Source organism: Theropithecus gelada, chromosome 6 (assembly GCF_003255815.1).
Source record: "Theropithecus gelada isolate Dixy chromosome 6, Tgel_1.0, whole genome shotgun sequence".
In the NCBI taxonomy this organism is placed as follows: Eukaryota; Metazoa; Chordata; class Mammalia; order Primates; family Cercopithecidae; genus Theropithecus; species Theropithecus gelada.
Genome location: NC_037673.1, coordinates 123,212,590 through 123,348,842, shown reverse-complemented (window position 1 = coordinate 123,348,842; position 136,253 = coordinate 123,212,590). Strand labels below are relative to the sequence as shown.

The 136,253-nt window shown below is 43.4% G+C and overlaps 1 protein-coding gene, 1 long non-coding RNA gene, 1 other non-coding gene and 2 pseudogenes across 5 annotated transcripts; 3 read left to right on the top strand and 2 right to left on the bottom strand.

Moving 5' to 3' along the window:
* Positions 1-19,578: 19,578 nt before the first annotated feature.
* On the bottom strand, positions 19,579-77,834 carry LMNB1 (lamin B1). Of its 2 annotated transcripts, XM_025389081.1 has the most exons (12): positions 77,210-77,295; positions 76,591-77,097; positions 51,962-52,118; positions 51,210-51,335; positions 46,003-46,173; positions 44,510-44,635; positions 37,899-38,119; positions 35,960-36,185; positions 34,229-34,333; positions 31,038-31,157; positions 24,172-24,279; positions 19,579-20,378 (listed from the first exon to the last, which is right to left on the bottom strand). In XM_025389081.1, exons 2-12 carry the CDS (start codon positions 76,947-76,949, stop codon positions 20,337-20,339), a joined length of 1,761 nt encoding a protein of 586 aa, XP_025244866.1. In that variant the 5' UTR covers positions 76,950-77,097; positions 77,210-77,295; the 3' UTR covers positions 19,579-20,336. The 2 variants fall into 2 exon arrangements, with proteins under 2 accessions (XP_025244866.1, XP_025244867.1); XM_025389082.1 differs by lacking the exon at positions 76,591-77,097 and having other exon boundaries at positions 77,218-77,834.
* Positions 77,835-77,982: 148 nt separating this feature from the next.
* On the top strand, positions 77,983-98,718 carry LOC112626935. Its single transcript, XR_003119989.1, has 4 exons — positions 77,983-78,181; positions 89,136-89,222; positions 95,638-95,813; positions 98,258-98,718. It is a non-coding gene; the product is annotated as an uncharacterized LOC112626935 (long non-coding RNA).
* On the top strand, positions 95,934-96,035 carry LOC112627210. Its single transcript, XR_003120067.1, has one exon. It is a non-coding gene; the product is annotated as a U6 spliceosomal RNA (small nuclear RNA).
* A 6,407-nt stretch (positions 98,719-105,125) lies between the features above and the next one.
* Positions 105,126-105,663, bottom strand: LOC112626433 (annotated as a pseudogene). The gene has a single exon (XR_003119888.1). The product of XR_003119888.1 is annotated as a protein UXT pseudogene (transcript).
* Positions 105,664-111,687: 6,024 nt separating this feature from the next.
* On the top strand, positions 111,688-114,577 carry LOC112627069 (annotated as a pseudogene).
* The last annotated feature ends 21,676 nt before the right edge of the window (positions 114,578-136,253 follow it).

Here is a 136,253-nt window from a genome sequence, read left to right as displayed (position 1 = left end):
CTGGCCACAGCTGGGCAGTGCCTCTGCCAGGTGTCTTACACAGTCCGATGGCACAGTGCTGCTCCACGTGGCCTGCCTCTCCACGTGGCATCTGTTCCTAGGATCCCTTGAAACTGCTGTGGCGGCCCAGGGCTCCTGCTTAAACACGGGACTAGGCAGTCCCAGGGCAGCACTTACTCTGTATCCTATTGGTCAAAGCGGTCACAGGCCCGCCTCTTGTGGGAGGAGCTACATGCAGACAGGGCGGGACAGAATTTTTTGGAGACCGTCTTTGTCTGTCAGTTACCAGCCCATTTTAGGGACGGGGACACTTAACTAAAGAGGTTGTTAATTGCCCAAGGTAACAGAGCTAGTAAGAGGCACAGCTGGGATTCAGACCCATGCAATCAGAGCACGGACTCAGCCACTAGTTTTAAAAATTTTCTCTTTCACTTCTAATCTCCACTCCTATCTCCTTCCTTCCTCCATTAGGCACCCACTCTCTAATATGTTTGATATTATAAATTGAATATGTATGCATCTTTGCAAAACATATTGTTTTGTGAGTATATGTCTTAATTTACATCAACGGTATTACAACTATCTTTTTTCACTGAACAGTGTTTCTAAGATGCCTCCATGTTGCTGCGTGTACTACCTCATTGCTAATGGCTGCTTGGGATTCCATTTTACTTTTCCATTCCCTTAATGTTACCTGCAGCTCCCTGACCCAGCCAACAGTGCTGTGATGAACATCCTCGTACTCATCCGCATATGAGCCTGTCAGAGAGTTTCAGTGCATCAGTATCCATCAGTGGGAGTGCTGGGTTATTGGACGCAGACATACTTAACTTCACTATTTTGTTATTGTTCTCCAGGAGTATTTCACTTTAGACACCCCTCCCTGCAGTAGTAGCTGAGTTTTCCCATGTCTCCATATCCTTTACAACACAAGCTATTAGTTATTCGTTCATTGTCCCCAATCTGATAGTATAAATCTGTGTTTTATTGTTATATTGCTTATTTGTTCAAACTTACATTTCTGATTTTTTTCCTGTTGGGTTCCCTATCTTTTCCTTTTTAGTCTCCCTAGTCAGTTTGATGTCAGACAAAGTCATCTCTCATTTCTTCAACCCTCTCTTAATTTTGTCTATGGTATTCTTCGTTGAACAGAAATCCTTAATTTTGACATAGTCAATTGTGAGTTTTGCTATGTAGTTTGTACTATGGGTAGTCTTATTTAAATTTAAGAAGTCTTTTCTCATTCCTGAAGCACGAAGTTATTCTCTCATAGTTTCTTCCTTTAGCTTTAGTCTTATCTTTCACCCTTAGGCCTCTAATCTGTCTGGAGTTCACCTTTGTATATGGTATAAGATAGGGATCCATTGTTATCTCCCTAAAGCAGGCAGTTTTTTCATTATCATCCACTAAACAATCTACCCTTTGCTCATTCATTTGTAGTGTCACCTGTATCATATATCCAGTTCCATATAAACATGGGTCTCTTTTTGAGCACTCAGTTATGGCTTCAGTCTTTTTTGTCTGTTCCTGCATTATCTCACCATTTATCTTACTCTGTGTGTGTGTGTGTTGTTTTTTTTTTCCTAAGACGGAGTCTCCCTCTGTCTTGCCCAGGCTGGAGTACAGTGGTGTGATCTTGGCTCACTGCAGCCTCTGCCTCCCAGATTCAAGCGATTCTCCTGCCTCAGCCTCCGGAGTAGCTGGGACTACAGGCATCCACCACCACACCCAGCTAATTTTTGTATTTTTAGTAGAGACGGGGTTTCCCTATGTTGGCCAGACTGGTCTCGAACTCCCAACCTCAGTTGGGATCCACCCGCCTCGGCCTCCCAAAGTGCTGGGATTACAGGCGTGAGCCACTGCGCCCGGCCTTTACTGTGGCTTTACAGCATGTCTCAGTACCTGGAGTGGAGTGGAGTGGAGTGACCAACTCCTCCCCAACCCTGTTACAACTTCACTCTTCTTTTTTTCAGAATTGACTTAGTTATTTATGATCAAACTTTTTATTCTTGTGTATAAATTTTAGAATTGTTAAGTAGTTGAAAAGGTCTTAATGGAATTTTTATTGGTGTTGTAGTGAATTTATAATTCATTTCATTAAAATTGACATCTTTACAATTTTTAGTAATCCCATATAATGATCATAGCATATCATCACATATTCAGCTGCTTTCTGTGTCCTGTAATAGCGTTTTAATCTTTTCCAATAAAATTATTGTGTGTTCTTTGTTAACTTGATTCCCAAATTTTATAGTTGGTGCTGCTATTATAAATGATATTGGCCGGGCGCGGTGGCTCACACCTGTAATCCCAGCACTTTGTGAGGCCGAGGCGGGCAGACCACGAGGTCAGGAGTTCCAGACCAGCATGGCCAATATGATGAAACTTCACCTCTACTAAAAGTACAAAAATTAGTCGGGTGTTTTGGCATGCGCCTGTAGTCCCAGCTACTTGGGAGGCTGAGACAGAAGAATTGCTTGAACCGGGAGGTGGAGGTTGCAGTGAGCTGAGATCACACCACTGCACTCCAGCCTGGCAACAAAGCGAGTCTCCATCTCTAAATAAATTAATAAATAATATCTATCTTCCATTATATTTTCTAGTTAGTTAGTGCCGTTGTAGATGTACACTAGTTATGCTGTATCTTTGTTGAACTCTGCAGGAGTTTCATAGTTTGTTGATCCTGACAGTTTGTTTACACCCGGCTAGGTCTGCTCTCTCCTGTGTTAACGTAGTGACCAGGCTCTCCACAACTCTCCCATTGCTGTCTAGTTAGCAGTTGTATTTGCTGGTTTTCCAGTCTTAAAGGGTGTGTCTCTGCCAGTGTGATTTTTTTTACATTTTTCCTATATTCTATTTCCTTTGTATTCTAATACTCTGTGTTTTAAAAATTCTTTTCAAGAACATTCAATAATAATTATTATGTATAATCAATAGCTGTTTATAAAACTGTATAATTATAATCAATTACATATAATTCACAAAACATTGAGAAAGTTGTGTGACTCTCTACTTTTCATTTGCCAGTGTAGTATGATACATTAACATTGCACCATCCTTTCATTCCTAGATAAATCTTACTTAATAAAATTTTCTACATCTATCTATATTCATATATGGAAAACCAAGAGTTCACAGTGACACCATCAATTCCAATTCAATACCATAAAAGTGAATTTTTTTGCCATTTCCGTATTTCTATCCCCTTTTCCTAACAGTGAGAAAACTTGACTTTCATTGTCTTTGTTTCACTTGCCTATTTAATCAATTCCTCTGTGTGTAAACCATTGCCTGGCTTCATAGCCATCCCCTCGCCAGCACAGAAGGCCTCCTCACTGCTCTCGAGCTCTGACACCCTGACCAGGCTACCCCCAACCCACTGTGAGGACACCCTCCTCATCCCAGTCCAACTCTGGAGCACCCAGTGGGTGCTCCTCACCTTCATTCAGCCTGCAGTTATCCTCTTCTTCATCAGATGTTTTATTTCCATCCTCTCTTTTACTTTTTGTCTAGGAGGGGAGGATTAATGGTGTAGCCACTAATCTTTTTGAAGAGTAAATTTAGAACTTTCTTAATCTTCTCTTTCTCTCACCCTCTTTTGTCCTCTATCTCATTGATTTTAGCTTTATCTTTATGTTTTCCTCCTTTCTTCTTTTAATTCACTCTTGTTTCAGTCTTTCTTTTTTCTAACCTTTGGATGAGTGATTTAAAGCTATAAATTTTCTTTTAAGTACTACTTTATCTCACACAATTTTTTAAAGTTTTCATTGTTTAAATTTTAGTTCAAAGTATGTTTTTTAAGTTTGTCTTTCTTCCTTCTTTAACCCAAGAATGCTTTAGTAGCGAGTTTTTTAGCTTCCAGCAAATGAACAGAAGGGAGGATGTTATTCTTTCGTGCTTTAATTATTTTAATTATTACACTATAATCAAAGAACTATGATCTCTATGATGTAGATTCTTTGAAAGTATGGCATTTTTGTGGCTTAATACAGGATTGATTGTTGCAAATATATATGCATATATATGCTATATATGCTACATATATGTGTCTATAAATAAATAAACTACAGTTTATTGGGTAGTTTACATCTTCACTTTTTTCATGCTTTATCTATCAAACTCTGAAAGGCGCATCTAACATTTTCTGATTACAATTGCTGATTTATTTATTTCTCCCTTTAGTCCTGTTAGTAGCTACTTTATGTATTTGAAGCTATATTGATATGTTTATCTTTATTATTATATCTTCTTGACATATTGTTCCTCTTACCAAAATATAATATCCTAATATTCTGCTTGTCCACTTTGATGTTTTAAAATTCTGTTTTGTCTGATACTAATATTAAATATTTCTATAACCTTTCTAACTCAGGAATAGTAAACCAAACGTCGTATGTTCTCACTGATATGTGAGAGCTAAGCTATGAAGATTCAAAGGTGTAAGAATGATACAATGGACTTTGGGGATTTGCAGGGAAGGGTGAGGGGACGAGGAATAAAAGACTACAAATACACTGCTCGGGCGATGGGTGCACCAAAATCGCACAAATCACCACTAAAGAACTTAATCATGTAACCAAATACCGCCTGTACCCTGAGAACCTATGGAAAAATAAAAAATAAAAAAAAGGAATACTAGGAAAAAAATTAATAAACATTTCTATAACCTCTTAAATCTCCTATAGACAACATACTGTTAAATATTATTTTAAAAATTTAATTGGAAATATTTGTCTTGGGATTGATGAGTTTAATCCACTTACATTTATTTTACTATCATGTTGGTATTAATTCTACCACCTTTTTTCTTTCTTTCTTTCTTTCTTTTTTTCTTTTTTCTGAGATAGAGCCTCACTCTGTTTCCCAGGCTGGAGTGCAATGGTACAATCGGCTCACTGCAACCTCTGCCTCCCGGATTCCAGCGATTCTTCTGCCTCAGCCTCCCAAGTAGCTGGGATTACAGGCAGCCGCCACCACACCCTGCTGATTTTTGTATTTTTAGTAGAGGCGGGGTTTCACCACGTTAGCCAGGCTGGTCTCGAACCCCTGACTTCAAGTGATCCTCCCATCTTGGTCTCCCAAATTGCTGGGATTACAAGAGTGAGCCACCGCGCCCCGCCCACTACCACCTTTTTCCATGTCTCGTATTTTCCCTGTGATCTCATATTCTCCTGGGGATTTTGACTACCTTGGCTAGTGATGAGTATTCACGGTGAGAACAGCTGAATCCCTGGTGGATCAGCAGGGAGGGCGGAGCACACACCGAGGGTGGGAGATCCTCTGGTGTTGCCATTTGGACTCAGCCACTCCCCATTTGCCACAGGTTAGCATGTGACCCTGCCCTCAGGGAACCTCCACATACCTCCATCCTGGCGGAAGTTCCATCTCCCTGAATCGCAGTCAGCTCGCCTTTGAAGAGGAGAAGGCTGGGGAAGAGGAAATTCCGTGCGGCTGGCAGATCTGCCTGCACGTATTTTGTATGCACCTACCCGAGTGTGCCCGGAATGCAGCCCTAATCTTACCCCGCTGCCCGGGAGCCACCGGGCTGCTGTTGCTATCCGTTGTTTTCTGGGGTGTGATGCCTCCACGGAGAAGCATTTCACAGGAGGGAGACAAGGACGCTGCTCTCTGCCCATACCGTGCCCTGGCTGTGGTGTCCTGTTCTCCACCCGCACCTTCTGTAGCCCCCGGGTTCCCTCTTTGGTTTGGTTTGGTTTTTTTTTTTCTCAGACTCACCCACCATTATCTCACTTATTCAGCGCTTGCACGAGTGACTGGGGAAGGGGGCCAAAAGTCAGGATAAGTTTGCCATACTATCTGCCATCAGCACTTCTCCAAAAGTCCTTCTTGGAATCCTGCAGTTGCTATGGGGACAGGCCATGGGAAAGAGACCAATAACCTTGGCTCTGGTGCCTCAGCCCCATTCAGCCAGTTTCTCTCTGCTTTATAGAGTGGGGATCTGGGCTAGAGTTCATTGGGAGGAAAAGGATTGCGCTCTTAAAAATGATAATGTTGAAATTTGTTAAGTCCTTTTTTATTCTAAAATTCTAGGTAGCCTCATCTGGCTCCCTGGTCCATGGGAACTCTGTGTTTACCAAAAGGCAGTGAAGTGCTTGGTAGGAAAAAGCCTGCGCCGCATGGGTCTGTCTTACATAAAAATGACACCCACACAGCTCTCCTGGCTCGCATCCCTTCCCCAGTGCCAGAAAGGAGGCAGCCTTGACTTTCACCCAGCTGCAAATAAGTAACGCTCAGTAGACATCTGAACTGTGTTTTACTCTCAGATAGGGCTTAAAGACTGCTGATGTTAGGAATTTTTTTAAGTCAGTCTTGAGATTTGTGAGAGAGAATGTCTGGAAGCCACCGTGAGGGCAGCTCTGCAGAACACCGGTCCCAGCGCAGCCGGTGCCAGGGAGGCCAGGCAGGCGGCAAGAAGGCCTGCGGTGGGGCTGTCCCCAGCAAAGGGTCAGCTGCATTACTTTTACAATGTAAGAACTGGGACTGTGTTTTCCTGGCCGTTAAACAGTACACTCAGACAGGCTTTTGGACACTTCACAATTAACTTTGCTAACGTATAAAATGTCACTGGGTTTTCTCCATCATTGACCTTCTTTGTCACTCCCTCTGGTAACTGCAGGGATGAAACTTTGTTAGATGCCTCTGGTTTGGCAGCTGAGGGTGCCCACGGCTCAGCCATGTTCATAAGATGTCACATGGTAGGTGCCCTGCTCACTCAAGGCTTGCCTCTATAAGGACCTCTCAGCCACTAGGGCCCCAGAGAGACCAGGCTGAGCTGGCCCAGAGATGGAGACGAGATAAAGAGAGTCTAGGGAAGCCATCTAAGTCTCTATCATCTGGGTATTGGTGGCTCTATTCCAGAGTCCATGTGAGGGCCCAGGACTCAGTCCTCGTGGGCAACATCTTACAGCAAAATTAGCAGTCCTGAGTTAGGAGGTCTGCTGTGTGAGGAGAGATTTCCCCAAAGGCATGCACCATTCTGGACAGTACGCCAGGGTCACGGGGCAGCTCTGGCCGGGTCAGCCTTTGCAGCTCCACAGACTCTTGGCATTAGGCGGAAAAGGAAAAAAAATCTAACATTTGTTAGTAAATCTGCTTCATCCCAGATGAGAAGGACTAAGAATCAGTCTCAGCCATGGTCTGCAAAAGACAAGGGACTTCAGTTTTCTTGTTTTCGGTTTGTTTGTTTTTTTTTTTTTTTTAAAGACAGGGTCTTGCTCTGTTGCCCAGGCTGGAGTGCAGTGGTGAGATCACAGCTCACTGCAGCCTCAGCCTCCTGGGCTCAGGTGATCCTCCTACCTCAGCCTCCCAAGTAGCTGGGACTACGTGTGTGTAACACCAAGCTTGACTAATTTTGTGTGTATATGTGTGTAGAGAGTGGGTTTTGCCATGTTGCTCAGGTTGGTCTCAAAGTGGAGATCTCACCACTGCACACCAGCAGTAGATCAAGACTCTGTCTCAAGCATAAAATAAAATAAAATAAAATATGTACTGTGTACTTGAAAGTTGCTTTAAAAAGTAGATGTTAAATGTTTTCACCACAAGAAAGCTAGCTTGATGTAATCATTTCACAATGTATACACAGGTCAAAACATCACGTTTCACATCATAAATACATCTAATCTTTGTCCGTTATACCTCAATAAAGTGAATAGGAGAAAAAAGAATATTATGTGACATACACCGCATATGTAAATATTATCTTTAGTATATTCTGAAGAGTAAAATTGTATTACAAACTAAAAAAAAAAAGTCATGCTATAATGCTATGTCTGGGATTCACTTTAAAATAATCCAGTGGATGACAGAGTAGAGGGTGGAAGTATGGATGAAATAAGATTGGCCATATGTAGGTAATTGTTGAATTCCGGTGATAAGTATATGGTGTTCATTATACTACTCTCCAGTTTCACATAGGCTTAGGTTTTCCATTTGTGAAGTCACTTGTATTCAAAAAAAAGACAGAGAGAGTTGGGCACCACTGCCTGATACACGTTCTCTGTAAAAGAACTCACTGCTCTGCAGGGACAGGGAGCTGAGCAGAGCGGAGCCTGTAGCTCACGGGCTGTAGGCTCAAGGCTGGTCATTTTACATAGAGATGTTAAGTATATGAAGTCAAACATGATCAGAGTAGTACAGTAAGGCAGTGGGCTGACGGTGCAGTAATTGTAGGTAGGGGAAGGGAAGCAGAGGTCAGAGAAGGGGCCTCAGGCTCAGTGCCAAGAATGATGCTTTTGGTCATGGACAGAAGGGCTTCAGAGAATCCCATTAAAAAAGAAAACTCACATCCTGCTGAGATTGGAGGGTCCTGATGAGGCTGTCACCCATCTGACAGTGCTACAGTGATGGAGGCTTCCCACCACACTCTAGAAACAAAAAGAAGACAAATGTCAACAAGATCCTCTGAAGCCTCGATTCTGCTGTTATCAAGTGTGTGTGCGCACATGGCTTAGTTTGAGGCAGGGGATGCAGGTTCCGTGATGAGAGGGATGATTCTCATTAGCTTGTTCTCGAGGCTCTCTTTGTGCACCACAAGGTTAATACAGGAAATAGGAAAGGAGTTCAGACTGCCAGGAGCAGCTGCTTGTGGGCAGGTCAGCCCTGAGCAAAGCTTCCCCAGGTCCACACCATGACTGTCCTGCCAATTGTTCATAGCACCCAAGCATCTACTTCACTCTGGTGGCTGATGGGGGCCACTAGGAGGGCACATGCTCTGCAATCCATCCCAACATGGAACGTGGAGGGTGGACCCTGTGTCACAGGGCGGAGCAGAGTCCTTTGCCACCCAAACAACGAAAAAGGAGAAAAGCTTGTGAAACAAAGCCCTCCGTGGCCCAGGTGAAGAAAAACATCTAGACAGATGAGCAAAATGTGGTTCCTCTCCTAGCGAAAAACTTATCATTTTAAAGGTTATTCTGACCCAGAAAATAACCCTCTTGCCCTCCCCCGCCCCCACCCCACACACATACATCATGCATGCATCCACACTGAAAAACTCCTGTGGCACAGACACACAGTCACACGCAGCATTAGAAGAATCCTGGGCCAGGTCAACTCTGTTGTCAGTCTCAGCAAGTCTCTAAGTGAGCCCTCTGAAACCCCTGTGATCCCCTCTCTTCCCTCTCCCACACCCCTGATGACAGCTCCTTGTGGCTAAGTTCAGCACCACGTAAAGAAGTGCCTGCAACAAGCTTGCTTGAGGAGGAAAAACAATAAGGCAGCAGGTGTCAGAAGCAAGTCACCCCCGGGAGAAGTCGGGGAGAAGTGGCCACATGCCCCTCTGGGGTCAGGAGTAGAGCTGAGAAAAAGACTCATTTGTCTCTACAACCCACCAGTAGCTCTTCTGAACATAAGGGGGTCACAAGCCCAGACAGGGTCAATTTGTTATGAAACAAATCAATGGAGGGCAGGCAGCACATATGCTCACATTTCCTGCCTCTCCCATCTCTTCTTGGAACTGAATGAGCCCCTTCAAACAGCAGCCTTCTGGAATCCTGTCAGTTTCCTCGTTTTCCCCAGAGACAGTATCCACGCACTAAGTTATTTCCCAACTGTAACCATCCAAAATCAGGCCGGGCGCCGTGGCTCACGCCTGTCATCCCAGCACTTTGCGAGGCCGAGGCAGGCGGATCACTTCAGGTCAGAGTTCAAGGCCAGCCTGGCCAACATGGTGAAACCCCCTCTCTACTGAAAATACAAACTAGCCAGACGTGGTGGCATGCACCTGTAATCCCGGGATTACAGGAGGCTGAGGCAGGAGAATCTCTTGAACCCAGGAGGTGAAGGTTGCAGTGAGCTGAGATCATGCCACTGCACTCCAGCCTGGGCAAGAGTGAGACTCTGTCTCAAATAAAACAAAACCAAAAAGTCATTTGCATCAGGTCATCCATTTCCTACAGAGTCTGTTGAAGAGCGCACACAGAAAAACAAATTGCCTAAGAGCAAGGTGCCCTGGAGTCCACCGTTAAGGGGCTGATCTCATTACCGTAGTTTAGGATTCGGGTGCCAAGGATGACAAAAGGAACCGCCTTCCTTTATTTCATAATTCAGTGTTTCCCAGCCTTCCACTGTGCATTTTGGGAAAGAGTTGCCAAAAACCCATAGTTATTTCTCCCAGCAACCTGGGTGGGGAAGGGAGGAAAGTCAGCCCAGGCTGGGTCACATGTTGCTCTGGCGTGCCAGAGGCTTTGTCTGCTGGGGATACTTCAGTCCCCTTTCCCAGCTGAGGTCTTAAACTATTTGTTTAAATGAAAATCTGAAATAAAACTACAGCTATCATCAAGAACAGGCAGGAGATCCTGTCATCTTGGTTCCATGGATCACGCAGAGGGTCAGTGTTCAGTGTTTGTGCAGAGCACAGGCGTGATTTTCCAGCAGCAGAGGACAGCCCCGTGCAGCCCTGTGAGCTGGGGAAGGTGGACAGAGGTTGGCCAACTGGCAGGAGCCAGAAGATTTTCTTCATGTTTGGGTCTCAATGGAAAACTCAGAAGTGACAGCCAAACACGTTCCGGGAATCTTCTCCACTTCCCACTTGAGCACTGAGCACACGGGGCACCTCCACAGTCACAGTTTAACAACAGGGGCAAAGGTTCCAATGTGACCGACCTGTCTCAAGTACTGACAGTATTCACAAATGCTTCCTTCCTGCCAGAAATGCAGAGGGACCCAACAGGCACCCGGCACCTCCACACGGTGGAGACAAGCCACGTGACTGAGTGTTTAAAGCAAAAAGAAGGGAAATCACAGCATTGAAAAATGATTTGGAACAAACAAGCATGATGGAGGCTACTTCGGGGGAAAGCTGACATTTGTCTAAAATGGAAAAATCCAAATGCACTTTCCAAAGCATCAAGCTGGGAATGGTCATTGTCCCTCATATAATATTCAATTTTCAAAAGGAAAAAAAAAGCAGATCTTGCCATTTATTTAACTTAAGTGTTGCTTTTACTTGTCCAAACCAGGTATATGGTGGAAGAGGACGTGAATTATGATTCCCTCGGGTGGGGAGCTCTCTTTGAAAGCACTAGGCCCTCAAACTCCAAATTAACCAGGCACTCCCACGTTCTATCCCAAACCCCATCAGAGCAGGGAGAGCCAAGTCTCAGGGAACCTCAGGGGAACTCTGAATTCCACGCAGTTGGCTGAGCGATGTTCTCGGCACACATCAGCATGCCGTTTCCACGAAAGCACCCTGGACTGACCTGGACTCTCGAGTTTGGGTGCCTGTAAGTAACCAGGACCACTCAGGGAGACCAGGGAAACAGACTGAGGCTGCAGGACTGTGGCCCCTCTTCCCCCACGGTTCTATCTGAAATCAAGTTCTGGCTGGAGTCTGGACGGATTCTTCCAAGGTCAGAGCAAAATGGCCTATCAGGACCACCAGCTGTATCCCTTAGCTAATGCTCTGATTGATGATGGCCAGTTTTTAATAAGCTCAAATCGTCTTAATGGGAAGTCAAATAATTAATTTGGACCTCCCCCTTAACATCCACAACCCTGGAGCTGTTGTCATGACTGCAAAGGTGAGAACTTCACCTTTGAAACTCAGCCTCCTACCAGACAATTCTTTCCTAAGGACCATTTCCCATAAGAGACCAGCGCTCCTGAAGCCTGCTGTGTGGTGCCTTCCTTTTACAACAGCACTTGACCACAGTTGTTGCTCTGCACATCTGTGTGAATATTTGATTGATGCCCCTGCCACCCCAACCAGGGTCAGGCGGAGATTTCTTTTCACTCACCATTGTGTTGCCAGTGCACAGCATGGCACTTAAGAAGTCATTTCTAAATGTTTGTTGTGCGTCAGGCAAAATGGCTCACGCCTGGAATCCCAGCACTTCGGGAGGCCAAGGTAGGCAGATCACCTGAGGTCAGGAGTTAGAGACCAGCCTGGCCAATATGGTGAAACTCCATCTCTACTAAAAATACAAAAATTAGCTGGGCATGGGGGCGCACACCTGTAATCCCAGCTACTTGGGAGGCTGAGGCAGGAGAATCACTTGAAATTAGAAGGCAGAGGTTGCACTGCACTCTAGCCTGGGCGACGGTGAGACTCCGTCTCAGAAAAAAAAAAACAAAAAAAGTTTAATTAATATTACTATTTATTGGCCGGGCGCGGTGGCTCAAGCCTGTAATCCCAGCACTTTGGGAGGCCGAGGCGGGCGGATCACGAGGTCAGGAGATCGAGACCATCCTGGCTGACATAGTGAAACCCCGTCTCTACTAAAAATATATTTTAAAAAAAAATTAGCCAGGCATGGTGGCAGGCGCCTGTAGTCCCAGTTACTTGGGAGGCTGAGGCAGGAGAATGGCGTGAACCCGGGAGGCGGAGCTTGCAGTGAGCCGAGATCACGCCACTGCACTCCAGCCTGGGCGACAGAGCGAGACTCCGTCTCAAAAAAAAAAAAAAAAAAATTACTATTTATTAATAAAATGAGTAAAATGTGGTGTTTCCAGTATTCTCAATGGCCTTCCTTGTTTAACCACTCAGTTGACTAAACCCAGGAAAAATGTGAATTCTGACTGGCACTATTTTTGCTGGTAGACTTACAGAAACCAGCAATAATTAACAGCCCTGCCATTCTACAACAGGAGAGCCTCACCTGACTTCCCATCTTAATTCCCCTGATCAAAAAATTTTAAGTTAATCAGTTTTAAATTCCTATTTCTTTACAACCTACTATGCCGGTATGACCGTCTTACATGGTCTCATTTATTCCACCATCTACTCTTTGTAATAGGATCTTTAGTTCCAATGTACAGATAAGGAAACTGAGATGCAGGAATGTTAGCTTTTTTAGGCTCACGTCACTAAGTGACAGCAACTTAGTGTCATTAACTACTTCTCTTATCAGGCATTTTCCATTCACAGAACTAGTTCAAAGGCAAAAACAAGGCGCGGTTTATTCTTTCTACGTGAAGTCTCCCTATGCAGAAGGTCCATCTATGTGGGAAAGTACAAATTTGGGACATAACCCATGACTATAATTGAATTCTCTATCATTAAAAAATCATTTATCTCCTTTCCAATCAAAGCTAAATCACCAGTTCCAATAATTCCTGTTATTCACAGCCTCCCCACCCTCCCCCCACCAGGATAACTTGGATGTACTTGCCCTCTGGGTCGTTTTCAACACTTCCTAGACACAGTAACATATTGCATCACTGGGGTCCAAACTGCTTTCACCTACTTGCTGAGGGGTGTGTCAGCTTACCTAATGGTGACTAGCCCCCCAGAGGAGACTTTCCAATCAGTACACTTAACTACCTCCCTAGGCCGGGCGCGGTGGCTCAAGCCTGTAATCCCAGCACTTTGGGAGGCCGAGACGGGCGGATCACGAGGTCAGGAGATCGAGACCATCCTGGCTAACACGGTGAAACCCCATCTCTACTAAAAATTACAAAAAACTAGCTGGGCAAGGTGACGGGTGCCTGTAGTCCCAGCTACTCGGGAGGCTGAGGCAGGAGAATGGCATGAACCCGGGAGGCGGAGCTTGCAGTGAGCTGAGATCCGGCCACTGCACTCCAGCCTGGGTGACAGAGCAAGACTCCGTCTCAAAAAAAAAAAAAAAAAAAAAAACTACCTCCCTGATGTCAGGGAAAGTGCATCCTCAAACAGCCAGTTTAGGAAAGGTCTACCAGGGCTGTGGCTTTCCGCCTTATCTGAGAGCTTACGATGCAATAGTGGGAGGAAGGCAGATTGAGCAAGAGCTGGAGCTGTGGAAAATGGAATCTTTTTCCTGCTCCTAAGTCCATCTTCATACGCTGAGAGGTGCAAATCAGCTAATATACAAGAAAGCATTTTCTAAACCTCACCATGAAAACAATATTTATTACATTTGCCATTAATTTGAAGAACATTAGAAACAACAGAGATTTTAAATAGGGATTTGGGGATTATCCGACAGTTGGAATTGTTCCCATTCATTTCGACAATGAATAGCACCGTTTTCATTAGTAAACTGGCTATGTAAATTATTTTCTGACAGCTGCCTGGGATAGCAGAATAGGCATAGTCATCAAGGATAATAGAACTGTGATCAGACTGAGTTCCTCAAGAAAAGAACTGGCTGTCGTCTCATCTTGGTATTCTTGATGCCTTGCTCGGCAGTGCCTGGCAAAACTCAATCTCCCAGTGAATGGTTGGTGAAGGAATGAACAAGTGAGTAAATGACAACCTGTAGGCCTGTTATCCCATCTACAAAACAAGGGCAATACTAGTAACGCAGTACTGTGAGCTGTAAGGTAACGTGTGATGTGACAACTCAGGCAGAGTGAACAATCAATAAACGTTTGCCCCCTTTCCTTCCACCCCGCTTCCTCTCGATGGGTCTTATGCTGCTTTTCTGCCCTCCTATGTGAAAGTGTCCCATGTGTCAGAGACCAGCACGGGCCGGTGTGTACTCCTCACATGTCAGAGGAGCACTGCATTTCCAGACCCTGCCCCTGTTGGTTTCTCCCAGTGGGGTCCCCAGTGTTCCCCAGCTGTAAGGTCCGGTAAGGGCCCAGCTTCAGGTCCCCTCTGGGATTTCTGGTATAAGGTCAGCCTGAGTGACCCAATGCATTCACCTCTAGCACCCACGCCCTTCTTTCTCCAGGGAAGGACCCCACCTAGTAGGATTGTGATAATACGCATTACTTTTCCTGGTAATGAAATGCAACATGTCTCGGGGTGGAACCCGGGCCCACTATTTCTTTTATGACACAGTATGAATGTTTTCAGCTCTTGAATTTTTTTTTTTTTTTTTTTTGCAGAGTTCAAATTTCATAACAATTTTCCTCTTAGCAAGACAAAAATTTTTTAAAGAGAAATGATCTGATTCAGTAGCCGGGAAAACAGTTCATAGGAAAATTCTGTGAAAATTCTATGATCCCAGAAAGAGCTTGGGTTGAGTCCCTTCCTGGCGTCTGCTGGTTGGAAGAGGCAGCGTAACAAGGGAGTGAAAGCTGGCAGTGAAGAGGAAGGCTGGGTCATGACCCCAGTCCTGGGAAGAGAATGAACTAGCTGCCAGGGTCAGAGTCACACTGCTTGCTAAAGGGCAGGGTGAGAGGGAGGCTCCTTGGCCTAAATGTGGACAATGGAGAGAAAATCAGAAGAGAAAAACAAGTGATCTGGGACTGTTTGTGAAACTAGATAAAAAAAAAAACAGGTCATCTGAAGATCACTCTCAACCACTGCGTTAGGAAGCCAGAGAAACACATTCAGACATTTGTGTCCCTCTGGTCACAGTGGACACTTTAACTAGCACTTGTGGCTAAACTTAAGTCATGGGACACGGGACTAGAGAAGGGGCTGTGGAAACATCCACATGTATTCAACAGACCAAACCAGACAATTTGAGAGTCATTATCCAGACTGAGTCACAAAACGCTGAAGAAAACCTCGCACTAGCAAAGGGACCTCCACCCTATCACAGTGACACAGTGAGGTCTGCCCCCAAAGACAGATCCATGCAGAAAAGCAGCAGATGCTGCAGTGGGAAGATTAGGGCCACCAGCTGGAAGCCAAGTGGGTCACAAGATAAGTCTTAAAAGGCAAGTGGGAATTTATTTTTCATCAAAAAAAAAAAATCAACACTAGTATTTAAGAAAATGACACATAAATGCAGAGAAATCTTCCGGTTTCACAGACTGCAGCTCATTTGGAGTAATACACAGCCAAAGTAAGTATTTAAAAACCCAAAATGGAACAGAAGCGGCATTTCTCTAAAAGCAAACTTGGCTGGCATTTCAACTGAGGATTCCAATTCAGATTGGTGGAGGAAGCACTCACATCATGAATCTGGGTGAATGTGTTTTATTGTTATTAAGTAATTAAGCTACTGAGCAGGCTGTCTCCCTAAATTGAGAGGTGTATTTTGTCTCTGGAGAAACGTCAGGAGAGAGGACAGGATTTACGTGCTGTTAAAAGTGAAAGAAAATGCATTATTGTGGAAGTGAGGGGTAGGAGGTAGGCAGTGAGGGGATTCTACATCGGACCCAGAGTATAGATCCGATGCGTGGCTCCAGGGCAAACTGGCTACCGATCTGCCTCTAAGATTGTTCTCTGTCCTCACTCTGACACTCCAGGACAGCAAAGCAGCATCCACTTCCAGCACCGCTCCCCGTTAATTCCTCTTCCCATTCAATACTGCTAATGTGAAGCTCTCTCCCTGAGAACTTGAAATATGACTTCTGTGAGTTTTGCATGTATTCTGCCACGTATATTCCTCATTTTCATCAATCTGGCTCTGAATGTCCCCTCCAGTGAGGCAGCCAAATAGAAGAAACACACAATTCTAAAAACTACCTCCTTCAGTACCTTTTTTTCCATGGAATTTTTTTCCCCCTAATTTGGTAGACAGGGAAGGACAGTCAGTCCCAACTTCAGAATTCTGGGTTTTCCTGTATACACACCACAGATCCAAGAACCTTGCTTCAGGGACTCACAAGTTTGAACCCTAAGAAACATTCCCCTCTGGCGGCACCTCCTAAGATTCCATGTTGTTACTTCATGCAATGGAATTAAAAAGAAACAATCTGCATTTTGTTTAGAAGCCAATGATCCAGAAGGTATGGATTATTTAAAGAGTCTGTTCAATTTCTCTCATTTTATCATGTGTTTTGGCAAGAAGGGGCATCCAAATAAATGTCTTTGTAATTTAGGATATGATGAAAAGGATGCTGGGTAAGATTGAAACTCAGGAGGAACATGATTTAGAATAATCCTATCTCTTAATATACACAGACACAGACACACTCATGTATGATAGCAGATTAAAATGACATGGACAACCCTTCCTCCCATGACAAGATTGAGAAAATGGAACGAAATTTTTGTTTTAATAGAGCCAAGCTTTGAAGAAAGAACAAGAAATGTCCAGGTGCCACAAAGAACTCAAAATCTGGAATATAAGCCTTAAGGGCTGGTAGTTGCGAATAGGAAACGGCTTTGGGTTCTTGCAAGGGAGTGAACCTAGAAACCCAGAAGTAAGATTGTTGAACAAAGCACAGAACCTTACATTGCTCCCTGCAGCCTCACACTACCAGAATACTGCCTGTCAGCCCAGAGCAAAGACAAACTACCGGCGGGGTACGGGCGCGGCGCTTTTCGGCAGGATGAGGAACCTGTGAGAAAAATAGAAGAACCATGCATGTAAGTGTCACAGTAGATTTGTATTACCATGAGGTGCGAAAGTGACCCAAAAATGGTCCTGGGACTCTGGCACAGGAAACCCCCAAATTCCTCTGCAGCAATACCATCAAAACCCTGGGACACCGATCACTCACAAAATAGCCCTTGCTAGAGATGTGTTCACAACCCTGAAAACTCCATGAGGAAGCCAACTATCATTAGGAGAGTCAACGGACACAGCTAACAGAAAAATTAGCATTCCCCAAAACTCAAAAAAATAGAATTGAGACTATAAAATAAATTATGGTTAAAATGATTCATAAAAGAATATAAAAACTATAATAAAAAAGTATGAAAAAGATAAATTTGAGAAAGAATCAAAGACAACTTTGGAAACAAAAATAAAGTCTAAAAAGCTCAATGACTGAAATAAACAGATGAGACAGGGCTGAGAACAGAATCAGTGAGATAAATACAAAGGAGTTAACTGAGAATATAGCATGGAGAAACCTAAAATATATGAAACAGGACAGGTTCAACATAGGTATAAAAGAAACCCCAGAAGAAAAGAATAGACAGTGGGGATGAAATAATACTCAACAAAATAAGAACATCCAAAATTTTCTTAATGAAGAACACAGAGATGAGACCTGAACAAAGGGAATAAAAATAAATTCGTATCTAGGCATGGCAGCGGGCGCCTGTAATCCCAGCTACTCAGGAGGCTGAGGCAGGAGAATCGCTTGAACCTGGGAGACGGAGGTTGTGGTGAGCCAAGATTGCGCCATTGCACTCCAGACTGGGCAACAAGAGCGAGACTCTCTCAAAAAAAGAAAAAACCAAATAAATAAAATAAAATAAATCCATACCTCAACAGAGGTGAAAACAAACACTGAAGACAAAACAAGGGGAAAATGTGAATCATGCCTGTTATCAAAGTTAAATAATCCAAAAATGTGTATATATGCTGTGTGCCTAACATCAATTTCATGCAGAGATGCTGATTTTAATATATGGAATGGCAGCGTGCCCTCTGGCTCGCTCATGTTCTGCGGGAATGGGCTTAGGTGCAGCTCAATTTCAGAAAACCTCAATGTAGTCCAAAGTTTGTCAGTCTAAACAGACTCAGGAATCTACTACTGCCACACATCCAGGGGCACTAAACTATGTTGAGCCCTGCATTTGTACTCTCAATTTCTGAAGCATACACACTATTCTACTATGTTACAACTGCCAATTTTTCTTAATGCCCAAATTAATTAAAGTCTTGGCTTTTATAACCTAATTTATCCAGCAATAAAAGCACCTAGAATGTATTTTGATGACAAGAACCCCATCTTGTGGCAAAATGTTTCACAGCTGAGTTTGGCTGTGTACTGTATTCTCATTCTCACTCTGAAGATAAATCTGCGTTGAGAAGTTATCATTTTATCTGCTTTACCAGACAGAATTTCTAACCCAGCATTTATCTTGTGTCTGCGACGGCACCAAAGTATGCAGTAAATCTGTGCAACACAGTAATTCTGGGGCTTTGTGAGTTATTTTCAAGTGAAAGCTGGTCGTCTTTGTGCAGCTTACTGCAGGAATATTTTAAGAGAAAAACAAACACTGACTAGGGTTAGCTCCTGAAATATAATCTGCCCATTCTAGGAAGGGTTCAGGTATCTGCACTTCCTATAAGATGAATTCACTTAACTAAAGCAATCAAAACAAAACCTCCTCAAATCCACACAAAATGACACCATAATGAGCACCATACATAATAAAGCTACTGCACACACAGCACACTTGTATTTCATAGCATTCATGTTACTCCTCTAAAAGGTGGCTTTTAATCAATTTCTCTGCCCTTCCTATTTTAAAAGACAGAATTATATTCTGAAATATTCTCCCCATTTTTTCTTTTACTAGGAATGTCCAGCACTGGAAACCATGACAAAATGCTCTCTAAGAATACAAAAACATTAGCTGGATGTGGTGGTGTGTGCCTGTAGTCCCAGCTACTTGGGAGGCAGAGCCCAGGAGAGGCCAAGGCTGCAGTGAGCTAAGACCATGCCACTGCACTACAGCCTGGCCAACAGAGTTGAGACTCTGTCTTTAAAAAAAAAAAAAAAAAAAGGAATGTCTTCCTCAATGTTTTCTACTGTCCCTATTTGGTTTTCCTGAACAAATTTTAAAAGGCCTTATTGTTAATAAGTTAAAAAATGTAATAAAGCATTGAGCATGATATCTGACTCAAAAACATTAGTTATGATTATTGCTTTCGTTATTGTTGTTATTGACAATCAAATACAGAAAGACACCCAAAATAGTTTATCTTCCTCAACTGGCAAAGACTTAAAGAAAAATCCAGTTCAAAAAGTCAAATTATATTTTTATCAAAAGCAAAACTGAAACAATACTTTTCTCCCCTCAAAATCTGTTTTTAAAGGGTTAAAAAGGACAGTACATCAATATTAAAAGAGCTTTTTTTATTTGTTAATGTCACATAAGAAATTTAAGCAAGTTACACTATCTTAAAAAACACAATGGATGCATTTTAATAGAGAAACCCTTCCCTCCCTCCACCTCCCTCCCCCACCCTCCTCATGAATTAAGAATCTAAGAGAAGAAGTAACCATAAAACCAAGTTTTGCGGAATCCATCATCCAGAGTGCTTACATGGTGATTAGGTTAATATTGCCTTCTTACAAAATTTCTATTTAAAAAAAATTGTAACCTTGATTGCTTATTACAAAAAAATTCGGTACAAAACTTCAGTATATTGAAAAATGCATTCCCCCTCCCTCACAGCACCGTTATATATAGCAGAGAATAATGAAGAGCAGATTGCTGGTCTAGATGGAGCAATCTTCAAATTATACCGAGACTCACAGTGGTTTATTCACCCTCCCCTCCTCATCAGAACTTTAAAAAAAAGAAAAAACACGTACAAAAAAAGTCAAAAAATGTGAGGAACCCCTTCCAAACAGTACACAGTTATTAAGTTCAGTGTCAATAATTCACATCTTGCAACAAAGTGTATGGACATGATTTCTTTTACAAAACTTTCAGTGTCAAAAAGGAAATTAAGGCCATCAGATTTGCAGCTTAAAAATTCACATAAAGGAAATATAAAAATATTCTGTGCTTCTGAGAAGGCTCTGCACTGTATACAGGTAAGGATTACCATACTTCTTTATTTTGAGGAAGACAGTTGATGAGAATTTTACATAATTGCACAGCTTCTATTGGATGTTCTTGGGGTTCCCTGATGAGGAAAACAGAAGGAAAAATTAATACTAAAGAAACAGATGACAGTATTCTAAAATAAGACAAAAACTTTTAACTGCAGGGATGCTACAAAACCATATTATCTAACCTCAAAAGGGCCCTTTATCATCTCTCATCTTTTCTAACCTTTTTTTTTTCTTTTTGTTTGTTTGTTTGTTTGTTTGTTTGAGACACAGTCTCACTCTGTTGCCCAGGCTGGAGTGCAGTGGTGCAATCTTGGCTCACTGCAACCTCCACCTCCTGGGTTCAAGCGATTCTCCTGCCTCAGCCTCCCAAGCAGCTGGGACTACAGGTGTGCATCACCACCACACCCAGCTAATTTTTATAATTTTAGTAGAGGCGAGGTTTCACTATGTTAGCCAAATTGGTCTGGAACTCCTGGCCTCAAGTGATCCACCTGCCCTTGGCCTCCCAAAGTGCTGGGATTACAGGCAGGAGCCACTGTGTCTGGCCTCTAACCTTCTTTTTGGACTTTTTTCTAGAATACTCACCCCTCCTCCAACAAATTCCAGAACAGTAATTGTCAACTCTGGCTACACATTCAGATCCTGAGGAGTTTAACAAAAAATTCTGATCTAGGTCCCTTGATCAATCAAATGAGAATTTCTCATTTTACTGGGAAAGGGTAGCTATCTATATATAATTTTAAAGTAATTCTAATATGCAGCTCAATTTGAAAACCATTGTTCAATAACTTCCTTTGATAACTTAAGAAACAGGAGATCAGTGGATCAGCTTTAACAAGCACATTCGCAGACTACAGCTTGCTTGATCCTGAACTTACACACCCCAAGCCATCTGCAGTGGATTTGTCCTCCAAGGTGAAGTCAACGTGGCTCCTCTATCCATTTCTTTATCACTCATTAATTTCATACAACCTCACAATATGACTTGTGACTCACCACTGATTGAACTAAAACTAGTTTTTTGAAGGTCACCAAAATACTTCTAATCAATTCAAAACGCGACTGGATTCATTCTCAAATACGAAGTTCAAACACCTGTTCTGCCCTTCCATCTTCCCTCTTATGAACCTCGGTATCATTATTTTCTATGATCACACAAGCTAAAAACCTCATACATCTTTATTTCTATTTTTTTTTTTTTTGAGACGGAGTCTTGCTCTGTTGCCCGGGCTGGAGTGCAGTGGCCAGATCTCAGCTCACTGCAAGCTCCGCCTCCCAGGTTTACACCATTCTCCTGCCTCAGCCTCCTGTGTAGCTGGGACTACAGGCACCTGCCACCTCGCCCGGCTAGTTTTTTGTATTTTTTAGTAGAGACAGGGTTTCACCGTGTCAGCCAGGATGGTCTCGATCTCCTGACCTCGTGATCCGCCCATCTCGGCCTCCCAAAGTGCTGGGATTACAGGCTTGAGCCACCGCGCCCGGCCGGACATCTTTATTTTTTTTCTTCTCTCACACTCAAGTTTAGTCACTAAGCCTTAATAAATCTCCATTATATATTCCCTCAGTGCCTCTGGAATCTCCCCTCTGAGTTAGTCCCTCTGATTCAGCTTGGCCAGTGACATTTTTAAATGCAGTCTTAATTTCTCCTTTGTTCCAAATTGTACAGAAGCCACATCCCTAAGCATTCCAGACTATGCCAGTTTAATCCCAATCTTTCAACTTCATTTCTCTCTCACATAAACCCTACAAAATAACTGAATGAACAGATATACTTGGTGCATTAAGTCTTTTTTTTTTTGAGACGGAGTCTCACTCTGTCGCCCAGGCTGGAGTGCAGTGGCGCGATCTCGGCTCACTGCAAGCTCCGCCTCCCAGGTTCATGCCATTCTCCTGCCTCAGCCTCCCGAGTAGCTGGGACTACAGGCACCCGCCACCGTGCCCAGTTAACTTTTTGTATTTTTAGTAGAGACGGGGTTTCACCATGGTCTCGATCTCCTGACCTCGTGATCCGCCCGCCTCGGCCTCCCAAAGTGCTGGGATTACAGGCATTGAGCCACCACCCGGCCGCGTTAAGTCTTTACACATCCTCTGTAGTGAGTTAAAGATCACCATGAATTCTTTGCCATTCCTCCCACCAACAGGGGGAGACTATTTACCCCCACTTTGAATCTGGACTGGCCTCATAACTTTGACTAAGAAAATGTCATAGAAGGGACAAAGGGCCCAACCTTTAAGAAACCCAGTACTCTCTGAGATCGAGACTGTCGTGGCCAACATGGTGAAACCCCATCACTACTAAAATATAAAAAATTAGCCATGCGTGGTGGCACATGCTTGTAATCCCAGCAACTTGGGATACTAAGGCAGGGGTATCTCTAGAACCTGGGAGGCGGAGGTTGCAGTGAGCTGAGATTGTGCCACTGCACTCCAGCCTGGCAACAGAGCAAGACTCTGTCTCAAAAAAAAAAAAAAAAAGAAAGCTGGTACTCTCCACTTACTCTGTTAGACAACTGCCATGCTGTAAAGCTTTGGCTGAACTCTTAAATGGTAGAAATCCACACAGAAAGAGACCTAAAAGATATTCCAGCCCAGGTCAACCTCTGAGCTGAACGCAGCCTGCTTGATTGAGTTCAGTGTGCAGCATGTGGAACAGAAACACTGCCCAGCTGAGCCCAGTCAAACCACAGAATTATGGGAAGTAAGAAATCAACTATTTCAAGCCACTAAGCTTTAGGGTGGTCTGTTAATGAAGCAACAGATAATTCCAACATCCTCACAACACCATCATCTGCCTTCTCTCCAATACTCAAATAATTACCCATCCTTCAATTAGTGGACAAGCATCACCTCCCAGAGTTCTTCTCAACTACTCTGCTGGCCTGGAGTACCTCCTCTAGCATCTGACATGCTATAACTCATGCTGAGCCACTTGTCTGACGCTGTGAGTTATCTCTTACATAATTATTTTACTTCTAGTAATTACGAAGTTCCAGAAAATGGAACTTGTGCTTGTTTCTTGTAAGCTAAGTGTAATGTATATGTTTTAAAATATTCCTCCTAAATGTACGAGAAGGCATCCAGGTAAAAAATTCATGCTACTTCATGCAACCCACCTCAAGTGGTTCTCAACCCTGGGGATTAAATACATGAGACAGTGTTTATTTAGATCAGGACTAAGGCTAATGAAGCAAAGCAGACTTAAGACTAAAAATCTGGAGCCATGGAGACAAAGTCTTCTCAGGATAAGGGTAGACACTTTGATTAATGATCAGACTCAAACAGCTTGAGAATATAAACTGAAGGCTCATTAGTTATTAATAATTCCAATTTAATTACAATTAAAACCAAGTTTGGAGTTTCTTTTTTCAAGGGCTCTCAAAAGCCCAACCATCAGCTAAAATCTATCTTGCAATTAGACAATGATTAGGAACTTAATAGAGCAAGAATTGTGTTTCACACTGAAGTTGAATATTCCTTTGTTTTTTTAAAGTTTATATGCAGATACTTGCTCTAAATTAGTGATCTGAACTTTTTAATCATAGAACCCCACAGAGTAAACAAGTTTGGGGGCAAAACATCCAATCCATAGACATGTTTTACTATAACACATAATGCACATGAGAAAACAAAAGACAAAACTGAAATTTGGTAGTATGAGAAAAAATAAAAATAAAAGTGTCAACATATTCTTCCAGTACCCTAAAGTATCACCTTGAATATCCCTTTGGGGAATACAAACCCCACTTGGTAGATAACTGCTCTGGTTCATCAACTGATAGGGGAAAAACCCAACCACACTCTTGGTCTTCATGCAATTCTGTTAATAAAATTTAAAATAAATATATTAAATAAATAAAGTAATACCTGCTGGTGGAAAAGTTCTTCCTCAACAACCACTCCAGCTGCTTCTTCCTCCTCCTCCTCTTCTTCAGGTATGGTTGTTTTAAAGACTGTACTTCTTTGAGCAACCTCCTAAAAACAATAGTAGTTTACTTTTAAGTTAAAAAACACACTTAGAATCACCAAGTGCGGGGGAGAGGGACCTTTTCTTTGCTTAAGAGACAGCATTTCTTGCCAGGCACAGTGGCTCACACCTGTAATCCCAGCACTTTGGGAGGCCGAGGCGGGCAGATCACCCGAGGTCAGGAGTTTGAGACCAGCCTGGCCAACATGGTGAAACCCTGTCTCTAGTAAAAATACAAAAATTAACCGGGCATGATGGCACGTGCCTGTAATCCCAGCTACTCAGGAGGCTGCGGCAGAAGAATGGCTTGAATCCAGAAGGCAGAGATTGCAATGAGCTGAGATCGCGCCACTGCACTCCAGCCTGGGCGTTGCAGCAAGACTGTCTCAAAAAAGAAAACGAAAAGAGACAGCATTTCTGTTTATTATTATTACTATTATTCATCCCTTTTTTTGGAGACAGAGTCACTCTGTCACCCAGGCTGGAGTGCAATGGCATGACCTCGGCTCATTGAAACCTTCACTTCCCAGGTTGAAGCGATTCTCATGCCTCAGCCACCCCAGTGGCTGAGATTACAGGCATGCACCACCACGTGCAGCTCATTTTTATGTATTTTTAGTAGAGATGGGGTTTTGCCACGTTGGCCAGGCTGGTCTTGAACTCCTGGCCTCAAGTGATCCACCCACCTCAGCCTACCACAGTGCTGGGATTACAGGCATGAGCCTCCACACTCAGCCCCTGTTTATTATTTTTAAAGGGGTGGGGTCGGGGGAGCAGTATATCAGTAACTTTCTGGTTAATGAACTGAAATTTCTGCATAACTAGTAGCAGTTCTTATACCTTCCATATTTCCTACAGGGGAGGAAGTGTCATCCAATTTGAAATACCTGCTGAGAAGTTTCCACTGCTTTTTATACTATTCTGTTACTAAGAATTCTACAAATTATTTGACATACTAAATTCTTTATACAACTCAACATTAATTCAGCTTAAAGATTTTACATCCTGGCAAAGAGAAGGTGCTAAATAAATGCTGACCAAAGAAGATGGACCATTCTGAGTCTCTCAATTAGCCAATAACTTCAATTCTGTGACACTGGTCTATCTTTACAAACAGAAATAGCCATTTCACAAATATTAGTGTTTTAACCAAATTAGTAATAAAAAGAAATGTGATTCCTTAGATCAACCACCATTCAAGATATCAACTAGGAGAAGCTGGAAGCCAACTGTGATCTCAGGGACCATCAGCAACAGGACCACCTGATGAGTGAGAAGAAAGGACAAGCTCCTTTCATTCCTTTCAGCAACTGATACCTCTTGAATGAAACAAAATCAAGACAGATGAACACTGTACACTATTTACCAATAACGGACTAGTGAGGTTCCAATGTATTCTGTACAGAAATAGGTCTCCTATCATTCACTAAAGGTATGACAGAAAGCAATTATTTCCATTTTCTACTAAAAAGGTCAAATACAGATTACGTTCCTGTGGAAAATGCTGACTTGGCACAAATGCAGCAGTGTTTTTGCTTAAGTACAAGGCTAACCTGACGATCTGGCAGCAAGTAAATGAGTGTGTCCTCAAGAGTGCTGCAGAGCATATAATTTTATTCTGTCCCATGTCCTGAGGTCACTCAAGAAAGAGAATGCTACAGGGGAAGACACAATATTACTTCAGTAAAAGCTTATCTAACACAGACCAGCTAGTTTACAATGGCAGAGAAAGAAAACCAAAACCCAGTGTCACAGAAATGAGACTTCGATTTGAAATATGCCCAAGAATGTGTTTTGTAAATAAAGTGAGGTGGCAGAGTAGTATTTTGTGGATTTTTTATTACTCTTGCAGGACCAAGGAAGATGGACCATTCTGAGTCTCTCAATTAGCAAGTAAGTTCAATTCTGTGAAACTGGTCTATCTTTACAAACAGAAATAGCCATTTCAAAAATATCAGTGTTTTAACCAAATTAGTAATAAAAAACAAATGTGATTCCCTAGATCAACCACCATTCAAGATATCAACTAGGAGACAGCAGCATATAAAGCAGAAAATAAATTCTTAAAAAACTTTGAGAGTACCCAGCTTTTCTCAACTCATCTTAAAATGAGGAACGAGTCAAATAAAATCTTCTATAACAAAATTACCACATTCCAGCTTCTAGAAGCTCGTGGTATACATCCCATATGCAAACACTGGCTCTTAAGGCTCATGATGTAACTTAAGACTATTAGCCTCAATGAGAAGCTCAAAAAACAGCAACTTGCCCATCTTCATTATTATGAATTACCTTAACATAACTACTTTAAGTGTAACTCTGCTATTAAGCACTTTTCATTTGAAAACATGCAAAAACCAACTAATCTAATACAGAAAGTCTGTATAAAAAATGCGTGAGCTAATGTCTAAAAATCTAGGTAGAAAAATAATAATAATTTAGAACCAAAAAGCTGTTGGGAGGTTTAGACCAAGGAAATTGTTATTAGTCAAGATGTTACTAAATAAATGTGTTTACCCCACGTGTCCTGAAAAGTCCACATAAATGGTCTTACATGATAGGCTTTATTCTCTCTATAAAACGTAGCATTGGTCTGCCCCTGCTCAGAGCCTTGGGCACCTGAAGGTGCACTGATCTGTGCAGTGGTGCCCGGAGCCAGCTGCACCTGCTGATGCTGCTCATCCCTGCACAGCTCTGTGCTCAGTCATATAATGCTGGAAGCCTGGCATCAGCCATGGTAGGAGTATTTACACCACAGAAATCAGGAAATGCTACAAATCAGGGCGATCTTATGTGGATGAAAGATGATTTTTATATTTTATATATTACATCCCTGCATATATAAGTAATCATTTGCATATACAAAAGTTTCCATTATATCTATATTCTGGAAAGTTTGGAAGGACTGCTTAACTTTTTATTTCTCTCATAAAAAACATCTTTTCTTTTTTTGCCATGGTGACATCTGCTGTTTTTAACCACCCAGTGCCCCTTCCCTCCTGGGTAAGTGCCCCTTCCCTCTTGGGTAAGAGCCCCTCGGTTTACTTGGGTGCACCCCCCCCCATGGAGCACACGTGTGTTACAAGCAGCCCAGTGCGATGTGGCTGTAAAGGGGAGGAAGAAGGCTTCAGATCTAATTCCACCCTCCCAACTCCAGAAACTGGTTTACAGGCAGGCACGTGACCCACCCTAGTCCAGTGTGAGTGAAGCCCAGGATGGGTGCCTCACAGGGGATGAAGTTTAGCTTCCCTCCATAATCCAAACACTCAATATTAGATTATTTGGTGAGCTGGATTGCCCATTCTTTTAACAAACTTCTACTGCCTTCTGCTTGCTAGGCTGTTCTGAGAGTTCTGTCAGGAACGAGGAGAGAAAGTGGTATGAATACAGGTCTTATTTCATTAGACAGTCACTTTTGGTATGGATTCATTTAATTGGGTAAGACCATGTTTATCTGTCAGTAATACCGGACCACATTAGCAACAATCTGTAAACTCCACCATAAAGACCATTTTTTTGAAACAGCACCTTCCCACAAAAAGCAAATAGAAAAGACGTACCTCTGGGAGCAGCTGGCAGCTATCCTGTGTCCCCAAGGGAGGCAACCAGAAGAGAGACAACAGACAGATCCCCGGGGACACGCTGTGAGCCACTGGATCAGGTCCACTATTTAAATTTTTTATTATGTGAGCCCCCAAAATTCCCATTATTTCTAAGCCAGTTTAATTGGGTTTTCTGATATTTCCAATGCCCCAGCAAGAGGAAAAAATACATAAAAAACAAAACTGACTAAGCCAGTTACCAACAATCTTACTGCAAACTAGTCTTTATGGCGGGGATTGTTTATAGATTGTTGCTAATGTGGTCTGGTCCCTACTGACAAATATGGTTTTACTGAATTAAATGAATAATGTCTAATGAAATAAGACCTATATTCATAATACTTTCTCTCCTCAATTCTGACAGAACTCACTTAAAACAGAGCCTCGCAAGCCAAAGGTAGTAGAAGTTTGTTAAAAGAATGGACCAACCTTGGCCGGGCGCAGTGCCTCACGCCTGTAATCCCAGCACTTTGGGAGGCCAAGGCAGGTGGATCACAAAGTCAAGAGATTGAGACCGTCCTGACCAAGATGGTGAAACCCCATCTCTACTAAAAATACAAACATTAGCCAGGCGTGGTGGTGCGTGCCTGTAGTCCCACCTACTCAGGAGGCTGAGGTAGGAGAATCACTTGAACCTGGGAGGCGGAGGTTGCAGTGAGTCGAGATCACACCACTGCACTCCAGCCTGGGCAACAGAGTGAGACTCCTTCTCAAAAAAAAAAAAAGAATGGACCAAGCAACCAATCAAATAATCTAATATTCAATGTTTGAGTTATGAAGTGGAGCTAAGCTTCAGTTAGCTTTACTAATATGTCATCAGTAATACTAGTAATACTGTCTGAAGATGCATCTCATGTCATAATATCTGGTACTTGGTTCATGTCACTGTATCTATTTTTGGGGGCATTTAATCCTATTGCTCTATTCCAAATACCCTCCTATAACATTGTCTCTAACTTGGAACACACTTTTACACAGGAAAAAAAAAAAAAAGAAAGAAATAATGACTAGATTCCATGGGTCACGAAAGTTCATTTAATCTGCCATGTACCCCTTATAACAGTGCTTTTCAGTCTTATCTGAGCAAATTACTACTCTTAACAATGTTTCGCAAGAGACATGTTTACAGTAAGGCATAGACGGGAAGATGGCCATGAACAGAACTTTTTATGCAGGCATCTCAGACTCCTATAATGAATGCTGCTATTGCTTTATTTCTTGGAACGTAAGTCATGGTCCATGTCTGATTTTTTTTTTTAAATGCATCCAGTAAATGCTTCCTGAATTCCTGTTATGTGCCAGGCATGATGCCAGGATGTACCAGAACAGGCCCTTGCCCTCAGTGCGCTTCCTCCAGTGAGCGAGAACAATGTGATGAGCACCACGCAGGTTAGAGGCCCGCCTGTGCACTATGGGAGCAGACAAAAAACCCCTAAGGGGACGCTGTGATTTGACCCACTGACCACTCCATCTTTCGCAGACACTTTCCTCCCTTGGTTTTCCTGACATCACATACCATTTTCCTCTGACTTCACTGGCTTCATCTACTACCTCCTTTGCTCTTATTCCTAATGTCACTATTTTCTAGGGCTCAATTCTGGACCCTCTTCTGAGGAACTTTATTCAGCAAGTCCTGTAATTTACTTTATTTATTTGAGACAGTCTTGCTCTGTCGCCCAGGCTGGAGTGCAGTGGCGCAATCTCAGCTCGTCACAACCTGAGCCTCCTGGGTTTAAGCAATTCTCCTGCCTCAGCCTCCTGAGTAGCCTGGACTGTAGGCACGCTCCACCGTGCCTGGCTAATTCTTGTGTTTTTAGTAGAGACGGGGTTTCACCAAGTTGGCCAGGTTGGTGTCTAACTCCTGACCTCAGGTGATCCACCCACCTTCGGCCTCCCAAAGTGCTGGGAATACAGGCATGAGCCACCGTACCGGGCCTGATACCACAGTTTATCTTTGTTACATTTATCAGAAAGTCACTTTATCTTATTCCCTGGCTCCCTTACTCTCTTTAGAATGTGGGCTCCATGATGCCAGAAACCACGTGTGGCTTTTTTCCTGCTTATTTCTAACACAAAGTGGCTGGCACATAGCACACACTCAGGATTTTCCAAATAAATGAATAACCCTGCACTTGTAAATATGCTTAGCTTCCGTACCAGGTTTGCCAGTCTAACATTCCCACTACATATCTCCTTTCAGTACCACTCAGACTGAAATGCATACCCAGTCAGGTTGTAAGGTACAAAACAGCAGAGCCTACCAGCCTGGAAACTGGGTGAAAAGGTCAGAACCAGTAAGCATGTCAGAACAAGGTTATGACCAATGGCTCCCTTGCAAGGCAACTTACAGCTCTCATGGTAGGCAAGATGAAAAAGCAGTATTACAACTAAAAGGAAAATGAGAAGTACAAACCATCCTGAACTCACAACACAAGCTCCATTAACTTGTTTATGGCAATCGCAACAAATTCTAAACAGAGGCTCAGTGATGCTTTGTACAGCACCTGGATAAGGTGATTCACTAGGGAAAGACAAGGAGGAAGCCATGTTTTACTAGCTTCAAAGCACACTTTAGCTGCTTTAGACTACTATTGGTAGGGGTATATGCAGTGTCTTTACATGGCAGTGGGGAAGGTAAGGTACTTTGACAAGGATTCTAAGACTGACACACTGAAAACACACACTCCAAGCAGATGTACATTCCACAGTCTTCAAACTCACAGTTTCATGAACATTCTGAGAGCTAGTAACAATAATGTAAGCATTTACTAGATAAATGTACTATGCCAGACACTATTCCGCATTCCCAAGTACTGTCTCATTCTTATTATTAGCTCATTGATATTGTGTCATTAATATCCACTTTTAAATGAGAAATCTAAGAGAGGTGAAGTAACTTGCCCAAAGTCAGAAAGCTAATGTGCAGTGAAAACAGAAACTGGACACAGACAATCTGTTCTGGAGCTTGTGCTAATAATCCGTACTCTATAATACACTCCTATTTATTCCTAAAATTTAAAGACAGCTTCAGTTCAATTTACTTAGCAGCTTTGGTCTGTTTATGCAATCAGTTACTGCACGTTTCAATCTGATCTTGATTATACTTGCACAGTGAACTTTCAAGTGAAATTAACATTGTGGTGGTCCTGATAAACTGGTCATACCTCTCCCTGAGAATTTTTCAGTATAACCTTCACATCTTCGCCAGTGCCCCATGAGTTCTGGTTCTTCCAGATGAGGTCAGTCGGGGGGCTGGCTGTGACACCAGCGTTTGCAGCCCAAATCTGTAAAAATCAAAGGATATTAGCACACCCAGAACCCAGCTCTCCCACATGCCAATGACAGCAATGCAATGAGACTCAAACACTTGACTCTAAAAGTCTGAGAACTATGCCCCCGCTACAGAGTGCTATACATAGCTATGTGGCCAGAACTCACAGAGTTTCTCAAGGCCTCAGCTTCCCCATCTGATAAGTGAAGACGATGATACATAAGGCCCTGAAGTAAAACTGCCTACACTCACATCCTAGTTCCTTTACACACCAGCTGACCCTGAGCAAGTTACCTTCCTTTAGTCATCCATAAAACAGGGCAGAAATGGCACCTGTAACAGGTGGAATTATTGAAAAGACCAAGTGATAACCCACACTCAGTGGCTGGCTAACTCAGTGAATGGTAGCCTCAGTATTCTATTACTCTGTGGGTTTTATGGGCCATCCTTCCACGTCAGACAGCCTTCTGTGACTCCCTCTAATAATGTTCTCTGGCTGCCTACAGCAAGAAATAAAGAGACCTTCTGCAGCAGACAGCCTATCTAGAATAATCTTATGGAAACTGGTACATCTCCAAACAGAGACAGTGTCACAATACCCTAGAGTATCTGAGACTGCACTCCAAAAAGAATGCTGGAAATGGATAAATCACTCGCTGTTCAAGGGAAAATATAATTGCTGTTGAAATAGGCCAAACAAAGAAATTATATTCTCCTTCTCGTGAGCATGAAAATTCTTTTTATATATCTACTGGCAAAAAAGAATGGATACAGTAAAGAACACCTGGCAGTCAGAAAGCCTAGGTTTGAATTATGGACAAATCACTACACCTCTAGGAAGCTCAATGCCTCTAGCTACAGGGATACTACTAGCCCTGATCTTTTAGAAAGATCATTTAAAAACAAACAAACAGAAAAGTTTGTAATTCATACATTGTTATATAACATAAAAGACTTTATGACTGCAAAAGGAAAGCTGAAGATGGCAAAGACAAGTATATTTCAATGGGGGCCAGGTGTAGTGGCTCCAGCCTGTAATCCCAGCACTTTGGGAGGCCGAGGCAGGCAGATGACTAGAACAAAGGAGTTTAAAACCAGCCTGGGCAACATGGTGAAACCCTGTCTCTATCAAAAAAAAGAAAGGATGGGGAGTGGGGGTGGTAACAGGAGAAAAATCTACGAATTACTGATTAGGAGACAGCCCTTACTTCTTAAGATGTTCACCTGAAGAATCCAGATCTTTCACCAGCATTACAAATGGACAGGGGCACAAGATATTAACTGGGATGAAACTGAAAAAAAGAACTGAATCTGGTCCAACATTTAGATGATGTGGAATGTTAGTGTTTTCCTACTTGTAAGCATTATTTCTCACTAGCCTATATGTAATCAAATAGTTGGTTTATGTTAATAATCATCATAAAATGTCAATATCCTTGCTGGCTAATTTAACCTAAAACTAGTATGTCCTATAGCCATGTCATTTAATACGGCAGCAAAATGTGGCTTGTTAGCACTTAAAATGTGGCTAGCCTGGAATGAATGTGTTGTAAGGTTAAAACACACTGAAGATTTTGAAGACTTAGCTAAATTTAAAAAAAAAAAGAACGTAAAAATATCTGACTTTTTAGACTGATTACATGTTAAAGCAATATTTTGGATATATTGGGTTTAATAAAATATAGTTCTAAAATTCATGTCTTTATTATAATGTGGCTATAAGAAAATTTAAAATTACACATGTGGTTCTCATATTTCTATTCTAGAATTTTAAACTGATCTTTGCTTTTGCCTCTGCAATTTTACAGAAAGACCACTTAGCACTACCATGTTCCAAAGAGCTGCTTATCACATTTAATGCCAGTTGCTGAAGAAAAAAAGTATCACATTATTTTATATGATAATTGAGTTCTCCACTAGACCTCTAGAATCCATGTATTTAGTCCCTGAGGTAGTATACCCAGTAGAAAAAGTAGATGATTGGCATAAGGCTTCCATATTATTACTTTTGAGATAGAGAGCACACTCAATTCTGAATCCTCTGAACTAAAATGTCAGATTCTTTTTACCACAGTATACAACTTCTGTAAGACATATAATAGGACTGAGCAATTTTCTCTCACTATAGTGATTACTAAAGAGATGAAAGGATATTGTAGTTAGGATAGTTGATCCTATTTTTACCCATTATTAACAAATTAGCATCTGATATTTTCACAAAGTGGCATCATGCTCTCCGAACATACCTTTTGAAAGAGAAGTCTGAGCCTTTGATCGTCAATAGTAAGGTATGTATCAACATAAAATTTTAAACACATTTAAAACACATGTTTAATATTTTTTAAAGAAGAATATATAAAAAGAAAGAGACAGTCACCTCTACATTCTTTTAGGACGAAAAGAGTGACTTCTTTGAAATCTATATCAAAGTTAACATATTTTATCATTACCTAAATCTATCTACTAAGTAAAAGCAAAAGAATCTTTTGTTTACTCAATGAAACATACTTCTCTAAAAAGTAAGCTAATTAACATTTCAGTAACTATTAAAGATGCAGTATTTCAGAACACACCAATTAGAAATCAAGACTCAGAATGCCACTTAGTGATAATTTACAAGGGTGCCTATAATCTAAGGACTTTTATTCAAAACCTACGTTCCTACCCCAACCCCAAAGATAGCTAAGGGTGAAGTAAGGCCTGAACACCAAAATACTACCCAGATGATTTTGAAGCTCACCCAAGGCTGGAGATTGCTGTTATAGACATACGTTAATGCTAGATTCTTAACAGTTCTTTATGCCAAGCAGTGTCTCCTGAATGACACTGGGCTACAACTATCAGTCAAGAGATAGCTTTTATATCTCCTGGAACAGACAAGATAAAAATAATTCAAAGGTCAATTCTTCACTACTCTCAGTAAGACAGAATTTTAAAAATCTTTTATAGCACTTGTAATGACCTAATAATATAAAAAGTGCTTTAATGGCCATTTCTAAAATGTTTCTCTTTTAGCCAAAAAACTTTTTGAGTTACTTTGTTAACACAATGAAGTTAAATTAAATGATAACTAGATTCACTTACTGTAACAGTCTGGCCTGCCTTCAGCACATATCTTGAGGTATATTTGTAACTGACTGATGTGTCTCCAATTTTTCTGATCATCTCCCAGCCTCCCATTGGTTGATCCTACACACAGAAAGGAGGGAGGGAGGGTGTTACTTCAGAGATACAGAAAGTTGTGGAATAATCAAATAAATTAATCCATACAGGCAGTTAAACTAAGACCGCTTTACGGTCATCTTCCCACGTTTCAGGTTTTCCTACTATAAAAAGAAAACATGATTTTGTCATTTTGTCAAACAGTAACTTCAACAACGAGTTAATTAGTAAGGTACTTAACTTTAAAGAGGACAGAACTGGAAAAAAAAGGGTATGAACCAAATTGTCAAATTCACTGCTAGATAAGGTGGGTCTTTCAAATTTACAATACTATCTAGCTGTCATAATCACAATTTTAAACATCGAGCATTGGATTACTTCAAGCTTTCAAAATAGACACATAAGCTTAGAAACAGAAGAAAATCTGTCATTTTCCTTCTGCATCTGTCCCACTTCTGCCCGCATTCAGCTCTCATACATGAAAGCATAAGGGGCTCAAAAAAAGGGTCAATGGGCCTGGGCATGGTGGTTCATGCCTGTAATCCCAGCACTTCAGAAGGCTGAAGCGGGTGGATCACCTGAGGTCAGGAGTTGGAGGCCAGCCTGGCCAACATGGTGAAACCCTGTGTAAAAATACAAAAATTAGCAGGCGTGCTTGCATGCACCCGTAATCCCAGCTACTGAGGAGGCTGAGGCAGGAGAATCACTTGAACCCGAGAGATGGAGAAGCCAAGATCATGCCACTGCACTCCGATCTGGGCAACAGAGCGAGACTCAAAAAAACAAACAAACAAAAGGCTACAAAGAGACCTTAGAGCTTATTCTCTTTAGCATCAAAACTGTTAGTGCTTGTTAGTGCTACTTCACTCATCCAAATTATGTATTCATCCACATGAAAGATAGTTTTAGTAACTGTGATGAGAAAAGATTAATTTTTTCAGGAACGTATGTTTCAAGAAGTGACATCTATCCCACTGCCGCCTACAAGCTCCCAGACCATGCCTTCCTCTAACATCATCTCATAATCCATCGTGGCCTCCAGTTCCTTGATGCGGAGCTAGGGAAGGCCTACACTACTGAGCTCCCGAAAGCCCCAGCCCTAAATTTCAGAAATCTCTGCTATGAATACTTCATGTTTACTTTTAAACATTTCGGAATAAGGCTTCACGCTATTTTTCATATTAAGTATTAGCATTTGTTCATTTATTTATTTGCAGGGAAAAATACTCCCTTAATATCTGAGTCCAGGCTCTTATCTCCTTCTTTCAGTAAGCTTTTTATTAAGTTAATAACTGAAAGAATATCCACCATTTTCATCCAGTTGCTCCAACTTCTTCACAAATCTGGCTAGGGCAGAGAATAATAATAATTCATCCTCAGAACCACTGTGATAAAAGGAACATGCTTTTCAAAAAAGCCCTGACCCTCTAAAGAAGGGTTAATGAAGCAAATCTTTAAACTACTAGGGTACCCACCTCTTCCTCCTATTTCAATTTTTATTTTATTTTATGAATTTAAGTAAAAAAGACATAAACGCTTATTCCATGAAGACTTAAATGAATCCAAACAAAAACTAAGGGGCTATCACAATTGCAAGAGAACCTAGCAATCCGCAAAGCCTTGCTAGAAAAAAAAAAGGGTCTATTTTATTACCTGTTCAGAAGTGTTCTTCAAGCGGATAAATTTTCCATCAACATCAATTTCTTCAATGCAAACATTCCCAGTGGCTGAGGCGGAATGAGAGATGCTAACACTACTACTTGCCTCTGATTCTTCCACATCAACCCTCTTCCGCTTTCCTCTAGTTGTACGTACACTGCGACTTGAGGATGCTCGGGATACTGTCACACGGGAAGAAGGGCTTGGAGACAGCTTCAACCTATATGGGAAAAATAAAACAATTCATTTTTAAAACACATATGCCCTTCTTGCCTTAAAAAAAAAAAAAAAAACAAGGGCTGGGCACAGAAGTTCATGCCTGTAATCCCACAACACTTTGAGAGGCCAACGCAGGTGGATTGCTTGAGGTCAGGAGTTCAAAATCAGCCTGACCAACATGGTGAAACCCCATCTCTACTAAAAATACAAAAATTAGCCAGGCTTGATGGCGGGCACCTGTAATACTAGCTACTCGGGAGGCTGAGGCAGGAGAATGGCTTGAACCCCAGAGGCGGAGGTTGCAATGAGCTGAGATCACACCACTGCACTCCAGCCTGGGTGACAGAGTGAAAACTTGTCTCAAAATAATAATAATAATAATAATATCCCATCCATGCATTTCTAAAGCAAAATATTACTTACAATCTGTTAGCCAAAGCCAAAGTTTACCTTAACTAATGTAAGCTTCTTCATAAGGTGCCCATCATCAATTTTCCTTTTAAAAAAATAACAATCTGAATGTTTTCTCTAGGGACAGAAGTAATATAACCATAATGCAAGAAGTCTGGTAAATGGGTAGAAAGTCATCTGATCTACTGCCACCCACCACAGCCAGTTATAGTTGGTGTACGTTTTTCTCTTTTCATACCTGTATTTTCTTATTATCACAATGGATATATATTAAAATTATCTGGCTTTTTATCCTAAATCAGCCACTTTCCTTTTGGAACTTTTTTTTTTCTTTTTTTGAGACAGAGTTTCACTCTTGTCACCCAAGCTGGAGTGCAATGGCACAATCTTGGCTCACTGCAACCTCCACCTCCCGGGTTCAAGCAATTCTGTCTCAGCCTCCCAAGTAGCTGGAATTACAGGAGCCCACCACCATGCCCAGCTAATTTTTGTATTTTTAGAATAGACGGAGTTTCACCATGTTGACCAGGCTGGTCTTGAACTCCTGACCTCAGGTGATCCACCTGCCTTGGCCTTCCAAAGTGCTGGCATGAGCCACCACACCTGGCCCTTTTGGAACTCTTTTCTGAGAACAGGCGTCAAAAAGATTTATACATTGACCAGATTTAAAATATATATAAAGCCAGCCGGGCGAGGTGGCTCATGCCTGTAATCCTAGCACTCTGGGAGTCTGAGGCAGGTGGATCACGAAGTCAGGGGTTTGAGACCAGCCTGGCCAACATGGTGAAACCTCGTCTCTACTAAAAACAAAATTAGTCAGGTGTGGTGACACACGTCTGTAATCCCAGTTACTTAGGAGGCTGAGGTAGGAAAATCACTTGAATCCAGGAGGTGGAGGTTGCAGTGAGGCGAGATCACACCACTGCACTCTAGCCTGGGCGACAGGGTAAGACCCTGTCTCAAAAATAAATAAATACATAAATAAATAAATAAAATGTAAAGTCTCTTTCAGCCAATTTGGTATTTTATAATACAATAAATCACCAAAACACTTAAAATCTCAAAGGAAATCCATCCTGACGCAGTTCAGCATTTAAAGTAATAACAATAAACTAAGAGTACTTGAGCAACATTTTCTGTGTTGCAGTAGAAATATGATCTATTACCACCTCTATACCTAGGTGTTAAAAGAAAGGACCAAGAAAATAAAGTTCTTTTAAAAATGCTATTTATTTTTATTTAAATAAAAAGGGTGAGGGGCAAAAAGTGGACTATAAGGTAGGGTGACCCTTAAGTTCCTTACCTCTCTTCTTCGCCTTCTAAGAGTTTCCTGTAAGCACTGATTTCCATGTCCAGGGCTAACTTTACATCAAGAAGCTGTTCATAGTCATTCAGCTGTTGCTGCATTTGATCCCTTATTTCCGCCATCTCTCTCTCTTTGTCTGTCAGCATGCGACGAGAGTTGTCTTTTTCTTTAGCAAGCATGTCCTCTAATTCTTGAATCCTTTCCAAACATGCTCTAGACTTAAGATACAAGGAAACATACTTTCTAGGAACATTCCAACATTAGCACCAGGCAGCTATTTTAAACCATTTCCTAGACTGGAAAACAAGTACGACCCTACGGAATCTGTAACTCACTAGAATTCAAGAGATTTTAAGAAATTAAAACCCAAAATTCCTCAAATACAAAACACAGACCTCAGGAGAGTTTTGGCTGATAAAAGAATAAAAGACTATTACATAAATGTAAGTTCTGTAAATACACATATAATTTTTCTGTACTTAGCCAAAAAAATTGGCTGTGGTTTTGGTAAAAGTCAAGTCTGGCTCCCTTATAAAGCCTTTACTTCCTAAAGTAAAAATTAAATAAAGAACTTAAAAAGATATAAACACTGACTGACAAAATAAACCTAAGAGTTGGTAAAAGTATGTTTTAGCAGACTGCTGAGGAATATTCAGAAACCAGGGCAAAGGGACTCCGGTTGCTATGTGGAAGGCACTACCTACTGTCCCGTTAGGATTGCTGGGCTATCTCATGTTCAGTTAGCACACAAAGGACTTACAATATAGGGTAATTTGTAAAGTATTACTGTGAATATAGAAGTTGTATATTTGGCATAAAAAAATTAAAAATCACACATCCTACACCAGAAAATTCATCTTAGAAATCTTGTGGCTCGCTGGTAATTACTCTTCTGTGTTTCTCCATGACAGAATTCATCTCAGTAGCCTCAGAAAGTGACAACTCAAAAGGACTGATGGATAGCGTAGGCCCTCAGAATCACAAGTTCCTGCAACAGAGCAGGAGAGAAAGGGCATCTAATGCGCAAAAACTAAATCTAGAAGGTTAGAGATAAAAAGGAACTACCCAATACATAAAAACTACACTCTTGCTGGTAAATTTACTTTTCACAGTAGTACGGGTTCAAAATTTTGAAACTGCTTTAACATATACTGGGGTTAAACAATTAAGTAAACGGATGATAAAAACCAGGTTTCTCACTCTCAGAGAGTAAAGATATAGGTACGTCAGAAAGGAAGCCAAAACTGAATCCTGTGGTACTAGATGCAAGTCAGAGACATCTGTATGAATTCATGTTTATCTTAATACAAATGATTAGACAGAAAAAGTTATAAATATGTGCATACACATGGGTTAGCATACATAAAATGTTACCCACTTTTATCAGTGAGAGGGCCAAGAAGCAGTAAGCACACTCAGTGCCCAGATCTTAATTTCTATATACCATTCTCCAACAACAAGAAACAGGGCTCCTTGGAGAATGGATAATTCTAGGACTGGAGCAGGGAAAATGCAAGACAAGCCTAGAGCATGTTATAGTACCAGAAAGCAACAAAGTGCTCCCTCCAGAATGTGGCGCTTAAGTCCTGCCCTTCACCCTTGAGGGTAGGCTGGACTTAGTGACCTATTTCCCATGAACAGTGTATGGAAATGGAAAAATAGTAGCGCTGTTGACAGTGGAGAAACCTGACAAACACTATCTTAAACCAAACACCACCAGTGATGTCATGTCGTTATCACATATGTGCAATCCCTGATACAATGTGACAAAACGGGCACTTAAAACCCAAAACCCCAGTCCAATCACGTGAAAAGCACCAGACAAATCCAAATTGGGGGAACAGTCTACAGGATACCTGGACAATCCTATTCAAGACTCAAGCTCATAAAAAACAAGGAAAGCCCAAGAAACTGTCACAGACCCGAGGAGGCATGTGGAACCTGGAACAGAAAGAGGATAACAGAAAAACTGGTGAAATCCAAATAGTCTGGAGTCGAGTTCACAGTAATATACCAATGTCAGTTTCTTAGTTTTGACAAATATGCTACGGTAACATAAGATGCTAACAACAGGGGAAAATGGGTGCGAGAAAAACAATAACTGCCTATAGTACTTTGCCAACTTTTCTGTAAATCTAAAATTATGCCAAAATAACAAGGTTATTTTAAAAATAATCAAGAGTCACTCTAAACCTATTTGGGGGCAGAGGGGTGCCCTGGTTCACGTGCACACACAAAAATATATTTTTAAAGGAAAAAAATGGACCAATCAATTAATTAAATTCCAGAGTAGTAGTATATAACTTGACATTCTATTTAGACAGGCACTCCTCTTAAGATGGATATTACAAAGGTAGTCCCTGAACCTCAGAGAACTTGCATTTAACTGCATTTGCAAAAATCATGCTATAAATGGAGAAATCCATTTCCCCGCTACCATGTTCCTTGTATTTTCTTTTTCTCCAAAAGAAAATTTAAAAAGTCATGTAAGTTCAAAATGCCTCCCTTCAATCTCTTTGCTTTATTTCATATATCAGAAGTAGAAGACAGAATGGGCAAAAAGGTAGAATCTAAAGGAGAGTTGATGAGAGATATAAACTACCCAAGATTCACAGATAACCTGAGCTGAGATTTACAAACCCAAGGATGTCTCTGTTTGACTGCCTTTGATGTTGTAGAGCTCTTTAAGACGGAAAAATCAAAATCTAGGTATACAAGTTTTAAAGTTATTCTGAATCATTCTGTATTTTAAATAGAAATATTTAAATTCTATTTTCAGTAGCTGCACTTACGCTTGTAGAGTAAGATATAAGGAACACAGTATGAGAAGTTAGACCTAGATTCTCCTTTCGAATTCTGCCAATAACTACCTATGAGCAAGCTGTAACTAACCTCACTAAACCAGTTTCCACATAAGGAAAATGAAGAGATCTAACTAACTAGATTATCTCTCAGATCTTGCCACTAACCCTGAATTTCATGACTTCTGATGATCTTGGGGTTAACTTTTTTTGTAGTATGTAATATCATTGTACTGGTTTACTAAGGTCTAGCTGCAACCAAAGTCTCCAGAATCTGGGTGTTAGAAAAACAAAAGTTAGAGGTGTTTTTAAGTACCATGCTGTACTTTTCTCTAAGGCAAGCAGACTCTAAACAACCAATTCATTTGCCCCAAGTCAAAAATATAGAAATGCAATAAACAATGTAAAATTTTTAATTCCAAAACTTAACACTGGTATCATCTATATATTATTTAAATATATCTTATAAAACCAGTATTTTAAAAGCCATGTCAATTTTAAGTAAAATTTAAGAAGTACTTTATTAACCTGAGTTATTTAACCAAAAGGAAATTCTTTTGGCCTAATAGGCAGCATGATGAAACTGATATGACCCAGCAACAAACATGATTAAACAATAGGAAAATATTCAAAAAGATGACATTTTTCTTTTTGATTATTTTTCTAAGGCTAAAATTTACCAACTAATAAAAATATTCCTCAAAATATACTGTTTACCATAAAGTCTGTTACCAAAAATGAACAGAGGAAAAGATTCACTCCCAGAAAGAGAAATTAAAAACTATTTTGGCTGAACTATCTGCTAAGGAGTTAGCTCCTGGAAACCCCCAGTGCACTGCCTAACATTACTTAAAAACCACTAAGCTAAGGTTTAAAAAAAAACTTGCAGCCAGCACAGTGGCTTACGCCTGTAATCCCAGCATTTAAGGCAGTAGCTCACACCTGTAATCCCTTCCATTTTGGGAGGCCAAGGTGGGCAGATTACCTGAGGTCAGGAGTTGGAAACCAGCCTGGCTAACGTGGTGCACCCCGTTTCTACTAAAAATACAAAGAATTAGCTAGGCGTGGTGGCGCACGCCTGTAATCCCAGCTACTCCGGAGGCTGAGGCAGGAGAATCACGAATCACTTGAACCTGGGAAGCGGAAGTTGCAGAGAGCTGAGATCGCGCCATAGAACTCCAGCTTGGGCAACAAGAGCAAAATTCTGTCTCAAAAAAAAAAACACTTGCAAAATGGGAATTCAATTAACAGGCAAACAGGGAAACAGCCTTGAACCTGGGTCAGAACACACAGCTACCAAGTTTCAGAGCCCACTACTACTTATTAATACACTAGACTACTCTCAGTCTCCTCATCCAAAGTACAGTGAAGATCAACCTCAAGACAAGATCTGTACTAAGTAAATCAAATGGATTAAGCAGCAGCCAAAAAGAATATATAGTAGGAAAAAATAAAATCGAGGGAGAGACAGTAACCAGTAGACAACTTACTATTAGTAAATGGAAAAGAGTAGTAAATGCCAACTCAGTATAAGAACAGAGAGGCCCATTTTTGGAAAAGTACCTGTGAAGACAGTGATATAGGCCGGGTGCAGTGGCTCACACCTGTAATCCCAACACTTTGGGAGGCCGAGGCGGGAGGATCACCTGAGGTCAGGAGTTCGAGACTGGCCTGACCAACATGGAGAAATCCCATCTCTGCTAAAAATACAAAATTAGCAGGGTGTGCTGGCGCATGCCGGTAATCCTAGCTACTAGGGAGGCTAAGGCAGGGGAATTGCTTGAACCCAGGAGGCGAAGGTAGCAATGAGCTGAGATTGTGCCATTACACTCCAGCCTGGGCAACAAAAGTGAAATTCCGTCTCAAAAAAAAAAAAAAAAATACAGTGATACAGTCTGTGTGTTTGTGTTCCCATATATTTCATGTTTAAATCCTAACCCTCGAGGTGATGACATTAAGAGGTGGGGCCTTTGAGTGGTGATTAGATCATGAGAGGAAAGCCCTAGTGACTGGGATTGGGTGCTTCTTCAACCATGTGAGGACAGAGCAAGAAGGCACCATCTATAAATCGGGGAACAGCCCTCACCAGGCAGATACCCAATCTGCCAGTGCCTTGATCTTGGACTTCCAGCCTCCAAAACTGTGAAAAATAATTTCTGACATTTCTGTTGTTTATAAGCTACCAACAGTAGTTTGTTATAGCAGCCCAAAAGGACTAAGACAGATGGTGCAATGGAAAAAAAGATTATCTGTTAAATTTCTAAAAGTAAATCTTCTTCGAAGAGAATGAGGTATAAAAGGAAAAACTGGGAACCAGCAGAGAAACCCATCTATCAGTCTGCAGCCTCTGGGCAAGTCATTAAACTCACCTAGATCTGTGGTTATATGGAATGAACTCAGAGGTGCTCCCAGCTCTGCTATTATATGAAAATTTTCAAAACACTATCAGCACAAAATAGGTTTAAAATAATTTAAAAATGTGTGCTGTAAGTAACAAAGCACATGATAGGCAATGTAAAAGCCCCTATGTTAACTAAATTATTTTATATCACCCCATTTTATATGACTCATTTTCGGATTTCTTTTTTTTTTGAGACGGAGTCTTGCTGTGTCGCCCAGGCTGCAGTGCAGTGGTGCAATCTCATCTCACTGCAAGCTCCGCCTCCCAGGTTCATGCTATTCTCCTGCCTCAGCCTCCCGAGTAGCTAGGACTACAGGCGCCCGCCACCACGCCCAGCTAATTGTTTGTATTTTTAGTAGAGTCAGGGTTTCACCGTGTTAGCCAGGATGGTCTTGATCTCCTGACCTCATGATCTGCCTGCCTCAGCCTCCCAAAGTGCTGGGATCACAGGCGTGAGCCACTGCGCTCAGCCATTTTCTGCTTTATTTCTAAGCTCCTGCAATAGATGTCATCAGTTTTATAATTAGAAAAATATTTTACTAAAAATGGTAAAAAGAAAAAGGAAGGAAGAAAAGCCTAATCAAGAGTAAAATAAAGTTGATTCTCATGTGGAAAATTCAAAACAAGATTTTCTCCCTTGATGAAAACAGAAGCTGAAGTTATTTCCAAAACAATTAAGGTGACGAGTTAATTGCTGAATCATTCGGAATGCAGTATATGGAGTATATGTACTTTGTGTCCACACTGACATCACCCTAGGCTAAAATTGATCTGAAGTAGTGTCCATGCCTGCTTAAGCAGCACCTGAAGCACACCATCACACCCTGGTAGGCAGCCAGTCAACACAGTCAGCAATAATCCCATTTGTCACTTAGGCATACCAATGAATGAATGAGTTACTAAATTCTTATTGGAATATGCAAATTAAAGCTACTTTCCTGGATCCTAATTATTATATACTTTAAGCACTACAGAATTTGTCTAGAAACACAAAGCATTCACCGCCCACAAAGAATTTTTACATGTTTTTCTTCATTTTGGTTTTCAAATGATATAAAAAAGGAATGTGTTGAGAATAACTCTGTAGAGATGAAGCTATTAGACAGGTCAGAAGATCCGGGTCCTAGGGTAAGTCCAGTGAATAAACTAACAGGCTCCTTCCTCAAGGGCAAGTCCCTTAACTCTGTGTAATCTACTAATTAGGAGCAACAGTATCTACTCAAAGGATGTTTATGCAATGCAAAATGAACACATCTAGAAAAGTACTGTGAAGACCAAAGTGCAGGATGACACTATCCTCTGTGATAAACAGAGGGAGGAGTGACATCAGCCCGAACAAACCAGGTAGGTGCCCATGGTGAAGGTAGCCTTCAAGTCTAACTTCTTACATCAAGATGCTTATTTACCTCTTTCTGTAGATTAGAAAGCTGGGATGAAAGACTCTCAATTCTCATGCGGCTTTCCATCAGCTCTTCCCTGGCACTGTTGACAGTAGAAGTATTCATCTCCGATGACAGTCTGGCATTCTCAAGCTAAAAGAAGCAGCAAAGCATAGTCAGTCTTATCTAGAACTGAAACAAATAAGGAAGCATGATTCACTTCAAGGCATTTCAAACCTAACTCCTGCTGGTAACTGGTTGATGAAACACAGGAAAAGCATCATGCAATTTGCTAACATGGTGTGAATGATGGTAATTCTGTGTGACTTCTAGAGTCACTTCCTAAATAACGAGCTTTAAGAATGCTAATATACCTAGGCCTTTACCCAAAGCTTATTACTTCAATATTTCATCTATTAAACCTTTAATGTCTAAGATAACACTGATAATAAGGAGACTGGGTAGTAGCAACTCGACTGTGGTGATGTTTGTAAAGAAAAGAAACATCACATATCCCTAACCCACCAAATCCAATACAGTATATAAACCAACAAGCAGAAAATACTAGTTTATAGATTCATTCAAACCAGATAGAAATGCTTCCTTTCAGAAGCAAAAAAAATAGCTCCTTGCGTAAAATACAAATCCCATAACACTATTGTGTATGTGCGTCTCCTCCCTGGCTCCCTGTGAGGCCACAGTCTGTGACTGATCCTTACTTTAGCTCCTTCACTGTTTAGCTCAATGTGTGATACTGGATAAATGTTATACAACTGAAGTTACTGCTTATAATAAGATCTTTCACTTTCACTAATTACTACTTCATACAACAGATAAAAAGCAACATGAACAGTTTAAGGCCATGCAATGAAAATTTTCAATAACTCTGTGACTCTACTATTCTAAGTCAGCCACGAAAAAGTCTTTTTAATCAAATCATATAAAATTTAAAACATGAGGCAAAATCATTTACCAGGGAAAGCCTGTACTTGTTGGTGATTTTTATGAATTCTTTCATGGTTAGCTAATGTAAGTGGGAAGTTTCTACAATATTTTTTTAAGTGAATAATAGTGACAGAGGAAGAAATAGCAGAGACTTTTCCATTTGGCCCTTATGTAAAAAGGCCCAAAGTGTGGTAGTCTCAATCTACGCACAACGATGACATGAAAATAAGATCTAATGCAGTCTGACATTCATTCACTACTACATGGATGTGTATGTAGGACAGCATGATCAGTACTTGTTATTAGAGGGAAGTATTTCACATGGCTTGGGACAAAAAGACAAAACCTTACCTCTAATAAAATTGGAACAACTCTACATTTTTCTAGTAATTTTTAGTAACATTTGGTTTATAGAAACTGTACTTTTTAGAAGAAGCCAATTTTCTATATATTTCATGAAGACTAGGGGAATCATTTTTAAAAATAGAAAAAAATAAACATCAAGCGATGTTCGTCATGGGAATTGTGAAGTAATGATTTTAAGTGTTCAAAAGAATCTTCTGAAGAGTGCTCACTTTGGCATGGTAAGTCTGCTCCAGCTCTTCCTTATACAGCCTCACTTGGGCATCATGTTGCTCTCTCATCTCATGAAGGGCCTGAGCCAGCTTGTACTCATACTCAATTTGACGCCCAGAATCCACCTCTACCAAGCGCGTTTCATGCTTCCTTCTGGTCTCGTTAATCTCCTGAGAAAAAAAGAAACAAAAAACATAAAGCCAAGTTACTTACCATGGCTGCATTGGTACACATCTGAGTGACATCACAGCCATCTGAAGTTTTACACACGAACCTCCTCCTGTTTGTCCTCAGGCAGTCATCTGAATAAACACTTTTTTGCCTCTTAGTTTTCAGTTGAGAAGATTTTTGAAATGGAACTAATGACAGAAGTGGTAGCATCTCAAGCCTTAGGAACTTTCTATTCCTTTTGAGGAGCAGAGCTATTTATTTTTCTGAAGCCAAGGAAAGGCCTGGGTGGCCTACTGAAACTACCATGCAATCAAGGATTTATAGACAGTAAACAATACTAAACACTAAGCAAAAATTATTTTTCTAAATTGTTTCACCGATAATCTTAAGAACATCTCTGAAAAAACGGCACATGGAAAGTTAACAGTCATGATAAATTCAAATAAAGATTTATGTGTAATGAAACTATTTTCTTTTTTCTTTTCTTTTTTGAGATGGAGTATCATTCTGTCACCCAGCGGTGTGATCTCAGCTCACTACAACCTCTGCCTCCCGGGTTCAAGCAATTCTCCTGCCTCAGCCTCCCTAGTAACTGGGATTACAGGTGTGTACCATCATGCCCGGCTAATTTTTGTATTTTTAGTAGAGATGAGATTTCCCCATGTTGGCCAGACTGGTCTCAAACTCCTGACCTCAGGTGATCCATCTGCTTCAGCCCCTCAAAGTGCTGGGATTACACGTGTGAGCCACCGTGCCCAGTCATAAAACTATTTTGTTAGACATAATAATAGGCAGGACAAGCTAATTTACGTGATTTCTTTAAAAGCTGGTATTAAGCTATCATTATCAAGTGACACAGGATCTTATTAACAATATTAGTTGACTAACTATATATGAAAAATTTACCGTTAAAGAATAGAAGTAGTTGTCATGATCCTTTACTCTGTTTTAAGGAAGTGTCTAAATAAAATCAGAATGGAAGGTTGAGTGTGGTGGCTCACCCCTGTAATCCTAGCACTTTGGGAGGCCGAGGCAGTCAGATCACCTGAGGTCAGGAGTTCAAGACCAGCCTGGCCAATATGGTAAAACCCCGTCTCTACAATAATACAAAAACTAGCCAGGCATGATGGAGAGTGCCTGTAATCCCAGCTACTAGGGAGGCTGAGATGGGAGAATCACTTGAATCCAGGAGACAGTGGTTGCAGTAAGCCAAGATCGCATCATTGCACTCCAGCCTAGGGAGCTGAGCTAGACTCTGTCTCCCAAAAAAAAAAAAAAGAATGGCATTATCTGAAGAAGCCACAAGAGGGAAGTATAACCCACAAAAGTTGCTGTTTGTGTATATGTTAGTGCAGGTATTTTCCTGTGCATGTCTTCGTCTTTCTCTTAACTACTACACAGAAGCATGCACTTGACAAAATCAGAAAAATCAGGAAGGTTCTACTGTCACCCTCCCAGAGATCACATCTATTTCATGAAGCAAATAATACCTAAATCATGAAAACACTGAAGAGAGCAACTGCTAATAGTTGCTCTTTGTCTACCTCCTCCTTCCTCTTTTGTCTTTCTCCTTCCTTTTTCCCCCAACTGTTCATAATAAGGAAGTTAGATATTATTACTGAATATATATCATGAAGGAAAAAAAAAAAGTTAAGGCCAGCGTAGTGGCTCACACCTGTAATCCCAGCACTTGGGGAGGCTGAGGCAAGTGGATCACCTGAGGCCAGGAGTTTGAGACCAGCCTGGCCAACATGGTGCAACTTACTAAAAAACAAGGGGAAAAAAAAGTTAGCCAGTTGTGAGGGTGTGCACCTGTAATCCCAGCTACTCATGAGGCTGAGGCACAAGAATCACTTGAATCCGGGAGGCACAGGTTGCAGGGAGCCAAGATCGTACCACTGCACTCCAGCCTGGGCAACAGAGTGAGACTCTGTCTCAAAAAAATTATTTTACATTTTTTGTTTAAAGTAAAAAAGGCCGGGCGTGGTGGCTCCCACCTATATTCCCAGCACTTTGGGAGGCCGAGGCAGGCAGATCACTTGAGTTCAGCTGTTCGAGACCAACCTGGTCAACGTGGTCAACGTGGTGAAACCCTGTCTCTACTAAAAATACAAAACTTAGCCGGTCATGGTGGTGCGTGCCTGTAGACCCAGCTACTCCAGAGACTGAGGCAGGAGAATCGCTAGAACCCAGGAGGTGGAGGTTGCTGTGAGCCAAGATCACACCACTGCACTCCAGCCTGGGCAAGAGAGCAGGACTCTGTCTCCAAAAGCAGTTAAAAAAAAAAAAAAAAAATTTAAGAGGACTGTCTTAGCATCCATTCTCAAAAAGGCAAAAGCCAAACATTCAAAGATGCTATGCAAACACTCTAAAAATATTAAATTACTTTTTACTGATGCTATTTTTTATATAGAACCAGTGACCTTACAAAGAAAAAAAATACCCTACTTCTGGTTGTCTACACACAACACAAAAATGGTAAATCACAATTTTTACAAAACAAAACAAAAATGCAAGTCAATCTGAACTCAATATAAAAATATCTGCTTTCACAAAGCAACACTAGTAACAATTACATGACAGCACTTGCTACAGTATCCAAAGAATTTTCACACACAGTATTCCACTTTGATCCTCACCACTCCTTGAAGAAAAAAATAGCAGTATGAGTATTTCATTTTAAATAAGAAACTGATGCTAAGAGTTGTCCAAGGTCTGACTGCTTGTCTGGTGCACCTTGCACTAATACCTATTTTGTTTAAAGCTTGTCATTTTAAAAAATAATCAGATTTCTATTATTTTTGCTCCAAATAAAAAAATGGTTTGCTAACTGCTACAATGAATTCCTATTTTATTATTAGTGACTATTTTCAAAATTATACTACTTCTAAAAACATTAAGCCTAGCAGATTAACAGCATGTTTTCCCCCATGAGTTGATTCCAACCCTCTCCAATTTTCATGAAATATACATTCCCCTTTCTTCAATTTTATTACTTCCTTTGTTTGACAACAGTTCTGCCCCTGTCCCTTGACCACAGCAGTTAAGGCTTGTAAGTGATATTTTAAGATTTCCACATGAGTGGGCCGGACACAGTGGCTCAAGTGTGTAATCCCAGAACTGTGGGAGGCCGAGATGGGCCGATCACAAGGTCAGGAGATGACACCATCCTGGCTAACACGTTGAAACCTAGTCTCTATTAAAAATACAAAAAATTAGCAGGGAGTGGTGGCATGCGCCTGTAGTCCCAGTTACTGGGGGTCTAAGGCAGGAGAATGGCTTGAACCTGGGAGGCAGAGGCTGCAGTGAGCCGAGATCACGCCACTGCACTCCAGCCTGGGCAACAGAGCGGGACTCCGTCTCAAAAAAAAAAAAAAAAAAATTTTTACACACCTATAAATGCTGTGAGTAGCCGCATTTCCAGATGTGAGCCATAGGAGAAGGCAAAAGTGATGGTATATAACCTCTGTGATTAGCTTATAGAAGATAATGTGGCTTCTGCCTTGGTAGCTGGTAGCATATATTGATGTTCTCGTGTTTCTCTCTCTCTCTCGCTCGCTCCATCTCTCCCTCCCTCCCTCCCTCCCTCTCTCTCTCTTTCTTATCACTGACCCTTAGGGGGGCCATATCATGAGCAACCCTATGGAGAAGACCATGAGGTGAGGAACTAACACTTCCTGCCCACAGCCCTGTGAATGAGCTCAGATGCCATTCCTCCAGGCCAGGTTAAAAGCTGTACTGCAACTTCATGGGACCCAGAAACAGAACCACCTAGTTTAGCAGCTCTGATTTCTGACCTTCAGGAACTGAGAAATTAATACAAGTCTCTGGTTTTAGGTTGATGAACTTTGGAAGTAATTTGTTAGGCAGGAATAGATAACTAATGCTTAAACATGTTGACAGTAATTAGCTGCTGTGACCAAGCCTTTATAAGTTAAGATGAAGTGAGGCTGGACGCGGTGGCTCACGCCTGTAATCCCAGCACTTTGGAAGGTCGAGACCATCCTGATCAACATGGTGAAACCCTCGTCTCTACTAAAAATACAAAAAGTAGCTGGGCGTGGTGGCGCATGCCTGTAGTCCCAGCTACTCGGGAGGCTGAGGCAGGAGAACCGCTTGAACCCGGGAGGCAGAAGTTGAAATGTGCCGAGATCCTACGACTGTACTCCAGCCTGGCGGCAGAGCGAGACTCCGTCTCAAAAAAAAAACAACAAAACAAAAACAAAAAAACAAAAATAAGATGAAGTGAAATCACACCTGTTTACAGTAACAGCTTGAGTTCTTTTTTTTTTTTTTGAGACGGAGTCTGGCTCTGTTGCCCGGGCTCAGCCTCCCGAGTAGCTGGGACTACAGGCGCCCGCCACCTTGCCCGGCTAGTTTTTTGTATTTTTTAGTAGAGACGGGGTTTCACCGTGTTAGCCAGGATGGTCTCGATCTTCTGACCTCGTGATCCGCCCGTCTCGGCCTCCCAAAGTGCTAGGATTACAGGCTTGAGCCACCACGCCCGGCCAACAGCTTGAGTTCTTAAATGTGGTCTTTTAGCAGCAGTAGCTTGAATAATCTACCTGCAAAATTTCTCTCCATCCCCAAACCTTATTATCTCTTTTCTTTCTTTTTTTTTTTTGAGACGGAGTCTGGTTCTGTTGCCCAGGCTGCAGTGCAGTGGCACAATCTCAGCTCACTGCAAGCTCTGCCTCGCAGGTTCACACCATTCTCCTGCCTCAGCCTCCTGAGTAGCTGGGACTACAGGCGCATGCCAACATACCCGGGCTAATTTCTTTTTATTTTTAGTAGGGACGGGGTTTCACTGTGTTAGCCAGGATGGTCTCGATCTCCCGACCTTGTGATCCGCCCGCCTCAGCCTCCCAAAGTGCTGGGATTACAGGCATGAGCCACTGCACCTGGCCTTATTTCTTTATTTGATATATTTTTGTGGCAAAGAAATCATAAAGAAAATATAATTACATGTTTAGCTATGACAATGTCATTCTAAAACCCCTCCATTCCTTTACAAAGTAAAATTATATATAGTTACCTCTTCATACATGTTTTTGCGAAACTCCAAGTCCTCAGTAAGGCTCTGACAACGATTCTCCAAATCCACTTTAAGTAAAGTTTCATCTGCTAACTGTTTTTTGGCAGCAGCTAAGGAGGCTTCCAACTATTACGAGGAAAAAGAATTGTGATAAAAATTACATGGTAATCATTTAATAATGAACTTAAGATATCTATGGATCAAATCAAGTGTTAAAATTCCTATAAATTTATCAATGTATAATTACTTCATTTGAACATTTATCACAGAACTGGGTGTTCATTTGCTGGCCCCACCCACAGAGTATCATACCAAATCACCTGTCAAATTGTTAATTGGCAACAGGGAACAGAACAGAGACATATGACTCACTCACATTTCAAAAATCAAACTAGTTATTTTAGCTAACCACTTCCACTTTTTCCTGTGTGGAGAGCAGCATTATGGCATCTCTTTTCTTACTTATTTCCTAACAAAATAGGCTTTGACAGCAGAGACAGAACGAGTGTGCATACAATAGGGAAGAAGGGAACCACAAGATCTGGACAATCCAGATGTAACGCTTGAGAGGTGACAATGTTTTGCATGTTAGCTACCTCAAGACTTTTCTTCAAGTAAACCATCAGAAAAGAAATAAATAAAAATTCAAAAAGAAAATACATTTGAAAATCAATCAATCAAATAAACTATGGCTTAAGGCAGACGAGGCAATTAACCTGCCACATAAGGCTCAAGAGTAGGCTTGACCTCACCTGGGCAATCTGATCCTTCAGATCCTCCAAATCTCCCTCTAAACTTTTTTTGTCACCAAGTGCAGTAGCAAGAGCTGCATCTTTAGAATTCAGTGCTGCTTCATATTCTCGAAGTTTGATCTGGGCGCCATTAAGATCAGATTCTTTCTTAGCATAGCTGGAATAGATTTAAAAAGCATAAGATATCAAACCATACTGATGACTTGAGGTCTTCTCCCTCTCTGCTGAAGGGACAAACAAAATAAGTAGTTTAAATAAAGGCTCCCATCACCTATCAAAATTAGAGAAGCAACTCACAGGCATTGGATGTAGAGTTTTTGTTGGCTAACATTCTCTTTCAATGTCACATGACTACTAATGACTATGGGTCAAAGACATCCATATAAAGACCAACGTACCAGAATCCTGCTTGTCCCTGAGTGAGACTACACATCCCTCTTGTTCTATAAAGAGGCACACTAACACAGAATATTTCTGAAGAAATGAAAATTCATTATTTTTTAATACAAAGCATATTATAAGCCAAAACGTACAGGAAATGTAAGTCAGGATATCATGCTAGGCACAGTGGCTTACATCTGTAATCACAACACTTTGAGAGGCCGATGTGGGAGGATCGCTTGAGAGCAAGAATTCAAGACCAGACTAGGCAACACAGCAAGACTCTGACTCTACAAAAAAAAAAAAAAAAAAAAAAAAACAGCCCGGCACAGTGGCACACACCTGTAGTCCCAGCTACTCGGGAGGCTTAGGTGGGAACATCGCTTGAGCCCAGGAGGTTGAGGCTGCAGTGAGTCATGATTGCACAACTGTACTGCAGCCTGGGCAGTAGACCAAGACCCAGTCTCAAAAAAAAAAAAAAAGAAAGAAAATTAAATTACACTAAATGAGAAAAAAATGTTATTCTAAAAAGTAATTTTATAATTCAATGCATGATACTGAAACTTCCCTGATATTAATAAGAACTAATTGACCCCAAGCTTTGCAAGTACCTCCCATTTTGTTAGATAGAGGTAACAATAAATAATGGCCTCCCTAATATTTTGCATAAAAATTATTTCAGTTTATACAACTAACTACCAAAAAACTGAGGTTCAGGGCTGAGAGCGGTGGCTCATGCCTGTAATCCCAGCACTTTGGAAGGCCAAGGCTGGCGGATCACTCGAGGTCAGGAGTTCAAGACCAGCCTCACTAACGTAGTAAAACCTCGACTCTAGAAAAAATACAAAAATTTAAGCTGGGCATGGTGGCGCCTGTAGTCCCACCTACTCGGGAGATTCAGGCAGGAGAATCACTTGAACTTAGCAGGTGGTGGTTGCAGTGAGCCGAGATCATGCCACTGCACTGTAGCCTGTCTCAAAAAAACCAACAAACAGGTCGGGCACGGTGGCTCACGCCTATAATCCCAGCACTTTGGGAGGCTGAGGCGGGTGATCACCTGAGGTTGGGAGTTCAAGACCAGCCTGACCAAAATGGAGAAACTCCGTCTCTACTAAAAATACAAAAAAGGCATGCAGGCGTGGTGGCGCATGCCTGTAATCCCAGCTACTAGGGGGGCTGAGGAAGGAAAATCACTTGAACCCAAGAGGAGGTGGTTGCGGTGAGCCGAGATTGTGCCCATTGCACTCCAGTCTGGGCAACAAGAGCAAAACTCAGTCTCAAAAACAAAAAACAAGCTGAGGTTCAAATTGAAGTTTCTTTTTCTCTAAATATCACTTTTTTTTTGAGACGGCGTCTCACTGTCACCTAGGCTGGAGTGCAGTGGGGCTGATCTCCGCTCATTGCAACCTCCGCCTCCTGGGTTCAAGTGATTCTCATGCCTCAGCCTCCCAAGTAGCTGGGATTACAGGCGTGTGGTACTAGGCTGAGCTAATTTTTTGTATTTGTAGTAGAGATGGGGTTTGTCTATTTTGGCCAGGCTGGTCTCCAACCCCTGACCTCAAGTGATCCACGGGCCTCAGCTTCCCAAGATGCTGGGATTACAGGCATGAGCCACTGTACCTAGCCTCTAAATATCACTTTTTTTAAAATGGAGTTCTACATTATAAAATTATAGTTCATTTGGATATAGTTTGCCCAATAATTATATTTTAAAGTATTTCTCTCATTCAAATAATTGTTAACAGTAGTTACACAGAGAAGCCTTAATAATATCAAAATTATTGCCAGGCATGGTGGCCCATGCCTGTAATCCCAGTACTTTGGAAGGCCGAGGCGAGTGGATCACCTGAGGTCAGGAGTTCAAGACAAGCCTGGCCAAAATGGTGAAGCCCCGTCTCTACAAAAAACACAAAAATTAGCAGGGCATAGTGGGGCGTGCCTGTAATCCCTGCTACTTGGAAGGCTGAGGCAGGAGAATTGCTTGAACCCGGTAGGTAGAGGTTGCAGTGAGCCGAGATCGTACCACCGCACTCCAGTCTGGGTGACAGAGACTCTGTCTCAAAAAAATAATAATAATATCAAAATTATTAATACCTGTTCTTAAAACTGCTATTGTATTTTTCTTGGAGAAATAGGATTTAACTAAAAAAACTGCTATTGTAGAAGAATACTTTTACTTACTGATGTTTGAGGACTGGCTAAAGGAGGAATCTTTAATAAAAATCTCAAAATAATATTGTAATATTAAAATAAAGTGAAGAAATAAACTGGCCAAATGACGATCACATATGAAAAGATGTAATAGCATTCACTTTTTACTCATCATAAAAGCTCAGCAGTCATGTCACATGCTTAAATCTCATGCTTTAAAACACCACAAGATGGCAGGCTTTAACTGAAGACTAGTCTAGAAGAGGGAAAAATTAACTGTTAAAAAAAATCCCATACTGTAATAATTTACAATCAAAATGCCTAGTTCACACTACTGCTGGGTCTCCACAGGAATGAAATGACACTTGTGAAGGAGCCTCTATTTTGTCCCACTATAAAACTACCAGAAGGGCTAGGATATATGTCATAATACATATGCTTGAAAACAAAACCATATTTTAAATGCAGTATTACACAATACTTACAAAAGCTACTGACTCAAAATTAATTACTTAACAATTACAAACAGTAATTTTTAAAGCTCAGGTCATAAATGTGGTACTTCTCAATGTGATGCTGCCTCATGGCAGGAGAATGACCTGTGCCTTCCAGGGACCGAAATGGTCCAGCAAGAATGATACTGCATAAAACAGCATGTCAACTTTACAAGTTATTGTATGCAGCAACCTGTAAAATTGGCATATTTTATGCAGTATCGTTCTTGTTTATTTGACTTCACAGATTTAATAGGTAATATAAGCAAATAGCTCAAAACTTAGGATGTCATACTACCAAGTGAAAGATACTGTGGGCAACATCTTGTGAAGTGTAGAAAACACAAGAAGTCAAAAATTAATCCAAGGCAGTACACCCAGATGACTAGAATATGGTGATTTCTTCCATAAAAATAAAAACCAAAGAAGATAAGGAGGACAGGGGATGAAGAGAGTATTTACTTGTGGTACCCCGAGGGCCACCCAATGATGCCAGTGGAAATTTCATAGGAGCTTTAATTTCAGTCAAGACTAATGCTTCCACTGTTCATTTTATGTCAAGTTCTTAATCAAGTAAAACATTGTTCTATGAAAATATAAATTGTTCTGTTATAAATTATTTCCTGGCAAAGTGCCGTGGCTCACGTCTATAATCCCAGCACTTTGGAAGGGAGACTAGCCTGGGCAACATGGTGAGACCCCATCTATACTAAAAATAAAAAAAAATAGCCAGACATGGTAGCACATGTCTGTAGTCCCAGCTACTAGAGGGGCTGAGGCGGGAGAATCACTTGATCCCAGGAGGTCGAGGCTGCAGTGAGCCCTGATTGTGCCACTGCACTCCAGCCTTGGTGAGAGAGTGAGGCCCTATCTCCAAAAAAAAAAAAATATATATATATACACACATATATATATAGGCTAGCTGCAGTGGCTCACACCTGTAATCCCAACACTTTGGGAGGTTGAGGCGGGCAGATCACCTGAGGTCAGGAGTTTGAGACCAGCCTGACCAACATGGAGAAATCCTGTCTCTACTAAAAATAAAAAATTAGCCAGGCATGATGGCACATGCCTGTAATCCCGGCTACTCCGGAGGCTGAGGCAGGAGAATTGCTTGAACCTGGGAGACGGAGGTTGTGGTGAACCGAGATTGTGCCATTGCACTCCAGCTTGGGCAACAAGAGTGAAACTCCATCTCAAAAAAAAAAAAAAAAAGAAGATACAGTGTAGGGTCCAGTATCCCATCAATCCCCATCCCAACAGTCCTAGTTTTCTGCAAAACAGTTTGAAAACTCCTGACCATCAAGCAATATTCAAGCTCCTTGGCATGGCATGTCCCCCTACAAAGCCCTTCAGGTCTAAGTGCTAAAGACCTTCTGAGCCTGGGACTTCACTCTCCCCTGCTCCATGCCATCTATTCCCACTCCTAACTCCATCTAATTCCTAAGCAACTGCCATTCAAAACTAAGACCAAGGATGGAACAAATGTCATCCTTCCTCTGTAATGCTTCCCTGCTTTACCTCTCCTAGCAGAAAAAAGTCATTTACCTTTCTGGGCTCCACAGCACTTTGTGCGTCATTCTCACATGGTGCATGGTACATACATCTTTTTAAGATTTAAGATTCCAAGTCTGTCTCCTACACTGGAATGTGGGTAAAATGAGATTACCTTCAGATCCTCAGTGCTTGACAATGTCTGGTATAGGGTGGGGATACTCAATAAAATTTCTGTGTTAAAAAATGAAAGAAGCAAACCACAGAAAAGCAGTACTTACAATTTTACTTTACTGTAACAACTCATGAAAAGATAAGTACTCAGCCTCTGTTATAGAGGACCAAGGTTATTCTGAGACCCAAACAGTCAATCTAGATCTGCCCTGCAATGCCTGTACAAGCCACCACAGCCTTCACAAGCAGGTGGGCGGCAGGCATTGTACCAGGCACTGAAGAGAACTCAAGAGTCAGCTACCGTCCTTGGTGCAAAGTAATTTATAGTCTCTTCTCATAGGAGGTTATGAACACACTTTTGCTTTTTCTAACCCACACAAATGTACAGTGGCATTTATATGCACTCTTATACACAAGTGCACAGGAGTTTAGGGACAGGGGGAGAGGCTCAGCCCAGGTCCTTAATTTTGAGATATATTTACTTAATTCAGCAGACATTACTGAGTATCTACTATGTACTACCAGGAACAGAAAGATAAATAAATAAGACAGGGTCCCAGCTAAGTGCATTGTTCGTTTTTCCCTTCCTTCTTCTGGACCCTCAGTATCTTTACTGCTCAGGGTTAGGCACTAGGCCATGTCACCACACATGTGTGTAGCTGTCTAGGTGGCATAAAGGCTTATCTTGCAGATGCTGAAGTAAACTGATGAAAAGGGACTTGTGAGGCTACCTGCACTGGGAGCTCAGGGCAGACAGTTCTTGCAGCTGTCCTTACATTGTGAGCCCTTTAACTCCACAAACGAATTCTTCTGCATTCATATGTTTTTCCTCTTCCTCCTTAGGCCACAATATTAACAGTGAAAAAATCAACACTTCATAAAGTGGCTAATAAAGAGAGAAGAATTGACTACTATCTCTACCTCTTGCATATACAGCACTTACAGTGTATTGATCATACAAATCCCTTACTTAAGGACGTGCTGAGCTACCTCAAGAGATTGAAAACCCTTTCAGGGCAAGGCCCATAACTTATTATTCCTACATCTTCTACACAGAAAATTCAGATAATGATTATTTTGGTAAATGTCACAAGTGCACGCGCGCACACACACACAACTTCTCTTTTTTCATCCTACGTAAAATGTATCATGTCTTTCCCAGGAAGGAAAAAAAATCACACACACAGACACACACAACTTCTCTTTTTTCATCCTATATAAAATCTCATGTCTCTTCCAAGAAGAAAAAAATATTAATAACGGATGCTTCTATAATCTCTAAAACTCATACCATACACATAACATGCAGAAAGTCATTCCAGGCCTGCAGTAACAATAACTACTTGAAAATGAAATAGGAGACCAGGCTCGGGGGTTCATGTCTGTAATCCTAGCACTTTTGGAGGCCAAAATGGACAGAATGCTTGAGTCCAGGACTTCGAGACCACCCCGGGCAACATGGCGAAACACCACTTTTACAAAGAATACAAAAATTAGCTGGGTGTAGTAGCCTGCGGCTGTAGTCCCAGCTACTAGAGAGATTGAGATGGGAAGATTGCTTGGGCCAGGGAGGTTAAGGCTGCAGTGAGCTATGGTCGTGCCACTGCACTCCAGCCACTATCGCTCTGGTCAACAGAGCAAGATCCTTATCTTAAAAAAAAAAAAAAAAAGGAAAGGGAATTAGTAAGCATATTCCAACCATAAACACTTGAAAAAATAAGACTGTACACTTAAACAGGGAACAAAGAATTAGTGTGAAACAAATCAATAAGTAAACTTGCAGGGACAAATACAACATAATCTGAAGCTCATTACAGAATAGTTTTAATTAATTTGGGTAATGGCAAATTATTGCCCACCTGTTAACATTCTCTCGGTCAGTGTGCATCAGTACCTATCCCTAACATTTCACTTCAGGCCCACGCTTATTCAGAAAAACAAATATATTATAGGAGATGAAAGAGAAAAGCCATTTAGTTTCTTAAGTGTAATCAGCTAACAGAAATCATTCTATACAAAACTGTTATTTCTAATCAAAGCCACAAAACAAGGATTTTTAAATCCCTTAAAACAGACCCACTGTATATAGAGAGCCAAGCCAATTAGCCCAGCTGGCTAGGCTCTGTTCCTGCTTTCATATACTGTAAGGTTCTTCTGAACAGCTGTCTGGTAGCAACTCAACACCACTATAGTGCAGTATTCAAGTGACTATCACACAAATCCGTGTCTGGGGATCTCTTCACACCCAGAGCTCAGCATCGATATGCCATGTCTTTTATTATCTAGCCATGCTCCAGACCTTTAGAGAAAAAATAAACCTTATTTTCAATTTAAAGTAAAATATGCCCACATAAAAACCTTGTCCTAAAACTTGGTAATTTTATTTCATAACAGGCTCAAACTACATGTCAAGCACGCATTTGCTCCAACAGTCACTCATCAGCTTCAACACTGTCCTCATGTTAACTTCCCTTCCAAAGGGAAAAAGGATGTGATCTACAGTATTTTCCCTAAGGAAAAGTAATGAACTTCCCCAAAATTAAAACAAATATAACTTAATATACAAAAACTCGGCCAGGTACGGTGGTTCTTTCCTGTAATCCCAGCACTTTAGGGGGCCAAGGCGGGCAGATCACCTAAGGTCAGGAGTTAGAGACCAGCCTGGTCAACATGGTGAAACCCCGTCTCTACTAAAAACACAAAAATTAGCTGGGCATTACAGGCGGCTCATGCCTGTAATCCCAGCTACTAGGGAGGCTGAGGCAGGAGAATCGCTTGAACCCGGGAGATAGAGGTAGCAGTGAGTCAAGATCACTCCATTGCGCTCCAGCCTGGGCAACAAAGCAAGATTCCATCTCAAAAAATAAAAATTAAAAATTAAAAAATTAAAAAATTACACAAAAACTAGAAGGTCTTATGATCACAATTTCTTTCTCTTTTCTTCTTTTCTCTTTCCTTTTCCCTCCCTCCCTTCCTCCTTCCCTTCCTCTCTTTCTCTCTCTCGAGATGGAGCTTCACTCCTGTTGCCCAGGCCACAGTGCGATGGTGCGATCTCAGCTAACTGCAACCTCCGCCTCCTGGGTTCCAGTGATTCTGCTGTCTCAGCCTCCTGAGTAACTGGCATTACAGGCGCCCACCACTACACCTGGCTACTTTTTGGTATTTTTAGTAGAGACGGGGTTTCACCATGGTGGCCAGGCTGGTCTTGAACCCCTGACTTCAGGTGATCTGCCTGTCTCAGCCTCCCAAAGTGCTAGGATTATAGGCGTGAGTCACCATGCCCGGTCTTGTGATGACAATTTCTATCAACAAGGGTCTCCTCTGGCATATGCAAAAAGACTAAGATGCTTTTGCATAAACTCAAAGCTGCAAAGGATAGTTTCCAGTGTCAATAACATTCTGCTACTCACTGAATAAACTAATCTGTCAATGAATTAGCAACAACCTAATCAGACTCAGGCAAACCCTAGCTGAAACGCAGGTAAAATTAGGAAAAATGCTAAATGAGATTGAAACTGGACCACAAAATCACTTCTTTGAAACAAACAAACAAAAAATTCACTGTAACATAAACAGGCACAGGAGTGTGGAGCAGACTCTTACAGATTAAGTCTTAATTAAAATGACTGATTCATTTAAAAAGAAAAAGAAAAACCAATAACCACTACCTTTGTCACTCATCTACAATGTGCTAGGCACTGACCTGGGTGTAAAATATTTCTGAAACAGTGTTCCAATATCCATTCTCCAGTTTGCTGGGTGTTATAAGGCAGCTACTCCTAAAGCAATAGAAGTGGCAGCTTCCTGGTCCTGAATAGTAGCTATATACTGTTTTTAAAACAGTTCAGTGGTTCCATTGGTGGCCACACACATAAAAGCTCCCAAAGAAGGTCAGTTCTACAACAATGTTCTGAGCATCATTACTGCTCCCCTAGCCTCTCTAAAAATCGTTTCTAAGCACCTAAATCTCACATTGTTTCCCTTTCTGCTTAAAATTCCCAAGTGTTGCCAGGCGCAGTGGCTCATGCCTGTAATCTCAGCACTTTGGGAGGCCAAGGCGGGTGCATCACCTGAGGTCAGGAGTTTGAGACCAGCCTGACCAACATGGAGAAACCCCATCTCTATCAAAAATACAAAATTGGCTGGGTATGGTGACACATGCCTGTAATTCCAGCTACCAGGGAGGCTGAGACGGGAGAATCGCTTGAACCTGGGAGGTGGAGGTTGCGGTGAGCTGAGATTGCGCCGTTGCACTCCAGCCTGGGCAACAAGAGTGAAACTCCATCTTAAAAAAAAAAAACAAACAAAAAAAACAAACCCTAGTGCTTTCTGTTCCCTGCACTGAGTGATGACACAAAGACCTGAACAGAAAAAGAAATTAACTTAGCAAAGAGGGGCTATGAAGGACAATGAAGACTTCTGCAAGGATAAGAGAAAGTATCAAATTCACCAGGCACAGTGGCTCACGCCTGTAATCCCAGCACTTTGGAAGGCAGGCGAATCACCTGAGGTCAGGAGTTCAAGACCAGCCTGGTTAACATGGCAAAACCCCATCTCTACTAAAAATACAAAAGTTAGCCAGGCGTAATGGCATGTGTCTGTAATCCCAGCTACTCAGGAGGCTGAGGCAGGAGAATCGCTTAAACACAGGAGGTGGAGGTTGCAGTGAGCTGGGATCATGCCACTGTACTCCAGTTTGGGCGACAGAGTAAGACTCCATCTCAAAAAAAAAAAAAAAAAAAGTACCAAATCCATCAAATTTAGACAAAAACAATGCTATAGAGCTATCAAGAGAATAGGCTAGGTGCAGTGGCTCACACCTGTTAACCCAGCACTTTGGGAGGCAGCGATAGGCGGATCACTTGAGGTCAGGAGTTCGAGACCAGCCTGACCAACATGGCGAAACCCCGTGTCTACTAAAAATACGAAAATCAGCCTGGTGTCATGGCAGGCACCTGTAATCCCAGCTGCTTGGGAGGCTGGGGGGCATGAGAATCACCTGAACGCGGAGGCAGAGGTTGCAGTGAGCCGAGATCGCACCACTGCACTCCAGCCTGGGCAACAGAGCAAGACCCAGACTCAAAAACAAAAAAAGAGACATCAAGGGAATAAAAAAGGCTAGGCACGATGGTTCACACCTGTAATCCCAACACTTTGGGAGGCTGAGGCAGAAGGACTACTTGAGCTCAGGAGTTTGAGACCAGCAACATAGTAAGATCTTGTCTCTGTGAAAAAAATCAAAAAATTAGCTGGGTGTAGTGGCACACACCTTTAGTCCCAACTACTCCAGAGGCTGAGGTGAGAGGATCACTTGAGCCTAGGAGGTTGAGGCTGCAGTGAGCCAAGATCATGCCACTGCACTCCAGCCTGGGCAAGGGTAACACCCTATCTTTAAATAAAGAGAGAGAGAGAAAGAGAATAAAAAGAAGCTATTAGAAATTTAAAATACAATAGCAAAAATTGGAAAACAAAATTGAGAACATCTCTTAGTAGAGAAAAAATATTTTTTAAAATATTTTTTAAAATAGGGAAAACCAAAGGATTTGGTAAGAGATCCAACATTTGAGTAACAGGAGTTTCATATGGTAATAAAAAAGAAGGAAATAATTCAAGAAAATTTCCAACAACTGAAGGACATAAATTTCAAGATCAAAAGAATTCAATCAGATGATCAACACAATGGATGAAAAGAGATCTACAAGGAACATCCCTGTGAAATTTTAGAACTGGACCAAAAGAAGATCCTACAAGCTTTTAAATTTTTCACTCATCATTACTTCTGTAGCCAATGAGTGCTAGAAAACTAAAGAACATGGCTTCATTTTCTTTCTCTCTCCTTTCTCTCTCTCTCTCTCTCCTCTCTCTCCTCTCTCTCTCTCTCTCTCTCACCATGAACTCCTGACCTCAGGTGATTCACCCGCCTCGGCCAAAACATGCCTTCAAAAGTCTAAGAAAATAGCATTTATCACCTAGAATTCTATACCCAAACTATCCATGCTTATACAATACAACTAGACTGGAAAAAAACACAAGGTATCCAAAGGTAATTCTTTATTTAATGAGATAAAATTAATTTAAAAAATGATCCTAAATGATTTGATGTTTTAACAACTGTCATAGACGCTATATAATTATTCAAAAAAAATAAGTGGGAAAAAACACTACTTTTACAGGTGATCAAAAGGTGTGATAGGGAAGGAAAACTAATCACAGTATATGACTGAGTTTTGCTGGGGACTGTATTTATAAGTATTTCTGCTATGACATATGTGCTTCTGACAACTCTTGCATTCTGTACAGATTAAAAATAACACAGCAGACCAGATGTGGTGGCTCACATCTGTAATCCCAACACTTTGGGAGGCTGAGGCAGGCAGATCATGTGAGGTCAGGAGTTCGAGATCAGCCTGGCCAACATGGCAAAACCCACCTCTACTAAAAATACAAAAATTTGCAGGGCGTGGTGGCACATGCCTGTAATCCCAGCTACTCGGGAGGCTGAGGCAGGAGAATCGCTTGAACCCAGAAGGTAGAGGTTGCGGTAAGCCAAGATTGCGCCATTGCACTCCAGCCTGGGCAACAAGGGCGAAACTCCGTTTCAAAAATAAATAAAATAAAATAAAAATAAAAATAACAGAGCAAGTAGAAAAAATAATGTTGGAATAAATAGACCACTCAAAACCTATGCACTCTGAAACAGAGCACCAGCAATAACATAAAGAATTAGTATCTCGGCCGGGCGCGGTGGCTCACGCCTGTAATCCCAGCACTTTGGGGGACCAAGGTGGGTGGATCACCTGAGGTCAGGAGTTCGAGACCAGCCTGACCAACACGGAGAAACCCCGTCTCTGCTTTAAAAAAAAAAAAAAAAAAAAAGGATTAGTATCCCAGGAGGTAATCTGGACAGCACAGGCAGTCAGTTTAGTGTGGCTAGAGCTGCGTCAAAAGATGTTTTTAAATGCACAAAAAAAGGCCGGGCACGGTGCCTCACACCTGTAATCCCAGCACTTTGGGAGGCCAAGCCAGGTGGATCACTTGAGGTCAGGAGTTCCAGACCAGCCTGGCCAACATGGTGAAACCCCGTCTCTACTAAAAATACAAAATTAGCCGGGCATGGTGGCGCATGCCTGTAATCCCAGTTACTCAGGAAGCTGAGGCCAGAGAATCGCTTGAACCCAGGAGGTGGAAGTTGCAGTAAGCCAAGATCACGCCACTGCACTCCAGCCTGGGTGACAGAGCAAGACTCCGGCTCAAAATAAAATAAAATAAAAAATAAAACGCACAAAAACAACAGAGTGGAAATGCTGGTTTGGAAAAATTTAGACAATAGAGAAACAGAGCTCTGAACACAAGAGTAAGACTGGCTACAAAAGCAAAGCTAGAGGTGCACCTCTCTGGGGGAGAGAACCCTGGGCACGGGCACTCACTTTTAATTTTTTTAAAACAGAGGTGAAAGCAGAGCTGAGGATCGTCTTTCCTTCTGAAGATTAATACTATACTCTAGCTATTCTGGCTCACCTTTACTAGGATTTACTAGGACAAGGCACATATAATGCAATACAACTTCCAATTACAATAATATCATCTCTCTATTTGCCTGTCACATATGAGCTAACTATAGAAGTATTTGTGTCAGAACACACTGAATCAATACTTTAGATACCAAACACTGACCTAAACTGTGATATATGACTATTGGGAGGATAAGAAGAAAAATGTGTTATGAAGACAATAGAATAAAAGAGCTCAATTCCTTGTTATCCATAGTACAAAGTCAACACTGTCGCACTATCATCTAGATACAAGAATAAATAGCAAAGGAGCACTGAAAATAGCTGAAAGTAATTCTTCTCATGAGCAGTCTTGGAGAACTCTTTTGAGTCCTTAAATTATGTGTACACACACACACACACACACACACCCCACTGCTAGAAAGTTATAGGTTTTAGTTTTTTTCCCAAGGTACATACATATTAGAAAACTCTGAATCAGGGAAGTCAGGGAAGACATCTCTAAAGAAATGAATATTGAGAGGAAACCTGAGGGATAAGTAACCCAATGATGACGGAAATCCAAACAAAGGAGGCCGGATGCGATGGCTCATGCCTGTAATCCCAGCACTTTGGGAGGCCAAGACAGGTGGATTACTTGAGGTCAAGAGTTCAAGACCAGTCCTGGCCAGCATGGTGAAACCCCATCTCTACTAAAAATACAAAAAAAAATTAGCTCGGTGTAGTACAGGTGCCTGTAATCCCAGCGACTCAGGAGGCTGAGGCAGGAGAATCACTTGAACCTGGAAGGCGGAGGTTACAGTGAGCCAAGGTCACACCACTGAACACCAGCCAAGGAGACACAGCCAATACTCACTCTCAAAAAAAAAAAAAAATATCCAAAGGAAACCCCAAATGCAAAGGCCCTATTTTAAGAGGAGCACAGTAAAAGGGACTGAATAAAGGATTTCATGGCTAAAGAGGTGTAAACAAGTTCAACTGTGGTATGAGATGAAGCTGGAGGGTCAGACTGGGGCCAGCCCATGCAGGGAAAGAACTTTTAGGTAGGATAACCTGGGCAAATATGTCCCAGATTGCCCAGGACAAGTTCCGTTTATGCGAGCTGTTACTGCATAATTATTAACAGCTCCCTCTTTCACACACAAAAGTATCCCAATTTAGATACTAAATTGTATGGTCACCCTACTATTAGTAGGGTCTTAGTCTTTACCCTAGAAGCTACTGTTTTAACCAAAGAGGGTGAAATGATCACATTTTAGTACAGAATCTTAGAGGGATAAGAGTTCTGGTCCCCTGTCCAGTGTTTTGTTACATAAACACTGAGTAAGAATCTAGTTTAAATTGACCCTTAAGAATGCCTCCTTGCTGCCAGACATGGTGGCTCACACCTGTAATCCCAACACTTTGAGAGGCCAAGGCAGGCGGATTGCTTGAGCTCAAAGTTCAAGACCAGCCTGGGAAACATGGTAAAACCCTCTCCCCACAAAAAATTAGCCAGGCGTGGTGGCGTGTGCCTGTAGTCCCAGCTACTCCAGAGGCTGAGGTGGGAGGATCACTTGAGCCTGGGAAGTCCAGGTTATAGTGAACTATGCACCGCTGCAATCCAGCACGGGCCACAGAACGAGACCTTGTCTCAAAAAGCAAACAAACAAACAAAAAAACCCATGTATCCTTCCCTTCACTGCCAACATTCTTGAATAAGTGTTCTAAACTCATAATCTTTTTCCTCTCACTCTCCCTTTAATTATGGCCAGGGGTTTCCTCTATTAACCAAAGGCTCTCCTCTCAGTCAACAATCACCTAAGGCACCAAAGACACCAATGACAACGGATGATTTTTAGGCTTCATCAAACAAAAAACTCTTGTTCCATGACTCAACTCTCTTTTCTCACCTTTTAAGACGAAGTGTCCCTCTGTCACCCAGGCTGGAGTGCAGAGGCACAATCTCAGCTCACTGCAACCTCCTCCTACTGCAACCTCTGCCTCCCAGGTTCAAGTGATTCTCCTACCTCAGCCTCCGCAGTAGTTGAGATTAAAGGCATGTGCTACGACGCCTGGCTAATTTATGTATTTTTAGTAGAGACAGGGTTTCCCCATGTTGCCCAGGCTGGTCTCAAACTCCTGGCCTCAAGTGATCCAAACGCTCAGCCTCCCAAAGTGCTGGGATTACAGACATGAGCCACCACGCCCGGCCTCACCTCTCTGTTACTTATCATCCCCACTGTGGGTTTTCCTTTCTCTACCCAGTCCTCATATGCACGTGTTTTCCATATCTCTTGAGTACTTCAAATTGCCAACTGACATTGCTACCTAAAGTCTGGCAAACACCACTAATTCACTGATTTAGAGTCCTCCAAACCTGTTCCTTCTCCACCAATTTCGGTTAAGAGCAATATTGTCTACCCAGGCACCCAAGCATGGAAGCAGTCGCCCTAGACTCTTCTCCCTAGTCCCTTATGTTCAGTATCTCTTAAATCCACCTTCTCTCCTTTCTTCCACCTGCCTCAGTTCAAGGGCTGCCTTGTTACTCCCCAAGTGTTCTTACTACTGTTTGTACCTCTCCTCTTTTTTTCCCTCCACAGCATAGCCAAAATGATCATGTCACAATTCTGCCTTAAAATCTTGGGTCTACTCATTACTTAAAATGCAATCCCCTTCCCCACCCCATATATTACATATATATATATGGCTCCAGTAGGCCAGGTGCAGTGGCTCACACCTGTAATCCCAGCACTTTGGGATTAGTGGCTGGGCGTAGTGGCGGGCGCCTGTAGTCCCAGCTACTCGGGAGGCTGAGGCAGGAGAATGGCATGAACCCGGGAGGCAGAGCTTGCAGTGAGCTGAGACCCAGCCACTGCACTCCAGCACTCCAGCACTCCAGCACTCCGAAGTGGGTGGATCACCTGAGGTCAGGAGTTCATGACCAGTCTGGCAAACATACTGAAACCCCGTCTCTACTAAAAATACAAAAATTAGCCGGGTGTGGTGGCAGGCGCCTGTAATCCCAGTTACTTGGGAGGCTGAGGCAAAACAATCACTTGAACCCAGGAGGTAGAGGTTGCAGTGAGCCGAGACCATACCATTGCACTCCAGCCTGGGCAACAGGAGTGAAACTCCGTCTCAAAAAAAAAAAAAAAAAAATCTATACATATATAGATATCTGTATATGTATATATACATACACACACATATATATGGCTCCAGTTATATGAATTATTTGACATTCAGGACAACTCACTCTCCTAACATTTTCCATTTAGAAGCAAACACCTACTTACCTCCCAACACTTAGCTCAGATTCCCCTGGTATGTCTTTCAAAATTTCACAAGGCTCCTAGCCTGCCTTAGGTAGCAGTTCTTGTTTCTCCACAGCAACACCTGGATACTGGTGTCATAGCACTTGATATATTTTATTAGTATACCGCACTTACAGTACCACAATCCTGTAGTGTTGGTTTTCTGTCTTCCCCACTAGACTATAAGTAACTTGATAATGGGGACTGAGTATCCCATCTCTCTATTCCCAGCATCTGATTCAAGACCTGGCATATAGTACCTGTTCCACAAAAATGTGTCTTGAATAAAAAATGAAAGAACACTCTGTCATGAGTATTAAATATTTATTTAGAGGTTTTAATTTCTTTTAAATTATTAAGGCATGGAATAAAGTGGGAAAGTAGCTTTTTAAGAAGAGAAAAAAGATAAAAGTGATCTCTTTCAGTAATTCATCTTCACCTTTCTTTAGCAAATGAAGCCCTCAGTATTTCAAACAGCTGTTTCAACTACTGACAACTACCCTTCTGACAAATCCAAAATTACCTTCCTTGAAGGCTACAAACTATCAACGTGAAAAACATGCAACTAACAGCATTTCCAAAAGTAGCACCCAAAGGGATCTGAAAATCAACTATCCTATCTGAGACTTCAAGTACCAACCATAGATAATGATGCTCTTGTGAGCCTGCTTCACGTCGGTAAACTACAGTAATACCTGTAGAACACTGTTGTACGGATGAAATAAGGTTATGTATGTGAAAACCCTATCACAATGCTAGAAGTCAGGCTACCATCCTTTCCAGCTTCCATTACTCTATTAAGTAATCCCAGGCAAAATATTTAACCTCTCTGAGCCTGAAGTTTCCTCACTCATCAGCAGTTATCATAAGCTTAAAAGATAATGTCTGGCCGGGTGCAGTGGCTCACGCCTGTAATCCCAGCACTCTGGGAGGCTGAGGCAGGCGGATCACAAGGTCAGGAGATCGAGACCATCCTGGCTAACACAGTGAAACCCCGTCTCTACTAAAAATTACAAAAACTTAGCTGGGCATAGTGGCAGGTGCCTGTAGTCCCAGCTACTCGGGAGGCTGAGGCAGAAGAATGGCGTGAACCCAGGAGGCAGAGCTTGCAGTGAGCCCAGATCGCGCCACTGCACTCCAGCACTCCAGGCTGGGTGAAAGGGAGACTCCGTCTCAAAAAAAAAAAAAAAAAGACAATGTCTATAAAGCATCTACTATAATGCCTGGCAAACAGAATTGGCACAAAATAAATATCAGCTTTTTTTCCTGCATCTTTTCCCCCACACCCCAAAAGGGAGTCTTGCTTTGTCACTCAGGCTGGAGTACAGTGTAGCAATCTTGGCTCACCGCAACCTCTGCCTCCCGGGTTCAAGCAGTTCTCCTGCCTCAGCCTCCTGAGTAGCCGGGATTACAGGTGCCCACCACCATGCCTGGTTAATTTTTTTATTTTTAGTAGATATAGGGTTTCGCCATGTTGGCCAGGCTGGTCTTGAACTCCTGACCTCAGGTGATCCGCCCACCTCGGCCTCCCAAAGTGCTGGGATTACAAGCATGAGCCACCGGGCGCAACCTAAGGGTGATTTTTAATTTTCTTCTTGGTGTTTGTGTTTTCTCCTTTCCTATAATAAATATACATTTCCTGTGTAAAACTTTTAATTTTTGGCCTGGCGCCCTGGCTCACGCCTGTAATCCTAGCCCTTTGGAAGACCAAGGTGGGCAGATTGCCTGAGCTCAGGAGTTCTAGACAAGCCTAGGCAACATGGTGAAACCTCGTCTCTACTAAAATACAAAAAAAAAAAAAAAACAAGAAAAAAAAAATTAGCCAGCATGGTGGCATGTGTCTGTAGTCCCAGCTAATCGGGAGGCTGAGGCAGGAGAATTGTTTGAACACGGGAGGCGGAGGCTGTAGTGAGCTGAGATTGTGCCACTGCACTCCAGCCTGGCGACACAGCGAGACTCAGTCTATTAAAAATAATAATAATAATAATTTTTAGGCCAGGCACGGTGGCTCACACCTGTAATCCCAGCACTTTGGGAAGCCAATGTGGGCGGATCACAAGGTCAGGAGATAGAGATGATCCTGGTCAACACGGTGAAACCCCGTTTCTACTAAAAATAAAAATTAAAAAATTAGCTGGGCATGGTGGCAGGTGCCTATAATCCCAGATATTTGGGAGGCTGAGGCAGGAGAATTGCTTGAACCCGGGAGACAGAGGTTTCAGTGAGCCAAGATCGCACCATTGCACTCCAGCCTGGGCAATGAGAGCGAAACTCCGTCTCAAAAAAAAAAAAAAAGAAATTCAAATGACAGCCAAAGCACAATCTCCTTATCAAAGAGTTACACTGTAAAAGGGGTTTAAAACTGATTTTAAAAACAACTTTGATCCTAAAAATAATTGGGAACTTCAGCTATACAGGGTCCCATTACTCAACTGATACCTGAGGCTCATTCTCAACATTTGTACATGAAAGAGACTTACACTAATGGTATTAAAACAAGTCTAAAGAATTTCTAACTCAGACATATCAGAGGTGACACCATCTATACAAATGAAAGAATAAATATAACCAGCAACTGTGTAAAGACAGGAAAAAGAAAAGACCCATCATATTTTAATAGTGCTTTATCTTTTATTCCGCCTGTTTACTTCCTTGAATCTGGGTATGCAAAATATTACCTAGTCTCATCCCCTAACTTAAATAAACAACTCCAAAAGATCTTGCTTTATCAAACATCTTTTGAAAGCATGGGAAGGAAATGTCATGACAGTTTAATTATTTGGAACCTGCTTCCTAGACTTCTAAATCAGTTTTAGGGGTTTGGTCCTTCCAAGTGTTCCCTTGAAAATTAAAGTAACATTTAACATAACTCTGTTATAAAAGAACTATAAAAAGCAGTTTAACTAGTTTTATAACTCTTATATTTTAAGAGTTATAAAAATATAAAAGTTTGATAACTCATATTAAGGCTAGGGTATATACTGTCAATCTGCTTCAAACAGGGCAAAATCAGTACATTAAAAAAAGATACGGTAATACACAGGATGATGGTTTGTTTTTTGTGGTTTTTTTGTTTGTTTGTTTTTGTTTTTGAGACAGAGTCTCACTCTGTCGCCCAGGCTAGAGTGCAGTGGTGCAATCTCGGCTCACTACAACCTCCGCCTGCTGGGTTCAAGAGATTCTCCCGCCTCAGCCTCCCTCCCGAGTAGCTGGGATTACAGGCATGCACCACCACGCCCAGCTGATTTTTGTATTTTTAGTAGAGATGGAGTTTCACTGTGTTGGTCAGGCTGGTCTCGAACTCCTGACCTTGTGATCTGCCCGCCTCAGCCTCCCAAAGTACTGGGATTACAGGTGTGAGCCAAGGCGCCCGGCAAAGGTCTTTGTTTTTCAATTAATCATCCTATGTACAAAAACACTCCTAAAAAAGATTAGCATGTTTTTGACTGGGCACAGTGGCTGGCGCCTGTAATCCCAGCACTTTGGGAGGCAGAGGCGGGCAGATCACAAGGTCAAGAGATGGAGACCTTCCTGGACAACATGGTGAAACCCTGTCTCTACTAAAAATACAAAAATTAGCTGGGCACGGTGGCAGGTGCCTGTAATCCCAGCTACTTGGAGGCTCAGGCAGAAGAATTGCCTGAACCCAAGAGGCGGAGGTTGCAGTGAGCTGAGATTGTGCCACTGCACTCCAGCCTGGTTGACAGAGTGAGACTCCATCTCAAAAAAAAAAAAAAAAAAAAATTAGCATTTTTTATTATTTTAGGTATGAAAACCAAAGTACATGAGTGTTAAAACAACCCTGAAGATTTTGTTTCACCTATGGGCATTTCCTAAAGTTCCTTCTATGAATGACCAAAATATGTAGAAAGCCAACAGAGTAAATATATAAAATATAGGATAAACTCCCAACCCCTTCTTCATTAAAAAATATTAAAAAATAGTTTACCAGATTTACATCAGTATGCTGCATAATTTGAACTAATAACAAGCCAGAAAAAGGCCTAAATTTCTTAACTCTCCCTGAGATTCAGAAAACTACTATTTATATCATAATTACACAGATGAGGAAATACAGGCTAAAGGACTTAAAAGTACTGGTGGGGTAAGGTGGTTCATGCCTGTAATCCCAGCACGGTGGAAGACCGAGATGGGTGGATCACCTGATCTCTGGAGTTCGAAACCAGCCTTGTCAACATGGCGAAACTTCATCTCTCCTAAACATACAAAAATTAGCCAGGCGTGGTGGCGGGTGCCTGTAATCCCAGCTACCCATGAGGCTGAGGCAGGCGAATTGCTTAAACCAGGGAGATGGAGGTTGCAGTGAGCTGAGATTGTGCCACTGCACTCCAGCCTGGACAAGAGAGCAAGACTCTGTCTCAATAAATAAATAAATACATACATACATACATACATACAAACAAAAATCCACAGTCTTTTATCTGTACTTTCAGAGTTTGAAAACCTAAAATTTTGTTAACACATTTAGTGGCAAAACCTGACCTGAAACCAGGTCTATTTTCAATCTGTCTTTCTCCACCTGCCGTGACAATATCTCTCCCTCAGAAATGTTTCATGATAGAGTGCTAACTCTTATCTACCCTAACTCTATAAACTCCACTGGGGGTGTCATATTCAGTATGTGCATCATATTACCGTCTTAAATTGGAATTGCTTTTACTTCCAAAGCACATCTGGCCCCCAGAGTTTTACAGAGAAGATAGGGGACCTGTATCACTGAAGGAAAATAAATGTCTGAATCCATAAAACCAGTTATTGAAGATTGATATAAACACTTAACTTTCTGTTACATCTGTTTTTCCCATATAGTTAACAGTGAAATTCTGAAACAAGTCAATTTCTCTGTACTTTTTGTTTAAAGTTTTGAGTGATGGCATTCATCATCATTCTTGGAAACTTGTTCTCCCAAAAAAGCTTTCAGCAAAATATAACTAGGCTTGGACTGAATCAGAGTAACTGCACCTTGCATATGAGATCTGTATTCCTATGGATTCAAACACCACATGCATGGAAACTATTGCCAAATTCTCTTCAGACCAAGCATTTCCATGCTCTGCCTCTAAGGTATTTTGTGTGCTGAGGAACCAAAAAGAAACTAAGCAACTTGGAATCTATAATTCTCTCAAGGCTGTTTTCTTAATCTAAATCTACCTAAATGATGATTATACTTAATTACAAACACTCTGGTTCCAAATAAAAAATTAAATATAGGCCAGGCATGGTGGCTCACACCTGTAATCTCAGCACCTTGGGAAGCTGAGGTGGGTGGATCACCTGAGGTCAGGAGTTTGAGACCAGCCTGGCAAACATGGTGAAATCCCATCTCTACTAAAAATACAAAATGAGTTGGGTGTGGTGGTGCACACCTATAATCCCAGCTACTTGGGAGGCTGGGTCAGGAGCATCACTTGAACCTGGGAGGCGGAGGTTGCAGTGAGCCAAGCTCCGTCTCAAACAAAAAAAAAAGAAAGAAAAGAAAGAAACACATTAACAACCCTGGATGCCAGAAGACAATAGGGCAAAATAATACTTTCCAAGTTCTGGAAAAATGTTAACCTAGTATTCTATACCTAGCCCAACAGCCAATCAAGCATGAGACTAAACAAAGCTATTTTCAGACATACAGGACTCAGAAAGTTTACCTCCTGCCATCCTTTCCGAATAAATTACTTAAGGATGTTCTTCAACAAAATATGAAGAAACCAAGGAAAAGCAAAATACACCCAGGGTGGAGTGCAGTGGTGTGATCTCAGCTCACTGCAACCTCCGCCTTCCTGGTTCAAGCGAAGCCTCCTGCCTCAGCCTCCAGAGTAACTGGGATTGCAGGCGTCCACCACCACACCCGGCTAATTTGTGTATTTTTAGTAGAGACGGGGTCTTGCCATGTTGGCCAGGCTAGTCTCAAACTCCTGACTTCAGGTGATCCACCTGTCTAGGTCTCTCAAAGTGCTTTATAGGCATGAGCCACCGTGCCCAGCCAGGAAGCTGTCTTTAATAAGTTACAGGACGGCCAGGCGCGGTGGCTCACGCCTGTAATCCCAGCACTTTAGGAGGCGGAGGCGGGCAGATTACGAGGTCAGGAGATCCAGACCATCCTGGCTAACACGGTGAAACCCCGTCTCTACTAAAGAATACAAAAAATTAACCGGGCGTAGTGGCGAGCGCCTACAGTCCCAGCTACTCGGGAGGTTGAGGCAGGAGAATGGTGTGCACCCAGGAGGCGGAGGTTGCAGTGAGCCGAGATTGCGCCACTGCACTCCAGCCTGGGCGACAGAGCAAGACTCCAGCTCAAAAAAAAAAAAACAAAAAGTTACAGGACATCAGTACACAGCATACCTTAAGCAAAGAGAACTCTAGGGAAGAAAGTAGATTCATGTGATATATATTATGATTAGATATCTTCAAAAAGTCTGCAAACACACTGAGGGCAAATTTTTCTTAATCAACAAGAAAAACGAAAGGCTACTGAGGAATAAATCCATATAAAAAAAAGTCATAATTCAAATGAGGAGCAAACTAAAACGTGGCATGTTTTGAGCAAATGATGGTATGCTGAGGGGGAAAGAAGAGTACACCTAATCCTGGCAATAGGAATATACATACAGTAGCAGAGACCTAAGAAAAATATAATCCCAGAACACTACTTACCCTGGGAGAATAGATACTGTCAACCCCTCAGACAGGCCTTCCTTAATCACACTAACCCTTCACTCTGCTTCATTTTTATTCCCTTAGCATCTGCTATTACCTAAACTGTATCACATACATTATTTCATTGATTCTAATACACATTATTCTCATTTTTTAACCCCACTGAAACCAACATGCATTTTAGAATCCATACATTTACAACTAGTGTCAGCCAGGTGGCAGCCTTGTTACTGTGTGAAAAACCTGTGGATAACTCCTGGAAAGATTACAAAAGCGCCAGCATCAAAATGCTTCACATCACACAAAAGACAATCTTTATTTGCTTGCTGGGATATAGCTCCCCCACTACACTCTCAGCAACAAAGAATAGTAATTCATTTTTTTAAAAAATCTTCGTACCCTCTAACATAGAACGGTGACTGGTACACAACAGATAATTGATCTGTGTGAATTTTTTTTTTAGACAGAGTCTCACTCTGTCACCCAGGCTGCAGTGCAGTGGACCATCTGGCTCACTGCAGCCTCTGCCTCCTGGATATCAAGCGATTCTCCTGCCTCAGCCTCCCCAGCAGCTGGGATTACAGCCGCCCACCACGACGCCCAGATATATATATGTATACACACATATATATACACATATATATACATATATATATATACACACACACACACACACACATATATATATATATATTTGAGACAGGGTCTCACTCTGTCGCCAGGCTGGGGTGCAACGCGCAATCCCGGCTCACTGCAACATCCGTCTCCTGGTGGTCAAGCGATTCTCCTGCCTCAGCCTCCCGAGTAGCTGGGACTACAGATGCGTGCCACCACGCCTGGCTAATTTTTTGTATTTTTAGTAGAGACGGGGTTTCACCAATTAGGCTGGTCTCGAACTCCTGATTTCAAGTGATTCGCTCACCTCGCCTCCCAAAGTGCTGGGATTACAGGTGTGAGCCACCATGCCCGGCCCTGTGTAACATTTTAATATCTATGAAATCATGATGGGTCCAACAGGATAGTTCCTACACAGTTGGTCCTGGTGTTTTTATCTTCTTAGTGGTACAGATCTAATGGCAAGTCTTACAAGCAACGATATCTAAGACTTGAAGGAATTCAGTGGCAAAAAGTTGGAGAAACATGGAAACAACAGTGTGAGTGAGCTTACCGCTCATTTCAAAAGATGAAACCAAGGCTTAGTAAATCCAAGAAGCAGGGACAAAGAGTGTCAAAGTGAGAATAAGGTACCTCCAGAAATTTCAGTTGGCCGTGCTAATGGCGAGCACGAATTCCAGACCCAAATTTTGCAAATCTCTAAAGCATGACATCAACATTTGTTGCCTACTGATGACGGGCCATTTTGCTTATCAGAAAATCAAAATAAGGCCTGCAAAGGTCTGCAAGTGTATCCTTGTGCACTGGAATGAAAACTCACACTCGCTTAGGTGAATAATTACAAACTCTCCTTCGCTCAAACACTCAGCATTTACACAGCACCCAGTCACCTGCCCTGGTCTACTATCTGCACAATGGCCGACTAAGGGGTACTAAGCACGGTCCCTACCCGAAAGCCCGACTATACTATGAGGCGGCAAAAGCTGAGGAGAGGGGGCTGCTGCCTGAGGGGTAGGCGAACCGCAACTCGAAGAACAGTGGCAGTAACATGCACAAACCCGGCTTTCCTTCCCTGCGCAGAACCACCTGAGGGCTCGCACCATCCCCGCTGAGACAGGACACCTTTCCCCTGAGAAAGCTAACCAGCTAGCAAACCTAACTTGCCCGAGGCGGGCTGGAGGCGCGCGGATCAAGCCCCGCCTCTCTCTCCCGCCCAAAGCAGGCGTACAACCTTCGCAAAATGTCACAGGGCCAAGACTGAGCGCGCCAAAGTGGGACCCACCCCCAGGAGACGCGGATGCTCCGGGAAGGTCCCTCCCCTTCCTCCCTCTGCCCGCGCGAAGCTCATTCATTCTAGAGGCGGGCTGCCTGTCCTCCCCGGCCGGCCATCCCGGCACTGCAAATCCGCTAGACGCTTTGTCTCGCGCCGGCCGGAAACCCGGGCGCGCACTCGAGCGCGCGTCCGCGCTCCAGCTCCCTGCACCTGGGGCCTGCGGGCCGCCTCTCCGCGCCGGCTCCCCGGGTTCGAGGTGCGAAAGCTGGCGCTCGTTCTCAGCAGTCCCAGGCGCGCACTTATCACGTCCCAGCGGGTATCCAAAACCTAGAAATGGGCATCACGGCCCCCATCGCTACAGCTCGAGCCCCCTCCGCGACCCCTGCCCCGCTATGAACTCTAGATTCTTTTTCCTTTTCTTTCCGGAGACCGAGACCCTGTTCCTTCCGAAGGACGCGTGCATCCTGGCCTCTGCACTCCCTCCCCAGGGCACAACCCGGTGAGCTGGCCGCCGCGACTGCGCCCCCGACCCTCCTTGGTGCTAACGCGGCAGCCAGCTAGCACTCACTTGAGGAGCAGCTGGTCGTGTTCCGCCTTGCACTTGCCCAGCTCGATCTGCAGCTTGGCGCGCTCGCGGGCCGTGTCGTCGAGCGCGCGTCGCGCGTCGGCCAGCTCGGTCTCGTAGAGCGCCTTGAGGCCAGTGAGCTCGCGGCCGCGCACCTCCTCGCGCTCCGTCACCTGCAGCTGCAGCGCGCTGTTTTCCGTCTCCAGGCTGCGCACCTTGTCGATGTACACCGCCAGCCGGTCATTGAGCTCGCGCAGCTCCTCCTTCTCCTGGAGCCGCGACAGCCTCGTGGGGCTCAGCGGCGTGGTGGGGCCGCCAGCGCGGCTGCCCGTCCGCGGCGGCACGGGGGTCGCGGTCGCCATGGCGGGCGGCGGAGACAGCGGGGAGGCGAGGCCGCGAGCAGGACCGTGACAAGAAGGGGACGGCAGGGGGCGAAGCGGGGACCGAAGGCACAAACCGGCGACCTGCGCTCGCGTCCAGACGCCGGCGTTTAGAGGAACGGAGAAGCACCTGGGATGGCGGGAGCTCGATTACAGCACAAAGGGCAAAGGCGCGGGGGGGGGGTGGAACTACGAATCAATCGATCGATCGCGAAATGCCCTTTGTAAGAAAACACACACACCCACTCACACACGCACGCGGGAAAATGCAAGACGAGGGTGACTGGAGGCCAAGCAGGGTCCGCGCCGCCGCCGTCTCCTGCTCGCAACACTTTGTTTCCTCTCAGGCTGCACGGAGCGGCGGGCGGGGGGAGGAGGGCCGGGAGGGGCGGGCTGGAGGCAAGCCGCGGGGGGCGGAGGTGGCGCGGGCAGCGGCGCCGCACACCCCAACATGGCCGGCGCGCCCTGGCGCCTCCACGTGACCGTCATCGGCCAATGGGGAACGGGCAGCGTGCTTCGGCGGCCCGGAGGCCGGGCCTGTAAATTTAAAATCTGGCCCTCGGGCAACCGTCCGCTCGGCACGCCCGCCTGGGCGGTGCCCGGACGGGACTCAGGGCGGCAAGGAAGGACGCCCGGGACTGCCCACCCGCGCGGCCCTGGGCCCAGCGCCCTCCGGGCCCTCCCGCCGCCCCGCGGGGACCCCTTGGAGGGGCCGGGCCTGCGAAAGGCGGGAAGGAGCCCGGAGGTTTCCGGGGCGGATCTGCGCCACCGCCCACACTCGGCGGTTCAGGGAAATTCAAATATAAACGTTCCTAAAAGCCACACGCGAAACTCGGAGTCCCCGGACACCGCGGGCGTGGTAACCTTATCCCCTGTTCCTGTGGAGGGCTCGGGAAACGGCTTGGAGGCTGGGACGCTGTGGAATTACGTAATAGGCACTTGAGTCCGAAGTTCCAAACGCACTGCTTGCAGATTCCAAGTACCAGCCTTTATTTTTCTCTCGGGTGGAAAATTATATCAGGCAACTTCTTTCCATGAAATTGAGATCTGTGCGTCTTGAAGCCAACAGATTATTTATCACAGAAAAACCAGCAACCCTGATTTTAAATCATTTGCTACCAGTGTTAATGGGCGGTTCCTAATCCGTTTGTTTCTTAATTTAAGGGTTTGTAAAATCAAAAACAGCTCAGAAATGATACGATTAACATATGACAGTGAGTAAATATGAGCGCAAGCTGTTTCATACTCTCTTAAAATCAGATGCATAAAAATCTGAACATGTGGAAATTTAAGATGAAATAATTTTTTGCTTTTAAAAAGAGGCTCCCTGGCCGGGCGCGGTGGCTCAAGCCTGTAATCCCTGCACTTTGGGAGGCCGAGACGGGCGGATCACGAGGTCAGGAGATCGAGACCATCCTGGCTAACATGGTGAAACCCCGTCTCTACTAAAAAAATACAAAAAACTAGCCGGGCGCGGTGGCGGGCGCCTGTAGTTCCGGCTACTCGGGAGGCTGAGGCAGGAGAATGGCGTGAACCCGGGAGGCGGAGCTTGCAGTGAGCCGAGATCCGGCCACTGCACTCCAGCCTGGGTGACAGAGCGAGACTCCGTCTCAAAAAAAAAAAAAAAAAAAAAAAAAGAGGCTCCCAAGATGTCACTGGCAGCTACTTCTAATAGAAAGCACATTTCATCCCTTTGAAAAGTTCCTAATTTTTAGGCTTTTATTGGGACTGAGTGCCAGCACTAGGCTTTTCATGGATTACCCATCCACACAACGGCCGTGTGATATAGGAAACTGGATTGTATCTATTTGAAAATTCATCCGGGCGGGCGCGGTGGCTCACGCCTGTAATCTCGACACTTTGGGAGGCGGAGAGGTGGGAGGATCACCTGAGGTCAGGAGTTCAAGACCAGCCTGACCAAGTTGGTGAAACCCCATCTCTACAAAAATACAAAAATTAGCCGGGCATGATGGCGGGTGCCTGTAATCCCAGCTACTTGGGAGACTGAGGTGGGAGATTCCCTCGAACCCGGGAAGGGGAAGTTGCAGTGAGCCGAGATGGTACCATTGCACTCCAGCTTGGTGACAGAGACACCGTCTTCCAGCTTGGGTGACAGAGACACCGTCTGAAAAAAACAACAAAAAAAACATCCATTTTATAGCTGCCCAGCAGGCGACAGACGGGACTGCTTTTGACAGGTCCCAGGATTCTAATTGACTCGAGTCTGGCCCTTAACTATACCCTAGATGGCCACCTTACCAACTGTTAGGAACGCTTCTGTAATTAATGGTTACTTACTTTAAAAATGGCAGAAATGAAGACCAGGATATTCTTTTAACTATTAATCAAGTCATGTACATAAGAATTAGTGAAGAACACTGGGAGCTGCATATTCATCACAGATGAATTTCTGGCACTCTGTGAATTATGACCATTCTCCTTATTAATGGTTCTATTTCCTGTCCGGTTTCCTGAAATATCTTCTTTCTTTTTTTGGGGGGTGGGGGAAGGGTGGCAGGGAGACGGAGTCTCGCTTTGTCGCCCAGGCTGGAGTGCAATGGTACAATCTCGGCTCACTGCAACTTCTACCTCCTGGGTTCAAGCGATTCTCCTGCCTGGTGGGACCAGCGCCACCACACTCGGCTAATTTTTTGTATTTTAGTAGAGACGATGTTTCAACGTGTTGCCCAGGCTGGTCTCGAACTCCTGAGCTCAGGCAATCCGTCCACCTCGGCCTCCCAAAGTGCTAGAATTACAGGCGTGAGCCACCGCGCCCGGCCATGAAATACCTCCTTTCTTAACCTCGTTGAGAATTTAAGAACCGAAAAGCTTCGACTTTAAGTATTCAAGTAATCTTAAAAGGAACTTTAAAATCTAAATTACTGATGAGAAAACCAGCCGGGCGTGGTGGCTCAGCCTGTAATCCCAGCACTTTGGGAGGCGGAGGCCAGCGGATCACCTGAGGTCAGGAGTTTGAGACCAGCCTGACCAACATGGAGAAACCCTGTCTCTACTAAGACTATAAAATTAGCCGGGACTGGTGGCACATGCCTCTAATCCCAGCTACTCGGGAGACTGAGGCAGAAGAATCGCTTTAACCTGGGAGGTGGAGGTCGCCGTGAGCCGAGATCGTGCCATTGCACTCCAGAAGCGAAACTCATCTCAAAACAAAAAAAAAGAAAGAAAAGAAAATGGGGATGATTTCTACTTGCACAGGATTTGTGTCGATTTAATAAAACAATTTATGCAGTGCGTTAGACATATAACATGTGAAGGCTAAATAGTAACTCTTACTAATAGTAATCATGTGTTTCCAGTCAAAACCAAGAAAAAAGAATGGAAAATCTTGAAGCCTTAGCATTAGGTAATTGTGGCCGGGCATAGTGGCTCACATTTGTAATCCCAGCACTTTGGGAGGATGAGGCAGGTGGATCACTTGAGGCCAGGAGTTTGAGACCAACCTGGCCAATATAGTGAAACTCCATCTCTACTAAAAATACAAAAAATTAGCTGGGCGTGGTGGCAGGCACCTGTAATCGTAGCGACTTGGGAGGCTGAGGCAGGAGAATCGTTTGATCCCAGGAGCTGGAGGTCGCAGTGGGCCCAGGTAGCGCCATTGTATTCCAGCGTGGCAACAAGAGCAAAACTCTGTAGCAAAAAAAAAAAAAAAAAAAAAAAAAAAAAACCACAAACGCACCCACACAAGAATTAGACAATTGTGCACATTTTTAGTCAGGTACTTTACAAAATATACACTTTCCTTATTCTCTAGGTGTTTCCCATACCTAATGCTAAACCTGGAATATGGCCTTCTGTACTCTCATACTAAGTGAGTCAAGCTCCCTTTATTCAAGTAATTCCTGAAATCTTATCCCTCCAAAGTTTCCCCAATGAATTGGAAGTAACAAGTTGTAAGTTTGTAAGTGACAACCCTTCTGCATTTATTAGGATAGTGGTGATTTCAAATCTCCTGCCTTTGTTTTCACTACACACCTCCATTTACTTGTCAGGGCACATGTCCTCATTATTGGTTAGACCATATATAACCCCACCAAGTCTCAACATGCCATGCCATCATTTCCCTCGCCCATACTCCTCCCACAACTACCTCACTACATATAAAGAACTCAATTGACATTTGTCCTACTTTATGTATGTCATTTGGATCTGGGACAGAAAAATATAGGATACATAAGACATCTGGGGAGAAGGGGCCATACTAGGATTGGGTGAGAAGAAAGGGGGAGGAGAGACTGAAAGCTTAGCAGTAACCCACTTTTGTCTCCGGAGAGGGGAGCGACAGCTGGCAGATAACTGAGTATACATTGCAAACAAATAGGATAGCTAGGACTGTGACACAAAATGAAATAAAAAATTGCTAAATGATATCTCTTCAATATATGTTTGCTGAATGGATGAATGAAAAAATAACTGAATACATGATGTCCTGGAACAGGTTGTTTGACTAAATATATTTTACAAGCTTGATACTTTTTCCAGTTATTATAAAAGTGTAGGCATTATGTTTTAGAAGGTTGAGTGATTATCCAGAATGTCTTCCAAGTCTGATTTTGATTTTCGTGTTTAAAAAAAAAAAGCTTAGGAGTTTTAAAGTATATTTACCATCTTTAAGAGGATTGTTCTTATAGCACAGCCACCTGAAGGTTTTATACTGCTCAAAATTATTTTTTTAATGTGTATATATATATATAGGTAGGGGTTTTAAATTTTGAAAATAAGAACAAAAATTTTAAAATTTAAAAAAAATAGGGGTGAATGGCTGGGAGCAGTTTCTCACGCTTGTAATCTCACGACTTTTGGAGGCTGAGGCGTGCGGATCACCTGAGGTGAGGAGTTCAAGACCAGCCTGGCCAACATGGCGAATCCCCATCTCTACTAAAAATACAAAAATTAGCTGGGTGCGGTGGTGGGCACGGCACCTGTAATCCCAGACACTCAGGAGGCTGAGGCAGGAGAATCACTTGAACCCAGGAGGCAGAGGTTGCAGTAAGCTGAGATCATGCCATTGTACTCCAGCCTGGGCAATGAAGCAAGACTCCATCTCAAAGAAAAAAATATATATATGGGTGAAGGAGAGTCGAGTGACAGTAAACCAGATGGGATTCCCACAAGAATGAGGAATTCATCCTAAAAAGGGATAAGGAGAGGCTGAACAAACAAAAACAACATGGCATATGTATATGTACTTCACGGAGCTTGAGTAAGAAACGAGTCTCCTTCAGGCCTAAATGCCCAGAGATTCACATATTTTAGAAAAATCGGCTGGATGCGGTGGTTCACACCTGTAATCGCAGCACTTTGGGAGGCCGAGGTGGGCAGATCACCCGAGGTCAGGAGCTCAAGACCAGCCTGGCCAACATGGTGAAACCCCATCTCTACTAAAAATATAAAAATTAGCCGGGGCTAAAATTAGTGGGACGAGATCATGCCACTGCACTCCAGCCTGGGCAACAAGAGCTCTGTCTCAAAAAAAAGAGTCTTATTTATTTGCTCACTCATTAATCCGTGCATTTATTTAACAAACATTTGTTGAACACTTACTACATGCCAAGCAAGGAATGTCTAAGGTACATGATCCCTGCTTGGAGAAGCTCAAAGGCCCAGCTACAGGCAGGCAAACATGTATATAATAAATTATGCCTCGAAGTGTCAAGTACTAAACAGGCATGAACAAAGCGGTGTAGGCATGTCAAGGATGGAGCAAGTTTCTGTGTGCAGGAGGAGGGAGCAGACAAGATGATCTCTAAGCTGGGCTTCTAAGAATGTCAGCCTCCAGGGACTGGCAAAAGGACTCAGAACCTTGTGGAGGGCTGTAAATGGCAACCCACAGCCCCCAGGGAGAATTAGAGGGAAACTCAGACAGAATCTCTAATTCCCCATGGTTTTATTTCAAACCACACCAAGCAGGAGGTGCTTTAAACTAGGGATTTGTAAAGTGGTAAGATAAGTGTATTTTAGTCAATAATCTTAATTTAGGCCTGGCTTACATTAGTCAAGAAAAATGGAAAATTGATAAAATTACCATATAATTTTTAAAAAGTAAATTACTTAAGCTATCATAACAGTTATGCCTTGCCTAAAGCAAAACAAAAACAGAAAAACCAATGAAGCAGGAAATGCTAGAGTACCTCCTATGTGCAAGGCACTCCACTGGATGATTGAGTTTAGTTTTGTTTTGTTTTGTTTCAAATTTTAAAAGAAACGAGGTCTTGCCATGTTGCCCAGGCTGGTCTCCAACTCCTGGGCTCAGGCAGTCCTCTGCCTTAGGCTCCCAAAGTGCTGAGATTATAGGCGTGAGCCACCATGCCTGGCCTAGGAGTTTTTTGTTTTGTTTGTTTGTTTTTAAGTATAAGATAGTTCCTTCCCTCAGTGAAGGCACTGGATTTTTTTTTTTTCTGTGTGTGTGTGGAAATAAAATGTTTACATGTGATTAAATAGGGTAAGCAATGATGCCATAAATTATGAAGGTCCAAGGGATTGACATTGATGACAAGTGTCAAATCACTGAAACTTCTAAAATTTAAAGAAGGACTCACTTCAGTTAAGGACAACATGATAGAACATCCTGCAAGAGGACCATTTGGACTGGACATGGAAGTAGGGGAAAATGTATTCAGTTAATGATTTGAATTACACAAATTAGCTGTATAAGTTTTTCAGGAATAAAACTATAATGTAAAATGAGATGACTATATTTTGTATGAAATATTTGTATTTGTGTACGTTGAGATTTTTTTTTTTTTTTTTTTGAGACGGAGTCTTGCTCTGTCACCCAGGCTGGAGTGCAGTGACGCGATCTCGGCTCACTGCAAGCTCTGCCTCTCAGGTTCATGCCATTCTCCTGCCTCAGCCTCCCCAACAGCTGGGACTACAGGCGCACGCTGCCACGCCCAGCTAATTTTATTTATTTATTTATTTATTTATTTATTTATTTATTTATTTATTTATTGTATTTTTAGTAGCGACGGGGTTTCACCGTGTTAGCCAGGATGGTCTATATCTCCTGACCTTGTGATCCGCCCGCCTCGGCCTCCCAAAGTGCTGGGATTACAGCCATGAGCCGCCACGCCCAGCCATGTTGAGAATTTATATTGCTAACTGGGCAAGAATTATCCAGGATTTGGTTGCCCACATACTTGGAATTTAATGCTACAAAATATATTCTGTTAAAGTCTCTGAAAAGAGATGACACTGAAAAGTAAATAGGGACTTCTCCAATTTACATACAGAGTATAGGAGCAACTGAAACTTTTATATACTATTGATGGGAGTGTAAAATAGTACAACCACTTCAGAAATTGTTTGACAGTTCTCCAGCCTGACCAACATGGTGAAAGCCCATCTCTACTTAAAAAAAGAAAAAAAAAAAAAAAATTAGCCAAGCATGGTGGTGGGCGCCTGTAATCTCAGCTACTGTGGAGGCTGAGGTAGGAGAATCTCTTGAACCCAGGAGGCAGAAGTTGCAGTGAGCCAAGATCACGCCACTGCACTCCAGCCTAGGCAATACAGCCAGACTCCCTATGAAAGAAAGAAAGAGAGAAAGAGAGAGAGAGAGAAGGAAAGGAAGGAAGGAGGGAGGGAGGGAGGGAGGGAGGGAGGGAGGGAGGGAGGGAGGAAGGAAGGAAGGAAGGAAGGAAGGAAGGAAGGAAGGAAGGAAGGAAGGAAGGAAGGAAGGAAGGAATGAATTGTTTGACAGTTCTTTATAAAGGTAAAAATGGGTCCTGTAGTCCAGCAGTTCCACTCCCAAGACAAATGAAAGCATAAGTACACTAAAAGACTTGAACAAGAAGTTTATAGTAGCTTTGCTCATAAGAGCTGAAGGGGTTCAGAACATGCCACCCCAGAATATGTCGCTTTGGCATATTGATTATTTTGAGCTGAAGCCAACTGGGAATTACAGCAGATGTAGAAAAGACTCTCGGCCAGGCGCAGTGGCTCACGCCTGTAATCCCAGCACTTCGGGAGGCCAAGGCAGGTGCATCACGAGGTCAGGAGTTCGAGACCAGCCTGGTCAACATGGCGAAACCCCATCTCTACTAAAAATACAAAAATTCTCTGGGCATGGTAGCGGGCACCTGTAATCCCAGCTACTCAGTAGGCTGAGGCAGGAGAACTGCTTAAACCCAGGAGATGGAGGTTGCAATGTGAGATCACACCACTGCACTCCTGCCTGGGCAACAGAGTGCGACTCCATCTCAAAAAAAAATAAAAAAGAAAAGAAATGTAGGCCGGGCGCGGTGGCTCAAGCCTGTAATCCCAGCACTTTGGGAGGCCGAGACGGGCGGATCACGAGGTCAGGAGATGGAGACCATCCTGGCTAACACGGTGAAACCCCGTCTCTACTAAAAATACAAAAAAAACTAGCCCGGCGAGGTGACGGGCGCCTGTAGTCCCAGCTACTCGGGAGGCTGAGGCAGGAGAATGGCGGGAACCCGGGAGGCGGAGCTTGCAGTGAACTGAGATCCGGCCACTGCACTCCAGCCTGGGTGACAGAGCCAGACTCCGTCTCAAAAAAAAAAAAAAAAAAAAAAAAAAAAGAAATGTATATAAACTCTCAGTCCTAACCACTTCTTCAGTCTTCGTTTTTTCTTATGAAGCCTCTGGTACACTAAAAAAAATTAAGTAAAATTTGTATACTTTTATCCTATTGAAATGTCTCAGGTTGGCTGGGCACAGTGGCTCACGCCTGTAATCCCAATACTTTGGGAGGCTGAGGCGGGTGGATCACAAGGTCAGGAGTTGAAGACCAGCCTGGTCAACATGGTGAAACCCCATCTCTACTAAAAATATAAAAATTAGCCAGGTGTGGGGACAGGTGCCTGTAATCCCAGCTACTCAGGAGGCTGAGGCAGAGAATTGCTTGAACCCGGGAGGCAGAAGTTGCAGTGAGCTGAGATTGTGCCACAAAGAAATGTATCAGGTCAGTTTAATTCTCAGGCCCAGCCACAGAAGCTAAGAGTAGGGGAAAGTTTTTACTCCCTACATAGCCAAAACTGAAAAAGATTCAAATGTTCCTCAACAGGAGAATAGAAAAATGGATTGTGGTATAAGTACTATTTAGCAATTTAAAAAAAGGAATGGCAGGTACACCAACCACATGGTTGAATCTCATAAACATTATAATGAGCCATAGAAGCCAGGTAATAAAGGGTACATCTTGTAAGATTTACTTATTTAAGTTTAAGAACAAATAAATCTAATTTATGGTGAAAGAAATCAGAACAGTGATTTCCTACAGGGTTGAGAATTGACTGGAAGGGGTCATTAGGAAACTCTCTGGGCCCAACGTGGTAGCTCACACCTATAATCCCAGCACTTCGGGAGGCTGAGGTGGGAGGATGGCTTGAGCTCAGGAGTTCAAAACCAGCCTGGGCAATATGGTGAGACCCCCCCATCTCTATTTAAAAAAAAAAAAAAAAAAAAAAGGCCAGGAGTGGTGGCTTCCAGCACTTTGGGAGGCTGAGGTGGGTGGATCACCTGAGGTCATGAGTTGGAGCCCAGCCTGGCCAACATGGTGAAACCCCCTCTCTACTGAAAATACAAAAATTAGCTGGGCTTGGTGGGGCACTGGTAGCCCTAGCGACTCAGGAGGCTGAGACTGGAGAATTGCTTGAACCCAGGAGGTGGAGGTTGTTGTGAGCTGAGATCAGGCCATAGCACTCCAGTTTTGCTGACAACAGCAAAACACCGTCTTAAAAAAAAAAAAAAAAAGTCCTGGGTGTGGTGGCTCACGCCTGTAATCCCAGCACTTTGAGAGGCGGAGGCGGGCTGATAACCTGAGGTGGGGAGGATAACCTGAGGGTCGGGAGTTTAAGGCCAGCGTGACCAACATGGAGAAACCCGGTCTCTACTGATAAAGTACAAAATGAGCCTGGCCTGGTGGTGCATGCTTGTAATCCCAGCTACTGGGGAGGCTGGGGCAGGAGAATCACTTGAACCCGCCGGGTGGAGATTGCAGTGAGCCACGATCGCGTCACTGCACTCCAACCTGGGCAACAAGAGGGTAACTCCGTCTCAAAAATAAAAATAAAAATAAAAATAAAGGCCCGGTGCGGTGGCTCACTCCTGTAATCCCAGCACTTTGGGAGGGCGAGGCGGCCAACATGGTGAAACCCCGTCTCTACTAAAAATACAAAAATTAGCTGGGCGAGGTGGCACGCGTCTGTAGTCCCAGCTACTCCAGAGGCTGAGGCAGGAGAATCGCTTGAACCCGGGAGGCAGAGGTTGCAGTGAGCGCACGGAGATCGTGCCATTGCACTCCAGCCTGGGCAACAAGAGCGAGACTCGGTCTCGGAAAAAAATAAATAAATAAAAAATTAAAAAATAAAAACAAATAAAATGGTTGGTGCAGTAGCTCATGCCTATAATCCCAGCACTTTGGTAGGCTGAGGTGGGCGTATCATTTGACATCAGGAGTTCAAGACCAGACTGGCCAACATGGTAAAACCCCGTTCCTACTAAAAAAAATTGACCGGGTACAGTGGTTCACGCCTGTAATCTTAGCACTTTGGGAGGCCAAAGTGGGCGGATAACTTGAAATCAGTAGTTCGAGAACAGCCTAACCAACATGGCGAAACTCCGTTTCTACTAAAAATAACAAAAATTAGCCGGGCGTGCTTGCGCATGCCTGTAATCCCAGCTACTTGGAAAGCTGAGGCAGGAGCATCGCTTGAGCCCCGGAGGCAGAGGTTTCAGTGAGCTGACATCGTGCCACTCCACTCCAGCCTGGGTAATGGAGTGAGTGAGACTCCTCAAAAAAATAAAAATAAAAATAAATTTTAAAAAATTAAAAAGAAAGGAAAAGAAAAAATATAAAAAAAACCTTCTGGAACCACAGGAATGTTCTATACCTTGAATGAAGTCATGGGTACATGGGTACATACAATTACCAAGACATTAAATTGTACACTTAAGATCTGTGGATTTTACTATATGTACAATACATTCCACCATGATAAAAAATGAAAATATTGGGAGGCTGAGGCGGGCAGATCACAAGGTGAGGAGTGCAAGACCAGCCTGACCAATATGCTGAAACCCCGTCTCTACTAAAAATAAAAAATTAAGCCGGGCATAGTGGAGCACGCCTGTAGTCCCAGCTACTCGGGAGGCTGAGGCAGGAGAATGGGGTGAACCCAGGAGGCACAGCTTGCAGTGAGCCGAGATCGCACCACTGCACTCCAGCCTGGGCTGCAGAGTGAGACTCTGTCTCGAAAAAAAAAAAAGAAGAAGAAAGAGTGAAACAAGTGACTTGAAGAGGGTTGTTGTCATTTTTGTCTTGGAAAGATTGGAATATGAATAAAGTATTATGAAACAGATCTTTAAAAAGAAAAACATCGGCTGGGTGCATTGGCTTATGCCTGTAATCCCAGCACTTTTGCAGACTGAGGCGGGTGGATCACCTGAGGTCTGGAGTTCGAGACTAGCCTGGCCAACATAATGAAACCCTGTCTCTTTTTTTTTTTTTTTTGAGGCAGAATCTTGCTCTGTTGCCCAGGCTGGAGTGCAGTGGTGTGATCTAACTCACTGCAACTTCTGTCTCCTGGGTTCAAGCAACTCTCCTATCTCAGCCTTCCGAGTAGCTGGGATTACAGGTGCCCGCCACCACACCCACCTAATTTTTGCATTTTTAGTAAGGCTGGGATTTCACCACGTTGGCCAGGCTGGTCTTGAACTACTGACCTCAGGCTGTTCACCCGCCTCAGCCTCCCAAAGTTTTAGATTTACAGGCATGAGCCACCGTACCTGGTCGAAACCCTGTCTCTGCTAACAATACAAAAAGTATCCAGGCTTGCTTGCACGCACCTGTAATCCCAGCTACTCAGGAGGCTGAGGCAGGAGAACCACTTGAACCCAGAAGGTGGAGGTTGCAGTGAGCCGAGATAGCACCACTGCACTCCAGCCTGGGCAACAGAGCAAGACTTGGAAAAAAAGAAAAGAAAAGAAAAAAGAAGAGAAGAGAAGAGAAAAGAAAAGAAAAGTTCAGTAGTCACTGTGGCATTCATTTGGGAATATCACCCTGTGGTAACCTGAATCAACTTCTTCATAAGATTTTCAGGAACCTGGTGTCATTTATAAGAAATTGGTTTCATTTCTCCAATAGTAACTTCTTAGTTACTTTCATTTACTATATACTTCCTTCAACAGATTTAAGTTGGGTTGATCTCAAAGTGAAGGATGGAGAAATGAATTCTCTATTGTCATAAGGAAAAGGGAAGTCATGAAGTTAGAAGTGTCAGTCCACCATTTTTATGTTTTAAATTACAGTGAATCAAAATATCTGCTTCACTGCAGATGAATTAAGATGCTATTCTTGCCGGGCGCTGTGGCTCATGCCTGTAATCCCAGCACTTTGGGAGGCCGAGATGGGCGGATGACGAGGTCAGGAGATCAAGACCATCCTGGCTAACCCGGTGAAACCCCGTCTCTACTAAAAAAAATACAAAAAACTAGCCGGGCAAGGTTGCGGGCGCTTGTAGTCCCAGCTACTCGGGAGGCTGAGGCAGGAGAATGGCGTGAACCCGGGAGGCGGAGGTTGCAGTGAGCTGAGATCCGGCCACTGCACTCCAGCCTGGGCGACAGAGCGAGACTCCATCTCAAAAAAAAAAAAAAAAAAAAAAAAGATGCTATTCTTCCTATGAACTACTATAGCAGTCATTTGGAACCCAACATATTGCTTTTTTTTCTACCTTTTCAACTAAATCTTGACTCTAAGGCAGCAGAATGTCTCCCCGGGGGACAATGCAATGGTGCAATGATGTCATCTTTCTGTCTGCCAAGGCCCATATGCAAGTAGAACCAACACAGGACAATGGAAGATCTAAGTACCCCGATCTTTCACCAGGCTCTTATTCCTCATAATGAATCTACCATATCAAAGAGATACTTGTGCATACTTCCTTTGAGTAAAGCACCCTAATGGACACAAATCAAGAGACACATACTTTTGAAACTTTTCAAAACATAAACATTTTCTTTTTTTTTTTTTTTTTTTTTTGAGACGGGGTCTCGCTCTGTCACCCAGGCTGGAGTGCAGTGACCGGATCTCGGCTCACTGCAAGCTCCGCCTCCCGGGTTCACGCCATTCTCCTGCCTCAGCCTCCCGAGTAGCTGGGACTACAGGCGCCCGCCACCTCGCCCGGCTAGTTTTTTTTTGTATTTTTTAGTAGAGACGGGGTTTCACCGTGTCAGCCAGGATGGCCGGCTAGTTTTTTGTATTTTTTAGTAGAGACGGGGTTTCACCGGGTTCGCCAGGATGGTCTCGATCTCCTGACCTTGTGATCCGCCCCGTCTCGGCCTCCCAAAGTGCTGGGATTACAGGCTTGAGCCACCGCGCCCGGCCACATAAACATTTTCAAAACAAAAAATAATTACATGTGGAATGTATCTTATTTCCTGTTATTTTTGTCTAAAAATAAGAAATTGATCTGTAATGTTTATTTTAGTGAACATGTATCTATTCGTGCTCAGATAGTACCAAATATAGTAAATAACATGTAATGTAAGACTTAGTGTCTCTAAATACCACCAGACTATTTCAATTTCAAGTTTACTGTGTCATGTCAAATCCTTCATCAACTGGTCATGACAATTGATGGAGAAACTGGAGGAAATCAACCACTTAATTAAAATGCATACTTTAAATACTGTGTAGTGTGCTAAGCAATGAGAGAGCGAGCCATGGATGTAGCAGCTGCCTCAAATATAATCTAGTTAACATTAGACATGTTACTAGAGCTAAAAGATGTTCAGCTAATAAGATACCTGCATCACATATTAACAGGCACAAGATGAATGTGAAGGTTTGGGAATTTGGTAAAATGAGATTACAGAATTGCACATTAGGAACAGAACTATTGCTCTGTGATAGATCACGGGCAATACACCATTAAAGTCCAAAAATGATCTGAATGTAGGAAAGTTAAGCTTTCAAACATCTGGTTGGGAGGCCAAGGCAAGTGGCTCACGAAGTCAGGAGTTCAAGACCAGCCTGGCCGGCCGGGCGCGGTGGCTCAAGCCTGTAATCCCAGCACTTTGGGATGCCGAGACGGGCGGATCACGAGGTCAGGAGATGGAGACCATTCTGGCTAACACAGTGAAACCCCATCTCTACTAAAAATACAAAAACTTAGCCGGGCGAGGTGGCAGGCGCCTGTAGTCCCAGCTACTCGGGAGGCTGAGGCAGGAGAATGGCGTAAACCCGGGAGGCGGAGCTTGCAGTGAGCTGAGATCCGGCCACTGCACTCCAGCCTGGGTGACAGAGCGAGACTCCATCTCAAAAAAAAAAAAAAAAAAAAAAAAAAAAAGACCAGCCTGGCCAAGATGGTGAAACCCCGTCTCTACTAAAAGTACAAAACTTAGTGGGGCACGGTGGTGGGTGCCTGTAATCCCAGCTACTGGGGAGGCTGAGGCAGAGAATTGCTTGAACCTGGGAGGCGGAGGTTGCAGTGAGCCAAGATCGTGCCACTGCACTCCAGCCTTGGTGACAGAGCGAGACTCTGTCTCAGAAAAAAAAAAGAAAAAAGAAAATCTGGGCCGGGCGCGGTGGCTCATGCCTGTAATCCCAGCCTTTGGGGAGGCCAAGGTGGGTGAATCACTTGAGGTCAGGAGATCGAGACCAGCGTGACCAACATGGTGAAACCCCATCTCTACTAAACATACAAAAATTAGCCGGTAGTGGTGGCACACGCCTGTAATCCTAGCTACTCAGGAGGCTGAGGCTGGAGAATTGCTTGAACCCAGGAGGCAGAGGTTGCAGTGAGCTGAGACCGTGCCACTGCACACCAGCCTGGGGCCCAGAAAAAAAAAAGAAAATCTGGCTACAGATCTCATTCTGGCCTTTGGACTGGGAGCAACAAGAAGTGTGGAGAATGCTTTGGAGATACAGTGGGCTAATTTTACCAATCACTAGACAGATAAAACTGGGAGCATTTGAGGGAATAATGAGGTTTTGAGGATCAGGTAAATAAAAGCAAGACAGCACAGGACAGCAGGACAGTCAGGCATACCCACGTGTAAATCCTACTCAGTCAGTCCCTTTGTGACCCCTAGCAAGTTACTTAACATCTGCAAACCTTCATTTTTTCATTTGTAAAAAGCAGAGAAAGAACTACCATATAGGGATGTTGAAAGACTTGAATATGTTAGCATATGCCAAGGGTATCTGACACAAGGGTAGTACTCAGTACATATTTATTCCTTTGTCTTCCCCTACAAAAATAGATATTAGGATCCTTGCTTCCCAATTTTGAAAGGAACTATTTAATTTAGCCCATAAGGCATTATACTAAAAATCACTGCTTGTTACACATTGCATTTTCAAAATGTTAACTGTTTTACCTTGCCATACTCACTAATGTTTATATTGGCATGGAGTCAATATTTACACAAATATTGAATAGTGTGTGTAGTGATTGACTTACTATAACTTGATTCAATTTAACAAACTTTCAGTTACTGTTACTATAGTCGGCTCTAGAGAAATTATGAAATGATCAAGACGCAGAAACTAACAGGGTGTGCCAGGAAAGACCTGCATTGTTAGTAACCCAACCTCTCTCCAAACACAAGACGCTATGGCTTGAGTTTGGATTTCATAGCCAGTTGTATTGTTTTAGTGATTATTTCTTACATATCCTGGAACAGTTTGATTAATTTAAATTGACTTTTGTAATAGAAAGAATCACTTTCAGTTGATGTTGTGAAACTATAAACAGGCACCTAGTTATTGCAAAAAATGGAAGGAGATAAGATCTATTTTTCTTAGATACACATAATATTATAATCTAGATTTTCCCTTTGTGTGTCCCCACACCACATCCACATTTTGAAGAGAAAAAAAAAGAAAAAACAATGCGTGCTCTCTACATGACCACAAGACCAACCACTACTGCCTGCTAGACAGAAAAAGGGTGGCATTAAGTGTGCAGCCATCTGCTTGTCACTGGCTCCTGGCGAGGCAAGAAAAGCTAATTAGCACCCTCACTCCACCCCCACTCTCGCCTCCATGCCCCACCATCTGGCTGGTCACCCCTTGCCGCCAACGTCAGTTTCTTCCTGCACCCTCTAGCTTGAGGAGGCCAGAGACATTTGCCTTCTTAGGAAGCGGCAAGAACAGGCTTCAGCAGCACCTTAAGCTGTGAATTTCTAAAACTGCAAAGAGATTACATAAATTACCTCCTCTCTCCGTCAGCAACGCTCTCTCCTTCGCTGATCCCTGTTATCTTACCTAAAACATCTTTTCCTCTTTATCCAGGAAAATAGGTCTGGAATCCAGTCTGTTTTGTAATTGACAGTTGTCTAATGATCAACAGGTACCTAATTCCTCTCTCATCAATTTTATTTAAGGATTTGGGGGCAGAAAATGGGATGCCAAATTATTCAGTAAATGTAGAGTATTTCACCATAAAGCCACAGGAAATGGTGAAAGGGGACATTTAATTGAAACAGTAGTGACAGCTCAAATCCCTTACTCATTAAAGAGATATAGAATAAATAGGACATCAGCTAAGCAGACTAAGATTTTAAGATTTCACAGAATAATCAGTGAACTTTCTAATGAGTAAACAAATACAGACTAGCTATCAGACTAGCTATCACCAGACAAGAAATATGATTATCCTATTTGCCTGAGAAATAATGCTATCTGGATAAACTGGTGTTTGTTTCACCAAAAAAAAAAAAAAGAAGAAGAAGAAAGAAAAAGAAAAAGAAAAAAAATCTTGCTAACCTAGGATGCAATTTTTTTTAAAAAAACACGTTATTTTTTCCCTATACTTCTTTCTTGTTCTGACTTCTTTCTTCTCTTTTTCTAACTCGTAGTAATACAAGCCATATACTTTAAAAAACTTAACAGTGCCAGCTTAAAAAAGGAAAGGCAATAGGAAAATAGAAAATAAACTCTGGAAATTTCAAAACTGTAAATATTGGCTTAGAATATGAATCCGATTAGAATCTGAGAGATAAGCTGTAGCTAAGCTTACTATGAAAAGACTTGCTCCATAGTTATATTTCAAAAGCAACAATGTAAACTTGGAAAAGAAGACAAACTATAAAAAACTATGGAGTTTTGATGCCAGAATTTTTACCTCGCTATAATAACTTGGTAGAAGACATTGTCCAAGTGTATCTTTTTTAATTTTAATAACAGAAGGAAAGGTAGGCCAACTGACTTTAGTTTAGAATAGTTTTCTAAGTTAGATGAAATAATGCTGTGACCCAGATCTGAACAGAATACCAGATGCTTCCTACCTACAGGAGACATTTGCAATTTTTTTGACTGCTCACCCTCTGAACTGTCTTCCTATGTTTGAGGAATTCCTCACCATTTGAGTCTTAGTAAGAAACAGGGTCCTGCTCCCACTCTAGATGCTAAAAATCCATCCACCCATGTCAGCCACCCATTTCTTTTGCAGGCCTAGGTTTCGCCAATCAGGTGTAGCAGCTCCAGATTTTTTTTTTTTTTTTTAAATATAGGATCTCACTCTGTCACCCAGGCAGGAAAGTGCAGTGGCACGATCTCGGCTCACTGCAACCTCCGCATCACCACATCGAGCTATTTTTTCGTATTTTTCACAGAGACAAAAAATGTTGCCCAGGCTGGCCTCAAACTCCTGAGTTCAAGCAATTCAGCTGCCTCAGCCTCCCAGAGTGCTGGGATTACAGGTGTGAGCCACCACCCCTAGCTCCAGAATTTTGACTCTGGAGTCAGTCACTCAAAGCAATGGAAGAGAGGCACGTCCATTCTGGTAGCCACACCCAGTTTCAAAAGTCAGTCAGGGCCGGACGCTGTGGCTCACGCCTGTAATCCCAACACTTTGGGGGCCAAGGTGGGTGGGTCACTTGAGATCAGGAGTTCGAGACCAGCCCAGCCAATATGGTGAAACCATGTCTCTACTAAAAATACAAAAATGAGCTAGGCATGGTGGTGCACGCCTGTAATCCCAGCTAGTCAGGAGGCTAAGTCACGAGAATTGCTTGAACCTGTGAGGCACAAGTTGCAGCAAGTGGAGATCACACCACTGTACTCCAGCCTGGGTGACAGAGCAAGACTCCATCTCTGAAAAAAAAAGGAGTGGGGATGACAGCACCATCCTACGTGCTGGTGAGTGTGGCAGCTGTAGAGTCTCCTCCTCCTTGGCAGCAGCAATGACCTGCTCAGACACAATCTGGGACCCCAGTATGTAGCCTCCTTTGACCTTGGACTTCTTGCCCTCCCATGATTCTGTGAGCTACCCAAAATGTTTTCAATACTGTCCTTTTCTGCTTATGCCAGAATCAGTTTCTGTTACTGATTCTAAAGAACCCTAAGGGACACAGAGCCTCTGGAATAGTGACTTATAATTAAAAAGAGAGAGGAACCAGGACATGAAGTATAGTTTCTTATAAGCTGTGTAGTACTCACAAAAGACATCTAATTGAAGATAAGATCATTAATTTACGTGTGTATTTTTCCTTAATGTGAGCCAGGGAGGTGTTTCCAGGAGGACACATGGGGGAGCAGGGAGGCTGCGGAGGACAGGTGGGAGGGCCGGCGGGAGAAGGGGGCTCCGGCCTGGGGGAGGCGGGTTTCACTGACAGTTGGGAAATAGTGAAGGGAAACCTCATCCCTTTATCGAGGTCTAGGCCCCAAAACTCTTGCAAAATGCAGGGTTTGTATCTGAAGGCCTCTGGCCCGTGTGCCTGCTGCCATTCCCTCTGTCCCTGAGATCTCCAGAAGACAAAGGAGCTCCAGCCGCGCGTTCTTTGGGTGTGGAGAGGAGCAGAGCAGGATGGAGCCTGCAGGTCATGCCAGGAGTCACCACAAGGCTGTGGCTGTCAGTTCAAGTACCAAGCTCAGGCAGCGGGATTGTAAGAACACCTGGGATGGAAAGCCATGTGCAGAGGATGAGGATATTAGACTACCTCTTTTACAAACAAAACTCTTTTAGTCTAAGCCTGATTATAGTGCGCCCTTTGGCTGTACATATACTAAAATTGGAATGATACAGAGAAGATTAGCGTGGTCCCTGTGCAAGTAAAATGCAAATTTGTGAAGCCTCCATTTAAAAAAAAGAAAAAATTGGAGGCTAGCACAGTGGCTCATGTTTGTAATCCCAGCACTTTGAGAGGCTGAAGCGGGGGAATCATGAAGTCAAGAGATCAAGACCATCCTGGCCAACATGGTGAAGCCCCATCTCTACTAAAAATACAAAAATTAGCTGGGCGTGGTAGTGCACACCTGTAGTCCCAGCTACTCAGGTACCCAACGCAGGATAATGGATTATCGCTGGAACCCGGGAGGCAGAGATTGCAGTGAGCTGAGATGGCAGCCATTGCATTCCAGCCTGGTGACAGAGCAAGACTCTGTCTCAAAAAAAAAAAAATAAAGGAAAGAAAATACAGCCTAGACATATATCGAGGCCTTCTGTCTAGAAAAATAAAAATAAAAATAAAAATTAGCCAGGCCTGTTGACTTTCACCTGTAGTTCCAGCTGAGGCTGAGGTAGGTTGGAGGATTCCTTGACCCTGGGAGGTCGAGGCTGCAGCGAGCCTTGAAGCCATGATTACACCATTGCACTCCAGCCTGAGTGACACAGCAAGATCCTATCTAAAAAAAAAAAAAAAAAAAAAAAAGGCCTAGTTATAATAGAGCAATATTCTAAGTGTTTTGTTTGGGGTGATGAAAAAGTTTGGAAATAGTGCTAATGGTTGCACAACATCATAAATGTAAGTAGTGGCATCGAACTGTACACTTACAAATGGTGAAGATGGCAAGTTTTGTTGCACATGTTTTACCATAATTTTTATTTTTCACAATTTTTACAAATTAATAATTTTATATACCAAAACCCATTGAACTGTACACTTTAAGTAGATGAATTTTATAATATGTGAGTTATGTCTCAACAAAGCTGTTTTTGCTTTTCTTTTTTTGAGATGGAGTCTGGCTCTGTTACCCAGGCTGGAGTGCAGTGGAGCCATCTTGGCTCACTGCAACCTCCGCCCCACAGGTTCAAGAGATTCTCCTGCCTTAGCCTCCCAAGTGGGTGCTATAGCAGGCGTGCACCACAATGCCTGGCTAATTTTTGTTTTTATTATTATTATTATTGTTATTAATTTTTGAGACGGAGTTTTGCTCTTGTTGCCCTGGCTGGAATGCAATGGCGCCATCTCTGCTCACCCTAACTTCCGCCTCCCGGGTTCAAGCGATTCTCCTGCCTTAGCCTTCCCAGTGGCTGGGATTACAAGCATGAGCCACCGCACATGGCTAATTTTGTATTTTTAGCAGAGATGGGGTTTCTCCATGTAAGTCAGGCTGGTCTCCAACTCCCGACCTCAGGTGATCCGCCCACCTCAGCCTCCCAAAGTGCTGGGATTAGAGGTATGAGCCCCCGCTCCTGGCCTTAATTAATTTTTTTTTTTTTTAAGGCTGGATAATAGGATGTCAGGAAGGAGCATGTCATTTAATGTGATGATCACTGTAGTACAGAAAATAAGCAAAACTTGCCTTTAGCTGTAATACGTGATTATAACATTAAAGTCTATGTGTGGTTGGCAATGGACTGCCCCCAGTTCTCTCTGAGAATTTCCTGATGTGTCCTCAGGAGTGGATGCTTCTCAGCCTTGTTTCTGCTGTGTAGTTCTATCCTATCACATCATCATGGCTCACTGGTCCAGAGGTGATCTCTGAGTAAAGAAGGAACAATTAGCTTCTCTTTTCCAGGAAGTAGACATTTTGAAGAAGCCCTTGAAGCAGCACTCTAAGGAGAAGGTCTCTGCACGTGTGCATGCTCACAGAGTTCTCCAGATGTGCCCTGGCTTCTGTCCCCTTGAGGCATGGTCTCCCACTCTTCCCTGGATTCAGAGTTGCTCTGGTATTCTAGTAGCGCCTCCACTTCTTGGTTTTTTGTTTTTTGCTTAAGCTGTTTTAGTTTTTAGTCCCTTGTGACCAGAGAATATTTAATTTAATATAATACAGCACAAATCTTTAATATGGTATTATTTCACTGCTAACACAGAATTTCTGGTTTATGGTAAAATAAAGATCATATGATCATCTGCCACTTCCCACTGTCCTTTCTGAAGTACAAGAACTCCAAACAGCTACAACTGATGTGTTTTAAATTATTTGAAGGTAAGTTAACGCAGTGTTTTAGAAAATAATTTAAGGAATCTGGGGAAGAAATATGAAGTCTCTTAACTTATACGCTTTTTTTTTTGTCCTGGGTAGTGTGTGTGTGTGTGTGTGTGTGTGTGTTTAAGTAAAATTACGTTATACTTCCTTTCAGAATTCCATCATCACTTGGGAGATTTCTGTGAATCATCACTAAAGCCATTCACTTTCTTATAACTAAACAAGAATCTTCTTCTGGAGTTAAGTATCAGATATGAATGTTCTCACTGACCTCCTCAGGAAGCAAAAGTCCTAAATCATTATATGGCAGTGAAGGTACAAAAAAAAAAAAAAATCAGCAGGAAATAAAGCAGAACTGTTGCCAACACATACAAGCTGCAGTAGCACCCACAAAATGTGTAGTATCCATTCTAACACATTCATTGGACTGGATTACATTGTGTTATAGACTCAGTTAACTCTGGAAGAACATAATAGGTGTTTATTGTTTAACCTATAATGCAAAACATGATTAAGTCTATAGTCTCCAATTCTTCTCAAGTTCAAATGAAACCAACAATTTTGGTTTTGTCTAACATTCAGGATGTGTTTCTAATTGAACTGAAATCACAGTAATCACCTCCACTTTCTCTCTTGGGATCTCTATCATGAAAATTAATTGTATGATTTTGCCCCTCCCACCCAACCCCCCATCTTCTGGAAGAAGCAATACTTGTACTTGCTGTACCTGAAAATCCCCATTCAGGGCAGAGGTAGGTATTATTGGCATTTGTCTGATCTCTGGTGTGCCCCAAAAGAAATGGCCTGAAACTGGGGGCATATTGAGTAAGATTGCAAATGGTGATTTGGGTTAGAATTCCAACCTGTAACTCACTCGAACATCCTTTCATTGACCTCTGCTCCAATTAATTACTGTTTTGTTTTGTTTTGTTTTTTTGAGATGGAGTCTCATTCTATTGCCCAGGCTGGAGTGCAGTGGCTCAATCTCGGCTCACTGCAACCTCCAACTCCCGGGTTCAAGCAATTCTCTTGCCTCGGCCTCCCAAGTAGCTGGGATTACATGCACCTGCCACGACACCTGGCTAATTGTTTTATTTTTAGTAGAGACAGGGTTTCATCATGTTGGACCAGGTTCCTCTCAAACTCCTGGCCTCAGATTATCTGTCCGCCTTGGCCCCCCAAAGTGCTGGGATTACAGGCATGAGTCACTGGGCCTGGCCTAGTGTTCTTTATTACTCAAATAATTGTTATAAGAGAAGATCTTAAGAGAACTCCTAGTCCTACATTTTTGTGAGGATGTCTTATAAGACCACACATTTCCTGTTCTAAATGCAAATTTCAAACATTTCTTAGAGGTTTTTTGGTTAAGTTCAGTGAATGAGTCTTATTGTTACGTACAGGTAGCTGGATAGGCAGGAGCCAGACAGGAGAGGGCTCTCCCCAACCCACTAAGCATATCAGCAATTACGGCATTGCCTCTCTGAGTGCGATACTTTGGCAGCGCCAGGGAAAGGGCATTTCCTGATGGTCCACACCTGTTAATATCAAAATATTAATTGAATGCAAGCCCCAGGGAAAAGAAACTTCCTTCCTAGGCATGCATATTAAGAGGCAAAAATGGCGAAGCGTGATCTTCCAGGTAAACTCCACCTGAAAAAGGAAGAAAGCCTCAGATGGACATGCTTATAACTCCCTAAACACACTGCGCTGTGCTCAGTTCCAAAGGGTAAGGAGGGCACTGCGCATGCGGGCAGCCCACCCTGAGGGAAGACTCATGGGAAAGAGGTGAGCTTATACAAGTCCTAGTATCGCCGGCGCGGTGGCTCATGCCTGTAATCACACCGCTGCACTGCAGCCTGTGACAGAGGGAGACTCTATCTCAAAAAAAATGTCCTAGTATCACAGTTAAATGGGGGCACTTGACTCTCCCTTTTTGTTCTTTGGGTCTCTTCCAAGTGTGCTTTCCTTCTTTCCTATTCTAAAGCCGTTTTAAATAAACTTCTACTCCTGCTCTGAAACTTGTCTCGCTCCTTATGCCCTTCAGTAGAATTCTTTCTTCTGAGGAGGCAAGAACCAAAGTTACTGCGTACCTATACAGATCTAAGGCTGGACAGGCGGCTGGTAACTCAGGGTGACTCTGATCGCTTCTGCTGGTAACATTATTGTCGACTGAAACTGACAATTCCCATCACACCCAGTGAGTCCTGGAGCACCAGAACCCTGACCAATTCACCTTTGCATGCCTAGTGCCTAGCATCATTCCTGCTATTAGGAAGTTTAATAAATATTTATCAAATAAGCAGATCATTTATCCTTCCTACTGGGCTTTTCTTCTCAGAGAGATTAAGAGCCACGTGGACTTAAACTTTAGATTGGACACAGATCTGACAAATTTGATCCACAGGGAAAGGACTTAAAACATTTATTTAACATATATTTGTCGAATTAAATAAAAAGTAGTATGTTAAGAAAAAACAAAGATATTTCAAATATAGAGTCTTCAGTGAAGTTGTAGAGACTGAAAAAGGAATATATTTTTTTAAAACAACCAGGGTGGGCATGGTGGCTTATGCCTGTAATCCTGACACTTTGGTAGGCTGAGGTGGGTGGATTGCTTGAGCTCAATAATTTTGGCAATATAGAAAGACCGCATAGCTACAAAAAAATCAAAATAAATTTTTAAAAAGCAATAAACCAGGCGCAGTGGCTCACACCTGTAATCCCAACACTTTGGGGGGCCAAGGCGGGCAGACCACGAGGTCAAGAGTTTGAAACCAGCATGGCCAACATGGTGAAACCCCATCTCTACTAAAGTTACAAAAAATTAGTAGGACGTGGTGGTGCGTGCCTGTAATCCCAGCTACTCGGGAGACTGAGGCACAATTGCTTGAACCCGGGAGGCGGAGGTTGCAGTGAGCCAAGACTATGCCATTGCACTCCAGCCTGGGCCACAGGGCAAGACTCCGTCTCAAAAAGAAAGAAAAAAAGAAGGAATGAAAAGAAAGAATGAAAGAGAAAGAAAGAAAAAGAGAGAGAGAGAAAAGAAAGAGAAAGAAAGAAAGAAAGAAAGAAAGAAAGAAAGAAAGAAAGAAAGAAAGAAAGAGAGAGAGAGAGAAAGAAAGAAAGGAAGGAAGGAAGGAAGGAAGGAAGGAAGGAAGGAAAAGAAAAAAAGAAAGAAAGAAAGAAAGAAAGAGAAAGAAAGAAAGAAAAAGAAAGAAAGAAAGGAAGGAGGGAGGGAAGGAAAGAGGGAGGGAGGGAAGGAAAGAAGGAGGGAGGGAAAGAAAGAAAGAGAAAGAGAGGGAGGGAAAGAAAGAAAGAGAAAGAGAGGGAGGGAAAGAAAGAAAGAGAAAGAAAGAAAAAAGGAAGGAAGGAGAAAGAAAAGAAAAGAAAACCACAACCCACTAAAAATCCCTAGGTTTTGTGCTTGGAGCCAAAGAAGTAGGCTTCAAAGCAAGCGCCACTGAAGGGAAATCCTGGTGGGCTGGGGATCTGGGGGCGGGCCTCAAGTGAGAGGTAGTCACCGACTGTGAAGCCTGAGCAAGAGTCAGACACAACGACAAACCAACCACTTCCACCTACACAGGGTTCCTAAATAGTCACCACCCCCACTCTTTTCAGTTGGATGATGAGTCAACTAAAACTCTCATCAAAGCTGCCAGGCTTTTCGCCCCCTGCTGTTTTTAGACCCAAGACAAAATCCTCAAGGCATTGAAGGAGATCAGAATCTGCCACCCCTAAATATGCCACTTCCGCATAAAGATGAGTTTGAGCTGATGGCAATTAAGAAGCAGCACATGAAAGAACTCCATGTCCTCCCACTTTCTGCCTATAAGCAGGGCATAAAAGCCTCCTTGTAAAGGTGTTTTCTTTTTCCATATCAGAGAGGGGAAAATGACTCTTATTTGCATAACAAGGCTTACTAAGCAACACTTATCTGCTATACATTTCCTGGTCACCTTCCTGCCATTTACCACTTTTAGAAGCCCAAACTCTTTCCTCTGTCTGGTCACTTCTCTACCACTTATTGCTTTTCATTAAAATGGTATATAGCCGGCACGGTGGCTCACGCGTGTAATCCCAGCATTTTGGGAGGCAGAGGTGGGCGGTTCATGAGGTCAGGAGATCGAGACCATCCTGGCTAACACGGTGAAACCCCATCTCTACTAAAAATACAGAAAATTAGCCAGGCATGGTGGTAGGCGCCTGTAGTCCCAGCTACATGGGAGGCTGAGGCAGGAGAATGGTGTGAACCTGGGAGGCGGAGCTTGCAGTGAGCCAAGATCGCGCCATTGCACTCCAGCCTGGGTTGACAGAGCAAGACTACGTCTCAAAACAAATAACATAAAATAAAATGGTATATAAGCCCTTAGGTCTAACTACCTCTCTGGATTTGCACTTTATTTCTGTAAAGTCCCTGTGCACATAAAAATATTAACATTAATAAATGCTATGATTTGAATATTTATCCCATCCAAAACTCATGTTGAAATTTAATTTTCAGGCTGGGTGTGGTGGCTGACGCCTGTAAACCCAGCACTTTGGGAGGCTGAGGCAGGTGGACCATCTGGGGTCAGGAATTCAATACCAACCTGGCCAACATGGTGAAACCCAATCTTTAGTAAAAATACAAAAATTAGCTGGGCATGATGGTGCACACCTATAATCCCAGTTACTCTGGAGGCCAAGGCAGGAGAATCGCTTGAACCTGGGAGGCAGAGGTTGCAGTGAGCCAAGACTGCGCCACTGCACTCCAGCCCGGACGACAGAGGGAGACTCCATCTCAAAAAAATTTTAAAAAAGAAAAGAAATTCAATTTTCAATGTGATAATGTTACCGGGGAGGGGAGGCTTTTAAGAGGTGAATAATGAATTAATGGGATAGTGTGGGACTGGTGGCTTTATAAGAAGAGGAAGAAAGATCTGAGCTAGCGGCCGGGCGCGGTGGCTCAAGCCTGTAATCCCAGCACTTTGGGAGGCCGAGACGGGCGGATCACGAGTTCAGGAGATCGAGACCATCCTGGCTAACACGGTGAAACCCCGTCTCTACTAAAATACAAAAAAAATTAGCCGGGCGAGGTGGCAGCGCCTGTAGTCCCAGCTACTCGGGAGGCTGAGGCAGGAGAATGGCGTGAACCCGGGAGGCGGGGCTTGCAGTGAGCTGAGATCCAGCCACTGCACTCCAGCCTGGGCAACAGAGCCGGACTCCGTCTCAAAAAAAAAAAAAAAAAAAAAAAAAATCTGAGCTAGCATACCTAGCATACCTAGCCCCATCACCATGCAATGCCCTACACTGCCTTGTCACACTGTAGAGAGTCTCCACCAGCAAGAAGGCCCTCACCAAGTGCAGCCCTCTGACCTTGGACTTCTCAGCTTTTATAACTTTTTTGTCAGCCGAGCATGGTGGCTCACGGCTGTAACCCCAGCACTTTGGGAGCCCGAGGTAGGTGGATCACCCTGATCATGAGGTCAGGAGTTCGAGACCAGCCTGGCCAACATGGCGAAACCCCGTCTCTACTAAAAATACAAAAATTAGCTGGGCATGGTGGCACACACCTGTAGTCCCAGCTGCTCAGGAGGCTGAGGCAGGAGAATCGCTTGAACCCGGGAGGCAGAGGTTGCAGTGAGCCAAGATCGTGCCAGTGCACTCCAGCCTGGGCAACAAAATGAGACTCCATCTCAAAAAGAAAAACAAAAAATATTTTTTGTCTATATGTTATCCAGTTTCTAATATTCTGCTCTAAGCAACAAAAAACAAAGAGAAGTAACATATACCTTTGCTACTGTTAATGTCTTTTGTGAGTTTAATTTGCAGGCCTCACTTACTAAACCGACGAGGAAAGGTTTTGTTTTGTTTTGTTTTGTTTTTCTCCCTTACAGCCTAACAGAAAACAAAACAAAACAAAACAAAAAACTTCTCCAATAAAATAGTGCACTTGAAGAAAGAGTTACTGTTTTTGGCAAGTGTTCGCTAAAGGGTTAACTCAGCATCTCCCCTTCCCAGGAGTCTTGTGTGGGATGAGAGAGGAGAGGACTGATTACATTCTTTCTCCACATAAACTTTCACCCACCCTCCTTCTGAAAATAACTCTTTATCTAGAACTTAAGTGGGATGGGGTCTAATGGAATTTCATGTGTGAAATTTTTATTTTTTTAATATGAGAACAAGAAACAACAAACTAGTGCAGCAAATGCCACTAAATTGTACACTTAAAAATGGTTAATGGTTCATTTTATTTCTGTGAATTTTACCTCAATACAAAAAAATGAGTAAAACTACCTTAATTTGGGATCTCTGAAAATCTTTCCTGGTCATGAAATTTGTCCATCCTGTTTTGGGTTTGTAAAGGGCTGGATCAAAACTGAAAAGAATTTAGCCCTGTGAAGATGCCTTGGACACAAAGTTTGAGGTGTGGTCCCAGCTCTGCTTCATCTTGGGGATCCTTTACTCTTTACTCTCACTACGCCTCCATTTCTTTTCTTTTTTTTTTTTTTTGTTTTTGAGACAGTCTCTCACTCTGTCACCCAGGCTGGAGTGCAGTGGCACGATCTCTGCTCACTGCAAGCACCGCCTCCTGTGTTCACGCCATTCTCCTGCCTCAGCCTCCCGAGTAGCTGGGACTACAGGCGCCTGCCACCAGGCCTGGCTAATATTTTGTATTTTTAGTAGAGATGGGGTTTCACCGTGTTAGCCAGGATGGTCTTGATCTCCTGACCTCATGATCCGCCTGCCTCGGCCTCCCAAAGTGCTGGGATTACAGGCTTGAGCCACCGCGCCTGGCACTGCGCCTCCATTTCTATTATGAAATAGCAGATTTGAATATCGGATCTCTTCCAGATGTAAACTGTTTGATTTAGAATCAAGAGGTGATTTACATCTTTATTGTTATCTTTCAGTAGGGTTCCTTCTACGTTGCATTATTCCGTAAGGCTAGAGACTGTGATCTGATATAAGCATTGAAACCCAAGCAAATCATTTTCACTGGTGTCTCTTCTTATTTATTTATTTATTTATTTATTTATTTTGGCATTCAGGCTCTTTAATGTCTGAGGATGGGGGGAAGAAATCAATGGTGAGGCTTCTCTGGGAAATTCTGCAGGCCTTGTAGTTCTCTAAGTCCCTCTAGCAACATGTGGATATGGGCTTTCATATTCATGGAGTCCCTGGTGAGGCTGTTGCTGAGCTCTGTGAGGAGAGAGCTCTTACGATCAATGAACTTGAGAGCTTCTGCCGGTGTCAACTCCAGGAAAAAACCATATCCCAGGGCCACATAGATGCATGAAGTATCTGGGACCACCGTGTCAGTGAAGAAGTTACAGCCAAATCTACCTGCATATATAACTCTGAGTGCTTAGCTTCCTGGAGTCGCTCAATGACGTTTCTCAGTTGAAGGTATTTGGCCAGCTGCTCATGTATCTTGTCTCGATGGTCCAGCACCTTTCGCAAGTCCCGCTGCAGCATGTCACTGATGAAGGTCTTATGGCGCAGCACTGTCTCCCTCGTGGCCTCCACTGCCCACCACTTAGGGGGCGTTGCCATGATGGGCTCCTCAGGGCCGCCAGCAATAAGCTGGTGTCTCCTTACCTAGGTACTCATTCATCCAGAAAATCCAAACAAACAAACACGAAACAAAAAGGCCAGACACTGTGGCTCACATCTATAATCCCAGCCCTTTGGGAGGCAGAAATGGGTGGACGGATCGCCTGAGCTCCAGACCAACCTTGGCAACATGGCGAAACCCTCTCTCTACAAAATAAACAAAAATTAGCCAAATGTCGTGGTGCACGCCTGTAGTCCCAGGTACAGGGGAGGCTGAGAAGCAAGGATCCCTTGAGCCCAGGGGTCTGAGGCTGCAGTGAGCTGTGACTGCACCACTGGATTCTAGCAGGGGTGACAGAGTAAGACCCTGTCTCAAAAAACAAACAAACACAACACAAAATGAAAACAGTAACAATTTAACATATTCCAAGATGCAAAACTAAATAAAACCCAATTCTATCCCCAAGAAGTTTGCAGTCCACTGATCATTACGTAACTACAGTTGGCCCTTCCTCTCTGTGAGTTCAGCATTCATGAATTCAACCAACTACGGATTGACAATATTTGGAAAATGCTTTGGCATGGTGGCTCACAGCTGTAATCTCAGCATTTTGGGAGGCTGAGATGGGTGGATGACTTGAGCCCAGGAGTTCAAGACCAGCCTGGGCAACGTGGCAAAAGCCCATGTCTACAAAAAATACAATAATTAGCTAGGAATGGTGGTGCATGCCTGTAGCTCCAGCTACTCAGCTACTGGGAGGCTGAGGTGAATCCCTTGAGCCTGGTAGGTTGAGGCTGCAGTGAGCTGAGATCATGTTACTGCACTCCAGCCCAACAGAGCCAGATTCTGTTTCAAAAAAAAAAAAAAGAAAGAAAACAATATTCATCTGTTTTGAACATGTACAGATTTCTTTCTTATTATTCTGTAAACAATACAGCATAACAACCATTTATATAGTATTTACATTGTATTAGGTATTATATGTAATCCAGAGGTGATTTAAAGTATATGGGAGGATATGGATAGGTTATAAATATGTCACCATTTTGTATCAGGGACTTCAGCAGCCTTGGATTTTGGTATCTACGGGGCTCCTAGAACCAATCCCCCAGGAATGCCAAGGAAAAACTGTATTTACATAAACACAAATCACCAGTGCCCAGGAACGGCTTGGTTAGCAGTAAGGGGAAAGCACTATAGGTCTCCAATAGTTCGTGTAAATCAACTTCACCCAGGGAGCTGGGAAAGCGGGTGAATCTGAGGATGGAGAGGCTGGGGAAGCACCAGCCAGGCAGAGAACACAGGTAAAGGTGGGGTTAGGGCAGATGAGAATGTGAGCTGGAGTCAATATACACTATTATTCCTACCACGAAGATGAAGAACTCAGGCCTGGCATCTGAAACATGTGGCTCCCTATAGAGTCTTACTTATAGAGAGAAAAATAGAATTATCTTACAGTGGAGAAAACTGGCAAACACATCCTTATCCTGAGATCAAAGTTAGAAATCACCAGATGAGAAGAAATTGACGTCATGTGCTTACTGGATATAATGCACTGAGAATTCTGTGAAGTTTCTGCCAAAAATACCTCCACTGAATTTAGTCATAAGGCTTCAGCCAAACCCAAACTTGAAGAACACTCTACAAAATAAATGACCAGTATTTTTCAAAAATATTAATGTCGGCCAGGTGTAGCGGCTTATGCCTGTAATCCCAGCACTTTGGGAAGCTAAGGTGGGAGAATTGTTTAAGGCCAGGAGTTGGAGACCAGCCTGGGCAACATAGCAAGACCCCATATCTATTAAAAAAATTAATGTCATGGCCGGGCGCGGTGGCTCAAGCCTGTAATCCTAGTACTTTGGGAGGCCGAGACGGGCGGATCACGAGGTCAGGAGATCGAGACCATCCTGGCTAACATGGTGAAACCTCATTTCTACTAAAAAATACAAAAAAAAAAAAAAACTAGCTGGGCGCAGTGGCAGGCGCCTGTAGTCCCAGCTACTCAGGAGGCTGAGGCAGGAGAATGGCATAAACCGGGGAAGTGGAGCTTGCAGTGAGCTGAGATCTGGCCACTGCACTCCAGCCTGGGCAACAGAGCGAGACTCCGTCTCAAAAAAAAAAAAAATTAATGTCACAAAAGAAAAAAAAGAAATTGATTGTTTCCAATTAAACACAACTAAAGAGACATATTCACTGAACACAATACATGATGCAGGATTTATTTTGCCATAAAGAACATTATTTGGACAACTGGAAGGATCTGAATAAGATCTATTATTATCGGGGGAAACCCCACCCCCGATATTCAGTGTGGGTTCTTTTCTATTTCCCTAAGTGTCAGCTGGTCTGAGAAATAAAGGGAAAGAATACAAGAGAGAGAAATTTTAAAGCTGGGTATCCAGGGGAGACATCACATGTTGGCAGGTTCCGTGATTTCCCTGAGCCATAAAACCAGCAAGTATTTATTAGTGATTTTCAAAAGGGGAGGGAGTGCACGAATAGGGTGTGGGTCACAGAGATCACATGCTTCACAAGGTAATAAAATATCACAAAGCAAATGGAGGCAGGGCGAGATCACAGGACCACAGGACAGGGCGAAATAAAAATTGCTAATGAAGTTTTGGGCACACATTGTCATTTATAACATCTTATCAGGAGACAGGGTTTGAGAACAGACAACCTGTCTGACCAAAATTTATTAGGCGGGAATTTCCTCATCCTAATAAGCCTGGGAGCGCTACAGGAGACCCGGGGCTTATTTCATCCCTTTGGCTTTGACCATAAACGACAGCCACCCCCAAAGAGGCCATTTCAGAGGCCTACCCTCAGGGGCCATTCTCTTTCTCAGGGATGTTCCTTGCTGAGAAAAATAATTCAGTGATATTTCTCCTATTTGCTTTTGAAAGAAGAGAAATATGGCTCTTTTCCGCCCGGCTCACTGGCAGTCATAGTTTAAGATTAGCTCCCTTGTTCCCTGAACATTGCTGTTATCCTGTTCTTTTTTCAAGGTGCCCAGATTTCTTTTTTTTTTTTTTTTTTTGAGACGGAGTCTCGCTCTGTCTCCCAGGCTGGAGCGCAGTGGCGCGATCTCGGCTCACTGCAAGCTCCGCCCCCTGGGTTCACGCCATTCTCCCGCCTCAGCCTCCCAAGTAGCTGGGACTACAGGCACCCGCTACCACGCCCGGCTAATTTTTTGTATTTTTAGTAGAGACGGGGTTTCACCGTGTTAGCCAGGATAGTCTCGATCTCCTGACCTCGTGATCCACCCGCCTCGGCCTCCCAAAGTGCTGGGATTACAGGCTTGAGCCACCGCGCCCGGCCCAGATTTCATATTGTTCAAACACACATGCTCTACAAACAATTTGTGCAGTTAACGCAATCATCACAGGGTCCTGAGGTGACATATATCCTCCTCAGTTTATAAAGATGATAGGATTAAGAGATTAAAGTAAAGACAGACATAGGAAATCACAAGGGTATTGATTGGGGAAGTGATAAGTGTCCATGAAATCTTCACAATTTATGTTATTCTGCCAGTGGCTTCAGCTGGTCCCTCCATTCAGGGTCCCTGACTTCCCACAACATCTTATCAATAATAATATTGTATCGATCATTTCCTGACTTTCTGGTTATGTAAGAGAATGCCCTTATCTTTAGGAAATAGTATTAAGAGGTAAAGCCTAAAAAATTTAAAAGGTTGGACATGGTGGCTCACACCTGTATTGGAGCACTTTGGGGGGCCAAGGAGGGAGGATTGCTTGAGGCCAGTTCAAGATTAGCTTAGTCAACATAGTAAGACCCCTTCTTAAAACAAAATGACGCGGTGGCTCAAGCCTGTAATCCCAGCACTTTGGGAGGCCGAGACGGGCGGATCACAAGGTCAGGAGATCGAGACCATCCTGGCTAACATGGTGAAACCCCGTCTCTACTAAAAATACAAAAAACTAGCCGGGCGAGGTGGTGGGCGCCTGTAGTCCCAGCTACTCGGGAGGCTGAGGCAGGAGAATGGCATAAACCCGGGAGGCAGAGCTTGCAGTGAGCTGAGATCCGGCCACTGCACTCCAGCCTGGGCGACAGAGCGAGACTCCGTCTCAAAAAAAAAAAAAAAAAAAAAAAAAGAAACAAAACAAAACAAAATTTTTTTTTGAGATGAAGTCTCATTCTGTGGCCCAGGCTGGAGTGCAGTGGCGTGATCTCGGCAAGCTCCACTTCCTGGGTTCACGCCATTCTCCTGCCTCAGTCTCCCAAGTAGCTGGAGCTACAGGTGCCCGCCACCACACCCAGCTAATTTTTTTGTATTTTTAGTAGAGATGGAGTTTCACCACGTTAGCCAGGATGGTCTCAATCTCCTGACCTCATGATCTGCCCACCTTGGCCTCCCAAAAAGCTGGGATTACAGGTGTGAGCCACTGTGCCCAGCCTTTTGGTTTTTTTTTTTTTTTTTTGAGACAGAGTCTCGCTCTGTCACCAGGCTGGAGTACAGTGGTATGATCTCAGCTCACTGCAACCTCCACCTTCCAGGTTCAAGCGATTCTCCTGCCTCAGCCTCCCAAATAGCTGGGACTACAGGCGTGTGCCACCATGCCTAGCTAATTTTTGTATTTTTATTACAGACAGGGTTTCACCATGTTGGTCAGGCTGGTCTTGAACTCCAGACCTCAAATGATCTGCCCACCTTGGCCTCCCAAAGTGCTGGGATTACAGGCATGAGCCACCGAGCCCAGCCTAATTTTTTTTTTTAAGGAGAAAAAAAAATTCCTTCATCACAGAACATTCTGTTTTAGAAAATACTCCAGCACTGATTCCATTCCTATGGCTTTTGTGCCTTGTCCCCTGGATTCCTCCTGCCAGAGCAGACTGCACAGCAGGTGTGCCCACTCCAGGCCCAAGGTGTGGCCAAAGCACAACTGGGTTTCTCTTGGGAGCAGTTAGGCATGTGGACTTGAGTGCACCTGTGTGTATGCAAGGCCCTTCATAGTGCCTGACAAATCCAGTGGTGGGGAGAAAAAAGGGCCAGCAGTGAGCTGAGGCATTGGGGCCAGGGTCCAGCTCTCCAACACTGTCACATTAAGATGCAGAATTCTGACCTCCCAAGTACTTGGGAGGTATAACCGTTAAGGCAAGAAGACAGACATATAGATATATGTCAAAAACATATATATATAGAGAGAGAGACTGAGTTTCACTCTTGTGGCCCAGGCTGGAGTACAATGGCGCGATCTTGGCTCACTGCAACTTCTGCCTCCCGAGTTCAAGCAATTCTCCTGCCTCAGCCTCCTGAGTAGCTGGGATTACAGGTGCATGACATCTTGCCTGGCTAATTTTTCTATTTTTAGTAGAGGTAGGGTTTCATCATATTGGTCAGGCTGGTCTCAAACTCCTGACTTCAGGTGATCAGTCTACCTTGGCCTCCCAAATCGCTGGGATTACAGGTATGAGCCACTGTGCCTGGTCTTTTTCTTTTCTTTTTTTTTTTTTTTGAGACAGAGTTTCGCTTTTGTTGCCCAGGCTGAAGTGCAATGGCGTGATCTCGGCTCACTTCAACCTCCGTCTCCCAGGTTCAAGAGATTCTCCTGCCTCAGCCTCTCAAGTAGCTGGGATTACAGACATGCGCCACTATGCCCAGCTAATTTTGTATTTTTAGTAGAGACAGGGTTTCTCCATGTTGGTCAGGCTGGTCTCAAACTCCTGACCTCAGGAGATCCACCCTCCTCGGCCTCCCAAATTGCTGGGATTACAGGCATGAGCCACGGCATCTGGCCTGACAGACATATTTTATTTAACAGTTTGTTGGCTTAACTGGTAACTTTTAAATATTTTGACATATGGTATGTGGGATCTCCATTTATCCTTCAGTTCCAAGCCCACTATTGTTATGGGTGGGTGCTTCACAGCCTGTGAAAGAGTGTAATAACAATTCTCTACTGGAAAGCAACCAATCTTTTTGCTGGTTGAACCTGAAAACACTTGTACTATGTAAAACATTTCTTTTGCCATTGGGTTGCCTTTAGTACTCACAGGTACATCATGAGTGGTCACAGTATACCATGAGAGAGACACTCTCCCTGGTCTGTTTTCTTTTCCCAGTTTTTACCCATTTCTTCTCCCTTATAAACCCCAGGCTCCAACCTGTTTTTTTTTTTTTGTTTTTTTTTTTTTGAGACGGAGTCTGGCTCTGTTGCCCAGGCTGGAGTGCAGTGGCCGGATCTCAGCTCACTGCAAGCCCTGCCTCCCGGGTTCACGCCATTCTCCTGCCTCAGCCTCCCGAGTAGCTGGGAGTACAGGCGCCCGCCACCTCGCCCGGCTAATATTTTTTGTATTTTAGTAGAGACGGGGTTTCACCGTGTTAGCCAGGATGGTCTCGATCTCCTGAACTCGTGATCCGCCCGTCTCGGCCTCCCAAAGTGCTGGGATTACAGGCTTGAGCCACCGCGCCCGGCCTCCAACCTGTTGACATACACCACACAATAAGGGTCCTTGACACAGTGGCCCCTGGTTCCATTCTGGAAGGACGTCAGGCCTGAACATTCAGGTTTATCTGCAGCATCTACAAGCAGAAAACAAAACTTTCTCTTGCTAAAATTGTTTGCCTTTGATGGCATAAATTCTGGGGCCTTATGTTAAAAATTTGGGGGTGGAGGGTGTTACATAGGAAAGAGAAAAAATCCCTTTCTTTCACATTTGGTTATTAAAACTTAAAAACTTTTCATTATCTTTATGCAATTGACGTTTTATAAGTACCTGGTATCAAAAGAGTGAACAGATAACCTGCGGATTGGGAGAAAACATTTGCAAGCTGTGACTCCAACAGGGGACTAATATCCAGAATTTACAAAGGACTCAACAGAAAACCACAAACAATTTATTTAAAAAGTATATAAATAGGCTGGGCGTGGTGGCTCACGCCTGTAATCCCAGCACTTTGGGAGGCTGAGGTGGGCAGATCACAAGGTCAGGAGTTCGAGACCAGCCTGGCCAATATGGTGAAACCCCCGTCTCTATTAAATGGGGGGTGAAACCCCCGTCTCTATACAAAAATTAGCTGAGCATGGTGGTGGGCGCCTGTAGTCCCAGCTACTCGGGAGGCTAAGGCAGGAGAATAGCTTGAACCCAGGAGCTGGAGGTTGCATTGAGCTGAGATGGCGCCACTGCACTCCAGCCTGGGCAACAGAACAAGACAAGACTCCATCTCTAAATAAAAAAATAGATAAGTAAATAAATAAATATCAGGGCCCTTTCCTCTCAGATATCCCTCTCCCTACATAGAGAGCTGTTTCTCTTTCTCTTCCCTTCCGCCTACTAAACCTCTGCTCCTAAACTCCTTGTGTGTGTCTGTGTCCTAAACTTTCCTAGTGGGAGACGATGAACCCCACGGTATATGCCCCAGACAACTAGCCACTTCTCACTTATAAGTGGGAGCTAATCCCAGCTACTCTGGAGGCTAGGCAGAAGAATCGTTTGAACCTGGGAAGTGGAGGTTGCAGTGAGCCGAGATCATGCCACTGCACTCCAGCCTGGGCTACAGAGCGAGACTCCATCTCAAAAGCAAAAAACAAAAAAACAAAACAAGTAAGTGGCGGCTAAATAATGTGTATACATGGACATAGAGTGTGGGATACTACACATGGGAGAGTTGGAAGACTGTGAGGATGGGAGAGGGAGGAATGATGAGAAGTTACTTAATGGGTACAAGTGACACTATTCGGGTGATGGTTACATTAAAAGTCCAGAAAATATATCCATGTAGCAAAACCTCACTTGTATCCCTTGAGTTGGAAAGTTGGAAGACTGGGAGGGTAGGAGAGGCAGGAAGGATGAGAAGTTACTTAATGGGTATAAGTTACACTATTCGGGTGATGGTTATATTAAAAGGCCAGACAATATACCCATGTAGCAAAACCTCACTTGTATCCCTTGAGTTTATACAAAAAAAGGAAAGGGGTCTCTCCTTGCGGCGCTGCACGAGAGCAGAGTACAAGGCTGTGGCGCAGAGAGTCACGGCGGGACAAACCTTTAGAAAGTTTCTTCCACTCTGACCGAGTATTGGTTGAAAGGAGTACTGCCGAAACTGTAACCAATGGAGGCATCATGCTTCCAGAGAAATCTCAAGGAAAGGTACTGCAAGCAACAGTAGTCGCTATTGGACTGGGTTCTAAAGGAAAGGGGAGAGATTCATCCAGTTAGCATGAAAGTTGAAGATAAAGTTCTTTTCCCAGAATATGGAGGCATCAAAGTAGGTGTAGGTGACAAGGCTTTTTTTTTTTTTTTTTTTTTTTTTTTTTGAGGCAATCTCGCTCTGTCACCCAGGCTGGAGTGCAGTGGCGCGATCTCGACTCACTGCCACTTCTGTCTCCCGGTTTCAAGCGATTCTCCTGCCTCAGCCTCACGAGTAGCTGGGATTACAGGCACCTGCCACCACGCCCAGTTAATTGTTTTTGTATTTTTAGTAGAGACAAGGTTTCACCATGTTTGTCGGCCAGGCTGGTCTTGAATTCCTGACCTCAGGTGATTCGCCCGCCTCAGCCTCCCAAAGTACTAGGATTACAGGCGTGAGCCACTGTGCCCAGCCAGATTATTTCTTATTTAGAGATGGTGACATTCCTTTTTTTTTTTTTTTTTTTGAGGTGGAGTCTCGGTCTGTCGCCCGGGCTGGAGTGCAGTGGCGCTATCTCGGCTCACTGCAAGCTCCACCTCCCAGGTTCATGCCATTCTCCTGCCTCAGCCTCCTGAGTAGCTGGGACTACAGGCGCCTACCACCACGCCTGGCTAATTTTTTGTATTTTTAGTAGAGATGGGGTTTCACCGTGTTAGCCAGGATGGTCTTGATCTCCTGATCTCATGACCCACCTGCCTCGTCCTCCCAAAGTGCTGGGATTACAGGCGTGAGCCACCATACCTGGCCGAGATGGTGACATTCTTGGAAAACATGTAGACTGAAATAAGTCACTACTGAAATGGCATCAATGTGAAGCTGCCTATTCCACTGAAGTTCTGAAATCTTTCATCATGTAAATACTTTCTATATCTCTTATAATAAACTAATGATAACTAATGGAAAAAAAAGGAAAAAATGTGGTGGAAAATAATTGAAAACATACAGAGATTGCAAATTTTCTTTTTTTTAAGAGATAGGGTTTTGCTCTGTTGCCCAGGCTGGAGTGTAGTGGTGATCATGACTCACTGCAGCCTTGACCTCCTGAACTCAAGTAACCTCCCAACTCAGCCTCCCAAGTACCTGGGATCACACAGGTGTGCACCATCATGCCCAGCTAAGTTGCTTTTATTTTTTGTAGAGATGGGGGGCAGGTCTCTCTATGTTGCCCAGGCTGGTCTTGAACCCCTGGGCCTCCTCCCACCTCAGTCTCCCAAAGTGCTGGAATTACAGGCATTAGCCACCATGCCCAACTGTAAGCTTTGTGTATGTATGTGTGTGTGTGGAGGAGGAGGGTGAGGTGGGGTGGTAGGTGGGACAGAGTCTTGCTCTGTAGCCCAGGCTGGAGTACAGTGGCATGATCTCAGCTCACTGCAACCTCCGCCTCCTGGGTTCAAGCAATTCTCCTGCTTCAGCCTCCCAAGTAGCTGGGATTACAGGCTCACATGCCCCACCTTTTTTTTTTTTTTTTTTTTTGTAGTTTTACTAGAGACGGGGTTTCACTATTTTGGCCAGGCTGGTCTTGAACTCCTGACCTCAGGTGATCCACCTGTCCTCCAACTGTAAGGTTTTTTTGTTTGTTTGTTTGTTTGTTTTTTTGAGATGGAGCAACCTCAGGATCTGGGCTCATCGCAACCTTCACCTCCCAGATTCAAGCGATTCTCCTGCCTCACCCTCCTCAGTAGCTGGGATTATAGGCATGTACCAGCACTCCTGGCTAATTTTGTATTTTTAGAAGAGACGGAGTTTCTCCATGTTGGTCAGGCTGGTCTCAAACTCCTGACCTCAGGTGATCTGCCCGCCTCGGCCTCCCAAAGTGTTGAGATTACAGACGTGAGCCACCGCACCTGGTCAATAAAAGGTATTTTAAAGAAATCTAGGCTCGGTGGCTCACGTCTGTAATCCCAGCACTTTGGGAGGCCGAGGCGGGCAGATCACCAGATCAAGAGATACAGCCCATGCTGGCCAACATGGTGAAATCCCGTCCCTACTGAAAATATGAAAATTAGCCGGGCATCATAGTGGGTGCCTGTAGTCCCAGCTACTAGGGAGGCTGAGGCAGGAGAATCGCTTGAACCCAGGAGGCAGAGGTTGCACTGAGCCAAGATCGCGCCACTGCACTCCAGCCTGGGTGACAGAGTGAGACTCTAAAAAAAAAAAAAAGCTATGTTTGTTAGTTTCGTTATTAACTGTAATTTTTGGGGGCTTTTTAAAAAGGTAAGGCCTGAGTTAGTCATTCACAGAGAGTCTGAAAAGGTTAATTAGAAACAGCTGGAGGCAGGTAATGACCTTAAAACCCTAAACAGCACCCAGAGCAGAAGGTGAGCACCCTCTGGATCACCCCTGGGCATGCAGCAGGCAATGGTCCTCGTGTCAGCTTGGGACTACAGATTCCTTCACCAGCAACTACAGCTACTGTATGCGGATCCATACCACCCAAGACAGCACCATCCCAGAGACATGTGACCAAAATGGTCAGAGTAAGTGCCCCGAGGCAGGTATTAGGAGAAAGTGTGGAGGTGAAGGAGTCAGACGCCAAGGAAGATAAGAATGAGGACTATACAATTAGGGCAGAGGAAAAGGGTTTTGGATCAACTTCAGAGGTTTTAGTCATTGCCTAAAGGTGAGCTTTACATTCTGCTTATAGAATGTTGCTTGGCCAAACTAGATGCTTTGGAATGTTTCAGAATGGAACACATCAGAGAGGATAAAGAGTTTAAAGGGGGTTGATGTCAATGTCACAAAACAAGATAGAACTGAACAGAGACAGGTGTCTGACCAACCCCCAACCCCCTCAAAAAAATTAGATTCAATGATTTGAGAGAACAGATTGAGTCAGTAACACCTAATAAGTCTTAACAATTGGTGTTTATGGCTGGGCGTGGTGGCTCACGCCTGTAATCTCAGCACTTCAAGAGGCCAAAGTGGGCGGATCACCTGAGGTCGTGAGTTCGAAACCAGCCTGACCAACATGGAGAAACCCCGTCTCTACTAAAAATACAAAATTAGCCGGGTGTGGTGGCATATGCCTGTAATCCCAGCTACTGGGGAGGTGAAGCAGAATTGCTTGAACCCAGGAGGTGGAGGTTGCAGTGAGCCAAGATCGCGCCATCGCACTGCAGCCTGGGCAACAAGAGCAAAACTCCATCTCAAACAAAACAAAACAACAACAACAATAAAACAAACAAACAAAATTGGTGTTATATAGTTTAAAACTCCTAAACTCAGCTTGGCAGCTGATATACAGGATCAAAGCAGTGGAGACACTGGATGTCTGAATTTTTTTTTTTTTTTTTTTGAGACGGAGTTTTGCTCTGTCACCCAGGCTGGACTACAGTGGTGCTGATCCTGCAATCTCCCTGCAACCTCTGCCTCCCAGTTTTAAGTGATTCTTGTGCCTCAGCCTCCCAAGTAGCTGGGACTACAGGTGCCTGCTACCACGCCTGTCTAATTTTTGTATTTTTAGTAGAGACGGAGTTTCACCATGTTGGCCAGACTGGCCTTGAACTTCTAACCTCAAGTGATCCACCCGCCTTGGCCTCCCAAAGTGCTGGGATTACAGGCATGAGCCACCGCGCTCAGCCTGGATATCTGCATTTAAAGGTAACTAATATAATGCTTTTTGGCCTGTAATCCCAGCACTTTGGGAGGCTGACGCTGGAGGACTGCTTGAGCTCAGGAGTTGGAGAGCAGCCTGAGCAACATAGCAAGGCCTCATCTCTACTAAAAATAATAAATAAATAAATTCAGCCGGGCGCGGTGGCTCAAGCCTGTAATCCCAGCACTTTGGGAGGCCGAGACGGGCGGATCACGAGTCAGGAGATTGAGACCATCCTGGCGAACACAGTGAAACCCTGTCTCTACTAAAAAAATACAAAAAACTAGCTGGGCGAGGTGGCGGGCGCCTGTAGTCCCAGCTACTTGGGAGGCTGAGGCAGGAGAATGGCGTAAACCCGGGAGGCGGAGCTTGCAGTGAGCTGAGATCCGGCCACTGCACTCCAGCCCGGGTGACAGAGCGAGACTCCGTCTCAACAAACAAACAAACAAACAAAAAATAAATAAATAAATAAATTCAAATAAATTTAGCCGAGCGTGGTGGTGCACACCTGTAGTTCCAGCTACTCAGGACACTGAGGTAGGAGAATCGCTTGAACCCGGGAGATGGAGGTTCTAGTGAGCGGAGGTCGCCTCCCAAAGTGCTGGGATTACCTGTAATCCTGGCTACTTTGGAGGCTGAGGCACGAGAATCGCTTGAACCGGGAGGTGGAGGTTGCAGCGAGCCAAGATTGTGCCCCTGCACTCCAGCCTGGGCATTGGAGTGAAACTCTGTCTCAGTAATAATAATAATAATAATTATTATTATTATAATAATTGGCCGGGCGCGGGGGCTCGCGCCTGTAATCCCAGCACTTGGAGAAGCCGAGGCAGGCGGATTACCTGGGATCCGCAGTTTGAGACCTACCTGGCCAACGTGGTGAAACCCCATCTCTACCAAAAATACAAAAATTAGCCTTTCATAGTGGTGGGCGCCTGTAATCCCAGGTACTCAGAAGGCTGAGGCAGGAGAACTCCATCTCAAAATAAATAAATAAATAGATAAAGGCAGAGCTAATTTATCTTTTGTAATAGTACATACCTGGCCGGGCGCGGTGGCTCAAGCCTGTAATCCCAGCACTTTGGGAGGCCGAGACGGGTGGATCACGAGGTCAGGAGATCGAGACCATCCTGGCTAACCCGGTGAAACCCCGTCTCTACTAAAAAATACAAAAAACTAGCCGGGCGTGGTGGCGGGTGCCTGTAGTCCCAGCTACTTGGGAGGCTGAGGCAGGAGAATGGTGTGAACCCGGGAGGCGGAGCTTGCAGTAAGCTGAGATCCGGCCATTGCACTCCAGCCTGGGCGGCAGAGCAAGACTCCGTCTCAAAAAAAAAAAAAATAGTACATACCTATGTAAAATACTCTGTAGGAAGAGGTGTCCTTTTTGTGTCTTAGTTTACATTCCAAAAGTTTTTCACATTCAAATGGATGTGCTACACTATTCAAAAGATACACATCTCATTTGGTAAATGCATAGGGAAAGCAAACAGCATCTTTAGGGCATGCCAAAACCTCCCAGGTATGTATCAGCTCCATCACTGACTGCTTTAACACTTTATTTTGGCAATTGGAACTTGCATATTTTCATAATAAACAATTTAACTGTTTGTTTCTCAACCACTTAAAGCAAGGTGAAATGGTCTCCTCCCAAAGCTCAAAAATCTAATCCGCAGAAACAAATTCACAGGATTATCTTTTGTTCTGAAACAAAAGGAGGCAGGGCCAACTCTGCAAATAGTGAGGATCTACTATATAAACTATTACAGTTGTGATATCCAGCGAAAATTCTAGAAGAATATTGGGTAGGTTTCACATTGCTAAACAGTTGGAATCCTTTTAGTTCCTTAATCAAATCCACTTAGCATCAGATCCTTAGGATATTCAAGGGAATTACCCAAAGGGAACAGAACAACAAAAGTAGGCTATTTAAGGTGATACTTAGTGACAGTAATCAATTCCTCTAAACTCTTCAAAAATGGATTATTGATTTAAAACATCAGAGATGTATTCTTTTCTGTTCTAGGAATGTCCAGAAGAGATGGGCAACCTACAACTGGAATAGATAAAAGTTGCTTTTGACAGCAGGTGAACTTGTTAAAAAAAAAAAGATAAAAGTTGCAGTTTTATGAATTTTTTCAAAGGATTTGTGTGTTAAGGTATATACTTTTCAGACTCCAGTAGCCAAAAGATACTTGTATCTGACAGTTAAATGAATTTGCTTTAGAAAAAAAAAGTAATAGATCTTCCAGGAAACCTTTTTTTCCTTTCTTTCTTTCTTTTCTTTTTTTTTTTTTTTTTTTTTTTTTGAGGCAAAGTCTTGCTCTGTTGCCCGGGCTGGAGTGCAGTGGCACGATCGATCTCGGCTCACTACAAGCTCTGCCCCCCAGGTTCATGCCATTCTTCTGCCTCAGCAGCTGGGACTACAGGCGCTGGCCACCACGCACAGCTATTTTTTTTTTTTTTTTTTTTTTGTACTTTTAGTAGAGACGGGGTTTCACTGTGTTAGCCAGGATGATCTCGATCTCCTGACCTCGTGATCCGCCTGCCTCGGCCTCCCACAGTGCTGGGATTATAGGCGTGAGCCACCGCGCCCGGCCTGTTCTTTTCTTAACAAGGTCAATTTTTTAAAATACTGGAAACAGAGAAAACCACAACAATGTGCAGGGAATCTTTGAGGTACTGCAAGTGGAACGAATGGCTCTCCCAGAGGTTACTTTTCATCGGAATGTATATCCCATTAGGGGTGATACCTCAGCAGAGTAATGTGCTTAGCATCACTCAGGCAGGAATCTCGTTGGCCATAAACATTTCAGAAATACACATCTAAGCCAGCCTTGACCAGAAGCCAAGACAATACACTAATCCACTTGGACAGCTGAGAGGTTGAAGTTGGGTCAGAGATAAGCAGCACCGGCTGAATACTCATAGCTCACCTACAACCTGAAAAGCCCAGGCATGGGGGTGTGCAGTTGGTACAGGTGTTCTTGTTGAGCTGGCTGAAGGCTTAACAACCCCATAATCCAAACTCTGTTACTGTAACTACACTTATCCCTGACACTTCATATTTGTCAAAAAGAATAAATTTTCTAAATTCATGCAAAATGGCAGAAATAAAATCCTCAGTGCTTTAAAATAATGTTAAGTTTCTTCTGGGTTTTCTTTTCTATTTATTTATTTATTGCCATGATCTTCATTAACATATGGGTTTTCTTTCTTTGGTTCGTTCGTTCGTTCTTTCTTTCTCTTTTCTTTCTTTTTTTTTTCCTTTTTTTTTTGAGACAGAGTCTCGCTCTGTCACCCAGCCTGGAGTGCAGTGGTGCAATCTTGGCTCACTGCAACCTCTGCCTCTGATGTTCAAGCAATTCTCCTGTCTCCGCCTCCTGAGTTGCTGGAAATACAGACACACGCCACCACATCTGGCTAATTTTTGTATTTTTAGTAGAGATGGAGTTTCACGATATTGGCTAGGCTGGTCTCGAACTCTTGACCTCAGGTGTCCCACCCGCCTCGGCCTCCCAAAGTGCTGGAATTACAGGCATGAGCCACTGCACCTGGCCGACATGGGTTTTCATTTCATTTATTCAGTAAGTATTTATTTAGTGCCTCCTATGTGTCAGGGTTTTCCTTATGGGTTAAGCCAAACAGGGAAGAGAGCTGCTAACACTGGCCGTAACATGAAATTATAATTTAGATAGAACACTTTTGTGCCGTCAAAATAGTAATGCAGCTGGGCATAGTGGCTCACGCCTGTAATCCCAGCACTTTGAGAGGCTGAGGTGAGCAGATCACTTGAGGTCAGGAGTTTGAGACCAACCTGGCCAACATGGTAAAACCCTGTCTCTACTAAAAATACAAAAAAATTAGTGGGGCATGGTGGTGCGTGCCTGTAATCCCAGCTACTTGGGAGGCTGAGGCAGGAGGATCGCTTGAACCCAGGAGGCACAGTTTGCAGTGACCCAGGATCGTGCCCTTGCACTCCAGCCAGGGCAACAAGAGTGAAACTCCATCTCAAAACACACACACACACACACACACACACACACACACTAGTAATGGATTTGAAAATTCAAATATTATGATTATTAGTTTAATATCTTCTATTTACTCTTTATCTCTAGTGTAGCAGCCAGCATGCTTTCTGTTAGAAATGACAGAAACTTGGCCGGGCGCGGTGGCTCAAGCCTGTAATCCCAGCACTTTGGGAGGCCGAGACGGGTGGATCACGAGGTCAGGAGATCGAGACCATCCTGGCTAACACGGTGAAACCCCGTCTCTACTAAAAATACAAAAAACTAGCCGGGCGAGGTGGCGGGCGCCTGTAGTCCCAGCTACTCGGAGGCTGAGGCAGGAGAATGGCGGGAACCCGGGAGGCGGAGCTTGCAGTGAGCTGAGATCCGGTCACTGCACTCCAGCCCGGGCTGTACAGAGCAAAAACTCCGTCTCAAAAAAAAAAAAAAAAAAAAAAAAAAAAGAAATGACAGAAACTCAAAATAGTCTGAGCATAAAAGAGTTTATTGGCTCGTGTAACTGGTAAATTCAGGGTGTGACTGGTTTCAGAATGACAGATACAGGTTCTCAAATGAGCTTCTTAGGTCTTTCAGCTTAGTTTTTTTCATTGTTCTGGACTTACTCTTTTCTCTGTAGGTGGGCTTTTTCCACCTGGCAGGGGAATGATCAGATAATATTCCTCAGTTAACATCTGTCCCACCTCCGTAATGCAAAAAGCAAAGCACTTTCTCCTCCATATCCAAATGTAAGTCCTGGGCAAAACTCTAATTGCCCTGACTTGGGATGGATGCCCTTGTCCGGAACACTCGCTAAAGCCAGATAAATAAGACATTAGAATGTCTGGAATACCATGTGCCCACTACAGAGCAGGGTCCTGATTTAGAAAACCCATCAGAACCACATGATTGCATTGCTGTGAGACAGAAGCAGCTCCTCAAAGAAAGAAGAGCTTTGTGAACAAAGGCAAAAGACACTGCCCTTACTTTATTTTTATTTTTATTTTTTTGAGACAGAGTCTCACTCTGTCGCCCAGGCTGGAGTGCAGTGGCACGATCTTAGCTCACTGCAACCTCCGGCTCCTGGGTTCAAGCAATTCTCCTGTCTTAGCCTCCCGAGTAGCTGGGACTACAGGCACATGCCACCATGCCCAGCTAATTTTTGTATTTTTGGTAGAAACGGGGTTTCACCATATTGTTTAGGCTGGTGGTCTCAAACTCCTCACCTCTGGTAATCCACCTGCCTTAGCCTCCTAAAGTGCTGGGATTACAGGTGTGAGTCACCGCGCCCAGTCTGCCCTTAGTTTTTGGTTCAGCCATGTTCCCCCGAGTTTTTTTTTTTCTTTTTTTGAGAGGGAGTCTCACTCAGTTGCCCAGGCTGGAGGGCAGTGGCGCAGTCTCAGCTCACTGCAACCTCTGCCTCCCGAGTTTAAGTGATTCTCTTGCCTCAGCCTGCCGAATAGCTGGGACTACAGGCGCCCGCCACCAAGCTTGGCTAATATTTTGTATTTTAGTAGAGATGGGGTTTCACTGTATTGCCCACGCTGGTCTCAAACTCCTGAGCTCAGACAATCCACCCTCCTCAGCCTCCCAAAGTACTAGGATTACATGCGTGAGCCACTGCCTCCAGCCTGTTCCCCCAAGTTTTTGAGTAATCTGATTATATTTCTAGCTCAGTGGTTCTTAAACATGAACACATATTAGAATCATCTAGGCTGTTAAAATGCCATTTGCTGGGACCCACCACAGAGTTTCTGATTCAGTAGGACTGTTTCCAGGTGGTGCCAAGGCTGCTGGTCTGAGGACTATACTTTGAAAACTACTGTTGTAGGATTTTATTTTTAAAATTACCAAAGAACTTCTTATTCAAATGAACAACAGTCCTGGATAAATTTCACAGGTAAATGCTTTCAAATCTTCAAGGAACATGTCATGTTGATTAACTTTGTGGTCTTGGGCAAGTTACTTAACCACCCTGTCAGTGTTTTTTTTCTTGTGTAGATGGAAATAATGATACTTACATAGTTGTTGCAGATATTAGATGAATCAATGTATATAACATACGTAGAAGAGTTCCTGGTACATAGTATTTACAAATATTTGCAAGTATTTATTTATCTTATTTATTTTTTGAGACAGGATCTGGCTCTGTTGCCCAGGCTGGAGTGCAGTGGTGCAATCTCAGCTCACTGCATCCTCCACCTCCTGGGCTCAAGCCATCCTTCCACCTCAGCCTCCTGAGTAGCTGGGACTACGGCACGCGCCATCACGCCCAGCTAGTTTTTTTGTATTTTTTATAGAGACAAGGTTTTGCCATGTTGCGCAGACTGGTCTTAAACTCCTGAATCCAAGCGATCTGCCAGCCTCATCCTCCCAAAAGGCTGGGATGATGCGCATGAACCACCACGCCCAGACTCCAAGTATTTAAACTGCTCCAGAGAACAGAGAGGGAAGAAAATCATCCAAACTATTTACAATGGAATCAAAATTTAGATACTAAATCCTGAAAAGGATTATACACGCCAATCTCACTTATAAATTATTCATGAAAAATTCTAAATATTGGCAAATAGAATGCAGCTGTATATTAAAAGAATACAGTAACACCACCAAATGAATTTTATTCCAAGAATGGGAGGATGGCTGAACGTTAGGAAATCTATAAATGTAGTTACTTTAGTAATCAATCTGATGCAAAAAATAATATTATCATTTCAAATACTGAAAAGGCAATCAACATTGACTCCCGGTGAAATTTTTAAGGAAAACTAGAATAGATGGGGAGTAGACATTTGTGGTTTCTATTCTTGCCTACTTAGCATCAGCACGCTATTCTGGAGTAGAGAGTTTGTATGAATCTTCGTAGAATGGGCTTCCACTGGAAAGCCAGGCACTTACTTTTCCTGACCCTCGGTGCCACAGTGCTGGTTCTGGCCCAAACTTGGCTAAGCAGAGACCCTTCCCTGGGACTCTGAGTCAGGAGCAGGTAATGCACAGAAGTAGGGTGGGTTAGAATCCAGTCTGGTGGTGGCAGCAGTACCAGTGTTCAGGGTCTGCAGGGGCAGCAAGAGGCATCTCAACTTGACTCCTCCTGAGGCATAGTTTTGGCTGAAGTCTGCTTTTTTTTCTTTTGGAAGAGATCAAATTTTATTTTATTTTAAAAAGATTAGTATGGGCCAGGCATGGTGGCTCACACCTGTAATCCCAGCACTTTGGGAGGCTGAGGTATGTGGATCTCTTGAGGCCAGGAGTTGGAGACCAGTCTGGCCACCAAGACGAAACCCCATCTCTACTAAAAACACAAATATTAGCCAGGCATGGTAGCACAGGCCTGTAAGCCCAGCTACTCGGGAGGCTGAGGCAGGAGAATTGCTTGAACCCAGGAGATGGAGTTTGGAGGTTGCAGTGGGTTGAGATAGCACCACTGCACCCCAGACTGGGCTACAGAGTGAGACTCTGTCTCAAAATAAATAAATAAATAAATAAATAAATAAATAATAAATTAGTATGAATGTATCTTGTTAAGGTGGAAAAAAGCATTCTACGCAGAGGAAATAGAATGCATTAGGTTTATTGTGATCACCTAAGGGATAAAACTAGAAACAGTGTATAGATGCTATAGGAGGTCAAAGAAAATTGGCAACACCATTACTGGCATTTAGACAGACAGAGGTTGGATAGGTGGTCACTTGGAAGAAACGTTAAAGCGCAGACTTCCATATCAGATAGGTACTTGGACAGGATGAATTCATGCTATTTGCAAATATCTGAGATGTCTTACTGGATGCTTCCCAGTCCAGGGAACACACAAAACTCCCAAATGCCAACAAAGTCTTAATCTGTTGCCCAGGCTGGAGTGCAATGGTGTGATCTTGGCTCACTGCAACCTCTGCCTCCCGGGTTCAAGCTGTTCTCCCACCTCAGCCTCCCAAGTAGCTGGGATTACAGGTGTGTACCACCACGCCCAGCTAATTTTTGTACTTTTCATAGTGACGGGGTTTCTTCATATTGGCCTGGCTGGTCTCAAACTCCTGGCCTTAGGTGATCCACCCACCTCAGCCTCCCAAAGTGCTGGGATTACAGGTGTGAGCCACTGTGCCCAGCCTGAAATCAATAATTTTTATTAGAATAAGATGAATCTCTTCTTGACCTGATTTTATTTTATTATTATTATTATTTTAAGAGATGGGCTTTACCATGTTGGCTAACCTGGTCTAGAACTCCTGGCCTCAGGTGATCTACCTGCCTTGGCCTCCCAAAATGCTGGGATTACAGGTGTGAGCCACCACACCCGGCCCTGACCTGATTTTAAAAGTGTGTTTCTGGGCCGGGCATGGTGGCTCACACCTTAGGACTTTGGGAGACCAAGGTGGGTGGATCACCTGAGGTCAAGAGTTTGAGACCAGCCTGACCAACATGGCAAAACCTGGTCTCTACTAAAAATATAAAATTAACAGGGTGTGGTGGTGCACACCTGTAATCCCAGCCACTTGAGAGGCTGAGGCAAGAGAATCACTTGAACCCAGGAGGCAGAGGTTGCAGTGAGCTGAGATGGCACCATTGCACTCCAGCCTAGGCAACAAGAGTAAAATTCCATGTCAAGAAAAAAAAAAAGGGGGTGTGTCTCAGCCAGGTGTGGTGGCTCACACCTATAATCCTAGCACTTTGGGAGGTTGAGGCAGGCAGATTGCTTGAGCTGAGGAGTTTGAGAGCAGCCTGGGCAACATGGCAAAGCCCCATCTCCACCAAAAAAAAAAAAAAAAAATTAGCCAGGCATGGTGGTACATGCCCATAATCCTAGCTGCTCAGGAGGCTGAGGCAGGAGGATTGATTGAGTCCAGGAGATCAAGGCTGCAGTGAGTTGTGATCATGCCACTGCACTCCGGCCGGGGTGACAGAGCAAGACACTGGGGAAAAAAAAAAAGAAGTGTGTATCTCAAACCAACCAAGGGGCAACATTATATTTAACGGGTAAATGCCAGAAACATTCCCCAGAAACATTCCCATTATTAGCAGCAAACAAGACAAGGGTGAGCTCCATGATCATCTCCCACAGGAGTCTATAGATCTTTTTCTTTTTTGTTGGGGGAGAATGTGGCAGGGAACAACTTTTATTTCACTAAAACCTTGTGAATACAAACATGAGCAAAGTAAGTTGAGTGGCCAGTAAAATGCCTGAATCAAGTCAAGGAGAATTTACCATAAACCTAGTCAAAGGAGCTGCAGCAGAACTTGATAATATATCTGAAAGAGTTGAACACATGACCATACCCTTGTCTCAGTGGTTTATTTCTGGGGATCCAGTCTAAGAAAACAATCAGGCTGGGAACAAAGACTTGTATGTAAAGGGAAGAAAATTTGCACCTGGCCTCAATAGAGGACTAGCAGTCTCTTAAGTAGGAAGCTGTTTTATTTTTCTTCTTCTCCTACTTCCCTCCTCATTCTCTCCTATTCCCTTCTTTCTTCTTCTTCCTCTTCCTCTTTTTCTTCCTCCTCCTCCTTTCTCTCCCATTCCCCACCGCGCCCGGCCTCCAATATCTGCTTTTATTTTATTTTATTTTATTTTATTTTATTTTATTTTTTTAAGACAGAATCTCGCTCTGTCACCCAGGCTGGTGTACAGGGCACGATCTTGGCTTACTGCAACCTCTGCCTTCCAGGTTCAAACAATTCTCCTGGCTCAGCCTCCCAAGTAGCTGGGATTACAGGTACGCACCACCATGCCCGGCTAATTTTTGTATTTTTAGTAAAGACAGGTTTCTCCATGTTGGCCAGGCTGCTCTCGAACTCCAGACCTCAGGTGATCCGCCTGCCTCGACCTCCCAAAGTGCTGGGATTACAGGCATGAACCATTGCACCTGGCCCCCTGCTTTTAATTTTGTCATACCTTAATATGCCCTTTGATTATAAGAAAGAAGATCCTGGGCCAGCCCTGGGATAGATTTGGAAAAAGTTAGGTAAGTGCCTCTGAATAACAAATGGGGGCCAGGCGCGGTGGCTCATGCCTGTAATTCCAACACTTTGGGAGGCTGAGGCGGGTGGATCACGAGGTCAGGAGACCGAGACCATCCTGGCTAACACGGTGAAACCCCGTCTCTACTAAAAATACAAAAAATTAGCCAGGCGTGGTGGTGGGCGCAGTAGTCTCAGCTACTCGGGAGGTGGAGGCAGGAGAATGGCGTGAACCTGGGAGGCAGAGCTTGCAGTGAGCCAGGATAGCACCACTGCACTCCAGCCTGGGCGACAGAGCGAGACTCCGTCTCAACAAAAAAAACAAAAACAAAAATAAAAACCAAAAAACACAAATGGGAATTTTCAGATTGTGCTTTGACGCGTCAAGTGCTGGAGGCCCTTGAACTAAGAATCAAGAGAAGATTGGAGAAAACCTCTCAGGATAAGAAGGTGGACCCCAGTATCATGGAAGCAACTGGGAGCTTTGGCAAGGGATAAAAAATAGCAAGTTCCCTGTGGCCGAGAAAGATTCATGAACTGGAGGGCCAGCGATGATTGATCAGCCCAATTTTTTTTTTTTTTTTTTTGCAAGCAATTAAATTCTAGTTTCCCCAGAATTTCCATGAAAATCTATAGCACATAAAAGCCTAAAGATGGTGATGTCTGGAGCTTGTGCTCATGTTGGAAGTGAAAGGTGGGGGAAATAGGCACACATAAAGACCATCTGGAGAAGACCTGAAAACATGAGTAGAAGAAATTGGTGCTGAGGTGACAGAGACCATCCTGGAGAACTTCTGGATGAGTGCTGGACTTTCTGCACGTACGTGGGGTCACAATATATGTATTTTCTTAGGATGGTGAAGAAAAAGATAATCAGAAGGCCAGGGAATTTAGGAACAATCCAATTACTTTTGTGCGAGAGTGCTTAGGGCCGCATTATTTATATCCAGAACAATCTACCCTCAGAAGGACCTGAAACTCTATTATCCAATTCAGAATTCTCAAACTCACTGTCTGCCCCAGCTGGGGGAGGCAGAAAGAGCTGGTCCAGTCCCAGCTCCAGGCCCCTTCTGGCCTACCCACTTTCTTCTCCAACTCTCAGCTCTTTCCTGGCCATGGGACAGACAAGTGTGCGTCTGTGGGAACTTCTCATCCATGTGTCCAAACTCCACCTAAATTCCTGCCCACCCCTTGGACCCAGAAGCAAGCTCATCAGCGGTGTGGTCCATTCTCAGGAGAATGGACCAGGGAGGGGCTCCATGAAGGTCCAGAAAGTGAGCTTCTTATGGCAATTTGGTAGAAAATTCCAGGGTATCCAGAATACCCTTGAAGGGGAAACTGGACTACAGGGCCTTGAAAATGCTTTGCTCAGCTGGGCATGGTGGCTCATGCCTGTAATCCCAGCACTTTGGGAGGTTGAGGTGGGCGGATTGCCTGAGCTCAGGAGTTCAAGACCAGCCTGGGCAACATGGCAAAACCCCATCTCAATTTAAAAAAATACAAAAAATTAGCCAGGTGTGGTGGTGCATGCCTGTAATCCCAGCTACTCAGGAGGCCGAGGCACGAGAATCACTTGAACCCGGGTGGCAGAGGCTGCAATGAGCTGAGATTGCACCACTGCACTCCAGCCTCGGCAACAGAAGGAGACACACACACGTGTGCACGCACACGCACACGCGTGCACACACACACACACACAAAGAAAGAAAGAAAATGCTTTCCTCTTTGGGACGGGGCATGGACTTTGGGAGGAAGTCTCATTCAAGAAGTGGATCAAATCCAAAAGAGCTTTATAAAGATAACCTTAGCCTTGTTTTCCCTGTGATTTCAGAAGTCTTGTTAAGGTACAAGGATATTTGAGGACACATATACTCAAATATACATGTCCCCCCATATACCTTAGGGACATACATACTAGAATTTAGCTTGCTGTGTGGGGGACTGGCTGTGTGACTGGGTCTGTGAAAGCAAATAAGGAGGGCATTAGCCTATGGGTATCTGGAACTGGAACATTTCTTGTAGCTAACAAAACAAAATAAAAACCAAAGTGAGGCTTCGCCAGTCACAAACAGTTAACCAGCTGATTGGTCATACAACTCGGGACCTCCCATGGGAGTATACCCAAATAAGGCAAGTGCTCCATCACACCATGCCCAAATATGGCAAACATCTAGCTGAAATCAATCAGGTAATTTCTTCACTTTGTTTCAGTGTTAGTTGCTCATACTGCTGGAACAGACCTCTTCTGGTTTTGAGTGATGCCCAATTCATAAATCTTTCTTTGATCAAGTAAACTCTATTAAATTTAATGTGTCTAAAGGTTTTCTTTTATCTTTCTTCTTTTTTTTTTTTTTGGAGACAGAGTCTTGCTCTGTTGCCCAGGTTGGAGTGTAGTGGCACAATCTCGGACTCATTGCAATTCCTCTGCCTCCTGGGTTCAAACAATTCTCCTGCCTTAGCCTCCTGAGTAGCTGGGACTATCGGCATGTGCCACCACACTTGGCTAATTTTTTGTATTTTTAGTAGAGACGGGGTTTCACCATGTTGGTCAGGCTGGTCTTCAACTCCTGACCTTGTGATGCGCCTGCCTCAGCCTCCCAAAGTGCTGGGATTACAGGTGTGAGCCACCACACCCAGCTGGTTTTCTTTTGACAAATCTAAAAGACTCTTCAATTAGAAGTTCAAGCCGTGCGACTGACCAGACCATAGTGGGCATTTCTCCTCCCTCTGGCTGCAGGGACAGCAGCATGGGGGGTTCCTTCTTTAGCGCAACCATCTCTGGATGTGGATGTCTCCAGGGCAAGAGCAAGGGGCATGATGGGAATGAGGTACACAGAGGCTGAGCATCTGAGTTTGGGCTCTGGCATAAGCAAGCAGGAATTCCCCTGAAATGAAGAAGTGCTTTGGGTGATTCCTAACGTATTAGGGGAGATGGCCCAAGGGATATACACTGAACTTGCTGATAATCTCAGGATATTCCAGCGGAAAGCATTGCTTGCACCTCAAATTATCATACGAGGCACCTCCATTATTATTATTAGTATTATTATTATTATTATTATTATTTTATTTTATTATTATTATTTTTCTAGATGGAGTCTCACTCTGTTGCCCAGGCTAGAGTGCAGTGGTGTGATCTCAGCTCACTACAGCCTCCGCCTCCAGGGTTCAAGTGATTCTTGTGTCTCAGCCTTCTGAGTAGCTGGGATTGCAGATGTGTGCCACCACACCCAGTTAATTTTTGTATTTTTAGTAGAGATGGGGTTTCACCATGTTGGCCAGGTGGGTCTTCAACTCCTGACCTCAGGTGATCTGCTCTCCTCAGCCTCCCAAAGTGCTGGGATTACAGGTGTGAAGCACCGCACCCAGCCACTTCCATTACATTTTGAGGAGACTAGAACATTTACACTATTGCCCTGAAATCCTAAAATCTTCACATTGGACATTAGGAATGACCTTAAAAATCATCTCATTAAAGTCACACCTTATGTTTAAATTTCCTTGCCAGGGTCATCCAGCCTGTTTCAACAGATTTGGAGACTGGGATTCACTATTTTCTGTAGCATCTCATTTTATGTTTGGAAAACATTAATAAAATGATATTTTGAAAATTAAACCTGGCCAGGTACCGTGGCTCATGCTTTAATCCCAGCACTTTGGGAGGCCGATGAGGGTGGATCACCTGAGGTCAGGAGTTTGAGACCAGCCTGGCCAATGTGGCCAAACCTTGTCTCTACTAAAAATTACAAAAATTAGCTGGGTGTGGTGGCATGTGCCTGTAATCCCAGCTACTTGGGAAGCTGAGGCATGAGAACTGCTTGAACCCAGGAGGCAGAAGTTGCAGTGAGCTGAGATCCCACCACTGTACTCCAGCCTAAGCAACAGAGCAGACTCCATCTCCAAAAAACAAGAAAAAAGAAAAAAAAAAAAAAAAGAAAGAAAATTAAACCTAAATTTGTCCCTGTAATGTGCCCCCTTTGGTCTAGGTTCTAGATCCCGAGGCAATGCAGGCTAAGTCTAGTCTGTTTCCCACAAAATACCCTTCACAAATGGAAAGACAGCCAGCATAACTGAGATGTCTCTTTTCAAAGCTCTTCAGGTTAGTTTTTTCAACTGTTCCTTGCTTGACATGTGTCAAGGCCCTTCCATCTCCTGATTTCTCTCCATGAGCATTTTGAAGTTGTGTTTTTTGGGAGGTTTTTTTTTCTTTTCTTTTTTTTTTTTTTTTTTTTGAGTTAGGGTCTCACCGTGTCACCTAGGCTAGAGTGTGGTGGCGCAATCTTGGTTCACTGCAACCTCTGCTTCCCAGGCTCCAGTGTTTCTCAGGCCTCAGCATCCTGAGTAGCTGGGACTAGAGGTGCGAGCCACCAATGCCAGCTAATTTTTTGTATTTTTGTAGACAAGGTTTCACCGTGTTGCCCAGGCTGGTCTCAAACTCTTGGGCTCAAAGCAATCTACACACCTCAGCCTCCCAAAGTGCTGGGGTTACAGACATGAGCCACTGTGTCTGGCCTGAAGTTATATCTTTTTAAAAATAGTTATCTGGGTCAGACACGATGGCTCACACCTGTAATCCCAGCACTTTGGGAGGCTGAGATGGACGGATCACCTGAGGTTGGGAGTTCCAGACCAGCCTGACCAACATGGAGAAACCCTGTCTCTACTAAAAATACAAAAATTCGCCAGGCGTGGTGGTGCATGCCTGTAATCCCAGCTACTCCGGAGGCTGAGCAGGAGAATCGCTTGAACCCAGGAGGTGGAGGTTCCAGTGAACCAAGCACTGCACTCCAGCCTGGGCAACAAGAGCAAAACTCTGTCTCCAAAAAATAAAAAAATAAAAATAATAAAAATAGTTATCTATATCTAGAATTGAATATCATGCTTCTCAGTAGGGAGAGAGTGACTATCATGTATATTTTTCTATTAATACTGACTAATACCATATTGGCCTTTTTTTTCTTTCTTTCTTTTTTGGTGGAGACCTCAAAATGGGCGTAGACAGATAGAACTGCTGGCTACATTCCCTAAATAATTTTCGCATGAGGTATTGCTAAGCCTGCCTTTTGCTTTGCTCAGGGCAGCTGCTATGCTGTAGTGAGACTCAGATGCCCTTAAGGGGCATTTGTCCATTCAATATTATTAAATCCATGTTTCGATTCAAGACAATTTAATGTTTTCAGTCACACATTGTATCTTTTCATAAAGGAATGATTAAGTAGCTTAAAATGTCAGAGGGTGTGCCTGATTCTCTAAAGTGTTTTTTGTTTTGTTTTGTTTTTGTTTGTTTTTTTTGAGATGGAGTCTTGCTCTTGTCACCCAGACTGGAGTGCAATGGCATAATCTCAGCCCACTGCAACCTCTGCCTCCTGGGTTCCAGTGATTCTCCTGACTCAGCCTCCTGAGTAGCTGGGATTATAGGCATGTGCCACCATGCCCAGCTAATTTTTTGTATTTTTAGTAGAGATGGGATTTCACCCTGTTGACAAGGCTGGTCTTGAACTGCTGACTTCAGGTGATTCACCCACCTCGGCTTCCCAAAGTTCTGGGATTACAGGCATGAGCCACCACACCCAGCTTAAAGTTTTAATAAATATGCTTTGTTCTGCAAATGTGGAAGGAGCATAAAGATAATAGGCATTTTTTTTATTTTCACTTAAAACTTAGATTCTATTTCCAGGTATCTTTACTCTTTGAATTCTGAAGACTTAATGGATTCTTAGGAAAATATATCATTAAGTCTAAAGGCTAATTTTTGAAGACTGTCAGGAAAATTACTTTTTTTTTTTGAGACGGAGTTTCTCTCTTGTTGTCCAGGCTGGAGTGCAATGGCGTGATCTCAGCTCACTCCAACCTCCTGTAATAGCTGAGATTACAGGCACGCGCCACCACACCCAGCTAATTTTTGTAGTTTTAGTAGAATTGGGGTTTCACCATGTTGACCAGGTTGGTCTCAAACTCCTGACCTCAGGTGATCTACCTGCCTTGGCCTCCCAAAGTGTGGGATTACAGGCATGAGCCACCACGCCAGGCCAGGAAATTACTTTTATCATCACAAAGACTAAGCCTTAAAATATAAAATTACAATTCACTTTTTAGTCTTTAAGAGTTCAAAAAAAGATTAACATTAAAGCAAATGTTAGCGATGTTTAGAAAAATTTATAGGATGTTTCAAAGCACTAAATTGTGGCCCTGTTGTCTAAGTTTGGCTTAGGTAAGCACTTGCAACCTCAGAAATCAATACTATGCATGAAAAGCATTAGATCTAAGATTACAGTGCTTGGAATTGCCAGTGCTTGGGTATCTAGCATGGGATGAGGAATTTGTCAAGTTCTTACAAATACGTGAGTTTCTACAGTTTGGTTTTTTGTTGTTGTTGTTTTTTAAAAACATATTTGAGTAATTTTAAAAAATCTTACAATTAATTCAGCTGAAATTAGTTTGTTAGCCCAAAACAAATTACTTCATACTTCATCATTCTTTGGAATTGAAAATACTCTAAATCGCATTTGGACTTGAGTTGGTTGTAACCTTATCCAACAAGTAACGCTAAAAAGGGAAGAATAAGAAATATTTTCAGCCAACTTTGGTGGTTACATACCTGAAATGTTTCTTTTTTTCTTTTTTTTTTTTAGATAATGAAATGAGTTTTTAAAAAAACTGAATAACAAGCCTAAAACTGATGGTATAGTAGTCACCTTGTAAAAAGACACTGTTTCACTCACCAGTGTACTCATGGACAAGTCAGTATCTCGGACTGGCCCTTCCTATCCTCCTTAACTGGAGGCCAGGGTCCTGGGTGGAATTTCTGAAGGTAGGATTTGCAGAGATTGGCAGTGTTTTGTGCAATGTGAACTGAGAAGTGAATGTGGCCCTCCTCCATCCTTTCCTGCCCTTACGTTCTGCTTTCTACTGATGGCCCAACCCCAGCTGTGATCGCAATGGAAGGTGTCTTCCCCCATAGCCCTGGTCAGTGGGAGATGGCACCCAGCTTCTGTCTGGCCCAGTCTTGCTCTGGTGAGAGCTGTCAGGCTAGGGAAGGGCCAGTTGAGTATGAAGAGCTGGCGGGTAGGGGGTGGAAAAAGCTCTGCTGGGAAAGGGGGTTGCCGTTTCTGATAGACAAGCAATGTGTGGTATGCTAACTGCTCTGTGAGTGGGACAGGGGAGTCGCCAGACAAGGACAATTAGCAAGGCACCTCAGCAGAGCAATGAACGGCCTTTTCATACATGGAGACTGAACAGCCTCTGGGAGTTGACCTCCACTGACACGAGGCTTCCTTGTTCCTGACGAACACCGATGCTCTGTTTCTGCTCATGTCTTCCTGTGTGGTCTCTCCTCTCTTTCTCTTCTTAGCGCCAGTGGAATGTTAATTTGGTCTGGGGTAGCAGGAAATACTGTAAATTTGTATCTGAATATTCCTGTCTTCATCTAGACCAGTGCCTTTCTACATACCAATAATGGAATCCTTCCCCTAAGTAAAGAATAGCTCACCTCTAGCTTACTTTGAAGCTTTCTATAACCAATTAATTGACTTTAGAGAGAATGGCCGTGAATAACCTGTAATTAATAACAAACCAGACTGGGCGCGGTGGCTCATGCCTGTAATCCCAACACTTTGAGAGGCGGAGGCGGGTGGATCACCTGAGGTCCGGAGTTCAAGACTAGCCTGGCCAACATGGTGAAACCCCATCTCTACTAAAAATACAAAAAGTAGCCAGGCATAGTGGCCTATGCCTGTAATCCCAGCTACTTGGGAGGCTGAGGCAGGAGAACTGCTTGAACTCAGGAAGTGAAGGTTGCAGTGAACCCAGATTTTGCCATTGCACTCCAGTCTGAACCACAAGAGCGAACTCCGTCTCAAAAAAAAAAAAAAAAAAAAAAGTGTATCTTTATGACATGTAGGCAGGAAAAGATCTTAAAACCTTAAAGAAGGCACAAAATACAAAGAAAAATAATGAAAAAGTTGACTTAGTTTTATAATTCGGCTCAATAGAAAGAATCAAATACAAACTTAAAAGACAAACCACGGACTTGAAGAAAGTGTTGCAATACACCTTTTATTTTATTTTATTTTATTTTTGAGTTTTGCTCTTGTTGTCCAGGCTGGAGTGTCTTGGCTCACTGCAACCTCCGCCTCCCGGGTTCAAGCAGTTCTCCTGCCTCAGCCTCCCGAGTGGCTGGGATTACAGGCATGTGCCACCACACCTGGCTAATTTTGCATTTTTAGTAGAGACAGGGTTTCTCCATGTTGATCAGGCTGGTCTTGAACTCCCGACCTCAGGTGATCCGCCCACCTCGGCCTCCCAAAGTGCTGGGATTGTAGCCGTGAGCCACCATGCCCGGCCAATACATTTTATGAAGGATTAATATCCAGAATATTTATATTGATAAACAGTGACAAAAAAGACAAAAGATGAGCAAATAATGAGAACAGGCAATTGTCAGGAGGGAAAACTTGAATGGCCAGTACAGATGTGAAAAATGCTCACCCTCATTAGCATTTGGGGAAGCATTTTTTGTTTGTTTGTTTGTTTGTTTGTTTTGAGATGGAGTCTCACTCTATCGCCCAGGCTGGAGTGCAGTGGCACCATCTCGGCTCACTGCAAGCTCCGCCTCCTGGGTTCATGCCATTCTCTTGCCTCAGCCTCCCGAGTAGCTGGGACTACAGGTGCCCTCCACCACGGCCGGCTAATTTTTTGTATTTTTAGTAGAGACGGGGTTTCACCCTGTTAGCCAGGATGGTCTAGATCTCCTGACCTCGTGATTCACCTGCCTCGGCCTCCTAAAGTGCTGGGATTACAAGCGTGAGCCACCTCACCCGGCCAGGGAAGTGTATTTTAAACCCACAAGAATTCTGCAACTTAATGACAAACCACTGCTACAGCGTGCAAGTTTGTGTGGTCCTTGCAAAA

Bases quoted from the DNA above. Each gene is read 5' to 3' on its own strand.
- LMNB1 (XM_025389081.1), bottom strand. From the start codon at position 76,949: ATGGCGACCGCGACCCCCGTGCCGCCGCGGACGGGCAGCCGCGCTGGC. The intron at 46,174-51,209 runs GTAACTATATAT...TTTTTTTCTCAG, and splicing joins GCAAAAACATGTATGAAGAG to GAGATTAACGAGACCAGAAG. The intron at 24,280-31,037 runs GTATGACCAGTT...TATTGTTTTTAG, and splicing joins TGAAAAATTCTCAGGGAGAG to GAGGTTGCTCAAAGAAGTAC.